Source organism: Agelaius tricolor, unplaced genomic scaffold (genome assembly GCF_023055355.1).
Source record: "Agelaius tricolor isolate 1412-34295 unplaced genomic scaffold, bAgeTri1.0.p SCAF_3, whole genome shotgun sequence".
In the NCBI taxonomy this organism is placed as follows: domain Eukaryota; kingdom Metazoa; phylum Chordata; class Aves; order Passeriformes; family Icteridae; genus Agelaius; species Agelaius tricolor.
Genome location: NW_027269263.1, coordinates 54,698,685 through 54,803,998, shown reverse-complemented (window position 1 = coordinate 54,803,998; position 105,314 = coordinate 54,698,685). Strand labels below are relative to the sequence as shown.

Genomic DNA, 105,314 nt, shown 5'->3' with positions numbered 1-105,314 from the left:
CCTAGCCTGTGTCATGCCAAGTGATCACAGTAGTCTCTTTTGGGTTCATGATTATGAATAATGAAAGGACATTTTGTAGGTTTTTTCAAAACATATGGAGATTTCTGTGACAAGTCAGAGCTTTTGGAGGTCTCCACCTAGCTACAAAGATTATAAAATATCATCGATATGATCAGATTTTTTGGTGAATACTGGTATCTAATCTATTTTGAATATATTTGAATAACTTTTTGTGAAGGTTTGGTAATTAATTTTTCCTGTCACCAGGTGGAACCTGGATCTGCCTGAAAATTAAAGCAATTCATTGCCATTCTCATGTAGGGACTATTTGCCACTCATGTTGCCCACAGGTCTGCAACAAAGATGAAAAATATCCCTGGGTCTAGAGTGTGCATGAGGTAGACAGCAAATCTCCCACAGCAGAACTGGTCCTGGCTCTGGGGAGCAGTGACCCTGTTCCTGACCTTCAACCCTTGCCCAGGGGCAAAATCCACACAGCTGCTGCTGTGACACAGCAAGGTGAGTGTGACATCCATGGATGGCAGCCTCCCCTGCAGTCTGGTGACCAGGATGGGTGTAGGAACAGTCACACATCAGGGCTCAGCACCACCATGCAATGCATGCAATGCAAGCCTCTCCTGGGATGCCCCCAGGGCAGGGACCCACCAGGATCCACAGCCCAGGCTGGGAAGTGGCACCTTGGCTTCCCTGCTCCTGGATCCAGGTGTCTGGAGCCTCAGCAGTGACACAGAGAGACCTTGGCTGGGGACTTGCCACTGTGCTCACTGCAAATGCATAAAATGCAAATCCTGCAGTGGAGGATTATGAAATGAAGGTGAGATGAACCTGCTGGGCTCAGAGGGAAGGAGACTGCCAGGGCTTTCTCTTGTGGAGCACATTCCCATGCCAAGAGGGAAATAGAGCTGCCAGAGGATGAGCCAACAGACATGGCATCTCTCTCTAGGGACTAACAAACTATAGGGATTAAAACTAGCACAGATGCAGTGTTGCTTATATAAGCTCTAGCAATGCTAGAGCTCTAGCAATCCTAGGTCATGCCCCAGATTTGGCAGCCACTGCCCCATGGCTACCAAGAAGTCATCCTACAAATATCTCAAAGAAAATAAAAAGTGTAGTGTGGTCTCCTGTTGGTCACTCAGTGCAATGAGCAAGCCCTGTGAATTTCAGGAGACAGCACAGCTCCAAATAGCAAGGCTGGAGGTCCCCAAACACTCCTGTGCACTGTCCTGGCTGCTCAGGGCACAGTGAAAGCCACGAGGGAGGAAGGGCAGGAAAATGCCCTTTCCTGGGAGCAATGCAGTCAGCTGGAGAAGCCCTGAGATGCAGAGGCAGACAGAGGTGCATGGGTAGCAGGAGTGGAGCCTTGGAGCTACTCTGAGCAGTTCCAGGCCTGAGACAGATGGTGAGGCTTTTCCTGGTGACCCAGAGGGGATTATACAGACACTCTCAAAAAGTTTTTTCAGAGTTCTACTACAGAGAAAGACCCAAATGGAAAAAAAATCCAAAAGTAATGAGAGTTGTGTGTCCTTTCTGTTCACTGAACTTTGCTTGGGAGGTTGTTGCAGTTGTAGCTTGTGCTCAAATATAATGGAACTTTAGGGATGTACCAAAAACATTGGGGGTGCTATTTGTAAAGCCAAGTTTCCTGCTAAGTTTTCTGCTCTATCCACTCCTTCTTGGTTCATGCAATTTTGCAAGCACTTGATAGCAGCCCCACCTCCTGTTTTTGGTGAGACCAAAGTCCAGAGCTTGTGGGATACAGAAAAATCCTTCCAGTCTCTTGCCAATAGCTCAGGACTATGCAGCTTCCTCCCACCTTTTCCCTCCTTCTCCCCCACATAAACACACATGGAGGGGAGATAATGAGGGTGTGCAGAAATTAAATGTGCTGCTGATCTCAAACTCCTGCAGATACAGGGATTATTTGGAGAACAAAGGACCAGCCTCTTAGCTGAAAAAGTGCTGTGAAATACAATCTATTTCTCACTTACCAAACAAGATTGCAAAGCAGAGCAGAGCTTGGTGTTTTGGGTTACTGCTGGAAATCACACTTGGAAGGTTGCTCACATCAGGCAAGCTGCTCAAAATTTTACTCTTTTTGTTGTTGGGCCCTGATTTTTCTGCATGCTGTCCCCAGAGATATCACTCAGTTGATATTTCAGGTCAGGAATGGTTAGGCTACATTGTGGCTGCCAAGGGAGAGGTTTACTTAACAGGACATCTGTGGTTGAATAACCATTACTAAAAATGTTGTGAGAAATACTCTCTCAGTTGCTAGTTTCCTTCTCCAGATCCTCTCTCTATCAATAGATGATGGTGGATGATGAAGTTCTTCTCAGTTCTGCCATGGCTGCCCATTTTAGGTCTGTCTGAATGTTTTCCTTTAAATCTTTGTCCCAATATTTTCTCCAAGCAGTAATAATGCCATTTTGGAACGTTTTCCCTCTATATCAAGAGCTGAGATCATAAATTTGTAGTACTTCTTAGGTAGACCTTAATGTCACAATTGCTTTTCAATCATCAAGGTCTTTAAACTCCTAGTATTAAAAAAAAAAAAAAAATAGGCCCAGATAAAATATAGACATTTCAATATGAATTCAGAGGAAGCAAAAAGGAAAGAAACACTTTTCTCTGCTTTTTGAAAGGGTGTTGATCAGTTTTTTTCACCACCTGATTATGCTTTCTGGAGAATAAATCTGAGAAAGCTGAGATAAAAAGCATGGCAATTATGGGATCTATATATATGCATATATATACATATATATATATATAAAACTTCACACAATAATTTTGAAGATACAAGCAATGTTCCTCTCTTTTTCCTTCCACAGGCAAAGTCTGATGGGAAAGCTGTTCTGAGCCATTGCCAAGCTGGAAAAGACAAAAGAACAGTTTCATAACATTGATGTGTTTTTAGATCAAGCAGCTGGAAGTACTGTACTTAATGGCAGAAAAGAAACAATTCTTGTAGTAACACATAAAAGAAAATAATATAGTGCACAAACTATGCAGCATTTCATTATTTCTTAATTTGTTTCATGTGATCATAGAGGTTTAGAGGCTAGAAAAGGAGAATGTGTTTGAGAAACTCTAACTTAAAATGTCTGGAGTTTCTAGGCAGCTGGAAAGCAATGGGAGTTAAAACAGCATTTCCAGTGTGATGCCAAGGGTTTGTTTGCCTATTTGACACAGACACTTCTGCCTTGCAGCACCTAGGGGAAGTTTTAAACCTTGAAGCAACAATTTGAAGATGACTGTTATGTCTTCAAGAGTTCTTTTGTACATGGATGATGTTCTTCTTCTGTGTACATTTAGCAGACAACAGTATTTTTGTGTGTGTTATAAGTCTTTCTTTCTTTTTCTTTCTTTCTTTCTTTCTTTCTTTCTTTCTTTCTTTCTTTCTTTCTTTCTTTCTTTCTTTCTTTCTTTCTTTCTTTCTTTCTTTCTTTCCTTCCTTCCTTCCTTCCTTCCTTCCTTCCTTCCTTCCTTCCTTCCTTCCTTCCTTCCTTCCTTCCTTCCTTCCTTCCTTCCTTTCTTTTCTTTCTTTCTCTCTCTTCTTTCTTTCTGGATCACTTGTAGATACCCATTTGAATTCTATTTTGAAAAAGTAGTTATTCATATATTCATAAAATAGACTTGCACTCTAAATGTTCATGTCAAGCTGGCAATAAATATGGAATAATAGGATGTTTTATTAAAGATTTTATAGGAGATTATTAAACCACTGTTAGATAAAATATTTGTATACATTCTTGTTTTTGATTTGTCTGAGGACTCAATTTCATATTTTGGGTGGTGCATAGAATTCCTACTGGCTTTTCTGCAAGTAGTGCATATGACAAAGGTGCTGCTGTGACAGCATTTTAGTTCAGACAAGGAGCAAGCTTCTGAAGGGAAGCTCCTGACTGTCTCCACTTTCTGCACTTGGGTCTAGGGGCTCATGAGTGAATCTTTTCCACATGAGCTCAACTAGAAGAGGCTCTCTAAGCCAGCATGGATTGCACCCCAGCCATCAAGGAGCATTCAGGCTGTATGGAAGTCAGTGACCTATAAAGGGCATGGTGCTGCTGTTGGTGCTTCAGCACCTGCTCTTTCCCACTAGTTTGGTCCTATTGCACTGTATTACTTTCTAAGTTAGGTTGAATTAAGCCCAGCAGTTTGGCTAAATTGTCTGAAAACTGTTTGAAGCATTCACCAAAGATTAATAAGACTTGTGAAATGACAGAAAGAAATGAAAACAACCCAATTAGATAAATTTGGGCTTTTTATTTTTGTTTGAGCTAATCCTTACAAGGGAGAATACATGTTGTATTTTTTTCTGCTGCAAAACCTCATTCCTAAGAGAAATTTGAAAAACTTTCAGTCTAAAATCTGGAAGGACAATGTGAACCCAGCACTACCAGCAGAATGTTAAAATACTCCTAGTGCTCCTCTTTCTGCATTATCAGTTTAGCCTGCTACTGCTAATTTTTATGGGACAATGAATCAGCTCTCAAACTCCTAATGTTACATCTATAATACTGTTGTGATATTTTGTTTTGAGGTGTAGAGGTCAGATCAGCAGTTACTGAAATGTTGCTTTATGAAAAAAGCAGCATGCTTTTAAATGTGACTTCAGTTTTTGTTTAATGATGCTCACTGCTAGGCAAATAGTCTCTACTGTGAGCATTATGGTTACTTCAGATATTCTTTAACAGCCTTTTGTTCTGCAACACTCAGTTTCCAAGCAGACTGGTTTCTCTCTCATTTTTGTCTATTTTGCTGTTATTCTTTTTACTACTCCAGATCATCACACCCTTTAATTGTTACTCTTTTGAGGCAGGACAACTGTTGATTATTTGGCTTTGTGTTTTTAATAGAGCCGTTACGAAGCTTAATAAGCATATCTTCTGCTGAACCTTAAAAAGCAATAATTATCTTATTATAAGTAGATCTCACAATCCACCCCTAAAGTACAAATGTTTTCTTTGTGGTTTCTTCTTTTCCACCTCTAGAAAACAGAAGACACTAATTTAGAGAGAGTATGAAATTTATATTCCCTGTAGTTGCTATTATAACTGACACAATTATAATGAGTTTTATGCAACTCATCCTTGCATATGTTTAACAAGTCAAGCCTATTACAGTTCCTTTTCTTAATGCTATTTGTTTTATAGCATTTATGACTATAAATTGCTACAGGAGATTATTGCTATGTGCTCTGCTTTCTTTGGACTTACTGAACATGGGAAATAAAAGAGATGGAGTGAGATCCTTCCAGTTTAAATGCAGTACCTGCAGCCCAGATCTGGACATGAGCAGGGGTGCCCCAGTGCAGACAATGGCACCCCCAGAGTGCATCACCCCACTGGAGCAGGCTCCCACATCTGGCTGGTCTAGCCCAGCCTGGATTCCACTGCTAGCATTTGCTAGCTCTCACTGATGCCAGCAGGAGCCTAGACACCTATCCCCACATGCACACCTACTCTGGAGACTTTAATACCAGAAAAGAAGATTTCCATCCAAGGAGTTTCAACTGATTCTAAATTGCAGCTATTCAGGTCATCAGGCAGCATATTGGAACTGAATAGCAAATCTCACTGTGAAATTTTTTCCCCTAGATGAGTCTCCACAAAAGTATACAAGGGAGGGCTCCTTCTTGAGATGATCATTTGGTTCCAGGGAATTGATGCCCAGAAGGGCCCAGGCAAGCCAGTCTGTACAGCAGGTGAGAGGCCCACATTTTCCCTAAACTGTCCTTCAGCCTGAAACATATCATGCTGCAAAATAATAATGGTAACTGAAACACTGCAAAACCAATCACAAGAATGAAGCAGTTTATGCTACACACATTCAACCTGTAAAGGTTTTGTCAACAGATAGGAAGGGACACAATAATTGTGCAGTGGACTTAGGAGACATAAGAATGAGCTATGGTTGTCCTATTAGCACTGTTCAGAATAGCACAGCTGGTCACAGAACAGCAGTTTTAGAGCTTTTCCTCCTTCCCATTCAAACTGTGGTTCTTTTAGCCTGAGGGAACCTAGCACACAATCCCTTAGACTACTTTTAGAGTTGTCTCTGTTTTTTTAATTTTGTTTGAAACTGAGTTTTTAAAATTTATCTGAAGAATAAGTGAAGAGCAAGGCTAATAGTTTAAGCATTAAATTTGGGAAATATTTGCATCCTGTATGTATGACAGCAATGACCATCTAACTGGTGGCTCAGCTAAGTGATCTATAGTAGCACTGCAGGGTGCCATTAAAGCTTAGCTTGTGGGATAACTGGTTCCTTAATCTTGCTCTGACAACCAAAGATAGGCAAGTGATCAGTCTTACTGATGTCGCCTAACATGTTTGCTCTTTTGTTGTTTCAGTACTGCAGCAAATGCTACAGACAGGAAAAGTTGGATGTTCAAACTGTGTAGCTGAAGCTGTAAGAAAAACAAGGAATGAAAACAATTTCTTGCAGAGAGAGAGTCCACCAAAAAAAACAAAAACAAAAACCAAACCTCAAAACCCCACCACAATCTGAAGCATTACTTTTATAGACATGTTGTTGCTGTTTGTTCTGTTACATGCAAGTACTGGGATGCATTAACTTCCAGGCTTTATTTCTGCTCAGGTGAGCTGCTCAGGGGCCTGAGGGCCTTCCTTGGGAGTCACAGGCTGTGGTGTAGGGCACACCCACTATGGACACCTATGGAACAGTGAGAACTACTGACTTCAACAGACAACATGTCAGGCTTTAAAATATTTACATTTCATAGGTATTTTGTAATATTAATTGCATTTCTCTTAAAATCTGCTAAGGTATAGGGATGGGAAAATCCTGGACAATCCTACAAATCTACTGTAAGTTGCTGAAGTAGGAAAAGTTGACAAAAATAATCTCAAGGTGTGACTGAATTTAAGAGATAGTATCTGGGGACTCTTTTTTCTGTGGCAATGACTTTAGCACACTCCTGCTCATCCCTGACCTGCCCTAAGAGCTGAAACACCCCAAGTGAAATAATCCAGCAGAACACAGAGCAGCCTGCAGCTGAGAGTGCCTGCAGCCACTCTGCCCATGGAGGCAGGGTGGAGCAGCCTGCAGGCAGCAAGCACAGCTGGCAGAGGGGACAGCTGGCAGGGAGCACAGCTGGCAGAGGGGACAGCTGGCAGGGAGCACAGCTGGCAGGGCAGCTGCGAGCCAGCCCAGTGGCCAGAGGGGGCGAGTGCAGTTCCAAACTTCAGCTCAGAGCACAGGGGCTTTCTGGCTTCTCCCAGCCAACACAGAGTGGTGACATGGTAAACTGATGCATCACCAGCCAAGCTCTGTCTTTTGGGACAGCAACTCATTCCTGACTAGGTGGATTATATGATGAAAAGGGAGGTGATTAAAAGAGGAGCGGATTGTGGCCAGTATGTTCTGAGGGAGGTAGTTTTCCTTGCTGTAAATTGTCTTGCAGCCAATCCCTTAAAAGTTTTTATTATTTAAATTCATGTGTACAAATTATTGTTTGCCAATGGGGAGAATTTTTCCTGGCTTAGGTGCATTGATTTAATTCTCCTGAGACACTCAGACTCCTTTTCTGTATTTCCTAAGGCCTCTTGAAAACAGTATCTGCTGCTCATGGCCAATCTGTGCTTGGGGACAGGGCTACAACTCATCTCCTGTTCTACAGAACTATAAACTGTACAAAGCTGCTATCCATCTTGTCTCCAATTTTGTGTTCAACTTGCTGCTCTCTCAAACAGGCCTTCGTATATTAAGTGAATGATCCATATCTTTGCATCTTATAGGAAATGTGTTTGCATTGAACTACACTGCACCATTATTCCAGGGAACCCAGTTTACCATGAAATTCCAATCACTTGATCCATCTACTTCTTTTCCTTATAATGGTCTCCATTATATTTTATCTGTGAAGTTTCCCAGTAGAGAATAAATACATTGAATAGAACTGATCCTGATCCATCCATTATAGATGCTCTCTAGAATTACTTTCTGAATCATATTCTTTTTTAGCATGTGCAGCATTCATTTTGTATAGTGCTAATTTTTAATCAACACATCATTTGGTGAGAAATTAAATCAAATCCTTTAGTAAAATCATTGCATTGCATTGTCTCCATTTACAGATTTTATCAATAGAAGTAATTATCCAGCATTATTTGTTTTCTCTATGCTCTCTGTTACCCATCCTCTGAAGTTATCTTTAAAATCCACATGTTGAACTTTAGCCTAATTTAATCTCTTTGAGGCAGGAACAATTCCAGTGTTAAGACAGTGCAGAGCACAAAGGGAATTCAGAGAACTATTAATAATAACTCTGTGCCAGCTATTCTTCAGCTCTCTGCTGTGATTTAGTTGTTTCACATTTATTGCATTACTTTGGTCAGAACAGAATCTGAAGTACCAAGTCCAGAAATACCAAAGTCATTACAAGTTACATCTTGAAGGGTCCAAATTATCAAGATTCTCCCTTTAAGAAGAATTTTAAAGCTGATGTTAGAAGTTCACACTTCTTAAATAGAATATACATACTCACCAACACCTGAAAAAGAGAGATAATTAGAATTTTTCTCCAGATAGTAGTAGCAGGTGGTTGTTATGTGCATAGTGATGTGTTGGTGACCCTCACAGAATGGTGCAGTGCAGAGGAGCATCGTCTCGGTGTGATAGCAGAGACATTGCAAATGGGGGCACAGGATGCCAAGGGTGAGAGCAGAGGGTGAAGAGAGAGTGCTTGGATGTCCTCCTGCTGGGGACCCCAGTGCTGGAAAGAGGTCACCTGTGGTTGGTAAGGGAGTGCTGCAGTTTGAGAGCTGGACAAAGCCAAAAGGGCTGAAAGAGCAAAGCTCACCACATGCAGTAAATTGGGATGTAGAATGGAGTTGCAGGGCAATGAGGCAGGAGCTTGCAGGACCAGTCTTGAAAACTGCCCCAAGTGAGGGTTCTCATAGTAGGGAGGAAGAAACCATCAACATCATACACCTCCTTTCAGCAAAGAAGGAACTCCATCATGAGCACCACAGCTGCCCTGGCAAAGGGCATGAGGTGCTGATACTTGCTGCAGCCCTCTTTTTCTCAAGCACTGCTGTTGCCATCAAACACAGGAGCAAACAGGAAAGTCCATGGGAGAGCCCAAGAGCAGAGCCCAAGAGCAGGGCTAGATACTAGGAAGGTTTTGTACAACAGTTTTGACTCCATTATTAATGTAATTCTGAATTGATCAGATAATTTGTACTGTAGCAGGAAGTATTATTGTGACTAGACACATCTAAATAACTGTCTATTGTATTGTAATTAGTACTGAGATTTTCATTGGACTGACAATAAATTCTTGGCTTCCATATAAGGTGTTCTCTTTCCTGCCCATATTGTGATTTTGAATGCAACATTGTTCTCAGAATTCACTTTTATGTAATAACACTGTTATGGAGCAGTGGCAACATAAAAAATCATTACATCATAATTTAATCCTGTTAATTTTTAACTTTATTCTAAGCAAATAGTTTTGAAAAGATAGTATTTTTTTCTGTAGTCATAGTTCCATATTTTTAGATGACTTCTGCAATTTTAAAGGCTGCAACAATAATGTTGCTTATACAATTGAAGCTGTCCCTTTCATTGTAAGACCTTTTTTACATATCTGATCTATTCCTCAATATGGCAAACAGATAATGAAAGTATTTCTCTCTATGGGACTGTAAATAAAGTATATGCATTCCACTGACATCAAAAATGAAAGAGGACATGAGTAGTTAAAAACTGAACAATTCTGCAGCTCTAAAATAAGATGCTTATGTTTCAAAGGCCTTTCTCTGCAAAGAGGAAGGGGCATTTAGAAATGTTTTAAACATCAAAAACTGAGAGTATATATATAATCTATTTTTTGTATATCGACTATTTTTCATTTGCATTGCAGATGCAATTTCTCAGAAAGAATACTGGGAGAAAAAGCCTTTGAAGGAGAAGTGATATGTGTTAGTATTTGCATTTCTCGCCCTATTTGTCTTCCTTTACTACAAAAAAAAATTAAATTTAATTAATTAGATTTAGATAGCAAATGTCTGTAAGAAGCTTATTTTGGAAAGCAGCTATAAAAGGAACAGCATATTTAAAGAGAGCTTTACAAAGATAAACTGAAATGGTAATATTAGAAATTCAGTTTCAGACAATAGAAAGAATGAGGTAAATGTAAAGTGCAAAGATTCACTGTGCAGTGGAATATCTAAGTTTTGAAGAGTAATGCAAAATAGATTCTCATGCTCTATCTGCTTTTTAGGAACACCAAGGGCTGTGGTGAGGACGTGAGTCAATGGTGCAGAAGATGGTTATGGCCTGGCTTCTGCAACCTGAGAGACTCTTTTACTATGTCAAGTTCACAGACTGTTTGGGAAGCTGTGCCAAGGATGATATTAAGACCTACACTACATTCTGCCTATGATTTGGATTTCTGAAAGGAACAAAAATGAATGGTTTATGTTAAAAAACCAAATTGAGCTAACTTTTGTAACCTGATGTTTATTGCTTTACCCCATGGCGTTATGCTGTGAAAAGCTATCATCAGACACAAAAAAAAAACCCTGACCAGGTCTGAGACAATAGGCAATAAAGACTTTTATCACACTGATTTTCTGTGTCAGAAAGGTCCCTGTGTCAGGCCAACAGGAGCACTGTGGGGTTCAGTGCAGGGTTCACTGTGGGTCCCAAGTGCCCAGGCCTGCACTGGGGTGGGTGCCCCCGGACAGGGGTAAAGGAGAGGGTTGAGGGGCTGGGCCCTGGGCAGACAACAAACTGAACATGAAAGAGCAGAGATCACCCCAGGCACCACAACACTCAGGGCTGTGGCAGCAGAACCAGCTACCAGGGAATTTTCCCCCCAGGTCACATCTTTGTGTGACCACTTCTAGAAGGACATTCAACTGCAGAGACACATAAATGCAAGATCATTAGAATGATTAGGGAGATGATGATTAGATCACAATGAGCAAGAGGAGCAGAGAGAACTCTCCTTGTGTAGCCTGGAGATGAGAAGGATGAGGAGAGTAACTGCTGCTGTCTATTACCTGAGTGGAGTTCTGATGATGCCTGGGAGTGATCTCTGCCTTGGAGGTGCACAACAGAAAGGACAAAAGGCAACAGTCACAAGCTGCAGCAAAGAAAAAACTTACTGGATATAGGGCAAATTTTTATAAGTGTTTAGATGTTGGGAAGGGTCACCTGGAGAAGCTGCAAAACCCCAGCCTTAGGGAGTTTTAAACCTCAGCTGAACCAGACCCTGAGCAACTTGTCCTTCCTTTGACAAGAGCCATGCTCAGAGCTTTGGCAGTGGCCATGCTCAGAGCAGGAGGATTAGGTGAAACATGGAGGCCATGTTGAACTTCAATGATCCCACCATTCTTTGATAAAAACCAGCAGGTTTCCATGCTTTGGATAATGTGAAATAGTGCTTTCCCTGCTCAGTAAGCTGCTGTGCCAAGATGGCCTCATGATGTATTGAGGCTTATGTAAGATTTATAGTTTGACAAACATCTACGGCAGTAATTAAAATGAAAGCTAGTGATTTTTAATAGCTGGATAAAAATGAATCTTTAGATAATAATGAAGAATTAACCAATTTTCATAATTAAGATTTTCTACCTGGAAGGACTGTTAAGTCTAGAGATGTTAGAATCATAGAATACTAGGTAAAACATGTTTTTAAATTGAAAATGGATGATAAAGTCGGTTTTGAAGCATGACTCCTAAGCTTTCCTTGCCATATCAAGCTTCTGCAGTCAGTGCCTTCTCAGCCAATGCCAAGCCAAAGCAAAGGTTAGTCTTGCAGAAGGTAAACTCAAAATTAGTGATGGAGCTGCAAAAGGAAGCTGAGTTCTCACTCTAGCTGAGAGTGACCCTTTCTGACCTACAGTGCATGATAGAGCTCTTGGGATCTAAGTGGCACTTAGGAGAATGCTCAGGAGTCTGCTTCTGCCAGGTAGAGGTGGCAGAGGATTTTATTCTGTATTGATTTAGGACTGGTTCTTGGATTTAGGTATGCTGCAAGACTAAAACTGACTGAGTGTTAGGATTAGTGTTATGTGTAGCAATAATGTAGTGTAGTATTATGTAGAATTAGCAATTGTGTGTAGGAAGTTCATCTCTGTGTTAGGAGCCCAAGTTTGTTCTTTATGTAGATTAATGCCAAAAACTGCATAATATTTTCCCCAAAAGCTTTTAAAAAGTAGACACTTTCAACAGTAAAAGATTTTTTAGTGCCTTTCCCTTTCAGAAGTTCTTAATGCTTCTTGGGAGACACACAAACTAGACTCAAAATATCTCTTGCAATCAAACTTCTTCAAAAATTACTATATATCCCCACATAGCTATGCTACTTATATCACTATGGAAAAGATACACCAAAGCTGTAAATAATTAAGGACCTGAAGTTAATATTTAAAGTGTAATAATTATTTGTACTGAATTACCTGTTAAATTCAAGAGGGTTAATTAGTTCATTGATCATTTCAGTTCTGTTGAGTTCCTTTAAGGATGAATTTGGCCTAGGTTGTTTAAAATACAATATGTTTAAGAATCATTCTAATCCTTCTCTTAATCATGCAAAGTAAAGGTAATTTACCATTTTAAAAGCTACTGAACTAGCTAATTTAATTTTTGTGTGTCAATAGTTAAATTTGAAATCAAACATATTAATATGAGACAGGGAATCACTATTCAAATAAAAAATATTTTTCTTATTTCAAGGAGTTTTGTGTTTATCTCTGAAGCACATTCAGAATTAAAGTCCATGTGACAGTTTTAAAATTGCCCATTCACTTTTTCTTTAAATTTGTTTTAGAATTCTTTGGTGGTTTGTTTCCTTTTTCTTTATTTTTACCAAAAAATATTGAAGTGTTTATGAAGTTACTTTCTCAGCTGGGACAAATGCTGGCTGCATTGGCAGCAAGCCAGTATCTTTTTTGCAGAATAACTTGAAGACAAATATGCTATGGTTACCTAAATAGTGGAATAATTTTCATAGAATTCTTGCTACTGTGGCTTTGGAAAGTATGCTGCTGGTATCTGGCAATTGCCCCAAACTAATTAGTTCTTTATTTTTGAAGATGAATGTTTATTTCACAGTCGAATAAATAATGTGTATGAAGTCATTTTAGGAAAACAAATACTGTTTTTATCAGGATGTGAAACCCTTCTGTCCTGGTTTAGGGCAAATTTGGGGAGAAGCCTCTGAATGGGGTCCCTCTAGAAAGCAAATTCATTGGCCCGTCCCTCAAATGGTTTGGGGAAAATATGTCCTTGGAGAAAAGTGGAAAAAAACCTGTTTATTTAACAAGCAAAGCTTGTTCTTTAACAAAGCAAAGCATAAATAATGAAATTATATCAAACAACAAACCTCTCTCTGTTCTGAAGAGATGGCAAACTCAGCAGGTCCTGGTTGTGGCTGAGCTCAGCTGGCTCAGTCCCTCCCAGCCCCTCCTGAGCTGGAAATGCCGCGGCCCTGGTGAGCCCGAGGTGGGAGCTCCAGGAGCTCTGCTGGGTGTTCAGCCCAGAGCAGGGCTGGACAGCTCCCAGCAAAAGGAAAATCACTGACCAGGGAACTGCTCTGCCCCAGCCAGCTAAAACCCAACTAGAAGCAAAGGGGAGCTCTGTCCTGCTGTCTGTCTGTCCGTGCTGCAGACAGCGCAGTCCAGGAGAGGGAATGTGGAGCAGTGAGTGCAGCTCCTGAGCACAAAGTGCTGCTTCTGTTTGCCCACCTCGCCCTCAGAACCAGCCTGAGAGATGCAGAACTTAACATCCAGCAAAAACAGAGACAACTGGGGATACAAGCATCATAAAGTTACCCTAGGGCACCTTCTAAAAAGAAGAGGAAATGAAAGTTTCTCACTTAGATACAGAATTAGGAGTCCTGACACTCATCAGCACAGCCCAGTCCACGGTGCTGATACAGTTTAATTTTTCATATTCTGTTAAGTAACAGAATCTAATTTACCTCCCATTTGAGAAATATTGTGCAATCTTTAGTGATATTTTAAAGCTGAAAATAAATAATGGATCAGGTCTCATTTGAGTAATTTGTGGATATGAGTAAGTACATTGAGAGAGCAGAATGTGACATGCGAGAAAATGGCACTATTGTACTTTGTACTTCTCACACAGGCAAAGCAATGGTGCAATGAACCCTCCAAGCCCAGAAAATGTTAAGTGTGAGCTTTACAGCTCACTTAAGAGACAGACAGCTGCTGCCCAACAACACAGTTATGAATTCAAGCATATGGTTAAATGCATTCCTGCATTAGTGCCACAGTTGTTCTGGAAGATAGTCAAACTCATTACATTATTTGGGCTGGAAATTTTCAGCCTCATTAAAACCTTAATTGCTTGAATGTTGCCATGAAATGAGAAAAATCTGATGGACAGTATTCCCAAAAGACAATCCACATGCTGTTAACTGTTTGTTTAAGGTATTTTAATTGAATGGAAAATAATATAAAATTAAAATTTATGAATGAGGGAATACATGAGGATGAAAAAAAGAGAAATATTCTCACAAAACTCACTTTTCTATCTGCGGTTCTTTTCTGTTTTCCTGAAAGGAAAAGAAGAAACTCTGGAGTTCTTACTTCTCTAGATATTTTAGTGACTTGCTAAATGTCAGTACTATAAGTCACACTGCCTTTTTGATAGTTCATTAATAACGCAAAATTAACCTATATCATAAATGAGTGTTTGGTAACTAGGATGGCAACTGTCATCATAAAATGCAATCAAAATAAATGCTGTGAAGTTGGAAAATTTAATTCATAGTTATAAATGAGTCATGAGTGATTAAAATCAGCTTCTCTGAGAGTTTGTATAGTCACTTTGGAGCTTGCTTCTGGTAAATTGGAAGACGGAGAAGACAATGTCCTGCAGTAATTGCATTTCTTCAAAATATGTTGTGTACAAGGACCTCCCTTTGGCTGCAGAGATCTCCCAGCTGTGTAGGAAACAGCCAGGCCCACGGAGGGGAACCCAGATCACTGCACAGCTCCTCCCCTGAGAGAAACCTGGTGTCTGGTTGTACACTGGGAGAAAGCTATGGGCTCTGCAGTACCCAACCATACTGAGTAGCTCATAAAATTACATTTTATCCAAAATGATAAACTTTCTTTGAGTAGCTGAAGAAAAATCTCCTACTGCTAGAGGCCTTGCCTGGAGGTAAAAGCCAAAGTGATTAAATGGATCAAAGTCTGCTTTGTCAGGCTGAGCATATGACCTTGGGGCTCCTATTGAGGACTAATGATTGATAATTATGGGAGTGGAGGTGTTTCATGATATTCCTATTATTTCTCAAGCAGTTATTGCTGCTTGAGTCCTTATAGGTGGAGGCATAAAACCAATTGCAGAAGGCAAATCAACATCACAGATAGTACTGGTAAGATCTGTTACCCACTCAGGAATGCTTTCAGCTGGGAAACAGAATGTTTCATATCCTCACATGGTTTCACAAATCTTTCCAGACACAATTCCTCCTCTCTCCAGAACCCAGACCATAAGAATCCATTGTGTGGGAGAGGCTTCTGCTTTCTGGTTCTGTGTCTAACAGTGAGTTATCAAATATGACAGAAAGTCTTAAGGAGCCATGTTGTTTTCCCTCTCTGAAAACAGAACCATGTTCTCTTTTTGCCCAAAGGGCATTTGTCGGTTTCTTCCACAAAACAAGTACAATCTTGGGAAAAAAATAATCAAGAATTCAATAAAGTAAATCACATGCAGCCTTCAAAATTAATTTGGGACAGAGCTTCACTGTAAGCCTGACTGTATGAAAAATAGTACATGGAGGAGCCTGGCAACATCCTGGGATTTCACTGATCTTTGAAGGAATACAGAAACACCCACTACTTTCTTTCAAAATGAGGAAGCCATTGAAATGGTATGAGCACATATGGTAACAAGTTTTTTGAAATTTCACTATCTTGGCTTACACTGAGAAATTTGTGAATAAAACTGTTAAAACGCAATTGACAGAAAAGTTTGGGTTTGCTTCTTGCTGGCTAATTAGAATATGTAGTGTTACCCTTACTCCACAAGAATCCTTCTGGGAAGATGAAGTGATAAGTGAAGCTGATATACCATCCAGAGTATTTATTTATATGAGTTCAAGCGTGTGACTATTGACAAACAGTGGATCCAACACTTATCCAGATTAGTCCAGGTCATCCCCCTCACTGTGTACACATTTGTCTGAATATTTGCAGGTAGGTAATAGATAAGCAATTGGTGCTTGACATCTGTGTTGGACTCTACTCACAAAGATTACATCTGTGTCTGTTTTGGCAGAGTTACTGATTTCTCCCATGCCTAAAATGGCATGACCCAATATCTCCTTGATGTTATCAGGAAATAAACAAAGTCATGTGCATGAGTACTGAAGCCACCACTCAGGTGATGGACGAGGAGGTGGCAGTTTGGGCATTGCTGCTGTTGGGTTCAGAAATGCTGTAATGATTTTTTCCCTAAAAGAACTGAGTTTGACTTTAGTTGACATGAAGAAAATAACTGGATAACATACCTTTAAATTGTAGAGACTATGTGCTAATTTCTTCTGCATTAGCCAAATTCACAGAGCAAGTGTTACATATGAAGAATTGGCCTCCCAAGATGTATTGCTAATGGTGGCATTGATTTTATGAATATTCTGGAAGCATGCTGACGGAAAAGATATGGGCTGAGATTAGGCAAAGAAAAAAACTGTGAAACATATTATTCCTAAAAGATTTGTAACAAACAAATATTTTCTGCAAATCAGCTGATATTTCTTAGAAATATGGAAGGCCTAGAAGTGATTGGGCATGGAAGTTAAGAAAAAATAATTCCAGTCACCAAGAGTAGTCCAAGAACATGGGAAGTAACTGAAGAGCAAGAAGTAGATTCTCCTCTACCTCTTCTGAGACTAAAATACTTCCCTGAATTGCTCAACTGATCTTGTCACAAACATCTTGAGGTTTCATTTTGGGGCTGTCTAATCTTATGTTCTTTGAAAAAAACATTGTTATTCAGAATTTTTGAGATTAATTGTATGCAGACAATCTTCATGTTACCATCCTTTCTGCCACAGTAAACACAGTTTAGCAGAACCTGGAATTAACTGCTACCATGAACCAGTCATAAACTGTCTTTCTAGAAATATTATTTAAAATGCATCCTTATATTTTTTCTAGCAGCCTGTCCTCAAAAGAAAGCATTGGATGGCCAATGCTCAGTTGAAGGTGCATGAATAATACTTTTTCACTCAAAACCATCTAATCAGTTTTCCTTTTCCTTTAAAATGAAACCTGAAGTTCTGAACTTTAATCTGACTTTGTTAACAGTTAGAAGCCTGTACTAAAAATACTCCTAACTCACATTTTTAGAACTTGAATTTCACACTACTTGCTTCACTCTGAGAGCCAGAAAAAGTGCTCAGTAGATTTGAAATTCCTCTGTTCATAGATGTAGAGACCTTACTATGCAGTACTAGGTGTAAGATGTGAAATGGATTCCATTACACCTCCTGGATGACTCTCAGAATGTTTCAGCAGTCTTTGCCATTTTGAAGAGCTCTTGAACTAACTGAAAATTGTGTCAGGAACTGACACTACTTAACCTGATTCTATGGAAGAACACTTAGGATGTGGCAGGAAGGAGCCTTATGGTTGTGCTGCTGATCTCTCTCTTCTGGCTGGATCAAAGTGGAAGAAAATTTGAAATAATACAGGAAAATTATCTAGTGCTAAAGGTACTCTGATACATAACATAGTTCTAGTGTAAATGAATACAATATAGAGAGATAAGAGTATTTGTTGGATAGCTGTCCTTTGTGTGTATGAAGAGGGGAAGTGTTATTTATACTTTGTGATTTTATTCTGCATGGAAAAAGTAGAGAGGTACATAAACAAAAGCATCACTAATTTCACCATGGTACAGAAAGGGTGAAATGATTAGCTCTCTCTGCACTGATGACTCACTAACCTTCCTCACGCTTATGCCATGGTGACAAGGTTTCTGGGTCCTCACAACAGAGGTGCTCCTATGCAGACAGCAAGGATAGGTTTCAAAGGCTTCTAAACACAGAAGACCCAGATACTTTTTAAGAAGAAGAAATGTATTCTTTTTGACACCTGTGAGACTGTATACCCTAGCCCTTGAAAAAGTAGTGTTTAAAGTGAAACCCTGAAAGAAGTGGAGAGTTTTTCTTTATGTCTAACCTCTGAGTCTGACACCTCCCTTAGACTTTACTTTCACAAAAATAAAGCTTCATCAATATTTGTGTGTTTTGAAAGCAGATCACAAAATCATGGAGCTTTAGGAGATAATTAATCCTTGCAGAATAAAGGGACTGAATGTATCCATCAGCATGTTCCATTGCAGATGGTTTTTAAAGCCTGTAGTCTGTATTCAGCCACGGTTCCGGTCGATGGTTCCAATAGTGATGGTGGCACTGATGGTTCCACTGGTCTCAGCAAATGCTAAATTCCTTGTCTTTGTTCAATGGATTGAAACAATCAGCACTAGCAAAGGAGGAAATTAACTATATTAATCAAAGGCAGGAAAGGAAGATACAACAATTCTCAGACTGCAGTGTACATTTGGATATTGGAATTGTTTCAGGGCTGTGTTCAGTTATCAGAAAGGACCAAGTTATGGCTAAGTTCACCCCATTCTTCAGGGTCTTGAAAGAAGCAGTTTGGTGGCATCCATGATAAAAATATGACATCTGATTAATGTTATTTGAGAGATCTATTGAATGGATGCTTGAAGAAGAACAAGGGAATATGTTCATCACAAATACAGACTGAGTAGGCATGTCATTGTCATGAAAATGCATTGTAGTCACATTGTTCTGTTCCAATAATGCTGCAGCTCACTTCTAAGCTCACTTTATAATCATCCACCTATTCTATCACATAACTAGAATAGATGCCATTTCCAGTTCCTTAACTTCCTACAGGTTTGTCTGTGTGTGGTTTATTTTTTTTTAGTAGTACAAAGATTTAATCATAAAACTTCTTTTTTGAGATGTCTAATAATGGCAGAAAGCTGAGGGGGTGGAGGGAAGTAATCAATGTTTGCATCCTGTGGCATTCGGCTTCAATTATGCTGCTGAAACCTGGAAGCTGTGATGTTTTAAAGCAATCATCCAGTGTTACGCATTACAGCTATTCTGGAATCTTTAGTTTGTTCATAGTTTATGCTATAATTACTGCAAATATATCCCTCATTCCTTAAATTAGGTTGCAGGTATTGAAGCAGGTTGTGTAGGCATCTGATTATTAGCAACAGCTAGTAATAATAAAGTAACAATCACAAAAGAAAGCAAGGAAAATATGTCCTGCTTTCCATTGCAAATTTTTCAGAGAGTCACTGATGTCATCCAAATGTCAGCTTAACATATACCACACACAGCTCTTATGTTTCTTTTTGCACTGTAATCTGATAGGTATTTTGTACATAAATTTCAGATACTAAAACTGCCTCTGTCCTAATACTTGGACATTGTTCCAGTCCCCACACCTTAGTACTATTTAAGAATGAGAAAATACAAGGTGCCTCTCTGTAATGGTAATAATGTATATTTAGTCCCATTGGTGCCTATCTTTCAACTACCCCTTGGTTTAGTTTTTATTTTCTTTTTCCCATATAAATTACTTTCAGTGCATGAGAACTATGTACTTACTCTAAGCTGAAACATTAAAAGACAAAATAGTTGTGCCTTTATAAATGTGAGGAGAGAAGATGGATATCTCCCCAGCAACACAGAAGACTTGAATTTCCTTAACTCCTCCATTATTTTCATAGTGTGCTCTATTTATGGAATCAGCAATCGCCAACAATTTCCATTTTTCTACGTAGAATAAAATATTAAGATCAGATAATATAAAAAAGGATCAAAACAAACCCCCACATAACCAAAAGTAAAGTGGATTAGTAGAGAATAATGTAAGATCATGTCACACTTACATGATATAATTTAAATTACTCACACCTATAGAATTGTAACAGTTATATCATTTATAGTGATGTACTATCCTTACTCTAATAACTCTTCATACGTTTTCAGTTATTCATGCCATGCCCTGTGGGGTACACTGATCATGTTTAGATCCTTATAGCAGATTATAAAAGAGGGAGGAACTGTATTATAAAATGGAAAAACAGTTTGGTTTTTTTTTTTCTCAAAAACTGTTCTTTAGCTTTTAGTCATCTAGTAGCTTATTTGTACTCAGCATTAGCCTCTCAAGACAGCACTGGTCCTACACCCATCCCTTCATATTACTGTACAAAGACAGTAGTGAACTAAATTCCTTCTTGTTTTTTTTGTTTGGGTCTTGTTGTTTGGCTTTTTAAAGCAAACAATGATTGGCTTTTTAAAGCAATTTTAGCTGTAGGCTTACTGGTTTGGCTGCCTGCAGACATACCTAGAATACTTGTGAAAGTACGTGGTTTCTTGGCTGTACTGAGAACTTTAGACAGATTGGTTTAAGAGGAAGTACTTTGGAGATATCTGATGAGAAATTGCTCTGTGCTTAACAAATTGCTCTGGACAAGAGAATGAAAATAAAGAAATTTCAGGTGATAACCTCCTGAAAACAAAGAGCCAGAAGATTAGAACTGGGATGTGGTCGGAAGTTTCTGAATAAAATATCCATGGTATCTTCCTTGAGTTTCTGCCAGTGGAGTTGTGTTTCAGATGTGTGCTGTGCACAGGGAGTATATCTCCTGTACATAAGAACATGTTGCTGTCTTCTGCATTCCCACTGCTGTTCCTTCTGTTTGCTATGAGCTAACCAGGTGTTGACAGTCAGGTTCTCTTACCATTATTATGATGTACTATTATCAAGCATTGAACTTGAATTACAGCAACAAGAATCTAGAAATTAAATTCAAAATGAATGTATTTTGATAACGTTTGTGGCTTTGGAGTTACATTTCTTTTACAAATAAACACATTAAACTTCTTTATTGCTATATGTAAAACTCTCAAGAGACAGAGGAGTAGAGGGATTCAGTACATGATTTTGGGTTTCAGTATATAATTTTCAGGGACTTCAACTTGTCCTACATCTTGTGTAGCTACAGACATGGCATTTAATCTGCCTGTGCCTTAACTTCCCACCTGTGACATGGGAATGGAAACACTTCTCTCTTCAAACTGCTATGATGAGAAATAAATATTGGGGACTACTTAGATGCTATAATAATGGATACAAATTAAACACATTACATATAAGATGATGCAGTTGTCGTGATTATTGTGAACTACTATGAGCAGATTCAGGGCAACTGGATTGGTGGTCTTGGTAAAAAAAAAAGGAATGGGTCTGCGCACGTGAAGCCCCGGTTTTTCAGTGTGTCAATGCACGCAGTGACCGCGGTAAATTGGCCTGTTTTGCAAAGGGAGGGGCTGCAGGCTTTCCGAGGGCAGACACCTCCGCCGTGCTCCCTTTGGCGCCCGCGGAGCCCTCACGGGCCCGGCCCGGCCCTGCCCTCCGGCCCGCTCCGCCGCGCCCCCTGGCGGCACCGGCCCTGCCCCGCGCCCCGCCGTGCCCGCCGACCGCGCGCGTTCGCCGCCCGGGGCTTTGGTGGGGGCGGCCCCGGGATGGTCACTCCGCGCCGGGCCTTGGAGTGCGGCCCGCAGCCGCTGTCCCCAGGCGCTGTCCCCAGGCGCCGCTGCGGTTGCTCGGGGCGCGGGGACCCGCACACGCACATCTATCACCCGCACTAACGCGGAAGGAGGGGATTCCCCGCACAGCCCGCAGAACGGGACGGAACGGCGCGGGCGTTTCCGTGCAGGAGCCAAGGGGAAATCCCCGGGGAGCTCCCTCGTTCACTAACGCGCAGGGAGGAGATTTCCCGGACAGCCTGCGGGACGGGACGGAGCGGGAGTTTCCGTGCAGGGCTTAGGAAGGAAGAGACCGGGGAGGCACGGGAGCGAAATCACTCGGGAGCGCACCCTGGGCACGCCTCCAGCGGGGCACTTCCCCGCCCCGCCCGCCGTGGGGTGGCGGCGGCCCCGGTGCCGCGCTCCCTGAGGGCTCCGCTGTGTCCCCGCTCGGGCCGTCGGGCTCCCCGCGCCCGGGGCGGGCACGCGCGGCTCCCGCTGGCGGTGACGTCACGGCCCGCTCCCGCCTCACCGCTCCAGCCGGCGGGCGCATCCCGCGGGTGCGGAGCGGAGCGGAGCGGGCTCCGCGCCACGGGCGGCAGCGGCACCGCGCTGTGGAGGCCGGCAGGCGCCGCCTCCTCCCTCCCTCCGTCCGTCCGTCCGTCCGTCCCTCGTTCCCGCCCGCGCCGCTCTGTCCCATGTTCGGGCTGGGGAAGCCGGCGGGGCAGCAGGAGCTGGGCAGAAGCGGTGGGCTTCCGAAGATGGCGTCCGTGGGGGATTTTAACGTACTCAGCTCCAGCATTCCGGCCACCAAGGTGGAGCTCTCCGTGTCCTGCAGGTACGGAGCCGGCTCACGGCCGCGCCACCCGCTCGCCCCGCGGCGTCGGAGGGGGCGGACGGGCGGGGGCCGCTCGTCCCGGGCTTGTCAGCGGAGCGGGCAGGAGAAGGGCGGCGCGGGACGCCCTCCGCATGCCCCGCGCTGTGCGGGGCGCTCTCCCCCCTGCCCTCGGGGCGTGCCGAGCGCGGGCAGCCGGGGATGCCGGCGCATCCTCGGGCAGAGCCGGGCGCAGCCCGGGGCCGGCTGCCAGCCCGCTGCAGCCCGCTGGCCGCGCACCGGGCGTGTCCGCCGCAGGGTGCTGCCGCCGGGCCCGGGGGCCAAGCGCCGGCTCCGGGCTCTGCCGAGACGGGCAGCTGCTGCCGCCGCCCCGCACCCTGCCCGCGCCGCCGCCGGGAGCGGGAGTCAGGGCGCGTTACCCGGCAGGTGTTGAACTTCTGGAGCTGTCCCAAGCGCCGTGGTGGGGACGGAGACCTTCCGTCCGCAGCAATCCTGGCACGGGTTCTTCTAGGCTCTCTTGCGAAACTTAGGAGTACGGGCGTGTTGTGTTGCCTCGTCATGTTTTATCGTAACGCTGCTGCCGAGAAATTGAGGGAATGCCAACCCGTAACACCAAACGTAGTGTCTGTGGTTTTGTTCCTTTGACGCTTGTTTATCGGTATTTCAAAAGTCCTGTTTTCTCCCGTGATGCAGAGGTTTTCTCATTAGAGGTCTAAAAATAGTTTTATTTGTGCGCTTTTTTATTCGTGCCTTCGTTCACATTCCGCGACTTCCCTAAGTATTTCCTAGTAGTTGCAAAGTGGTGACGCCTTTCGCCAGCAGAGTTGGCAGCTTCTAGCGGAAAATTTGAACTGTCAGTGTATTTCCTGATGGAAATGCGACAGAGTTTCTTCTACAGTCCGTTGCTTCATGTTGTAATGTAGCTCCCCATTTTATAATGTTGCTGTTTACCTGTAATACTACCACGATAGAATGGCAGTGCTCTAAACTTAAATTGTCAGACCACTCCCTCTCTTTCCTTAGTAAATAAAGTCTGATTTGATGTTTTACCAAGTGTGAATTTCAAAAGAGGCTGAAGCAGTGAGGAATAGAGTAAGATTAATTTTTTAATACTGAAACAGTCACCAGGCTGACATATAAACACCCCGTTGTACTTGCTGTCTCTGCAAGGTTCACAAGCACCAACTGTTGTCTGAGGAAGGGTGTGCTGTAATGTGTAAAAACAATCCAGGACCTTTACTTTACTTTTAAGTTCTTCAGATAGTCTGTCACAGTTACAGATGCCAGAGCACTTATGCTGAATTTGACCCAATTTGCTTAGTATGGGAGTTCCTTTAATTCCAGTATCATTTGTGTATACCTGCCATGTTTCACAGTAATCCATCAGATAGTCACATAGAAATGCAGGTACAGAACACAGTCAGTCGATTCTGACCTTACCTGTAACTAATTTCAGTATATAGTTTACAGCAGCAGTTTCTCTGTAGATGTTGTTAAAGGCCAGGTCAGTTTTGTTAAAACTTTCTCATTTGTCTTGATGTCAAGTGCAGAAGGATGGGAATTTCCATGGAGATTCCTTTCTTCTGTATGTGCTGGATGACACTTTTTGATTACAAAATTATGCTTCAGAGCAGAGTATAAAATGAGTGACACTAGGGCAGAGATTAATGGTTAACACATTTGTGATTCATCTGTAAACACATGCATTGGTTAAAGCTTGTGAAATGTGGTGTTAAATGAAATTGTGAAAGACTGCAAGAGCAAACTGCAAAATTCAGAGAATGCTGAAAATTCTATAATAACTAGCAGTTGTGTATTCCTTAATACCTGGAGAGAAATACTTTTAACAACAGTTTGGGTCATGATGGTTTTTTTCCTTGATATTTGAAGAGTTGTAGGACCAATGTGGTCACTAATTTACATCAGCAATTGTTAGTTGATAACTATCATTTATTCCTAGATTTTTGTTTCTTGGGTTTTTCTTTTTGTTTGGCTTTGGGGTTTTTTGTTGTTGTGGTGATGTTTTGTGGGGGTTTTTGGGCAGGTTGTTTGTTTTTTGTGGGTTTTTGCTCGTTTTCCTTGTAGGACATGAGGGAAGATCTTCCAGTTTGTACAGGTAGTGTAACTTGCGGTCAGTGAAGCAGTGCCCACTGTTTGTCTTATAAAGTAAATTTGTGACTCTTCTTCCCTTTGTTCTGTCTTTCTGTCTGTCTTATTCAGTAAGGATACAGTTTCTATTTCTTTAGCTTTCAATTCCATGTGGTTTACTTGTTAGAATTTCCCAATTTGCCTGCATCCTCATACTGCCAGTGTTGCCAAAGTGTCCAGATTCAGCACTATGTAGATGGCATTGCACTACTTGATATTCTCCAAGCCACCCTGGTTTAGCTTCAGGGTCACATCAGGTAGCCTTTAGGAGAAATGCATCTCATGGGATGAGAAATTCTGTGAAAATTGTAAAATCCAGGAGTGTTTTGGTTGTCAGGCAATGTTCTTTATGACTAAAAGTTTTTTATATCATCCCCATAGCTTTTGAATGCCAGCATTAGCTGTAACTTTAAAAAATGCTAGAAAAGCAAGAAATTAATTTAATTCTAGTTATTACTACTCAGTGCCTATCAAATAAAAACTTCACAGTTCTTTCCTGACTCTCTAAGATGTAGTTTATCAGGAAGCAGAAGTCTTTGACTCAAGAGCCAGCTCTAATCTGGCAGAAGAAGTTACATATGTATCCCAGAGGATCCTCTGGTGTTGGTAATTGTCCACTGTAGTCTGGATCAATTGCTGTAGTAGCCATCTCCCTCTGCACCCTGTCTCTCCCTTCTTCACATGTGCTGAAGGGCTTTTATGATCTGATGAAAATGTTACTGTCACCTGCCATGCAATCTTTATTTGTTGCTGCCTGGAATAATTTTGCACAGTTGTCATGTGGTGAAGGACCAAGACCTTGTCCCTGCAGTCTGTGTGAAAGAGTGGAAATAGGCTGCACTCTCTCCTTTTACTCACTGTGTTTTCCAGCCCAAAGATTCCTCTTCCTCTACAGGGGTGTTTGCACTGCATGCAGGTTATAACCCTGTGTCTAGACAGGACTCTTCTCTTACCAGCTGTGTGTGGAAGCTTGTGGTCTTATGTGAGCTTCAGGTAAGCTTCAGGCCATATACCTGTCATCCTGTTTTCCCTCTGCTGATATCCTCCACTGATTCCAATCTAGTTAAGTCTTGGAAAAACTCCATATTCTGTTCCCATCTTCCCTCTGTTAGTGCTGTTACTATGTGTTGACTGAAGAAGTTTATCTAAGGCTGAGAACTGCAAGATTGTGGTTATGTATCTTGAAGTTTGTGCTCTGTGTGAGCATACAAAATTCAGTGTAGCTTAATGGGTTCAAGTTTTTAATTTTTTGTATAAATATATATATTTAATATATAATGTATAATGATGGTTTCTGTTTATCATGGTTACTGTGTGGACAGGCCTAGGCTTTTTTCCTGTAGTACATGATAATTCTGCAGCCATTCTGCAGTCTTATGTTAATAAAAAAGTCAAGAGTTTTATTATATCTCATGTTAATACTTATTTATGGACTTATCAATCAGAATGATCTTATTGAGAGTGTTTTTTTAATACCTGTAAGAAAGTGAAGCTGTAGTTTTATCATTTTGACTTCTAGTAGTGTATCAAAGATGACATGGTTATTGGAAAGATGGTTCTAAAATATTGACAGAGTGCAGGGTCACTTTGCTAATTCAGAACGTTTGTTATGATAATTCTGCTTTGAAAGGCTTTATGTTCAATCAGGCAGTGTGTCTTTATTGGTCTGGGTTTATGTTGGACAAACTACACTGCCTGTGTTCCCACAACGGGCGTTATGTGCATAAAGGCACCATAAACACCTGTCACAGTTAATTCAACAGAAACACACTTGGTTGCCCATGCCTGTTTTGGATCAGTCCTATTGCACTTCACAATTTGTACAGAATCTAACATTAGTGAATGAGCAGAATGGAATTAAGCAATCCCTATTCTCAGTAATTGAAATGATTGCATTTCAAGTTTCTTGCACAAACAAAGAAAGCATACCACTTCAGAATTTCAGAATTTTTCTTTTTGTTTGGTAGTGTGAAAGTCTGATCCAGCCACTTCCAAGTGTTTGCAATACCTAAAAGTATGTTTAAGTATATCTTTGACTGTCCTAGGCATTGATCTCTGGCAAGATCATGATGTCTCTCCAGCCATCATACTTACCTTCTGGTTTTTTTTTTTTTTAATATTAATAATTTGTTAGAAGTCTCTGTCACAGAAAGATATAACGATAAAGGAGATATTCATAACAAAGTATTCAAGCTTGTATTATTCAACTCTGTATAGTAAAAATACAGAATATAAAATTAATTTTGGTTGTAAACCTGGTTTTCATCTTCCTGCTTTCTTTGTGTATGTGTTTCTAGATTGGATTAAAAGTCCAAGAGTGGTTATGTGTGACTGGCAACAGAAGGTTGATCTTACATCGTTGTTTTTTCTTTGAAATGATACTGCCTAGAGAACCAGCTGGTTTCAGATGAGAAAAAACATTAATGGTTTACAGTGTCCACAGTCATGGAGATGTATTCCTGATAGAGTGCAAGTTTAGTTTTCACCTGTGTGTCTCTGTTGTTTGAAATTTAAACATGCAGCAGTGTGACTAATAGAATTGAAAGCAGATCGTTTGCACTATAGGTTCTGTCCAGCGGTAGCTAGTGATGGAAAGATGGATGCTAGTGTCTGTACAAACATGGGGTTCCATGGGTGAGTGTCTGAAGGAGAAATGGGAGTTAGTGTCTTTGAAATGGGTCTTGGTGCCTCTGCCAACCTCAAGCTGCAGAACCCAGACAGGTTGACTCCTGAACTTGAGGGTAATGGACAGATGGGTCAGCACAAAGTCTGTTGCACAACCCACACAGCCCAAATTTCTAAACTCTGGAGGAGAATGACACGTTCGAGGGGGGAATGTGGTAGGTGGTTCGGGAAGGCTGTACCTTCCTAGTACTGCAACCACTGGGGAAAGGAAGAGGTCAACATTTGGCTGGGATTTTAGGATAAAAGGGAGCTGTGTCTTCTGAAGCCTCAAGAGAGAGAAACCCCACGGGCATGAGGCCGAGTGGGCTCTCTCCCTTTATTCAAATAATGGCATAGGACTCCTCTGTCTCCTTCATGGACAGTGGCTTTTCATGGAGTGATTTTCCACACACAAGGGACAGGCTGTTTTAACCCGCCCCTGAGATGGGGAACTGAAAGTTCTTACTAGGTCCCTCATGGTGGATTAAAGTGAAACAAGAATGAATGACCAGTGTGCATACACATGGCTGGTTTATTTCAGAACAGTTGGGTTACATTGCAAAGGAGGTGTGTATCTGCTTTGGTTATTATTAATAGAAATATATAAAAGTATAACAATATCACTTAGGAAAATATAAAAGGAAAAGACAGGGTAAGAGTACAAAAGCAGAAGAAAGATATCACTACCCGTGGATCCAGCACTGAGACTTGATTGTTGCAATTTTGTTGTCTTTTGGTCAAAGTTGTGGTCACAGTCTTTATCTGTTGGGGCTGGAGAAGTTCCCCTGTCGTGGTTTGGAATGGGAGGAAATACAGGGAAGTGATGGGTGGGAAGAAAAGATTCAATGGGTTAATATATTCCCTGGCTCCACTCCCAGGGAAGGCCCAGGTGCCTTCCCTGGGAGTGGAGCCTTACACTATGAAATTCTGTGGCTCATGCACAGTCTGGGGGTGCTTCAGGGGACTTTGAAGGTTTGTGGCCCTTTCTAAGACATGACTGCTGTTTCTCATGACTGCACAGGTTGAGCCAGTTGTGACTTACCAGAAGGAATTAATACCTTCAGGCTTACCTGTGAGTGTCCTGATGGCTCCCCCAGGGGGTGGTTTTACACTTGAGTCTCATCAGGAGAGGACGTTGGTATGATAAAAAGCATTACCCCACCTTGCAGGATCTGCTTCTTACTGGCCTTTTGGTTTGGTGTGGTCATCCTCTGGTGGCTGGGTGTGCACGTCCTCTGCACCTGGGCTGCTCTTAGAAGATCAACGGTTTCACCACACACCCCAAAATTCTTCTCCTCCCCTTTGTTTAAGGGGTGTGATTCTGGCCTCAGCAAAGCACCTGTTGCTTTTGCAAATCGGATTTTTGAGTCACTAACCTTTAACATGTCAGTTCTCATGCAGGCTTCAGGTTTCACACAACCTTGGGAGTGTCAGGACTTGTCAGGTTTTGTCTGAACGTGCCTTTGCCTATGTGGAGCTTTGTTTGGCTTTACTTAGCTGCAGACCCAAACCTGCTCTGTTTTTTTTCTAGTTACTGGGTGGCTACTGTTTAGTTAGTTTCCTTTTGGCTTGTCCTTGTATAATTGTGTGGTATAACCATATTTCCTTCAGCAGATAGTAGTAGCTAGTAATTATTACGTGTATAATGATATATTTGTGACCCTGACAGAATGGTGCAGTGCAGAGGAGCATTGTCATGGTGTGATAGCAGAGGCTTTGCAAGTGGGGGCACAGGATGGGAGTGTGGCAGCAGAGGGTGAAAAGAAGGAACTGAGGATGTTCCCCTTGCTGGGGACCCCAGTGCTGTAAAGAGGTCACCAGTGGTTGGTAAAGAAGGACAGTTTGGGAGCTGGGCAAAACCAAAAGCGATAAAGGAGCAGGTCTCAAGCAGATGTAGTACAGGCTGTATGTGGTGTACAGTAAATGTGGATGTAGAATGGAGTTGCAGATGAATGAAGTCAGGGCATGTTAACTCAGCTGGGGGTCCTTGGAGTGGGAGGAAGAGGTCATCAACATCATTCTCCTTCTGAGACCACCTCTTCCACCCCTGCCACCACTGAAAACTTCATGGTTGTCCTCAGACAGGAGGTGGGACACTGATGGTTGGCTCACTGTAACACCCTCCCTCAACTGAAGCCCACTGTCCTAGGCCTCAGAAAGGTGCCATACAGGAATTCCTGGCAGCAGGAAAAGATCTAGGAAATGTGTAATAACTATTTTTATGAAGACCCTCTGTGGTAGTATTATTTTTCTCAATTTTTTATCTGCCCATCTGAGCAGTGGCTCACCGACCAACAGTCCTGCACTGGCAGAGAAAGGATGAATATTACACTGATGGTATGTACTTCCTTTTAAAATTACTTCTTTGAGGTATACCTTTTAAAAAGTTGTTTCAGAAAAACTACAAAACCAATCTAGGTTTTATATGCTGTTATACATTAATGAAACACTGTATTAGATGTATTATACATTCCTAAAGAAATCAGATCTCACGTAGGGCAGCACACCCATGGATTTGGATGGTCTGAATGAAAGTAACTGGAAAGGAGTGGTGAGTTGGCACTAGATTGAAAAGCTCTTTTGACCACCAGCAGTCATTAGTGCCATTTCCCAGGATCCATCACCAGAAGCTCAGAGCCAGAAACTGTTTACCTGCCTAGCCCTAGCAACATAAATGTGATGGTTTGTTCTGTTGTTTTCAAATAGAATTTTGGGTTGGTACTGAAGCAGAGTTCCACCCGTTTGTGATAGTACTAATTGGTCTTTTTTTTTTTTTAATATAAACTGGGATAGTCTAAGATTATGTTTAGGTCTGTTTCATCTGCACAAATGGATTTTTATAACTCAGTACTTTCCATCTGTTCCACAGAATTCCTGTAAAACTATTGCTGTGTTAGAGTAAATAAACTTGGCAATTCCTTTCGGGCTTTTTAGCCCTCAGGAGCAATCAGCAGTTTAATAGAGGTTTCATCCTAAAATTGTTTGTGTACATCTAGCCAGAGATGGCTGTGGGTTGTGTTGAAACTCATGGAAGCAGTGCTGATCTTACCCTTCTTTCTCATTGCTTCTCCCTTTTTTTTCCCTTATGGCTTCTGAATCAATATATCTTGACAATGAAAGTTACTGTGAGGCTAAAAATTATTTGTTTTCTGGTGAATTACTTCTCCAGAGGCTATGAAGAGGTATTGTGAATGTTTTCTTAAGCTTGCACATCAGAGATATGTTTGCTTTCTTTCCAGTTCTTCCAGTGCCCTGAAGAGTGGAGATGGTTTGAACAGAAATGAACAGGTCACCCTAATTGCCTGTTAGTCAGCAGAGTCACTGTTGTCTCACCTGTGAGCCTATTGTAAGAAAACCAGTTATTTTGACAATAATGTAAAATTCTGAGAAATTGTTTGATCTGCTGTTAGGTCCAGGGCATTTAGAATCTAGATATCTGGAGGCTAATAGCTGGCTTTGTTGTGCTCTGACAGAATAGAGAAGGAGAGGGTAAATAGCTGTGGAAGAGTGACTACTTAAGCTGCCACTGAGTAATTTGTGCAATTACTCTGCAGGTAGGTCAAGTGGGCTCTTCACTTGAGTGGACTCTTTGGATCCTACGTCATCTTAGGACTGATCCTTGCAAGTTCAGTGGTGCCATTAAGGCTGAGGGGTAGTGCCTACTAGGTAATAATACACTTATGTTACAATTAGTGCTACAATGGGTGCTATTCTGCACATTAAAAAGTGATTAGGATGCTTCTTTTGTTATCAGGATCTTCTGTGAAAAAGTGATGTGGGCCCATCATTGAGGGAAAGAGAAATGCTTTTATTTAATGAACTAGGGACAATTCCTTTCCCCATGGATTGATGAAAGCATGAGAGAAGTAGTGTGTGCTTATATAATACAAATATGATATACTGAAAATGTATATTTTCTAAAAATTATTTTGCATGAGTAACCAACTTCTGTGTTTGCAAACTGCTGAGTGCTTTATTTCACAACCAAGAAATCCTTGCATGCATTTAAATATAAGTCTAAAGAGGAGGAGAAAGCCATTGCACCCAGACAGATTTTGACAAATTAATCTGAAGTGAACCACATATTTATCATTAAAGATGTCAGAGCTGTTGAAATCAAAGTAAGTCTTTTTCCAATCAATACAGATTTTTAATTTTTTTTAAAATTTGAAACTAGAAAAGCAGATTTTAAACTGCTCAGTTCTGTAGTTACTGTGGTCTGTTCTTCAAGGCCAGAATTCTATAATTTCTGACAGGGGAATTGGATTTACTTCTGCTTATCAGCTTGGTGTAACAAAGGCTTAAAAAAAATGTACAAAGAAGGAAGTTCAGATATTGATCACTAAAATAAAGTAAAATTTGAAGGAAAGGGTATGTGGACAAGGAGGGTAAATGCTAATATTTAGCATACATCTGACAACATACACATAGGGCATAGTGGGTTAGAGATTGGAGGAAGCAGCAAAGCCTGTGATGGTTCCTGGTGAGCCACCACTGCTGACTAGATCAGTGAAGCATCTGATTGATACATGTGACTTGTTTTAGGTTAAACAGTGCAAAACACTTGGCATTAGGAGGCATTTCTTTGCTGAGAGGGTGGTCAGGTGCTGGGACAGGCTTCCTGGAGAGGTCGATGCCCCACGCCTGGCAGTGTTTAAGAGGCATTTGGGCAGTGCCCTCAATAATGTGTTGTAACATTTGGTCAGCCCTGAAGTGGTTGGGCCTTTGGACTGGAGGATCATTTTAGGCTCCTTTTGACTGAAACATTCTATTCTAAAAAACTTCTTGAGTACTGGACTTTTATTTTGATAAATCTTTACGGAGTTTATGAAACTATGCAAACTAAGATAAATATGTTTTAACTTTATCTTATTTGATGATCTCTTTCTTTCCACCCTGGGGAAATGGCTCTCATTATACAGAAAACAAATTTTCCCAGCATTTCCAGTATTATTGCCATGGCTCATATTAATTTTTTTCCCCTTAGACATCTATGGTGTTGCAACTGTTTTGGAAGGTCCACACCAGAATGGGCAGGTGCAGAATGAATTCCTTCAAGATCTGTGCTAGTAGAATAATGCTTTCTGCACAGATGTTCCCAGACTTCCTTGCTATAGGTGTTTGATAGGCATGTTTCTCGAGAAAAAAGTTTTGGTTTTTTCCCCCTCTCTCATAATTGATAGAAATTCCTTTTCTATTTGCATTCTTTATCTGCAAGACTTAATGGACATAGACAAAAAATATACTCACCAAGTTCATTTAAAATACAAGTTTCTCTCTGTTTCTCTCAATACTTTGGTTAGAAGAAAGAAAATATTTCAGATATTTCTGGTTTCTGAGTTTGTGACCTTTCCTGAGACAAAACAGCTTACTACTGAAGACAATGCTTTTCTCACTAAAAATACACACTTTGTATTGCTCAGCATGTTCAGAAAGTGCCATTGAAAGTTAAGAGCACAAAGACCACCTAAAGTTCTAGAAATACATTCAGTCTGCTTTCTGGTTTGTGTTACCATTCCTTGTAGATTGTCCTGTGCACAGTTACTGTGTAGTTTTCTTATATTTAAGGGTGCACTTTGACTTTTATTCCCCTGAAATGAAAACACACAAATGAAATTGAGCTGCCTATTGAGGTGTTAGGTGAATTACTGGCCAAATCAGACTCTTTTTTTATTCCTTTTTTTTTCCTGTTGGCACTTTTTCTTTAAAGTTCCTTTTGAAATTGGCTGTGTTGCTTGAGCAGCTTGCCAAGTTCTTACATTACTATTTTGGTTGGCTCGTTATGATTTGGACAATCAGGCATGCTGCAAACTTTGCTGAAGACATTGTTTATTTGTAGGAAAGTATGTGAAGGGTTGAACTGAGGGTGTTGCAAGTTGTACTAGTTCAAAACCACAACTTCATTGCACAAACTTGTGGTGTTGTGAGGTCCCCAGGAGAAGGTCAGAGATGAGAATTTGACTCCATGTTCTCAGAAGGGTGGTTTATTATTTTATGATACTATATTAAAAGAAATTACATACTAAAACTATACCAAAGAATGAGAAAGGATACATCAGAAGGCTAAACAAGATTGAATAATAAAAACCCATGACTGACCAGAGTCCTGACACAGCTGGACTGGGATTGGTCATTAAGTCAACACAATTTGCATGGAACCAATCAAAGATGCACCTGTTGGTAAGCAACTTCCAGACCACATTCCAAAGCAATCTGATCATTATTGTTTACATTTCTTTTCTGAGGCTTCTCAGCTTCTCAGGAGAAAAATCCTGGGCAGAGAAGATTTTTCAGAAAATATCATGGTGGCATGAACTGCCCTGAATTACAGTGTTAAACTTGGGTGTCTACCCTGCAATCCTTTCAGGGATACTGCTTCTGTAGAAATGTTCTTAACTCATTAGATTCTTTATTTTTAGATTCTTTAGGATTCTTTAAGAACCTGTAGATTCTCATCTACAGATTCTTACCTCCTTTTTATGCTGTTCCTATGGTGGCTGCTTTTTGCAGCTGCTGGAAGTACCAGGATCAACTAAGCTTTACAGTACCAGCATTCTTTATGTTAGGATGTATATGGGAAAATAGAGGGGAACAAAACTTAAAAAGGAACACAAAAAGATTAGGAAATATGTAAAGAACTCAAAGCACCTTATCTCAGTATAAGCATGACTAAAATTCCTTAATCATAATCTACATTGGCAAGCACTAACATAGCAATTATAAGGTCACTGTATGGTCATTATGCAGAGAAATTAAAATTGTTTGGAATTCTAATGGTGAGTATGAGAGGCGTGTTCCAAAATCTAATGCACTATTTATTCCATATAAGTCTAATTTTGAGGGTTTACTGCAACTCATTTTGTGATAATCCAATTCTAGTTACCAGGAATTAGTGATGTATCTAGATATGTAAAATTAAGGAGGAATAGGAGGCAATTTTGATTTTGGGTTGGCAATTCCAATATTGCAGAATTTGCTGTACTGTCTTTTAAAGCAGTTTGTAGTGATTGTTGTCAACTACTGATTTGGGTTCACTGATTTTCCTGAGTTTCTTAATACTTCCAATTTATATTTGCATGATTTTCATCAAGGTAAGATATGGTTTCACTGAGTATAATTGTATGCATAAAAATTACATTTCTGAATTGACTAGAGAAGTTCAGAATGATTAGTGTGTGCAGAATTCAGGTGTATTCACAAGTAGTAATATTAAAGCTAGTGTGTACTTTAGCTAGGCTAAGTAAAACAGATATGTCCAATGTTCTTTTCAAGCTATTTTTTTGTTCATATTGCTTGTTCTGAAGTGTGAACTTGGCATTACCTAAATTTAGAATACAGTATCTTTTCATTGTTGAAGTCTTAATTGGACCACTTAGAACGCCTGTATTGAACAAAATATTAATGTGCTTTTCAGCACTGTTCAGTAGCTCAAAAATAATGTAATTTAGATCTGAATGAGAGTAGTTAATGGTGACCCTTGAAGAGGCTCTACTAGTTATTGAAAATAATCAGCTATAAGGGATATAAACTGTTTATTTAATCCTTCCTTTTGTTCTGGGGTAGGATCAAAGACCTTTACTAGAAATTGTAGCTATCTGACATGTTCTTGAAGACAATGGATATTTCACATCATGTCTCCCACCTTTAACAGTGAAAGATGTTAAAACAATGGAATAAAGTTCAACTTCTGTGCCTGTGGTGCAGAAGATTCAATTTATGGTTAAACCTGTTCCTACTTGCTCTGTCTGCATTGAGGTCAGCTTCCATTTGTAGCAGTATTTCCCTCATAGATACAGTCTATATTCCTCTGGTTATTTCTGTTTTCACTGAACTCCAGTGGCTCCATATCTGTCTTAGATTGCAAGAAATTGGAGTGTCCAAAAGATTATTGCTTGAATTGTTTGTCAGTATTACGAAGAGCAGATGATTAGTCTAAAATGACATTTTAGTTTGTGTATTCCAGTATGCCTTTTCCCAAAGGTACAAGAGTCCTGACTTGCAGTCAGTTTGTGGTCAACTGTAATGTCTAAGACTATTTTTGACATAACTGCTGTATATCCAGCTCCATGTAGATATGCTGCATTTTTGCTCTTAAGCTAATAAACTTTGGAAAGTATTAAACTTTCTTGTCTCTTCTCAATGGCATCCTGTTTTCAGAACATATTCTAGTCTGTTGAGACAGTTTATAAAATTTATTTTTTTAATTATGAAATATTGGTAACTATGCTGAGAATGGGTTCTGGTCAGTCCTGATTCTTTAGAATTGCTAATTTAAGTCTGTTCATCTGTGAATGATTCTCAGCTGGCTGAAATGTGAGTATGATATTGGGACTGCATTCCATAACAAAATCAATATTTATTCCTAGGTATGCCCTGTGTATGGATTAGTTCTCTTTACCTTACTTGTCCATGACAGGTTCTTAGAGATACTTCCTGATGGCTCTGAAATCTCATAGCCAAGATTTTGAGTAAAGTCTAAGGTTTTTGGGTTGAGCTGGCAAGTTAATCTCTGGTAGACCTTTGTGATTTAAAGGTATTTCTCTTCCTGATGCCTGTTACATGTATATATAACATACACGTGGTTGTTTTTTGATTCGTGGTATTGGAGTATATGAGCCACAGTTTGCTCAAATCCAGAATGAATAATAAAATGAAATGTAAGCTGACTCCAGTGTTAGTGCTGGCTAAGTCTTCTGTATCAGGAGGGGAGAAGACTAAACTGACTCCTGGTTAAAAATGTTAAAAACGTATGTGCATTGGTGTCTGATTTGCATCTTTCACAATTTTTTGTACCTAAGATTATTTTTATCTTTTCTTTTTTTTTTTTATAGAAATCTTTTGGACAGAGATACATTTTCTAAATCTGATCCAAGTGAGTATATAGGATTTTATTGTTTTTCTTATTATATATTTTAAATGTGCAAACACTGAATAAAATTAGGTGGGTGATTTTCTTCAGTGTCAGTTAGGTTTACACTGTCTTTGTGACAATTACTTAGAATAATTAAGCTACACTTGAATAAGGTACACTTATAACTAATGTTATGTGAACTGGAAATTTGAAGACTGGTATTAATACTGCTTTCCTGAGCTAAATAGTCTCTTATTTAGTATTTAACCTAAAGTTTCCTAAAATTAATAATTCTAGAAAGTTGGGTTGTTGTTTCTTTTTTAGTATCTGCTGTTTTAGATCTTTTTCAAAGCTATTAGGCAAAGTACTAAATAAACTAGAAGCATTTGTTGCTGCTAGTACATACTGTCCACTAATATTAGAGTCAAATGCTGAAAAATAAAATTAGGTTAATTAATCTCTGGGAAACACTGTCTGTCCTGATCAAAAATGTATGATGGTTTTTTAGTTAATCTGTTCAGAATTGTAAGCTAGTGACACTCACTCTCCTCATAAGCTGAATTATGACAGGATCCTCCAAAACTGCCATGTCTATGAATTTATGATGGGGCTTTTAAAATCCATTACTATCGTCCTGTATAGATGCTTTATGAAATCTTTAATCAAAGAACCAAGATCACAAAAAATTTCCTTTTTCTTTTGAAAATGTTACTCCAAGGAGTTTTGTGGGTAATAGACTCGTTCTTAGTTTGTGGTGCCATCTTGTCTCTCCTACAACTCTCCATTTGCTTTCATCCATAAGTTCAATTTCTTTCTTTAAACCTGGGCTTTTCTTCCTTGGGATACCACATATTGTGCTTACTGGCACTGAAAATAACCCAAGACACATATACTTGTATCAAGTCTCTGGACATGCAGCCATATCCTGATATTTGAATGCTGAGTCATGTAGCAGTATGAAACATTTGGGTACTTTTGTTAGAGTATATGTTTCTGTTCTGCATCAAAAAAATCTTGAGAGAGATTCCACAGTACACTTTTGAAGGGAAAAGCTTCTACTTCCTGGGGAAAAACTACAAGAAGTTAGGAGTACTTTTGAAGTTTGTAACCTGTAAGGCTTAAAAAAAAAAAACAAACCCAAAGAAACCACCCAGAAGATATAGGCAATACTATGCCTCTATATGAAGATCACACAGAAACAAAACTGAGTGTTTTGCATATTGATAAAGAATTTTAGTTGGCTAAAAAAATTAGTAAAAATTAGGTGGGGGTTGGATTGGATGATCTTCAAAGGCCCCTGACAATTCTGTAATTCTGTTAAAAAAGACCCTTAGTTAAACTGTTTTGAAGAATGCTCAGTGACCTGTTGCCTGTAATGAATTCAGAGATCTCTCATACTGGCAAAAGTGATAGGGTGTCTATAGTTCTTAAGCTCAAATATTATTAAGGACAAGTGCTTCAAGTTTTTATCAGATAGGGCACTGTATGAGGCATAAGTTGCAGGTTTGAGTGTGTTTGAGCTCACTGCAGTGTGAGCTGTGTGGGAGAAGGCCATGAACACCCTGTGACAGTCACAGCTGGTGCCAGTCAGCTCTGGAAACCACAGCAGCAGCAGCTCTGCCTGTCAGAACTTCTTCCAGCCAGGGGAGCACACAGTGCCCTGCTCAAACTTGTCACAGTAAAAATGGGCCAGCAGCTGCAAGCTAGAGACAGAGCTGCTGGAGATGCTGCCAGAGCCACATGTGTGCAGATAGACTGCTAGAGATGCCTTCTGCAGAGGAGATGCTCCATGCAAAGGGCAGTAGCCTGTGCATAGCCCAAGAATGTGCAGCTGGGCAAACCAAAGTGATCCTGGCAGGTGGGTGACCCCTTCTGGGAAAAAACATGGAAACAAAGTGGCAGGAGAACCTAAAGAAATCTTAGTATCTATTTTAAAATGTTTCTGAGAAGTAAACTATAGGTATGTTTTAATGGATTCAGAGTATCTGGAAATATTTTAAAAGTATCGTAAACTTGCTTATCAATTTGAGACATATTATTTTTCAATTAATGCAAATAGCTTTTCTAAAGCACTCAAATTGGTGGTGTGGTTTAGGGTCTGGTCTCCAGTTGTGAGTACCCAATTATGCTGCCAGTCAGACCTGTCTGTCACAGGTAGGCAGTATAAAACCATGGAGTGCAGTAATACTGTCCTTGGTGAAGAGAGAAGGGAGGAACTGTTGACTCTGGAAGTACTCATATTGTATTTGCACTCTAGAAATTACTTGTCACTGCAGCTTTGATTTTGGGTATTCTCCAAACAGGGTACATCCAGTTTTAGTATTCTGTAGGTTTTTTAATAGCCAGTTCAGTTTGTTTGCTTGTACTGTCCTTTAGTTAGGCACAGAGATATGGCCCTACTGTAAAAGGGGTGAGTAATATAAAACATTCTTGTTCTTCTCTGTTTGGAAGTACAGCAGGACAGCTTTCTTCAGTGTCTATTCACTGGGACAAAGGCCATTCTTAGACTGCTCTGTATACAGTAAGTTTATTCTATAGCTAAAAAGGTGTCAAAATCAGCATCCTGCCACCGCCACAAGATCCACTTTTACAGCCACTGAATTTGCAGCCATTAGATCTCAGAGGAAAGAACCATGTAAAGTCATTCTGTATGCTGAGGTCTCATTGCTTTTGACTAGGCCAGTTCTAATATGGTTTTCATACTCCAATGTATTTATCTAAGGATCATACTGGTAGGGAAAATCCAATTTTATCTTCTTGGTCTTTTTCTCAGAGGGACACACATGAATGTAGCTGACTTCCGTGTCAATATAAACAGCCTTCTCCTGAAATTAAAAACGAACCTGTGATTTTCCTGGTTCTCCTAGGAGATATGCTTGGCCTTTTTTTTATACTGTAATTGCTACTCAGTATTCCAATTCTGATCACTTCCCTGGGATCTAGAATATTCATGCCAAGAGGAATCTGTCACTTTGCATGCCCAGAGGCAAGTGACAGAAGTAGCTGTAGAGATAGTAGATATAGATGGGACAGGCTTGGATAGCCATTGTTCAGGAAGTATTTCAAACAATACTGGAGCCTCTTACTGACAGTGCTTTCTGCTCAGTGGAGTCAAAGCAAGTCATATATTTGATTTACTGTAGCATGTGGAGCATTCTGCTCTCCCAGTTTGGAGACCATTTTTTCTAGGAATATATTTTTTTTTAATCTCTGGGTTTTATTAATTTTTTTTTCCTTGTAGAAAGCTGAGCTAAAGAAGTGCTTCCTTGATGAGGAGATACAGATTAATGATTTTGGCACGTTTCTTCTGTCTAATGACGGGCAGAATTGTTTTCTTCCCATGCTCTGACAACTCAAGCTGAGCCCTGCAGAGCTGTGCTGGCAGCAGCACTCTCCTCCTGGGGAGCCCTGTGGCTGCTGAGTATTGATCATCAAAAGAGCCCAGGATGAATGACTGAAAACATAAAAGCTCTTCCCTGGGGAATCTCCCCATGGAGGATAGTAACAATTAGAAGAATCTCTTGGCAGATGGGACAAAGGGACCTTAGGGCACCTCTGCCTGGAAGGTCTAAAAGCTGGTCAGTGGAGAGTATTGGGGAGCCCTGCTAGAATTGGTACCATGGAAAGATTTAGGTAGCATGGGGAAAAGGTCAATTTCATTGTGGGTAAGTCTTCCTTGAAATGGAGTAGATGTGTTGTTGTGCTTGGGAAAACTGGGATGGGCAATGTTGATGTAACAGTAGTTGCCAGACTAAAGGATAAGCATATATTCATTGAAAGGGAAAGGACCAGAGCAGGTAAGGGAGGCCCAGTCTGTTTGGGAAAACAGGAAGCTGCAGGCTATAATAATCTATAATATTTTGGGAACTGTGTCTATAACAGAGTAATAAGTGTTGACATTTCCACCTTCTTTTTCATTATAAGACTTAATTAAATTTACCTTGGATATGACATTGTGGTATCACTGTCCAGAGTTAAAAATTATTAAATATTAATATTCCTGAGTATAGATGTAGCTGTATCTGCTCTTGGAACAACTCATATGGCAAAGCCTTCCAAAAGGGTTTCTCAGCTACTCTTCATCAGTATGCTGCTTTCTCATTGCTCCCTCAGTTTTTGTGATTATGAGAGAAAAACTATTTTTTTAGCTCTGTCTTAGGATGTGGTTGCATGGTATGATGGCTTTTGAAATATTATTTATCCCTCTGTATTCCTTCTTCTCCCTGAAGACAATGCTGTTAACTGTTTTCTGCTATAAGATGGGTTGCTTTATGGAGCCTTTAATCTCTGGTTTGAGCATTTCAAGTGGTTTAGATCAGCTTTACCATATTTATCTGCATTTCTCCAGTTGGATATGAATTTGACAAAGTTTTTTAGTGGTTACTGCAATTAGTGTACCAGGATCTCTACAAAACTCTCTCCAAGAGCCATCTGAGATAGTGAATCTTAACAATGATGGAGAACAGTATCATGGCTGGTTTCCTAAAATTTATGGGGTGCATTTTAGAGGAAAGATGGAGAAGTTGTAAAAAATTTTCTACATTTACAAAGTATTTATCAGAAAGACTGAAATATATGTCTTTTCTTCAGCTTTCATTAGGCCTGACTTTTTTTTGAAATGTCAGTTTGGGATGCACACGTGTATGTATCCCTCTCAGACTTGTACCTTTTACTTACAATAAAATGTTCTATGAGGTGACTGCTTATTAATCTATATTTTTATTATATTTAAAATATTGGCCACATCTGCAGCCTAGGAGGGGAGACCTTATTGCAGTCTACAACTAGTAAAGGGTTGTTTAGCCTGAAGAAAAGGAGATTCAGAGGTGACCTTTATCTCTCTCTGCAACTTCCTGAGAGGGGTTGTAGTCAGGTGGGGTCTCTTTCTCCAGGCAACAGCTGTCAGAACGAGAGGACACAGTCTCAAGCTGCACCAAGGGAAATACAGGTTGGATATTAGGAAGAAGTTTTTCACAGAAAGAGTGATAAAATACTGGAATGGCCTGCCTGGGGAGGTGGTGGAGTCAGGATCCCTGGATGTGTTCAAAACAAGACTGGATGTGGCACTTGGTGCCATGGTTTAGTTAAGGTGTTTAGAGCATGGGTTGGACTTGATGATCTTGAAGGTCTCTTCCAACCTGGTCATTCTGTGATTCTTTGATCTTCCACTGATCTCTTCTCTGTGGTGACCAGTGACAGGACCCGAGGGAATGGCCTCAAGTTGTGTCACGGGAGGTTTAGGTTGGGCATTAGAAAAGCTTTTTCTCAGAGGGTGGTTGGGTCCTGGAACAGACTCCCCAGGGCAGTGGTCACAGCACCAACCCTGACAGAATTCTGGAAGTGTTTGGCCAATGCTCTCAGGCTCATGGGGCAGCTCTTGGGGTGTCCTGTGCAGGGCCAGGAGCTGGGGTTCGATGGTCCTGATGGATCCCTTCCAGCTGGGTCCCTTCTAGCTTGGGATGTTCTATGATTCTACAGTTCTGGGTGGGTCGTAAGAACCTACAGTAACCTACAGAACTTTCTTTAGCTGATTTCATAGCTTCTATTTCGTTCTGTTTTCTCACATTTTCCCATTTCACTTCATTCTTCATGTAATACACTCCAATAGCCTACTCCAGAGTGTGTTGTAAAAATGGGCTTTTTGGTTTGGGTTCACTTTACTATAAACAGTAACCAAAGGTAGGCACATGATTGCCAAGGGTTTATTTAGAGTAAATGGAGAAAGATGGACATCTCCTGAGAATTATTTTGAATATTTTTTTATAAAAGCTTTTTTTCATCTACAAGACATCTTACTTAAAACATAAAAGTGTTAACTTTTAGCTTCTACATGAGCTAAAATATTGAAATTGCTTTTTTCTGTTTCTCCTCTTATTTGCTACTGCCTAAGGGTTTTTTTTTTGTTTTGTTTTGTTTTTTTTTTTTTTTGTTTTGTTTTTTTTTTTTTGGTGTGGAGCAAGTACATTTTAAGTAAGAAAATGTAGTTAGAAGGTTGACTTCATTTCTGCTTTCGTCTCTTGATGATTCTGACTTCACTGAGAACAAAATCAAACCTTTACCTTTGCTGTTCAAGGCTACAGTTTAAAACAGTATTATTTTTACCTTCTTTCGAAAAACAATGATTTGTGCAGGAAAAGAACTTGTTGAGGAAAAAATGTTGAAATATCTGTATTTCTGTTGATTAGAAAGGATTTGAAGAGGAATTTCAGGTAAAAATTCCTTTATCATAGTTACCTGCAACTAGTTCAAGACTGTAGAAAATAAGATTTATAATGCAGTGCATTATAATCCTTCAGTGCAAATGATCTGTACTTAAAATAGTGTTTAAAAGACCTGATTATAATCACTGCACCCCTGTCACCAGTCCTTGTGATAAAAGCTGCAGCTTAATGTGTAGTGAGTGCTCTACTGGAAATAGAGATCTGAGTGACACCTGTGGGATTGTTCTGCTTAGTCTTTCAAAATCAGGTTAGGTCAACAAATTTAATTGATTCTATTTTTTATCAGGCTTTAGTTTACAAAAATAAAATACACATATGGGAGATATTTAAATATATATAAATAATTTGAAGCAAAATTAAGGAAGAAAACCAGAAAAGTCTTTTTTTTTTCCCCTTTCTGGTTCTGTTTCTCCTGCTTCTTTTCAGTAGAGTCCTCATTTTTTTTTTTTTACTTTAATTTTCTTCTCTCTTGAAGGAAGTATATTTTAGGGTAATTGTGCATTAGATAATCTAGAATAGCCTGACCACCCACATTTAAAGAAGACCTGCTTTTATCCAATTTTGTCTTTAAAGACTGTCAAGTGCTTTGCTGGAGGTCAGGCATAAGTGCTACCTCCCATTTTAGAAGCACTCCATTTATTAGCTGATTTCTGCAACAGCTGGACCACATGATCACCAGTCTGGTTAGGCTTGTTGACAGCTGAGGGAAAACATTACTATTTGATTGTCCTAGTTACTATTTTCCATAGCACAAGAGACTACAAAATTAGTTCACTTAATTTAAGGATATGTTAAAATTTGAAAATAACCGAACTTTTTTTTTGTTCCCATTCACAGTTTGTGTTTTGTACACACAAGCAATTGGAAACAAAGAATGGAGAGAGGTAAGCTGCATATTCATAGATGTACAAACCTTTTAGGTATATTTAAGGCTGGCCATTTGTCATAACAGAAGAGGGCATGTCATTGCCTCTTGAATGCCATGCTAGGCTTATGGGGGTCCTGTGTACTAGCAAACATTTAAAATATAGTCACACTGATCTCAATTTCCATATCTGTATCACACATTTCCATCAAAAAAGAAAACAAAGTAGAGAAAACACATGAGTTTCCCATTTTACAGTCTCCCTCAGATAAATTAAACCAGTCTTAGCTGTCAATTTGGATAAGGTTTGTGGCTCTCAAGAGAGGAAGACATTCAAACAGGACTGAGCTGTGGGGATGGTCAGTGTCAGCAAAATTAGTCTGTAGATGTGGTAAAGATCTACCTTTGAATTTTTTAAAAATTAAAATATTTTCAGCTTGACAGGGGCTGAGGCACCTTCTATAAACATTAAGAAGGAAAAGGCATTTTGCCAAAAGCTCAGAGAGGGGAGTGTTGAAGAGAGAGCTGAACTGAGGGGAAACAGGAGATGGACAGTGCAAAAATGATACATTTGCAATAGAAGGATTGTGTTCCCTAATATTTAAAGCTGTCTGAAATAAACAATGAACAATACATGCAAGCTTTTGCTTGCTGTTGTGTTTGGTTGGGGGTTTTTTTGGTATGCATTTCTTCACAAAACAGTGGATTTTTGTTACTGATTCAAATTTTTGTGGATTTTTATTGGCTTTGGGAGATGATGTTGATGAAGTTTAGGTCATACAATACAAGGTATGTACCATTCTATATTGAAATATGAGATCTTCTGCCACTCTGTCTTCATCCACAGGACTGTTCATGTGAATGGAGTAATTTTCTTTCATGGCATCTGTTTAAGAGATTTTTACAGGCTGTCATATATCTCACATATTCCTAGTATTGGCAGTCTAATTATTCTTCCTTATAGCATATAGCTTAAACTTACAGTTTTCTTTTACAGTTTGGAAGAACAGAAGTAATTGATAATACTTTAAATCCAGATTTTGTAAGAAAATTTATAATGGACTACTTCTTTGAAGAAAGAGAGAATCTGCGATTTGATTTGTAAGTTAACAGTCTTTTACTCTAATCTTGCAGCCTCTGTAAGCATGTAAAATTTTGTCCAGCATAAAATTTACTTGAAGAGAGAGGGTATCTATTGACATAGGATAAATTAATGTCATACACAGTTGATTTAGCATTGCATCCTCAGAAATAAATGTGTAACATAATAATGACCGAGTTTAAGAAATTGGCAGATGTTAACTGATCAAAGTACAATTATGCTTACAATTATTACTTTCAGAAAATAGAAATGAAAAGAAGTCAAAATGTTAATATATTCTTGCAACACAGCCAGTAAAACAGGTACAGGTATACTGTCCAGAAATAAAATACTGTACAAGTAGTACAGAGCCAAATTTTTTTTTACTATGCATCTAAATATACTAAATTTTAAGATTTTAAAACAACAGCAGTTGTTCTAGAAGTAGATGGCTTTTGACATTGTTCCAGATGTACTCATTTCATTCCACTGGTGGAATTGTTTTGACTTTCACTTCATTCTTTGGAAAACAGAACTGGGAGTCCAGTTATGAGGTAGTGTCACCATTGCATGTCATCTCTTTCATTTCAGTCCTTTCTGATTATTTCAGTCTTTGTGATAATCAAGGTTGTCTTGTTTTTTTTAATTTTCATCTTCTTTTTTTATTAGCAGTTCTTTCTTAACCTTGCCCTAGGAGAGAGTATGAATAACCCTCATAGATAATTAAGTTTTTGCTGCAGTTTTGCATCACACTATGCATTGTGGCCACAAATTTTCTTTGTATGTCCTTTTTTAGTTGAAAACCCCTTTTCCTATTTCTTTTCACTTTCTTTGTAAGATGTACTAGACCACCTATTTCAAGGAATGAAAGGAAATACTAAAGCCAGGAAGATTACAGGGTGCTTTGAGGTGGCTGGGTACAAATCACAATGGAAGCCTGATGCAGACTTTGTTTGCAGTTTTAAAAGTTGGGTTTAATGTCATTCAATCTGTGGAGTATAACTATTGTGGGTTATTTAAAGTAAATTTTAAGTCAGAGCTAATCAATTTGTGAAATAAAGGATTCTTTTCCAATATAAAGCAGTGCTGGAATAGCCATGCAGTGGGAGCTGTGTGGAAATCTGTATCTGTTTCCCTCCTGTTTCTCATAGGATGCATGTAGGGTATGGGGAGGGGGCAGTGCAGCAGAAATGAGATGTGAAAGAACTGAACTGAAAAAGAGAGAGCTCAGTCTGCAGAAAGAAAGGGGAGTCTGTAAAGACCTTCTGGATAAATGTTGTCTGGAAAGGACTTGGAGCTGGAAGGGAAAACACAGTCCCCTGTTTAATTCTTTATGTAGTCAGAGAAATGGACTCCTGTCTGTTTATGCAAAGCTGTAAATATGACATGTTCTCTGTACTCATCAGAAAGACCTGACTGCTTTCTGCTGCTGTCCTGGGTTACCTGGACAAAAGTCTGTTCTGAACTCCAAGCTGAAGAGCTGTTCCTGCCTTTGCCTGCAAATGACCATATAGCCATGTTATGTGAATTTGCTGTAGAGCCTATAACAATGATAGATGAAAAATTAAATATCTTAGATCTCTGAATTAGAAATGTGAATCTCATATAGCCACTCATGGATTAAATCCCAATTCTGAAGCTTTAGAAAGCTTCCTATATTCAGTTCCTTGGCAGAATTGTGCACCACTGTTGGCCAAGGTGTTATTTTTCAAACAAATTCCTTATATGATTCATATATTTTGCAGGGGAAAAAATATCAAGTGGCAAGTACATCTTTGATATTTAGTGCATCAATAAATGAGCATGACCTCCCCCAAAATGTACAGCCACCAGTGTCATGGGCCCCTTTCTGTTCACTGCTGGTACTTAGGAAGTGATTTTGCCAAAGTTGTTCATTGTTTTACTTCTGTAGCTATCCCTCAGGTCAATTTATAAGCTGTGTTTTTCTGTTCAATTTCACCAGTTTGCTTTTAATTGGAGGTTTTAACTGAAGTTAATAATGTAGGAATTTCTTTTCTTTATGAATATGTTTCTAAAGCTTTGACTGTGCTGCACCACATCCAGCTGTGTTATGGTATTCCTGCCATCCTGACTTGTGATCTGGTCCATGATGCATCCCAGCACCAGCTGTGGCAGCACAGCCAAAGGGATGGCATTCCATGCAGGACAGCCTGACATGGGCAGTAGCACAAGAGATGAAAACCTTTTCAGTTTAGTAACTGGTATTGAATCTGAACAGATTATTTGATAAAACTGTTACTTGGATTATCTGATAAAGATGGAAGACTATTAAAGTATAGAAATTAGAATCCTTTGTTAATTCCTTACATTATTTTTTTCAATATCTCTTAAATTCAGAGAGTAACTTTTTTTAACTCCTGACTTGATTATGGAAGGGAAACGATGACATTTTATGGCTGGAGGAAGGCCAAGATGGTGATAAACTCAAAAGAACAAGTATAACTCTTGCTAAAAGCAGTTTAGTTTATTGTTAGTTATTTCTATCTGCTAATTCAAATGACTGAAAAATTACCAAAAAAAATAATTTACAAGTTAGTTTGTTTTCTAGGGTTAATTTTTAATTTTTGGTCTGCTTTTTGCCATCTTTCACTGTTCAAAAAGGAATATCAGAAGAATTTCTCTTTAAAGCTTGCACTTTATTGAAAATTATTTAATTTCAAATAACTAGTGAACCATAGTCCTATATATGATGACTCAGTTTGTCTTCCTTACTGGGGAACTTCCATTCACAAATCTGTTTCTGTAAATTTCACACATGGCAATAGGTGAAAGAATTGTTTCATTTTTGTTTCTTTACATAATTGTCCTCAGATATGTCATCTGGCAACTCTGATATAAATTTTCTTTTTTTTCCCTAAGCTATGATGTTGACTCAAAGAGTCCTAACCTGTCAAAACATGTAAGTTCTTCCTCACTATTATAATTCCTTGTGTTAAATTGCTTGCATTTCTTAAGTATGTTTATTTTCTTTTGACTCTAAGTAATATCAGATACACAGAGACAAATACAGTGATTGGCTATGAGTGAAAACACATAAGTATAATGAGTATAATGTTAATGGAACATTTCTCTTGCAAAGGGCATATTTGAGCATGCATGTATACCTTTTCAGATATGTAATATGCTGCAATTAGTTGATACTTTTTTGGGTCCTAAAATTGAAAGATGTTTTTATTGTGTCTCAGAAGAAACAAGAAGGTTAGAAGGTTAACTTCTCAGGTTGGAAGAAACCTTCAAGACAACATGAGTATAAAAGTGGGAGTGATGAAATAGTAACTTTAACATTTAGAGATGCAAGAGTAGAATTCAGAAGCTTCTCAGTGAATTTTTTAAAAAATAAATACAGGAAGGCTTTGGTAAGAGAACCTTTGAGAACCTGGATCAAAGGAAAAGAGGATAGTAGAAGGAATACTCTGTGTGTATTCCTTCTGCTTCACAGTGAAAAGATGAGGCTTAGCCATTGATCTGCAATTACATCCTCACTGTACTGGTTGTGTAGTGCCTTAGAATTACATCTATAAGTGTAACCTACTGTTATGTGAAACAGGTGGTAGTGAGTCTGTTGATGATTGACTGTTGCATAGTTATTACTGAGATGTGGTGTTCAGCAGAATCTGTTCTTCAGTAGGGAACAGCTCAAATAAATGGGAAACCAAATTTCATTGTGTGAAATATGAATTCTGAGTTTTTATGTTTTTGCTTTTCAGGACTTTTTGGGACAGATGTTTTGCACACTGGGAGAAATAGTGGGATCACAGGGGAGCAGACTGGAAAAATCAATTGTGTAAGTATTCTGGAATGTTGGATGAATGCATACTGCTGCATGAGGCTGGAGTTGTGGGGCTTTTTTGCTGTGAGATATCTTGATATACAGAATTGACAGATGTGGCTTTTAAGAGAGAGTAAATAGTTACATGCAATAGAAATCCTTCTCTATATAGGCTATAATTTAAGTTTCATTTTGGACAATTAGGAAAGGAATTAACTAATCCATAATTTTTGTCAACCTTGTTGCATCTTGCATTAGAAACAGCTTGAATGTACTAATCTAAAAAATGTTTTTGTTTTAGTTTGCAAATTAGCACATCATAAAACTTTAGTTACCTTTTGTTCAAGCATTTGAGTTCCTGCAAAAAACCTTCCCAAAGACACAGTGAAGAATCAGTTGACCAGATTATCAGATTTCTAATACAATCACACAAAATTATTAGCATCAGCAAATAATATGGTTATTAGACAACAGTATTTTGTGATTCTCCCCTTAATCCCATTCTGGATATTAAACTTTTAAAAACATGTCTAGGAAATAACCTTGAGGACTGGTACAGTAAGTGTCATAATAGAGAAGTTGTGTTAGGCTTTGTGATTAAAAAGGTTGTCTGTGAACAAACAAGAAGAGTGTCCCAATGGTAGGTGGGGGAGCCCAAATAATTGCCCTGGCTGCTTTCAGACCCATCCCAGGAGAGTCATCAGCTTGTGGAAACCCATCTCCACACACTCAAAAGCATCACAGAGGTACAAGGCACAGGCAGGGGAGCTCCAGTAACACAATTAAGGGAACAACCCCTGCCCAGCTCCAGGGCTGTCCCAGGAGAACCAGAGCCCCAGCACAGGGGCATGGCAGCACACAGTGGGTCACTGCTTGGTCTGGACATGTTTTAATTCTTGCTGGCTGCACTGTTTGAGCACAGAAATACTGTCTTGTCAGTTGGGACAAGAGGTTGGCCCTATTTTCTTCTACTAAAACAGCAGCTCACTGACTTTTCACTGTCTAGGCCTGGCTCATGCCAGCTGCCACAGAAAATTGCACTGCCACAACTCCATGGACTGGCTTGACTGATTGTCAGCTGATTCTACTGGAAGCCTGGGTCACTTGGTCAGAGAAAGTGCTAACTTTGAAGACACTTATATTTAGTAAAATGAATCTTACCTGACTTTTAAAAAGTCTTCAAGTTTTTTTCTGTCCTCAATTAGTCAATTATTCAGCACAGTACACTTTTTTTCCTGAGAAAATTTCTGAAATTAATTTTGAACATGTAGATTAAAAGGCATTCATTCAGCAGTTTAGTATTTGTACAGGTTAAATGAAGTCTGAAATGAGTAGCAGGTTAAGTTTAAAGTTTGAAATTATCTATTAGAAAAGAAAAAATATCAGTGAAGATTCTGTGGAAAGGAGGTCTTCACAGACCTCTTGGCCTGTGTAAAATATTTTCTCATGGGTAAATAAGCATTTCTCAGGTCTGGGTTCTGATACTGTCTTGTATGGTAGTTACTAAGTGGACCCAACATATGGGTAGGCACGTTTTAATGACAAAATGTTTGACTTTTTATTAGTTCTTCATAGTGTCCCTGTTTATTCTGTCATTGCTGCTTTTGACAGTGCTGTGACTTGACAACTGTGCCTGAGTGATTGTCCTTTCTGGACTCTCTGAAGTCTGAGTGTCTAGGAGACATTTCTGTTATTCATGAAACTTTGCAATGCATTTCAAGATTGTTTACTTTGTAGATGTGTGTTTAATGTCTCTTAATAGTCAAACAATGAGTATTGAATTGACAATATTGCATGTCTTCCCTTCTTAGGGATATTTACTGCTTTGAGTTTACTGTTCTCTTTATGAAGTCAAGTCTGTGTTCTCATAGCATGAATGCTCTTTATGATCTATGAGTTAAGAGAGCTTTATCTTTTCACCATATTTCTGAAGTTCATTAACATTTTCCCTCTTCAGTTCTCTGCTGATGGATGTACAAAGAAGAGAATGCTTGGTGCTGTTTTAGTCCCAATCAGCTACCCTACAGAAGTAGCACTTTTTATACTTAAGCAGTTTGAGAAGCTTGAATTCCATTCTCTGATTGGCATTCAAGTAAGCTCTGATGTTCTTTCAAAATGAAAATTAGAAAGATTTGAAGCTTATTATTCTCTAGAAGAAGCTCTGTCTACTTTAGGCATTTGCAAAAGTCTTACACAATTCAGGATTCCATGGCTGCTGTGAGCTGTCCAGCTCCAAGTCAGATTGTGTATCATCAGGGAAGGCTCCCTGAGGAAGTCTGCAGTGAAAGGGTAGTCTTGTCCTTCCTCAAAATTAAAGTAAAACATCTCAAGCCTAGAGGGTCACCATTGCTGTGGTCAGGCAAGAAGGCTGAAACACACCTTGCACTAATCTTCATGGCAAGTACAAAAGTGAAGGGACACAATTCACATTTTTCTTTGCCTACATGGTATGCATGCCTTGCAGTTTCGTTGGTGTTACAAGCACCAGTGGATTACACCTCTGAGGCATGAACCTGACAGTATTTCTTCTTGGCAGTTCTGAGATTGTCCCCTGAACCTCCCTCTCTGTTTCTGATACCATTAAGGACTGGGGAATTTTATGCAGTCTGTCACAGGAGAGTCTTGCTCCCAGTATTGTAGTGTGGTAGCCTGTTATCCTTGTGACAGTGAGCATTTTTTGCTCAAGAACATACTTAGTGTTGCACTTTATTTTACAGACTGGCCAGATACAGATGTGAACATTTGTTTTGGGTAATTTCTATTGGAAAATAATTCTAGTAATTCAAAGAAAGTGAAATGGATGATGTGACATTTTAGCAGTAATGTTTGTTCTCTTTTCCTGTTGGGTTACTAGATTCATTAAATGCCTTCTCAAGACAAGCTCCATGTGTAGGATTTACTCTGCCTGGCTCTCATGTTCCAGCTGTACTGGCATGAAAGGATAATGTGCAGATTCCTCTACTTCCCAAAATGCTGTGGTTTCCTTTTTCTCTCAAGAGTGTCACCTGCTCAGACATGATCCAGAATTAGAATCTCTGCACATTCTGTCTTCCTTGAGAGAAGATGATAGCCACATTGATAACTCTGAGCAATGGGTTTTTTCAGAATCTGCTAAGTGCATTCCTGTAGGGATTTCCTTTGATGAGGAGATAGGGCCATTGCAAAGCTTAATGAGCATTCTATGCTAGTTATTCACATCTGAGAGCCATTGCCTGCTAATGAGGCTCTACTGGAGCCAGCTGGACTATTATGTGAAGTTCTTTTTCCTGTCATTTTGCTGTGAACATAACTGATAGAAAAATACCTGAACTTCCCATATATATTTGTCCTGTCCTCTTATCTGTGGGTGTGACTGTCAGAGGGCCAGGCTCTGCAAATTCAGGGATAAGCCTGTAAATTTTTGAATGACCTGAAAGATGGTCCATCCTCTGCCTCATTGCAATTCCAGCTTGCAAAATTAGAGGCTCTTTTTCACCTCTTGGGTTTGAATTTCCACATAAATGGCCATCTTTTACACAGGCTCTATAAAGGTCCTCCTTCCAGTCCTTGTTAAAGCCCAAGTATTCTTCAGTGTCCTTTTAAACTTCTTTGGTGCTGCAGATGTGGTGTCCCAATTGTGGAATCATTTATTCTGAGGAGACAATAATTATTTCTCAAGACTGTTATCTTATATAGACATGCAGGTATTGTTGAAAACCTTTCTTTGATAATAGTTGTCTGTTCTGTTCCTCTAACAATGCTCCTCTACCTGCTCCTTCAAATACTGTCCAAAAAGAGGTGATCACTGTAGAGAAGCCTACAGGTTCTGGACTCTCATGCCAGTAGACCCACTGATGTGTACATTTTCACATTTTATTTTCCTTTATTTAGGTTCACACTTAGACTGGCATATTTTCTATATCTGAGTTTCAGATAACTATCCTGAATGGTGGAGTTGATTGCAGTTATGCAATGCAGATTGCAGTTAATATCTCTCTCTCTTTATATCTCTCTAGCTCTCATTATTACCCCACAAACCCTGATCTGTAACTCTTTCCAGAGAAACCCTGAGAAATTAGTTGCCCAAACATAAATTTTCTATTGTAATTTCAGCGCTATAGAACCAGTTCCAGGGTAGCTCACTACCAGCTATCCCTTAGAGCCAAGGAAGATGAGCAACAGCACTTCATGCTGGATTTAAACAGGTGGAACTCTTACATGCTTGTCTTTAACACAGTATTGGTCAGTATTTCTCTGGCAAGTGGAAAGACTGGTCTGTAATGAAGAATCTCTAAGTATTTTTTTTTTTCATACTTGAAGTTTTGACCAGCTTGAAATTATTTTATTATTTTCTTACAGGGCATTATTGCTAGTTAAAGTTTGTTCCATTTGCATGATCTATGACCACTGAACTTTTTCTGAGGGTGCTTACTTTGCACTTAAGGATTTTTTTTCTTAGTCAATGATTTTTAAGGGAATTTGTAAGAGCGCAAACTCTTTAGCGTCTGCAAATGGTCCTGTACTATTTTCATGCATGTAGACTTAAGCATATGAAGTTTATACTTACTAGCATTAAAAACTGTACAAGTCATTTGGTAGAGTTTTTAGTCCCTGAATAATGAGAACTTGATCTGAAGAGAAATTCTGTGCTAATCTTGATTAAGTATTTCACCTCTTTATGAACCATCATGTTAATATTGTCCTTCTTTTATAAGCCCATGGCCTTCTCTGTTGAGTGTGTCCCCATCCAAAAGGCTGCTGGCACTGAATACTATCAGATTATGTGTGAGTTTTCTGTTCTCTGCTGCTTTTTATGCTGAGGAAGTCTTTTGGGATTTCTGGTGTTGCAGCCTGTGTTTTTAATTGCTGTCTGGGTGAATAGTAATTTCTTTTGTAACTTCTGTATCAGATATGATGGTGAGATTGTTATGTGTCTTCATAGACATTTCAGAATAAATGTTGTAAAATAATACTGGTGTTTACTTTTAACTATTTTTCAGATATTTTTTAATGTAGAATTTGCAATAGGATGTTTTTCACAAATCAGTTGTAGAGTCATCTCTAAAGGAAACATCAGTGGAAGGGGTTGATAGTAGAATTCTGATATTATTTCAATGTATTGAAACTTTGAATGCTGTTTCCTTTAAAATCAAAACTGATTTGTTTCTTGCTAGTTAGAATAAATATGCAACTAATTTACCAATTCACTTAGGATAAACCAGCTTTTTTACACAGGACAAGTGGCAGAAGATGGAAACTGAATTGCATGCCATCAGCTTTGTGACTTGAAAACTTACCTTGTGCTCTCTGTGTCAGTTGCAATTTTCATACATGCATGATATTAAGGAACTAAGGTGATGTGGTTGTGTATTTTGCAGAGGAATTCCTGGGAAGAAGTGTGGAACAGTCATAGTAACAGCAGAGGAACTAGGGTGTTGCAGAGTAAGTGTGCTCATTGCTTTCCAAAAATAGCATGAAAATTTTATTTTGTGATTTTACACTGCACTGGATTGTTAATGGTATAAGTTATTAATTTGCATTTTGTGATTTATGTAAGAAGTTAGAATACTGTTTTCCTTTAAGCTGCTCTTGGTTTTAGAGAGAAGAAACAGAAAGAAGCAGAAGCCAATGCTCAATATCTCTTGCAGTCTCTCTAATGCTCCTTCATATCCTCACTCTCTGACTGTCTCTTGCAATGTCTCAGCAGCTGTCATATACCTGATCTTTTGGATTTTTGTACTTTATCCAATTTTTTACAGCTCATATTCAGAATGTCAATGAGTTTTGGAATCATTGAATTGATTGCTGAGGTTGGAAAAGATCTTGGAGGATTGTCTAGTCCAATACTCCTGCCCCTCTTAAGGCAGGTTACTCAGGGCTCTGTGCAGTTGGGTTTAAGTCCAAACAATCTCCACAGTTTCTCTGTTACAGCTTTTCAGCACACTCAGAGTAAAAAGGTTTTTCCCTATTTAAGTGAAATTTCTCACATTTCAAGTATGTACATATTGCAACCTTTTCTTCCTCTGGATGCCACTAACCATATGCTGTTTATCCCTAGTGTCATGTACTTACACAAATTGATAAACCTTCTGTTTTCCAGGCTGAATAAGTTCAGCTTTCTCTGCCTTTCTCCAGATGAGAGATGGTCCGATCCCTTAATCATTTTAGTGATGCTTTTGGTGGAATTGCTTCAGCATGTTTGTGTCTTCCTTGTACTGGGGAGCCTGAACAGTGCTCCAGGAATGAACTTCAGGAGTGGCTTCAGTACTTCAGGAGTGGCCTCACCAAAGCTGAGTCTCTTTCTTCAACCTTCTGTCAGCACCCTTCCTAATGTAGCCCAGCAGGCTGTTGGCCTTTGCTGCCATTGATCAACTTGGTGTGCACCAAGCCCTTTCAGTCCTCTTCTGCCAAGCTGCTTTCCAGCTGCTTGGCCTGCAGCCTGTCCTGCTGCATAGGGTTTTTCCCCTTCACATGCAGTAACTGCAAGAGAACCCATGAGGTTCATATTGGTTCATTTTTCCAGCCTGTACAGATATCTCTGAATGACAGCATAACCATCAGTTGCATAAATTGATATTTCTAGTTTTGTATTGTTTGCAAACTTGAAGTAGGTCTACTCTGTCCATCATCCAGGTCAGTAATGGAGATGTTCAATATTCTTGGTCCATTTTTGATGTCTCAGGAACACTCTAGTGCTGGTCCCTGATGGACTTTGTGCCATTCAATATGACCCTTTGAAGCCCAGCAGTTCAGCCATTTTTCAGTGTCTCTCACTGTCCAGTTTTCTACTCTATAATTCATTAGTTTGTGAATAAGGATTTATGGGAGACACTCTATAAAGCCATGCTAAGGTGAAGAATAAATAACATCCACTAGGCTCCTCTCATCCAATCAGCCACTCACTTTGTGAGGAAAGGCTTCCAGTGGATCAGGCATGGATTTCCCATTTGTAAATCCTTTCTGATGTCTCTTAGCCACCTTCTTCTTTTTCATGTGTTTGTATATTTTTTCCAGGATTTTTTGCTCTATCATCATCTCAGGGTTTGAGATAAAACTGGCTTGGATCCTCTTGCCCTTTCTCAAAGACAGGAGAACTTCCTCTTCCTCATAACTTTAGAGAGGTAACTGAAAGTGGCCCCACAGTAATATTAGCCAACTCCATCAGCACTCTCAGGTGCCTCCTTCCAAGTCCCATGGATTTCTCTATGTCTGGTCTGTTTTAAATGTTCCTTTCCTGGTCCTCCTCTACCAAGCCAAGTTATCCTTGTTCCAGACTTTCTCATGTCTGGGTTTCAGGTTTCCAAGAGTCTCCAAGGCAAATCTTAGCAGTAAGATAGAAAGCTATGAGAAAGACATAGAAAAGCTATGAGAAATCTGGACCTTGCGATGTCCTTTGTCACCTGGTCTCCTGCCCCGCTCAGTGGTGAGCCCACATTTTCTGTCATCATCCTCTTGTTGCTGTTGCACCTCCAGATTGTTTATCTGCAGTCTTCCAGCAGGCCCTACCCTTACCTACTAGCTGGTAAGTCTGCAAGTTTATCTTTGCATTTATAATCCTTTTCTCATTCTTGACTTTGGCCAAAGAGATGACATGTGTGACTTTCAGTTTGCCTGATCACAGCAAAGAAACTTGTATCCTTATTTGTTGTCAGATGGGATGTACTTGGTACCTTTCAGGCTCATTTTCTTGAAGGTTCCAGACTCTTAAGAGCCATCAGCCATTTGCTTGACAGGCAGTAGGAGCAGACAACAACAGGTCTAAGTCACTGAAGGAATGAGGCTGAGTTGTGCCTGACTGGAATTTTTAAAATTACTTTTAATATACTTTCCTTGCCCATGCATCTACTTCTTTCAGAATGCAGTTTTGGATATCAGGAAATCCTTGAAAAATCCTGAGCCATTTTAGCATAGAAAATTGTTCTTTTTCTGGTGTCCCTACAAAGGAATTCTTGGTTCCAGCCATTCAAACTGCACTATGAAGACATTGCACAGATGTGGATATGTAGAGAGCATTTAGAAGACAGATATCCCCCTTTATTTTGTTTTCTATTTGCATAGTTTAGTCAATTTGTTTTTTAGTGTAGTGGAGTGCATACTGTCTGTAATTTTTCTTTATTACCCATTTCAGGATTCAGTTTTAATGCAATTTTGTGCAAACAAGCTAGACAAGAAGGACTTCTTTGGGAAATCTGATCCTTTCCTTGTATTTCATCGAAGCAATGAAGATGGCAGGTAGGTGCCTGTTAGATATTTTTGCTGCTAATCATTAGGCAACTTAATTATTTACAGATAATATTGTTCTCATTTTTTTACACTTTCCAGATTAAGCGGTGTTTCTTTTATAATGTTTGTTGGATTTCAGTTTGTCATGTTAGGCAGTATAGAAATAAAACTATTACAACAAATTGATCAAATACTGCAATTCAGGGTTTTAAGAGGTAAAATGTCTCATAAATATAGAGCACTATGATAATTAATTGTAATAAACGGCTAAATAGTGTTACTTTTGCAAAGATTTAGTATGCATTTAAATTAAATAGCATTCTCAAAGAAAATTGTAGCTGCAAAATATGCTAATGTTCAGAAATTGTGTTTAAATAAAAACATTTTATACTGCAAATTTAAATTAGGAAGTATCTTTTATCTTTTTGACATAGTTCTAGGTAATTGAATTAAAAAATCCCCAAAATAGAATTTATATTTTTTACAAATGTCTGTTTCCTATATTCATGCTTTAATTTGTTAAGGTAGACTGATCTCTTCTGTTCCACTGCTAAGCCTTGACATGCACTGGTCAACACAATACTGCCTTTGTGGGGCTCTACTAGCAGGTTAAGATTTCTTGGAAACTGAAAGTCCCCACATCTAACATGTACCAAACCAAACCAAGTATCATCATACATGATGCTAATTTTCTCTGTAGCTTAACTGGAGCAGTTGTTAACATAAATCTGTTTATGGGTGTGTGCGTCTGTTACCTGCTTTTTTTCTCTTGGAGGCAGATGATAGGAACAGTTTCCTGAGTAAACACTGCCTATGTAAAACTGCAAGCCTGGAGGAGATATGACTCCTTTGTGAGTGGCATTAAGGTCACTTGTGAAATTTCTCTGGGTGTTACTGGGAGTGCTGGCACATGCAGCCTAAAAGTGTAGGTGTTTGGGGTGCAAGGAGGACATTGCCTCAAAGCATAACTTTAGTTGCAGCTGCATGAGGAATTTCAGTAATGATTTCACCAGTGACCTTGTCCTTGCTTTTTTTTGAACAATTCAGTCCCCAAGATGGGGGTTCAAAAGAGGTGTTTTAATTTTGTATCAGTTAGAGAAAGCAGAATGTGCTAATACAGTTCATGAGAGAAGGTGATCATTGAATCTCAGAGAGGCTTACATGTTTTACCTGAGACAGCCCTGGTTAAAAATTCATGGACATAAAGTGGGGAATAAAAATCTGAAAGCCATTATTCCCTTGGCTCAGTTTCTTAATCTCTAAGCAAGAGTCAGATCCTCACAAGATCACTTTCTTTCTGGATCTGTGACTAATTCCTGCATGTACAAGGTCTGTTTAAACTAGTGGGATGGAAACTGCTCTTCCCTGAAATAGTCACTGAATGGTTGTAGTTTCTGTTGAAGTTTGGGGTAAAAAACATTTTAGATTAAGAGTTGTTTAGCACTTTAGTCTGTAATCTCTCTCCAGCAGGTCTCTTCAGTCTTCCCTCCCTTCTGATTTCACCATATTTCCTTTTTCCTTACCTTCTGTTTCATATGCGCGTTGTATGTATGAATGATTACAGCTCTTTTCATTCCACCGTTGATGACACAAAAGAAAAAGGAAAAAAATACAAAATATATCTTAATTAATTTTTTGTATTAATTGCAGTTTTACAATCTGCCACAAAACAGAAGTTGTGAAAAATACATTGAATCCAGTGTGGCAGGCATTCAAGATTTCTGTCAGAGCACTGTGTAATGGAGACTATGACCGGTAAGATGTAGCTTAAGCTTTTTTGCATATACATTTTTTTTCTCCCTAATTTGCATGTTCTTTATTTAATCAGCATTTTGAAAGGATAATAGGTGTTCAAAACCATTCATCACATTAAAGCATTTAGAAAAATAAAGCAAATATGCTAAACCTGTAGGAAATGCTAGTGGTGTTTTCTGGAAAAAGCTCTTTGCTCTCTGTGGTGTGAATTAGAAACAGAAAGAAAAGACTAATTTAAAGCATGGTGTCTGTGACAAGTGTACACAAATATTTTTTAATGTTTCAATGAAAAACAATGATGATCTGTTTTCCTTGGGTGACAGTGCAATGTCAGAGGGTGCTGATAAATGAAAGCCTTTAAAATACATAGACCAGTAGATGAGAAACACAGAAGGTAGTCATTTTCAGATTTGAAATTTTCAGTGGTGCCATGCATAAGGATCTCTCTTTAAGTGGTAATAATAACATGTTTTTAATCAACATCTTACCACTAATAACAAACAAATTAGTTCAGTGGAAATGGGTATTTTTAGACTCCTTAAAAATGGCCATGTTGGTTACTCTTTCACTTAGATGCAATAAAAACGAAGCAATTTTGTAATGAGCATATTCAAATAGAATTTTTTGTACTTGTATTTGGGTTAATGTGCATAATGCATAAGCAAAATAGTATTCATTAAGCTAGTCTCTGAACACTGCACTGTTTATCATATTAAAGAAAAAAGTTTTCATATTAATTAGAAAAGATGTTGTGGTGCAGGCATATTGAAATAACTCCAGCATTCCAAATTAAGGGAACTTGAAAGTGTTAATAGCACTCCTTAAATTATTTTTATATCCACTGTTGACCTGCTTTCAACATGATGTGCTCAGTGAATAAAGGCTCCATGGAACTTCACAGTCCTGCATACAACAATAATGTTTCAAATTAAGAAGAAGTCCTTAGCTCTCAGGTTAATTCAAATTAACCTGCTGATAGTCCAGGAAGAACTTCAGAGGTTTGGGATTTTTTTGTTAGAAAACCCTTCTTTTTAAAGGTAAGGATTGACTTCCTAACATCCACGTGGTGATACATAAAAACACAAAACCCAGAGGTCTCTTTCAGATAGTGATAGTTTCACAGATAAAGTTGTGGTGCTCTGGGTTCTGTGATAGATGTGAAAGGTGGGAATAATGTCATTAGCATGGTAAATGTTTATTCTGGTGTTGGGGAGACTAAATGTTCAGCTAGTGCATGCTTCTGAGTGAACTCTGTCCACATTTTCATTATGGAATGACCAGGATTTGCTTAATTTTTCTCAAACTATGCAATTATACAGTGTTTTCAGACATCACAGGAATGGTGTTTCAGTACTGCAGTAGTACTTGGTGTCTAATGTGTCTTTGTTCTTTTTTTCTCCTAGTATGAGCTTTCAAAAAGCACTTACAGTTACTTTCTGCATAACAGTATTAAAACAGAGATACCCATCTCTAACCTTGATTATTTTTAAATGAAAGGGGTTTTTTAATATTAAACTAGGAAACCCATCCTCTAAACTGTGTCCTTTAAGGGAAAGGTTAAGTTTCAGTATGTGAAGATTGGAAAGGTCTTTTAATATCTTGCAAATCATGCAAAATAGATAAAAGTCAAGATCCGTAATTAATCCTTTAATATGAAATAAATTTCATATTAAAGAGAGGAGCTTTATTCAAGGATGAATTGCCCTTACTGCAGTTACCTGTCTGAAGATCCTTCTTAGGAATTTATCTTGATATTCTTAATAATTTATTTTGATAATCTGAGTTTTCTTACTGAGATGATTTTGCTATTTGGACACAGATTTGGAAGACTATTCAAAACCTAAATCCCACTAAACCTTACATAATTCTTAACTTCGTGGTGTGTTCTGTCTGTCATAACAGGTTTTGAAATGGAAGTAAAATAATGATTGTCTAGGGAAAAAAGATTGTGATATTGCCTTTTTTTGCTGAATTCCTCTGAAGGTGAAAGTAGTTTCCTTTGAAGGTTGAAATACTTGGTAGGATAAGAGGTTTGGAGTTGTTTTTCACTTTGTTCTGCAGAACAACTTCCACTTTAATCAGTTTTCATTGTAAGGGAACTTAAATCCAACCTGAATTATGCAAGAGCTATAAAATATAACAAATGGTGTAGTTAAGAGCCTTTAAATTTGAGTTGAAAAGACGTACATCCAGACAAAGTGAGTCCTTCTTTTCCTATTTTGGAATATCACAAAAAATATGAAAAACATCCAGGTGTGAATTGTTTGATATTATATTGTATATAATATCAGCTCTTGCTCACCTTTATCTCCAAAGAGTCCCTTCTTAGTAAAGAAAATGAGTATATATATATTTGACTGTATGGAATTGGAAGAATAAGGAACAGCTTCCGTGGAAGCAAATGACAAAGTAATTGCTTAGATTCTTGTCCCCTCTATTAATAAGACAGCCCTGATGACTTCACTTCATGTGAAACTGTTCTGAAGAATAAAAGTAAGTCACATTGTTACTTAAAATATGGGAGGTGTTATTTTTCTATCCCATGTTCAGTTGATTTTAGGCCAAATTAGGATTGACTGCTAGTGGTAGTTGAATTTGCTTACATATTTCTGTGGTAAAAGGAGATGAACAAATCTGTATACTATCTGTATCCTCATATAACTTTCCTCTTTCATCAAGGATGTTGATGATAATATGCTCTGTAGTATTTGCATTTTAAGAAATCCACTCTTTAAGTATGTGACATATGATTGATCTTTACTTGGAAAATGTCTGGGTTTTCCTTTTTATCTGTTTCCCAGTCATCCCTGAAGCAAGGTTAGAGCTGCCCTCAAGGGTTCACTTTACTCATAAGGAAACAGTTCTTAAAAAATTTGATAATACTTTAAGGTTTAAAGAATAATTTATTTAAAAGACCACAGAAAATTCAGAGCATCAGCAAGTAAAAATATGTTGGTCAAACTTCCAATGTGTTTAATTGTTTCCTTAGTTTCCAATGCATTTAGCTATTGATTTATGAAGAAGTGTTGTGTAACCTGACAGGCTATTTGCTGCCCCATGAGAAATGACTGAAAAATTCTGCTTTTTGGATTTGGCTCAATTAATGCACCCCTATGTTATTAATCTTAAAGGCAATCTGGGTACATATTTAACATTTTAATAGGGTTGTGTTGTTGTTTTGTTTTTTTTATTTTAGGACAATTAAAGTAGAAGTGTATGACTGGGATAGAGATGGAAGGTAAGACATTATTTCTGTAAAACTTAAGGGTTATTCCTGCATGTATATACACATTGCAAAACATATAAATATTTAGTGTTCAGCATAATATTAGAGAAAGTTAGTTATTTGTCAATACTTAGAGGTACAGGTACTGGAAAAATTCTGTACAGCTCTGTGTTTTGCAGCTGTGGTAAATACTGATGCATTAGCCTGTTTCAAACCTGCTGTGAGTATATTCATCCATGGAACATGATAAAATGCACATGCCTGCAGTGGCTACTCATGGTGGCCTAAATATTGGAGTATAGAAGCCACCTATTCATTGCCTTAATTTCACATTGGGTCTGAATGTTGATTTCCATGTCTGTCTTCATCAAAATGTTTCTTCACCAAAAAAACTCAGGAGTTGGAAGACCTGAGTTTTGTATAACCCCCTTGAAAGAGGACACTGGAATACATGTGGAATTTCTGTTGCTAAATTCAGGAGGGATCTCTTATTCTTAAGAGCTGTGAACCCCACTGTACTGGCTGTACATTTCTTACTGAAGAAATGAGCCTTTCAAATTGCCTTTATTTTGACAGACAAGGTACAATTATCATTTAACACAGTGGATTGATACCTCTTGTTATTTAAAAAAGTTTGAGCTTATATCTTCATACTTTGATTAGAAACTGTAATCATGAGTCTTGATACTAGAACTGAAATTTAATACAGTAATATGTTTATTTCCATTTATCTTTAAGTTGGTCTGTCTTAATTGTTTCCTATTAATCATAATTTATATTTTAGAATATATGGATATGCACTTGCATTTTGATTTTTAAAAGCATATTATTTATTCTACAGTAATGTTTTAATGCAACCAAAGCAATTTGCTTCTAGTACTATAGATAGTGATATTGTGTTTCTCTGGCAATGTCTTGTAATCATAGTAGGCAAATTTATCCTATGCTACTGTTCATTGACTTGCTGACGAGATCCAAAAGCCTTTTCAGCTCTCTTGTGTTATAGTTTTGTCTTTTTGGTTTTTCATCTTGAAGCCTGTTGATTTACAAGCATTCTTATCTCACATTTACCCTCTAGGAATATCTGCCAGTGTAAATTCATACTTCTTGATTAGATACTCACTGGAGAAAAATAACATATATACATAACATATTCTAGCAATTAAAATAAGTGTATTTAAATTTAAAAAGCCATACTAGCAAAAAACCATTGCATCCCTATTCGAATTTCTATTAACATTCTTTTCTCAATGAGATTTGGCAAATCCTTAAAAAATTTATGTTTGTGTATAAACCACATTTTTTGAAAATAAGCTAGCAATGAAAAGTTAAATCGTATTGCCACATTAATAAAAAACAAGGATTATATTTTATCAAGGTATCAAACCCCATGTGCTGTCTCACTTTATCCAAAATCTGTAGGATTAAAAGGAAAAGGAAGAAATCTGACAAATAACACTAAGTAACTGCCAGTCTGATTGAAATCTGGAACATACTGTGCATTTTAGGCAATCATTAGCCTCTCCAATCTCAAATAGTTTCAAATATTATCTGTGTTTCCTCACATCACAATCTGAATACCTATAAAGTTAATATCTAAAAAACAAAAAGTGAAGGATACCATTTTCATGTTTTCCTTTTTATTCTAATGGTCTGATTTTTTGCTGCTTTTTGCTTTCTGTCTATTTTGAATTTAGAAGCACACAGAGCACTGACATCTCTAATGTAACATTCCTCTGAAAGATGACATAGAACTCATCTCATGTGACTTTAGACAATGCAAAAATCAGACAAGTAGATTGAACTAATCATTTAAGCTACTTCAGAGGCTTACAGGGGAAAATGGTCTGATTGAATCCATCCTACCTGGAATAAATTGCCAGCTGGTGGTTCCTATAAACCTACAGGATGATCATAGCAAAACCTGAGTGCCTAATTTAACTCTGACATTGCCAAGTATATCTGAAATTAATCCCATTCAAGAGTTACTCTAACATTTTTTTTACAACTCTGCTGTTCCTCAGTTTATATTAATTTCCATCTGTGATGGACAGTTTTTATAAGCTGGTGTTACACCAACTGGACACTTCACCACACTGAATCTGTTTGTTCCAGAGATGTGCAGACTGGGCAGGACCAATCTTTGAAAGATTGCCTTCTCTCCAGATAGCAAAGCAAGTTATTCTGAATATTATGGGCTGTTCTGCAATCAGGAAGACAAAATTAGGGTGCATATACTTGATTTCTGTATCATGGCTTGACTGTATTTTGACTTCCTGAGTCTTGACTAAGAAATTTTTTTCCCTTTTCCCCATTCTGTGTTACCTGTGCTTTGGCAAATAGCACCATGGTGCTTTGGGTTGAGCTGCTTCTTTCATGTTCCTAAACTACATTGTTGGAGTAATTGTAATGTAACATCATGATCATATTGTTGTCATCAAATGGCTCTTATTTATTTTCAAATATCAAACAAAACTTCTTGACAAAAAGTAATACATGCCCTCGGTAACATTAACACTATTAATTACTAAACATCCTTTGTGTCAAACCAGTTTTTGCATAAAAATTGCATAAAAATTTTTGCAGAAAAATTGTCAAAATATGAACAACTTGTTCTGATACCTTTTATTGCTTCTAAGAGCTGTGACAAACCCCAAAATATTTTATGCTATAAGAAGTAACAAAAGTTTGTTTTGTTACTTGGCCAGTTGTTTGACAGAGTCACATTTTTAGGGTTTTTTTATTGAGTGTCCTTATATATGGAGCAGACAGGTCTAACAGAAGGAAAAAAAATAAGATAGTGCACAACTTCACATCAGCAATAGTATGATATTTTTGGTTCTCTCTAAAAGGTTAGAGAAAAAATATCACTTTGTATACATGTTGCAAAAGTCATTTCACAGTCTTGACATTTATGAGCTGTTACATAGAAAAAGGGGGGGGGTTGAGTTATAAAGCTGTAAATATTGTCATGCTAAGCAGGGGCCACAGAAGCATTCATCTGAGAATATCAATACTTCAGGAGAGATTTGAAATTGCTCTTCCACCTTATTTTTTGTCCTTCATCTTCCTTCTCCAGTTAGATAGTTGATTTTTAAATTCTTGCATTTTCTCCTTATTCATTGACATGCTTCTGATCATGGTTGTCCTTTCCTCTATTGTTTTTTTCCTTTAGATAATAAAAAAATTCAAAGTTAATATAATTTTGAAAGTGATTTTCTGCACTTCAAAACACTGGGCTAAAAGTGGAAAACCTAGGGAGATGGGCTTTAAGATATTTTAGTGGAAAACGTAGGGAGATGGGCTTTAAGATAATTTTTGTGCTAAGACTCTAGTTCAGTGTTCTGATATGCACTCGTGGGTGAAAGTTTAGGAAAATTTGGTGTTAGGCAGGCAAAGAGAGTAAGTACTTTGGATTCTCAATCCAGAGACTAATGAGGAGATCCATTTGCTGAAGTGTGATGATTAATATTAGAATATTTCCTTAGTGATTTATACATCTGGCAAAGGCATATTTTGTGCAGCAGGCACTCAGCCTTCAGAGCCAGCCTAGTGTGGCATCTCCATCCACCTGGGTGCCCAGTGTAAAGATCCTGGCTGATGCCCTTCCAAGGGCTCTGAGACTGGTTATGTTTGCCCAAACCTTTGCAACATGATTCATCAGAGGAATCACATCTTTCTAGCTCATGTTTGGATATAGCCATGGGGAAAGGAGCCTTTCCAGTGTCTCATAGAATTACAGGAGCAATTCCTTTTAAGCAGTACAGATTCTTTTGCTCCCCAGGGACCGTCCTGTCTGGCATGGCTCATGTTTCCTGTTTGCTGCAGCATGTTTGTACATAGTCATTGAACCATTGCTTGGATTTCTGCCTTAAATATACAACCTGATTTGAAAATGAAAGGTTAGAACTGTTAGGAAAGGGAAAAGTTCCATTTTAAGCAACATGTATTTTTCTCCAGTGCCATGGTTACCCAAGGTTAAATACACCTTGTGGGTGCTTCCTCTATTCCCTGCTCAAATAGTCCTTGCAGTCTGGAGAGCATTTAAGCAGAGATATACCTCCAAAATACATTTTTTAAGAGAAGTCTTTGTTTTGGAAGCAATTTGATGATCTCCCAACTGAAAGGGGAGTGTTTCATGTGAGGTGGTCCATTTTTTTGAATCTGGGTAATGAGGAATATCTTTAACATAGAGTATTTCTCAAGCTTTCTTACAGTATGCTGTGCTTATTTTGTATCAGCACGAGGACTGAACCTTTTATTTGTTTGATTTACATATTTTGTGAATTCATGCTGATTTCAGAAAATGAGATGTATATTTGAGGGTTTTTTTGTTTAATTTCATTATGAATAAAGCAAGAAAGAAATTTAATGTTGCTATGGATTGTTTCCATTTTTCATCTTACAACATTCAGATTTATTTAAATTTGCTTTTAATATTTATAGCTTAATTAAAACTGTGCTAAATTTCTTAAAAACAAGATTTGCAAGTCACAAAGTCATAAAACTTTGCATTTCTAGTGGGGTTTACCATTGGAGGGAAGGTAAAATAGCTTCATAGCTCACCAGATGTGGAGGCAGAGTGTAGAGGAAATACAATGCCTTCTTAGGACACAGCTGGCAAAATCTGGAGCAGCAGTGGGGAAAGTTCAGCTGGGCAGAGCAGAGAATGGGAGCAGAACTTGTGGCTTCTGGGAGCTGTGCAGTTGGGGCTGAGCCCTGCAGCCCTTCCATCCCAGGTGCCTGTCTGAGGTGCAGACCTGCAGCTCAGCCACATCTGGCAGCCCTGTGGGTTCTGTGCCCAGCTCCTGAGCCTGGGCACCTTCCTCAGGGTGCTTTCCCTGCCACAAGCCCCTGTGGCTCACACTGGTTCCTGGGCAATGTGCCACCCCCTGTTTATGCATCTTACGCATTGGCAAAGCAGTTTTTAAAACTTGAATGACAGCACAGGAGTACCAGATACATTCCTAGAGCAGGAATAGAATTTAGAAAGGAGAAGCTTGATAACCTCTGCTTTATTGTTAGGTTGAGATCTGCTTTCCAATAATACCATAAGCTGGGTAGCCTCAGTGGATTGCTTCTCTCTTCCCAGATGGGAAGACAGAGGAGCTGCAATAAGCTTTGGGTCTTCCCCTTAAATGTTCAGTGTCGTGTTACACAGATTGGGAGGGCTGGTCTTTGCTGTTTAAGTTACTTCTTCCCTGCTTTCAGTAACTCCCTTTCTGTCACATAGCCTCATACACAGTTCAGAGTCTGTAGTGCCAGTGGTCATCCACTGAGGAAATGGTGACAGTTTTTGGCAGCCTGCTCTGTTTTTTCAGGTTCTGTAAACTTACATTGGGGTCAGCCACTGATTTACAATATAGTCCTCATTGTGCAGCTAAGTTAAGCAAAAGATATCAAAAAGATTTAAGCTAATTCTTTCCAACTCTAAATTTGCATTACACAAAACAGAGGGAGTAATAACGATTTTTAAGCAAATTATATCTGTTGCCATTATTTGTTTCTTGGGTGTTAGTTCATATTGGATTTGTGTCTCTTTTGCATTAATAGATAAAACACATGTTTAAATTCCTAAATGTTGTGCATTTGATTTAAAATCTTATTTTTCAAACAGCCATGATTTCATTGGAGAATTCACAACAAGTTACAGAGAGCTGTCGAGAGGGCAGTCTCAGTTCAATGTTTATGAGGTAAGTATCATGAGTATTTACTCACTCTCAGGAAATAAATGAGAAAACAACAATGGAAAACACTGAAAACAATGGAAAGCTATTATTGCCACTAATGAGAAGGCAAGCCTGTGTGGCTATAACCCTTTTTAACCCTTTTTTTTTTTTCTTCTTCTGTATGTTGTGCAGATCTTTGGTATTCCTTAAGGTATCCTTTAATTGGTCTCAGACTACTGCCATTAAACTTTAGTATTTTCATAGTCCTAATATAGGTGGTAGCAAATACAGTGGTTTAGGTAAGCACTAAAGAAGTCAGGGAAGGAGGGTGCTCCAATTATGTGCTGCACTCTTATTTTGAAGATGAGGAAAGGTGCTGCTGTGCAGAGCAGGACAAAGATAACTGAAAGCCATGGCTTTTTTCTCATTTAGATCCAAGCTCAACCCCAGAGTTACAGTAAGTTATAGTAGTTTCCTGTGAATAGTGTCATAACACAGATTGCTGTGTGCAGTGAAAATGTCCTCTCCTGTTGTTTCACTGACACAAATCTTACCCTACCAGGAGTATTCTGTCATAACATCTTAAGTAATTTTTCAGTTTATTAAATATAGTGTCAGTATCATACTCCCAGGGACAGCATACATTTCCTGAGCAGCTCATGTCTACTGGGTTAGTCTGTACAGTATCAGAACAAAAGATACTGGGCAAATTCTCTTTTAAACATTTTGCTTTTACAAACTAACCCAAGGCAGGTAGAGAAGTTTGAGTAAGTGTCCCATATTTAAAGATGAGGAACCCTGATAGAGCCACCTCTTTGCAAATGAACTTTTTTAAATAGGTTCATTATAAGTCATGTAGCTTTCTAGGTCCCTGCTGGGATGTAAAATTTTCAGAGGCTAAAAAATGTTGTTTAATTGCTGGAGTTACCTGAAATTCGAAAAAGAACCCCATGTCAATATTAAAATCATTATAGTACTGTGAATTATAGGAGAGAAACAAGCTGTCATTTAATTCATCTTTGCTTCCAAGTATATGCCTTGTTTCCCATGATATTTCACTTCCAGCTCTAGTGCAGTTTCTTGCAGTTCCTGAGAAGCCAATTGCCAAGTTACCTGAAGCAGAAAGTTCAAATGAATCTTGTCTTTGGCATTTAATGACTGCTGGCAAGCAATATGCTGCTAATTCAGGCCTGACCATTGAATTCTGGAGAGCAGTGAATGCACTGCCCCAGGGCAGACAGGCAGCCTGTTACCTTCATCTTCCTCTTCTGGGCAGATGTCAGCAGGAGTCGCTAAAATTTTGGTTCAGCAAGAATTGCTGCATTGTTTAATTGCCACAATTACACAGGCTTAGTCTATTGCTCATCAGACACTGTTAAATGGAGGGGCAGGAGTTATTGGGATTTTTTAAGTGTTAATGGGCGTATATGTGTGTAAAGGAGTAAAAGCTTGGCAGAATATTTACTGTATAACTTCAGTGTGGCATACTGGGGGAAATGAGGGACTCACTTGTTTAGCATGTTTGGGAAGACTTCAAATCATAGTTGTCTTTTTCTGCCTTACATTTCACAGCTGTTCTGTGTTGTGCAAGGAATAGGATCTTTAAATGTAATCTCATTTTGGTTGGGGGAGAAAATCTTTGGAAGACAAGTATTACTAGTTTGCCCATTTTCAGGCAAAATTCTTTAAATATTTTATACCAGATAAGTGACTAAGATTTCAATTGGGAATGTTTTTATCCCTTATCATTTGCAGAACATCTGTGAGTAGTTTACAGTAAAGCTTGGCAGTACGCCATAAAGCATTGAATTTCCTAGATATGTAGGAGATAGTTGAATGACCTCATTAACAAAATAATGTTTTGCTTCTGATTCCATGTGCATTTCTGGAAAAGCAGGAGTACATTATTGTGTGTATGTAACAAAATTAACTGAGACATGCTTTTTGTAGGTATTCAGGAGGCAAAAAAAATTATTGGTGGCTACAGTGAGAAATTTTATAGCCATGGGTTCCAGACATTCAAGAAAACGGTTTAATGTTTTGTAGTCTAGCTCCATGAAGAATCTTGGGTTTGCACTGATGCCCCCCAAACTCCTCTATGCCAGTCAGATGGTGATATTCAACATTTTCATGAAATTACCTATTTCATGAAACTTGATCTTCCTGTCAGCAGATCCTGTCATTGCACCAAGTACAGAAATTGGGAGTAGAACAACTCTGGTGTTTCTCAGGTGCTGTGAGGAGCAGATGGAAAAAGATTAACTGGGTTGTGAAGAGATGCATTGTGAGGTGACAAAGTAGTGACACCATACACTGAAACACTGTGATCAGGAATGCAGAACCATGCAGAATTTTGGGAAAATTCAGAGTTTCACTGAGCTCTCAGATATAATGAACCTTCTTACCTCTGTTGCCCCCATCCCTTATTTGTCAAATATGAGTACCAGCACTGGCTCCCCTGGCAAGTACCATGAAGGTAAATTCACTGGTTTTCAACATGCACTGAAAATAGAGTACTTTCTGCATTGAAAATACCTTACACTTGTCTTTATATTGGATCATACTGCTTTCATGTTTGTATCTGTGTTTCTAGGTAATAAATCCAAAGAAAAAAGGAAAAAAGAAAAAGTATGTTAATTCTGGAACAGTAAGTAAATGTATTTTATGTTACTGGATGTTTTTCTTCTTGCTTCAAAGAGAGTGTAATTGACTTGTAATTTAACAGGATTAGAATAGAAAAATTTTGTCAAGGCTACAATAAACTATTTACTTTTACACAGCATTTATTTTCAGATGTTTTTTAATTTGAAGGGTTTGATATAAAACTTGTCCAAATGTGCTGTCAAGTCACCAGTGGTTTTCAGAATAAGTTCTATCAAAATTTCAGTCAAATAATTGAAACTATTGGACTGAATACACTTTTAAAATTTTTATCTGAAACATACCTGCACTTTTACAAATAAATTTTCTTTTAAAATGTATCTGCTGAGTTAGCATTGGTAAAAGCTAGTATGATTATCATGGCAAAATCAAAAAGAGCCAACAATTTTTATTAACAACAGGTATTTGTAAATTTATTTTGAAAGATCTGTTAGTATTGTTTGGAATGAGAATTTTTCTTGTTTGATTTGCATTCCATGTTCTGTTCTCATGTTTATGAACCATTTGGTAGCAATGCAATTATTTCCATTTAGCACTTGCTCAGCTTTGATGTCCTGGCATTCATGATGTTCACACCATCATTTACAAAAAAGTGAAGATAAATTTTGAGGATTGGTATCTTGGAACACCTAATCAGTTATGAGAGATGTTTTTTGTAAACACGTCCACCATCTGGTTTTTTTCCACATGAACGGTTCCACTCTTGAGTAGGGCTCAGTAGGGCTATTTTCATGCTGAAAAGTAGCCTTGAAGGAATGTCTTGACATTCTTACATTCTTGTCTAAGTCAGTTTACCAGTGAGAAAATAAACACTTCTTCTACCTTTGCTTTAAATTAGGAAAAATTGGCAAAAGCAGCTTGGCTGCTAAAATTTACCATGCAATATCTAATTCATTAGGTAATTTATTCTTTGCTAACATATTCCTTTTACTAAAATCTATCATGTTAAAATCAAGTTCTATTGCATTAAATTAGTGAGTGAGAAACTGAAGTAAATTGGTTGTTTTCAATCAGTGATAAATTTTAGGTATGAAATCTGGCATAGGGTACAGAAGGGAATAAAAATGTATTTTTACATTCAATTTTCATGTTAATTTTGGTTTAAAATACTTCAACATCTTCACAAGTATCTGTCTTCATTTGAAAAAACATATTTTACTTATGTTTACACAGAAAAAATCAACTGTGTCTTATTCTTTACTTCCAATTACATCAAAATTTCCAATAAATGGTTGTTAGCAATTTTCTTTCCTTTTTCCTCCTTTACCTTTTCTTTTCTTTTTCCTTCTCTTCTGTTGGTTTTGTAAAGTTTTTTTGACATCAAGTCATCTCTGTCCCCATTTGCCCTGACTTCTAGTAGTCCTTCAGGCTTCCCTTCTGCTTCTCCACATGGTCACTTTCTTATGTGTTTGCCTGCAGTTTTGTTTTTCTTGTCCTCATCATTTACCCAAGATATTCTTTATCCCACAAATTTTTAAATATCCAAGGCAGGCACCAGGACCATAATTTTCATTAATAGGAGGTAGAATTCTGGAGAACTTACAGTGGATATAAATAATTGACTGTTATCTCACTATTGCCTTTAAGGACTATGTACATACAGTGCATATCTCAATTTATTATTACTTAAGGGGTCATTTTGAATTCAGGCAATCAAATCACATACTAGGAAGAAGTGTTTCACAATTCATGGTTAGTTTTGAACAAAGCCTAATAGTGAAATAAAAAATTCCCTGCATAAAACTTGAAGCATTGGTAGTTGTTGCCTATATGTAAGTAATGCAGCCGCTTTGGGAGTTGTTTGTTTCCATTTTTGACTTTTAAAATCAGATGCAGTAAAAATATTCGCTTAAATTAATTAGGAACAAGAGAACCAGATGTAAGAGCAGATCAACCATTAATATTACTGTGTCCAGTGGGAAAATGCATAGAAATTTTGGTCTTTTTTGCAAGGCTATGCTACTGATAGCCTGGTAGAACATTGTTATGGTCTTCCCAGCTAGAAGGGTAATTTGGTGATTTTAAGCTTAGCTGGTCACTCAATCACACAGAACTGTGACAAAGGAAGTTGGATAGAAGACAGAATTACTACATGTAATCTCATTCTGAGTCTAAGGTTACAACCTAGGAGTATTTTCAATTTTTATTTTTTTGCTGCCAATGGGCACAAAATTTTAGATTTCCACTCCCTTTTTATTCCTTGTATCTTTATTCGTGGATTGCTCTGAGCAGTTATTTAAGCAGTTTTCACTGCCTGCCTGCTGCACATATAATGAAAGAATTTGTGTAAATAAAATCAAAATTTTAATTCTTTGCTTCATAAATATTGCACAATATATGAAGATCTTGAATGCTGGATCTTTTCCACTTGAGCTTATACCTCTGTGACTCGATTGCTGAAAATGCCAATAACACTTTAGATTACTCTGTGTTTTGGATCTCTGTCATTTCTGAATGATAAAATCTGGGACTGCTGAAATGTCATACTGTTGCATTTTTATATATATACAGATATATGTGTATACATATACATACATACATCTATACATTTGTATACTACTTTTAATAAATTTATGTATTTCCTATATGTGTATACTTTACTAGATTTTTGCATTCTAGGCTTGCATCAATACTCAACACCACCTTTAATGTGAGATGAGTAATTACATAAATAATTGTAATTGAGTTCTTTAAACAGGGTTGAAGTGCTCATAGAAAAGATGCATTATCATGTACCCAGTAATATTCAGTTGTAGGTGTAGCACACAGAAATCAGAAAACATGTATGTGGTAACCTGCTCTAGAATACAATATTCTGCCCCTTACTTTCTCCTTAAATAAAAAAAAGAAGGCAATTATAGACTTCTCAACCTGTCTCTTCCCTTTCAAGAGCTGCCTGCTGAAATTATTTAATATCTTTTTTAATCTTCTTTTTTCCCTTAATACTGTAGGAAATTACATCCTAAGGACAGAGCTCGAAAAACATTGTGCTTATGTCTCTACTTGTTCAGCTGGGAAACACACAATTCATGTCTGACTCTCTTTTATTTGCTTTCAGGTAACATTGCTTTCCTTCCTAATTGAAACAGAAGTTTCATTCCTTGACTATATTAAAGGCGGGTATGTGATTAGCAACAAACCTTTCTTGTTTTCACAATTTGTTTATGGCTCTCAGTAGCATCTGTAAGGAGCTGTATTATTTCCTCATTTTAGGGGCTGTACTTTCCTACATAAAGCATGCAGATAGTTACTAAGTTAAGTTATGGGACTTTGCTCATACTGTTGGAATTGGACTTGATACTAAAACACTGAGAAAGAGTAACTTCTGACCAGCCAGAGAAAATTTGATTAAACAAAAGGGAATTATCTATATATATTAAATTATTAAAATGCTGCCTATTTCTTCCAATTATACTGAGATTTGGTGTATTTAATATTGGCATTTATTTAGACCTTTTCCCCTTCAAAGGGGAAATTACTATTTTTAGTTACTATTTTTTTCAATAGTAATTAAAATTTTTAATGTGTTCGATTTCTCATTTATCATCATTTTTTCTAAAGAGAAGTAGAGACAGAAGTGTCAAATGTCTTACCCTAGAACGTGCCTGGAAATAGGACCAAATCTGAAAAATTCCTGGCTCTTAACATGCCTGCCAGATTATTCTCTAAAACAATGGAAATTTGTTACACATTCCTAGGCACTTAAGGCACTTATTTTTGGATTTTTGGGGCATATAGTCTGCATATACATTCCACATGTTTTTGAGAGCATTGATCACCTGTGAAGAAACAAGTTCCATTTTTTGGGTTTTTTTGAAGTCTTCAACCAGAGTTCAATGGAAATAAAAGTCTGTGCTGTGTTTTGACAGTACTATATAGAGCTTTGTCTTTGGTCCCAGCAGTGGCAGTCCTACATTCCTGCTGGGGACTTGGACAGAAGCTGAAAATAGCCATCCATCCATGTTCACCAGAAATTTCTGTTGATTGAAGTCTGTGTATGCACAAATGCATGAAGAAGGAGTCTTGCCTCTAGTGCAGCTGTTTCCTTTGAAGTGTGCTGTACAAATATGCCATGACCATCCTATTCCCCATTCATTCAAAATTCATCTCTACAGAAGGAGTAGGTATAAGGAACTGAGGAGTTGAGGTTTATGTCTAAATTTGAAAAGAAAATTTTATAGGGGCTGCTTATGTAATCTTTCCAGGGTGGTCTGTCACATTCCTCACTGAGATGTTACAATACAAGTATATCTCATTAACTGCAAGTCAGAGAAGGTTTGTGATATTAATAAATTCCACTTAAACTTTTTTTCTTATCTTTTGACAAAGGAGTAATATCATTCAGTGGAATGCTCTATGTTTAAAAGCATGAGCAGTGATACTTATTTAATTATTTTTTATAGAATCTTTTTTAGTGATTCATACAATTATTTCTGTATACATGCCAGTGAAAACTGTAGAAGTACTTTTGTAAAATCTTGCCTTTCTCTCTGCAACATTTGCAGTTACGTAAACATGACATGAGGTTCATGTCAGGAGGCTCAGACTCAGTTATTTTCTGGGCTTCTCCTTTCCTTTGTCTCATTTAATATGACTACATATCAGTTCAAGTCCAGTTGAGAAATATTTGAAGGAAGGGAAAAGAGAAGGTTTTGTCATTAAATCAGTCTGTTTTCCCATCATGTCCTCCAAAACTGTTTTTTTTTTTTAAGTTCCCTGTTTTTCTTCCATTTAGATAGGCAGGAGGTAGAAAGCACTGATTCTGCAATAGGCACAATTGCATATTTGCTCTTCCATAAATGGGTGCTAATGAAATACTTCATGTTCAAAACTTCCATTGTAATTCGAGGTGTTTAGAATTAATGGAGATGTCATGGAAATCTTAAACAGCTTTAACAAATTATAATTACAGTATTTATTTATGGGGGGTTTTCAATGTATTTATGTTTTGAGTCTGCATCTGTTTAATTGGGATATTCCATTGCCAGTATCACCTATATGACTGTTGTTTTCTTAAAGAACTTTGGAGAGCAAAATAGAGGTTTGTCCATAAACTCAGATTTCGTTTTACTCCATAAGACTTGATTTTATAGCAGTATGGCAGAAAAAAAGGAGGATGTCTCTTTTGCATCTGAATATTACATCAAATAACACCTCCTTAATAGCGGACTTTTCTTTACATCTTAATACTGAATCAAAATTTTGCCACACTGACCTACCCACATGTTGTGCTAAAAATAATGTATATTTCAAAATTACATTTCTCCTGCTGCTTAATACAGCCCCCAGTTAATAATATATTCCTGTCAAAACCCCTCCAGATATATGAATAAGTTCAACAATGTAAGGGATACAGTCTTGGAAAGGAATGCAATTGAATTTACAGGAATGTCTGTCAAACCTAGTTTAGTGTCTACTCTTTTTTTGTGTGTGGGACAAAGACCAAAGGTCCAAGACTTAGTGGACAGAAAAGGTATTTCTGGCAAATGTTTCTAGCTGGTTTGACTTATTGGAAATGGTAGAGAGCTAGTTATTTGTAAATCAGTAAAAATTCAGGAACTGAATCCTTTTGCAACTGAAATATCTTGTCATCTCTTCTGTCCTGGATTAGTGGAAGATAAGAGGAAATGTTTTCCTTCATCATGTTAAAAGCCTTACCTTCATCCAGGTCTTTAGAAATGAACACCCATACATTTTTTGGATTCAAAAGGATTTGGTCACATATTTTTAACTGACCTGTATTGAATCATTGATGGTCAGAAGAGAAATTCAGATCTCCTTTCATGACAGCTGTTTTAATCCAGGCAGTACTCTATCCACTGTAATGGGAGGCATATTTGCTGTTCACAAGAGGCCTGGCATGAGAAAGTTACAAAGCAAGGGCTGCCATAGCTAAGTATGTTAGAAGCTTTGCCATGTGTTTCTTGTATCCTTGGAGACTATCAAGGAGTAATAAAACCATGTAAGAGGAAGATCTTGAAGAGACTTTATTGGAAAAATCTTCTGTATGTTGTTACAGCATTTGGCTCAACAAGCATCTGCAAAGGGGAAATTATAAGTGACACTGGGGGTTTGGATGCCATGGAGAGGATGCAGCCTCTTAGAATTAGTTACTCTGACAGCTCTGTTGTACAGTTCTGTGCAGTAAGTGGTCCTCAAACCTTCAACTGCTCCCCCCTGCTGACAGACCAGCTGGTTGTCATTCTGAAGCCACAGGGGATCCATGATTCCTTCCAATGTAGTGCTTAAAAAACCGTAATCAAACCTAGTCAAAAACTACATTCAGGCTTAATTTGTTCCCTTATGTATGTCAGTACTGATGGAACTCATATTAAAAGATGACAGGTTTCACTTTGTTCTCTCTGTGGCTGTGAGGTGAGGATTACTGTTCCTTTAAAGAAACTTTCTTCATTTCTTGGTGTGTATGGGAAGATAGGGTAGAATCACCTGTCACTTTCAAGTAGATCATGTATTTCTATGCCAACTAAATTATAGCAAAGTAGTAGTGATCTATGCAGCACTGAATCCATAAGGCACATTGCTCTGGTTGGGTATTTCCCCCGAGTTGGGAGAGAACATCTTGCATGGCCAGGGTTAAAATGTGTCCAAGGAAAAATCAGTATTACTGTTAAAAGGAATTAATAATATTTATGGAAGTTAAGTTCTTACGAATTATTTATTTACTATTTTTAATAAACAATGAAAAAAAGAATGATGGAGTCAAGTAACTGTTTTCAGTGTGTTAATAAGTTAGTGTTGTGTAGCCCTTGGCTTGAACCTTATATAAGAGTATTTTCAGTGCTTATTTCCTCTATTAGAAAGCCAGTGTCCTACAGTTTGTCCACAAATGATGTTACCATCTCTTGTTTATTTGTCTCCATAGCAGTACTACTATTAATAAGATTTGTGTTTGCTTTTTCTGCAGAACCCAAATCAATTTCACAGTTGCTATTGATTTCACAGCCTCCAATGGTAAGAATAAAAGGAAACATCTTATTTGTGTGTGTTTGTGCTGTGCTCAGTTTTAAGTGCACATATGTGTGTGTTTGTAACAGTATTCAGCTGGCACCACCTGGACTCAGGATTCCATTATGCCAAGCAACAGATGAGAGCCCAATTCCTGTCTAGAAAAGCAGGACAAACAGAACAGATAAAAATTGGAAAAGCTGCATATAAAATTTAATAACCAGAGGCCGTTTGCAAATATTTGTGTAGTTTTTGATTAGTATTATTGTTTGGTTTTTTGGAACTGCTGGGAGAAACCTTAGAAAAACCCACTGAAAAGGGCCAAATAGTTCCAGGGGGAGTGAGGCTGAAGTGGGGCTAAGCAGAGATAAGTTCTGATCCTCTTCCAAAGCTGCTTTCAGAATGTCGTAATACTTTTGTAAATTTAGTCTTAAAAGTGTATAAATTGCACAAATCTACAAGTTTCTTGCTGCCCTTTCAATGCTGAAATACAGCTACTTCTGCTAAAATGTATTTAGAACTACTAAAAATATACTATTAAAATTTATTTGGAACGCTGCATTTTTACCTGAAACAACTTCTTATTTTTAAGAGAGAAAATTCAAGTGATGAAGTGATTTAAAGTAAACCTGATCCTTGCTTCAACAGGTAACCCTTTACAGCCAACTTCACTGCACTACATGAATCCCTATCAGCTGAATGCCTATGGCATGGCACTGAGAGCTGTTGGTGAAATAATTCAGGACTATGATAGTGATAAAATGTTCCCAGCTCTAGGTTTTGGAGCTAGACTTCCTCCAGATGGAAGAGTATCACATGAATTTGCACTGGTAAGTAAATAAACATATACTGTTTTGGGAGTTAAGATTGTAGTCTTAAGCAGTTACTGGACAAGTAAAGAACAGAGAATGTGCTAAGTCTTCTGTGCTCACTCTAGATAGTTGTTTCAAAACTTTTTATCATAGTGAAGTTACTTCACTTGAAGTTGTGGAGTGAAATTTGGAGTCAAGAAGTCCCTGTAGGCCAAAAATTGTAATAAAGAAAAGTAATAATCTTTAACCTCAGCTGTAGCAGCTTGAGAAACAGATGCTTTAAAGACTTCAGACTGAAGCTAATATCTCTAAAGAAGCAAACAAATCATGTTCCAAGATAAAATTTCATTATTATTCTTACTATTCTGTCTGATTTTCTGGGATCTCTGTCTTTACAGGGTGCTAGTTCAGAGACATAGGGATATCTAAGTGGACTAAAAGATGAGTTGATAAGAACAAATCTGAGATATCTCCATGGGTCAGTTAAATTTCAAACCTAAAATCTACCAGGGTGATGCTTGTGATTGCTGTTGGTTTATCTACTTGCTTGTTTTGAGCTTTCTGTTCTTCTCAGGGTAGGATAAATGTGTCAGAATTATTACAAATGTAGGTGTATCAGGGGAGTGCTAATCAGTTAGCATCAAAGACATGGCAGCAGATTGGTGACTCTGGATGTGTATTTCTTCTGTCAGCCTGTGCTCGAGAAGAGTGCAACATATCTTACCTCAGGGAAATATTTTCCACAAAGATGTAATTTAAAACAGGTGCAATTGCAAATACTCCTTTAAATTGCAGACTTTGGACTTTGTATAGCAAGTCCAAATATATTGATGCATCTTTCAGTTTTAAGGATATTTCTAAAATTAATTCAGTTTCTTTATGAGCCATTGTGATACTTTTACAGAAGAAAAAGCACCATGTACATACATACATATGTATATGTGTGTGTGTGTCTTTATTTCCTTCCTCCATATATAAAGATATATAGGTGTCTCCCATGTAATGCTTAGCAGTGTTTTCAGCTCTCTCTTTTAATGTTTTAGACAAATTCTGTCCAAAATCCTCTTTGGTTGTCTAGATTCTCAGTCAAGTATACTTTACCTCAGAATGAGGTACTGGCACATTAAGCCAGTGAGGTGTTGGCGTATGAAGGAGAGTAGAATGATTTGAAAGATCATAGATCATTTGCCTGGCCTGACATGGGTCTGGAATTCTGCTTTTGTGTTTGTATTGCCATCTATTAATAGGTATCCTCATTAAAGAGTCATCATGGAGATAGGTAGTAAAATGCCTACCCTAAGAATTTACACTACCAGCCATTTTGTGGGCTCCCAAAGAGTAAATTCCTTTCTTCATTTGTTTATACCAGGTCAAAATAATTTTTTCAATGCAGAAATATTGGGCCAAAACAATGGAAAGTTTATTGTTTACCTTACACACTTCTAAGCGTATGAACTCGGGATCTGGCTACCGTTTCTTTTTCTCACATTTTAAAAGAATAAATCATTGAGCCTGAACTGTGCTCCTAAACATGCTTCCAGGTTTACATCTGACCTGTAATTCATACCTTAAATCCACACAGGGAAATGCCTGTTACTGTTGTATGTATGAAGGAGGGTTTAATTACACTAAAGGTGGTGTTTATGCCTAGGAGCCAGTCCTAGTGATTCAGACTGCTGGGGCTGGTGGAACCTCCTTACCTCAGCAGTTAACACTCACAAGCAGCTGTGGCACATACACTGGGCATTTGTGGTAAACTCTCTCTGAATAGATCCTAGAATGCTTAGGTCTTTGCCTTTTAAATATCTACACTGGCTAGTGTTCATTAACCTGTGTAGTTTTTACTTCATAATTACTTATACTGATTAATCATCTCTTGTTTTTGTTAGAATGGAAACCCTCAAAATCCATATTGCCATGGAATTGATGGTGTAATGGAGGCATACTACAGGAGTCTAAAATCTGTACAGCTTTATGGACCAACAAACTTTGCCCCTGTAATTAATCATGTAGCCAGGTAAGCATCACAACAGGTGCTGGGCAGAAACTTATTTGTGTCAGAACAAGTGCTGCATACAAAAGGCTGACAGTTACAAAGAAAGGTATTTTTTGACAGTTGTTTTGTTTATTCAGTCCCATAATTAATTACCTTGTGACTTTGAGTAGGTTTGAAGACCTGCAGAATTTAATTGCTGATTAAAAAGAAATACAGGTGATCCAGTTGACCAGCTTGAGTGAAAATCTTAGCAGAAATCATAAGGAAATAAAATTTTTGTCATGTCATGTTCCTTTTTTGTCCTTTAGAGCACAGAATTATTACTTCACAGAAAATTTATGCATCTATCAAAAATTATTATAAGCTCTGAGTTTTTTTAGGTATGTGTAGTTTCTCTAATCTCTGAATGTCCCAAATGTCAACAAAATCTTCCAGGTCTCTCTGTGCCAACAATTCCCAGCTGGTAGTGGTACTTTCAAGGCAGTGATACAGCTGTCACCATTGGGGAGCCATGATGCTGTTATGCAACACCTCATCTAACTCCTCAAAGTAAAAACCTCCCTGTGTTTATAGAAAGTTTCTTAAGAAGGATAATGTTGCCTTATTTTGGCAGACAAGATCTTGACTTATAATCTTGAGCTCAAGACCTTGGCAGTATAATACCTCCATGAATTTATATAGGAAAGGGATATGGCTTAGGTGATTTGCTGAACAGATTTTATTTTATTTATAGACACAAAGAGCTACTGGTTACAAAATAAAGAAGTAGGGATGTGTAAATCATTGTACTGGTAATGTTTTATTTATGAGCTTGCAAAATAGCTAATTTTAATAGCAAGAGATATTTATGTGCTATCTGGTTTGCTGTTGTTAGTTCTGCAGACCAGCAGAAAATAGTTTGCAAATTCTGGGGTGCAAAGAACTTTCTGTGCCCCCTAGCATGGCTAGATAGCTGATTTCAGCCATTTATCATTAGGGTTAGTTGTTTTGTTTTCAGATCACACCATTAAAATGATGTACATGTATTTTACATTGCTTGTCATCTGAGAGTATCTGTGTCCTTTAATCTTTCCTTTGACATGATCTCTTCAATAGCAGTTTTCCATATATGTGGCACTCAGTGTCTGCATTAGCCACATTATCTGGAAATCTAACCCAACAATTCTTCTGGCTCTTTCTTTTTCTTCAGAACTGGTCATAGCAGCTGAGATGCCTGACCCAGAACTTGGCAATTTATCTTAAGCCTGATGTTCATTGCAAAAATTGAAATTTTGGATCTGGTTTTATCGAAGTATTGACATAAAATCAGTTCTTTTTCTCACCAGTTGTTTTTCAGGAATATTTGCCAACATTTGCAGAATAACAGATGACTGTCCACCAGTATTAGTAGTCCTTCCACTGAACTTCTGTCTAAATATCAAGTTGTTGCAGACTTTGGAAGCTCCTCCTAGTAGCAAATTAGACTACATTAGACTACATTACAGTGGGAAAGCTAAGTGTGTTCACAGGGATTTCTACTGCATGATCATCCCTAGAGCAATCTGTGTACTAGTCCAGTTCTCAGTAACACCATTTTCCTTCAAGGTTCAATTTCTTGATTATTCTGGTGACTCTCATTGACATGGTACTGCCCTGCAGTTACTCTTTGAACCTACTTTCAGCCTCAAAGAAATTTCTTCTTTCCACATCCCTCCTACATAAAAGAGTGCCTCTGATGAAAGCTCTGTAACCAATGTCAGATATTACTATCCTGTTGTGATCTTGGTATTCTTTGGAAACTCTTTTGGCAGATAATGATTTTTTTATCCTTTCCCCATTTAGAGAGTTATCTAAACTACACCAGATTCAACTTAGTGTCATCTCCCCTCTCCCTTCCTCATGTAAGATCTTTCTTGCAAAAGGCTTTGGAGCATTTTAATCTGCGAAAAATTTGAAATAACCAAATTTCTGTTCCATTTCTTCAATGTAAGTATGTAGACAGTGTCAAGTGCTCAGGGAGGATAATAATGTTTATTTTACTCTTTCATCATACCTTGTCAATGCAATCATAATTGAAAAGTTTATAAGCAGTGTGGAAAAGTGAGATAAAAGAAGTCTCTGCTTGGCAGTAAAAACGTGTTCCATGGTAGGTCTTGCTAATCTCAATATTTAATTATCAGTCCCTACTTCCAGCATGCAAATAGGTGATATCCAACAGAGTCACTGCTTGTATGGCTTCTTTACCCATCTGGATCCTGGGGGGAGGCTGGAAGATGCTGATGTTCTGTAAATCAGTTGTGGCTTTCTCCAAGCTCTTATAAATGTTGTGGCTGCAGAATTGTATTTATCAGAAGTAATTGCCTGCAATGCACTGTGTTATCATCAGGGAATTTTGTAAACATATGTAAGCATTGTGGCCATCATTGAACATGCTCTGTTCAGTGAGCCAGGCCTTTCATATTCAGTGACCAATAAAATAGTGAGTTATTTCACAGTCTTATTAGGTATTTGGGCGTGTATTTAAAAGTATTCCTGAGGCAACTAATTTTTTTCTTTTACTGCTCTCTCTACAACTCACTGCACAAGGTTCTACTTCTTGACTTCACAGCACCAAGAGCCTTCATAAAAGTAGGAACTGTAGTGGCTGTGAAGCAGGAAACAGCTTCCCACAAAAAAAAGTTCTTCAGTTCAGGCCATAGAATTTAGTGAGGCTTTTTGGGCTCCCTCTCTTTCAGGACTTTGCAAACCTTCAAAAGCTGCTTGTTTTCAAAGAGTAGTTGCTTCTTGGGTCCTTTGACTGAGGTGGGAATGGCACTGGGTGTCACTGTGTGTATTTTCTCTTGCATTCCTGTACAGCACAAGGAGAAGCTTGAGTCTTGCAGGAAAGGACATTTGTGGGTGGTGCACAGAAATTAATATTGAGGCCAGGGCTGCAGGGTGTACATTCAGGTCTTTTACAAGACATGTGAACTATAAATCTGCAATTCACTTGTGAACTATAAATTCACATGTGAACTATAAATCTGCAATCATGGTCAACAGTAAGTAACCTGGATTTGTAAGGGAAAAAAAGAATAGAAAAATATGCAATGTGTTGATTCCTGTTAAGTTTTATTTGTGCTATAAACCCAACCATTCAGTATTCATGTATACCCTTCATGCAAAGCTCTGTGCCCCATAGGTAATGCCTATTAAACAACTTAGGCTTTCTAACATCTCATCATTCTATAAAGCACATTCTGTCCCTGCTCCTTTTGGTAGTGGTGCAGTTCCCATTTTTCACTGATGCAACACATGCAGATTGTCAATCTTGTATTAGTTATGTTTTTTCAATGTTCTCATTTAAAAGTATAAAGTCTGGCTTAGTTATGAATGTCTTTACTTTTGAAATTCACTGTGTTTTTTAGTTCTTGGTAGTCAAATTTTACAAATCCAGCTTGTTTTCATATTAATTCCTTTTATAAAGGTTTTTTTTTTACTATTATAATATTGGTTTTTCTTCCCTTAGATATGCTGCTTCAGTAAAAGATGGCTCCCAGTATTTTGTTCTTCTCATTATTACAGATGGAGTTATCTCTGATATGGCTCAGACAAAAGAATCCATAGTGAATGTAAGTTTTACTGAAAGTGTTGAAATAATGTTTGTAGGAATTCATATTTTAGGCAATAAAGCAAGTGGATTAAGAGTTCAGGCACTAGATTTGTTCCATGAGTACCCATTTTTACTAAATAGGAGAAGTTTATTATGCATAAAGATGAAAAGAAAGCAGAAGTTGAACTTGACCTAATTAGATAGTGTTTTGTGGTGATACTCTTCTCTCTAGCACTGTATGTTTGTATGATTTTACTCATCTATTTCTTGCCTCCTCCTTCCTCATGCACATCCCACCATGCAGTTCTGCATAGTGAACTCTTTTCTTTCCCATAATTGCTGACAGTTTTGATCCCCACACTTTTTTGAAACTGCCCCCAACTTTCTGATCCTGAATGGCAAGCATACCAATTATCTGATTTCCCTCAAAACAGTCCCTAAAACTCTGTAAGTTCCTTATTTGTTAGTTTCTGCATTTTCTGTTTTAGTTTCTGCATTATTTTCAGTATTTTTCTCTTCAAAACTGCCATGGGTATAGGTAATATTCTGTATTATGAGCAGGTTCTATTGTGCTTTTGCCTGTGGGAAATTTCAGATAAAAGTACTCACAGAAACACCCCTAGACATGGCTGGAAAAGATCTCTACCAGTAGTTTTTAACATACCACAGTGGATCTAGTTAACAGCAGAGTGGTGAGTTGAAAAGCCTACATTAAAGTAATTTAGCATCATGTCCAAGTGAATAGTGCAGAATTAGTTGGCATAGTTTTGAAGACCCACTATAAGTACCTCCTGTAGAGATTTGATGCTGTTTCAGTTTGTGGGGTGCACATGAAAATTCTGCCCCAGTGTTCTGCCTCTCCCTGGGGACCAAGATGCCCTCAGTCCCAGCCTGCAGCACATACACAGAATCTGTGTAATAATAAGCTTGGGAATTCATTCTCCAGCCCAGACTAGAAGTTTGAAACATAATTTCTTTTAGATGAGCTGCTCTTAGGTGACAAAAAGACTCAGTGCAGAAAAAAAGAGCAGCTCTTGGTTCTGACTCACGCTTCCATTTGAAGCCTGTGCATAAGAGAGCAGCGAGTGCAGTTGGCTGATACCTTGTAAGATTAATTCCTTTGTCACCAAGACATACAGAAAACTCTTGTTTTCAGTAATAGTTCATTTCAACAAATAATGGCTCTTAGTCTACAACTGTCTGGAAACACAGCAGATGTGTTAGCTTGGAATAAGTAGAAGTTTGATAATATTTGCTGTCTGGGTTTTTTATGAAGATGCCTTCATTTTCCTGCATATTTCTTGAAGTGTGAGCACAGTATACCATGCCAGAACTAATTAAATGCTCTTCAGTAGCAGTTTTTTTCAGTTTTAATTATATCCATAATACTAAAAAGGGCAATGATGTCCAATGCAACTTGATGTGTATAAAACTCAGAGTATATTTCAATTTTAACATTAATTGTGCTTTTAGGCATCTTTCTCATTACAGCATATATGTCAGACACATTCTGTTTTACCAAACTGTTTAAAGGTTATGCTGTCATTCAGGAAATGCCAACACTTAGGTTTATATGCAGAAGTTTAACTCTTTGTCTTTATGCTGTCCTTGCCACTTACTGTTTCATATTTCATTGTATCACATAATTCTGTGTCTGTGTGAGTAGGAATCTCTTTAAAGGATACTTTCTTACAATCAAAAATAACATTCTAGAAAACAGAAGGTTCTGTACTAAGAGATCAGAAGGTCTACATCTATGATTTTTTTTACAGGAGCAGTGTATGCTCCTGTTTAATGTTTAAAATGACTGTAGATATTTTACAGTTTATCACAATATCTCAATAAGCAACAGAGTTACCAGAATTATCTCAGTAAGTTGTGAACTCTGACATTTGCTGAATGTTCTTTGGTTTTAGTTGATACCTTCTTCATCAGAGGCAGATTCACATTATTTCTATAAACTGATGCTACTATCAGGACAGGAGAGTCTAATATTTAAGATAGTGTCTTCACAATTTTAAAGATTTTACAGAGTTTATTCAGAGAAAGCCAGATATCTTTGAATGAATAAGATAAAGTAAAATTAAAAATCTTACCACAGGCCAATTCTATATCTTGCTTGTCTGTGGCATGGATGATTGACTAGAGTAAAATTTCATTAATGGGATAAATGTAATACACATATTGCTCAAATAGATTATTTCTTTCCTTTTAAAAATTGGCATAAGATCAATGTAGAAATAGTGTCCCATAGTTGCAAGCACCTGTGTAAGATCAGGAAACAGCAAAGCACATTTAAATAAATGTCTGATTGTTATTAAATACATATTTGCAATTACTGTCAGTTTACAAAAGTTTCTACGAGAAATTTGTCCTCTTAGTTGTTATATTAATATTAAATGCTAACATAGTTTGTTGTATTTAATTAGCATTCTATATGATTCAAAGACTTGGTAATGGAAAAATAAAATAATCATGTGTCTTTCTATCTTCATCCAAGATGTTTTGTACCACTTAAGCAGACAGTTTACACCACTCAGCTTTTTAGGGGGGAAAATTGTTCTTTAAAACATAATTTCTGCGTGGTTTTTGTTCACTTTGTTCTCAGATCTCCTATTACTGGCAGAGGTTATGTAATGCATTAAACCTCTTTTTCTTCTTCTTTTGAAGGCTTCAAAGCTTCCAATGTCCATAATTATAGTGGGGGTAGGACCAGCAGAGTTTGATGGTAAGTGTTCTAGTGTTTTTTTCTAATATTTTAGATTTGCTTACAATTTAGTAATATGTAGCTTTCCAAACAAATATTGGTCTTTAAAAGAGCATTATATGAAGTGAGGAGTGAGTGCTGCTGGCATTTCCAGCTGGATTGATTGATTGATAACTCGGTGTGATTACAAGCTACCATGTGGAGCTGTGTAGCCCCTCAGGCTCTCTGTTCAAGCCAGAGCCATATGGGGGCTCAGCATTTACAGTAAAGTAAGTATACTCAAGAAATGTTCCATCTCTTCAACACAAATATTTAGATGCCTTGTGAAGTGTCAGTTGAGTGGAAATATTGATCTTACTGCAGTAATAAAATCTTGAGAAAAATAAATAAATTTGAGGCGATCTGGATTAAACAGGGTTTCACTTGGTGACAGGAGTGAGCCCTACTGTGCAGCAGCATTGACAGAATATTGCAGCAGGACAGAAATTGCCAGGTTATTTATATATTCTTTCCATGATATTCTGGAACACCATTCTCTGTTGTAATAACTAATCTGCTTCCATTATTTGTATTAATTTATTAAGTATGTATCACTGCCCTGTGAAGTGTAGATGTTGTGTGAGTCTGTTCCTCAAAGTCCTAAATAATTTCTTTTAATTCTAGTACATCTGGTTAGACACTATGCCTTCTGTGATACATAAAATGTACTTAGCACTACTACCACAGGTCTTTAGTGCTCACTAATGACTGTACATGTTAATTTTTGTACAAATACTCTAAATGTAGGAAAAAAGAGGAAAAAACAAGACAAAAATTATTTTATTTAAAATTTATTTTATTCCAAACATTATTCTTATGCTGCTGGGCAAGTGGTATAGTAGTCATAATTTTAAGTATCTTATTCCATGAAAAAATTGTCCCGGTGAACACTTGCACTTCAGATGATTGTATGCCACAATCTGTGAGAAAGGACATTTTATATTCATAAATGCATATGATGGAAATTTGTAAACTTCATTTTTACTCCTGGGAATTCCAACATTCCAACAAGTCCTGTGTTACTCACCATTCTCTGACCCCTCCATTGCATTTTCCCTTTCTCCCTGTTTGTCTAGTCCTTGGATTTGCCCAGGCTCCCTTTCTCAGTCAGGACATGTTCTTGGGGTGTCCTCCCTCCCCCTTTCCTCAGTTTGGGATTCTGTTTGTACTGCAGGATGCAGTTTCCATCTTTGGAGCCACAATCCCAGTATTTGTACTGCCTCAGTGAGATTCACCCTGAGCTGTATGCCAAATCTGTGGCCCCTCAGTGCCCAAGAGGACAGAGGAATTACTTCCATTTACAGAAATTCCTTCTGGAAGAAACAACAGACTCCATGTCTGCTGTGCCTGCAGGAGGGTGATGTTCAGGGTGTCTGCACATTCGAGTGCCCCCGGAGCTTCAGTTCTGCCCTAGAGAGACCAAGCTGCTCCTCTTCAGATCTCCCTGTTCCCTGCATCTCCCAGCCCCTGGGGGATACCAGAGGGGTTCCTAAAACTTTGAAATTTGGGTAGATGACACATACATTTGGCAGAGCTTCACTTAAAGGATGTGAGGATGACTGTAACAGGTCACATCAGAAGCATTTCTGTCCAGTATTCTGTAGCTGACATTGCCATGGGTAGTTCCCTAGAGAGTATGAAGAACAGACTAAGCAAATGTGATATTTCCCTGAATACTGGTTTTAGGTTGGAGTTTCCTGGGCAGGATGTGCTTTATGTCTATTTTGGAGATTTTTTAGGGAAACTCCTTCAAATACTTGCTCAGTGTCCTGGTTTGAACACGTGTACATTTTTGCAACAGCATCATCAGGCAACATGCTCTGCAGACCCACTGATTTGTTTCTTTAAACAAATATACTCTGTTCAGCTTGGCTCCTGATGGTGCCATTTATACTTTCCAGTTCTTGCTTCAGAAGAGCTAGGTTTGAAGTGCTGGTTTTAAATTTGTAAACCAGTTTGTAAATCCCTGAGAAGCTGAGGTGCAGGGCTTTGGTTTTTATAGCACACACTGAAAGCAGGTTTGTAGAACTGCAGATCCAACATCTCAGCAATAACCTGAGACCCCAAATCCATCCATTTCAACACTGACAAGAGAGCAGGTACATCCTTCCACCCAGAATGGCTTCCAGGTATCTGGACAACAGAGCTTACCTGTGTCCTGCTCAGAAGATACAAGAAGAATTCCCCAATAAATTTAATATTTTTTAAGCACTCCTCATTCCTTAGCATCAGCAGATACTGCTGTTTCAGTGTGAATGTGAGTTATTACCTCTCTGTGCTGTTTCCTCTGATATCTTCTGTAACAATAGCTGCTGAAGATGAATTCTTCTCTACCCCTGAAAGTATATATATATATTGCCTTACAAAACCAGATATACTTGCTGTTTTGAGAGATGAAAGGATAAAAACTTTTTCATAGTCTTTTCTGAAGGTGACAATAAAGATAAAAGTATGTATTGTTACCATGAAAAAGTGCAAAACAGCTACAAAACATGATGTATTTTCTGATGCAAATGATCTTAACAGTTACTGAAGGAAGAATTGTTGTTTTTTTATTGCTCAGAAGTGTAAGTTGTCTGAACTTTTTCTCAGTAAGATGATTTTATTGTGTACCTGAACTCATAGGGTTTTTTGTTTATTTTTTTAAGCTATGGAAGAACTGGATGGGGATGTAGTGAGGATTTCTTCAAGAGGAAGATTTGCAGAAAGAGACATTGTGCAGGTGGGAGAGAAAATATATTCTCATAGATAGATTTTACTGTTCCTCTTTGTTTTGAATTCTCATTTCTATCTATATTCCTACCTTTCATTTTACCTTAGCACTGACATACTTTATCTTGAGGTGTTTATAACAAGCTCAGAAACTCTCTGTGATAGCTCAAAGCCTTTTTATAACACACAAGAGTGGATCTGCATTTGTTAGGAAATGACCCCTAACTGGCAGGGCATTGTTATAAAGTCTTGGTGTTATGCAGCCATGGAGAAGAGTTAGCTACAGAAAATTTGGAGAAACATGATGTTTCTAGAAAAAAATGGGTTCTGGCTAAAAGTAAATCTTCTATGGAGGCCATATTTCCTGGTAGTGCCTGAATACATTCATAAAATAGAGTATTTAAGTTGGAAGGGACTTGCAACAGACATCTAGTGCAACTACCTGGCCATTTAAGTACAGGGCTGACTAAAAGTTAGAGCTTGTTAATAAGGGCATTGTCCAAATGCCTCTTAAACACTGACAGATTCAAACCTCACCTTAGAACTGCCATTTCTTCTTCTTCCTTTATTCCTCCCATTTGTCAAACTTCGTGCTGTTCACTTATTTTTCCTCTTACTAATTTTCACTTATTTCTGTTCAAGACAGGTTGGATTTTTATATTGTTGTTTAATAGAATATATATAGAGGAAGAATAAGTGAGCCATATCAATAGCTCATATTGCATGATAGTTAAGGTCAGATAGCAGCTGAAGAATTTTGGGATATGTTTATTTGTTTCCATTTATATCTGCAGGAACTGAAACTTCAAAATGTTTAATGTTACAAATACTGATACATGAATGTTTAAGGATTGATTTGATTGATAACTGCTGGTGGATGTAATATTTCAATCCAAGGAGGTGTTCAAAACATGTATTTGATACCTGATTTTATACTTTAGTTTTATTAGAATACAATAATAAGGAAAGCTACATAAATATATGGAAATGAAAATGATCAGAACTCTTTTTTTCAGTCTTCTTCAGTCTTTTTGCATGCTACATTAAAATTCTCTGTATTTGTTTTTTCTAAATGGGGATCAGAAATGAGCATAAGACAGAAATTAAATTATCATCATACTCTCTATGGATATACATTAAAGAAAGTCATGGATTCCTGAATTCTACTAGTTGAGAAAGACACTTCTTTCATTTTTGCAACATATAGAGATAACAGCTGATGACAAAGTGAGATACCAAAACTCTTAGAAGAGTAAAACATGCTGGCTTCTTTGGTCACTGTTGTCAGATAGTTTTGAAAGTAGGGATGATATAAGGCAGCTGAACAGGAGATAAGAAATAGTTTCTCATTTTGTCAAAGTCTTTGAAGTGTTCCTTGGTGTCCACATTGGGCTGCAGAGGGGCTGTCTGTAATGTTTAGTTCTGCAAATGTCAGTGCTTTCAGCAGAGCAGTGTGTGGACCCCAACTTCCTATTTCTGCAAAGCCCTGTGTGCCATCTCAGATTTTTTAAAGCTAATTCAGGTATCTTCTGGCAAGCATTACATTTATGTTTAAATGCATTTAAATATAAGCAACATAATTTCTCTAATAATAGCAGCCCAAAAAGCTTTAAAGAGCACAAATGGATAGAGTTCTAACATATTATGAACAAGATTTGTGAAAATGCTTTGCTTTGAGATTACTACCCTATGCTGAAAAAAAAAATGCAGTGAATACCCTTTTGTATTTCTTTGGAATTCATTGCATATCAGAATTGTAATAAAATGTTTATTTATTATTAATATATTTTAATCAGAATGTTGCCCCATGCCATATTGAATTACTCAAAGGCAGTATTATTTTGTGCTCTTTTTCTGTCTAAATACTAACAAATATTGACTTTATAGACTAACTAAATAAATAAAAAGGGATTCTGTCAAACTGTCTAAATTTGGTTTGACCTTTATTTTGTATCTAGCAAGCTGAAACTGATTTGCCTTTATAAAACTAACTACTCAAATAAAAAAGTGGGGGGTTTTGTGTATTAGGTTAATTAAAATTAACTAGTGAAATTACCTATTAATTCTAACAGTATTGTGAAATATTTTGATTAAATTAGTACAGGAAAAGTTTGTCTGTTAACAGTGAGTCACTGTATGTGTTATATTTGCTACTGGCTGCAATTCATTTAGAGGCATGTTCTGCACTATCTCCTCCTCACTAGGATCTATACATGTTGTGGGACTCTGTACTACACATGTACCACTTCTTCCTCAGTTTTAATTTCTGCTCCTTTCCTATCCCTTTGCTGGTTAAGACATTTTAGGAGAATATTTACTTATAGTGATGCACCTGTTGTTTCTCCTGAGAATTTGGCACATCAGCCTTTTTAATTAAACTCTTAAATTACAGAAAAAGCACTTGGCATTCCATCAGTTTCCCTTTGGTTTCTCCTATGCCTTTCATTCTGTTCCTCTGCCATCTCCATGTTAGCTGTCCTTGTACATCTCTAGGTTTGCTTTCCTGTCCATAGTTCCTCCAGCTGCTCTGACATCTCTGCAGTGTGGGGAGAGGAGGAGAAGAGCTAAATCAGGCCATCTGTGTTGTATAATTGCATTTCAACAATTACACTGTTGAAATAGCCCCACTTTGCTACAGAACAGGGGTCTGTGATTTCATGTCTGCAGACTAATGGGTAAGGGGATCTCCTAGGATGGGATGCATGTTCTTTAACTCAGACTGCATGTACTTTTTACACAAGGAAAAAAATCAAGGAGCCTGGATTGTTTCCTTTTGGTATGCCAGTAGCACAAGATTCTCATTAAGTATTACAAAATCCAAGCCAGGGCTGGGCAGGTAAATGGTTCAGGTGTTGAACATCTAGATATCACATAACAACTTATTTTTTGATCCAATAATTTTTGCTTAGCTTCTTTATGCTTTTGTTAATATTATATTAAAGGTGTTCAGGTGGTTCAGAGTTCTACTAGGTATAATGCAAAATGGTCAAAAATTTTAAAGTCATACTTTCTGTTTTGTTCACTTCAGAGGTCAAAAAAAATCTACTCACCAAGTGCCAGAGTGGAGGCAGTCTGGTGGGTGGCCCCAGGAGCAGGGAATGGAAGCTGAGACTGGCTTCTGAGACAGAATTACCTTCTTGCATGGAAAGGGTTGGGAGATAACCCAAATATATCAGGGAAGCACATCATCAGCAACCTGAGCTAGCCATGGCTCATGTGAAGGGGTTCACCCAAGGGAAAGTGTTACACTGTTTCTATTAGAAGGAGATCTATAAAAATTGAGATACAATGTTTATTTATAAAATATATAACATAAAATGCAACTTATGTATGGGTACATTAAAGCTGTGTAAGATAACATGTTCATGTACTCTAACCCCTAGGCTGAGCTTTCTTCTTTCATGTTGTAAGCTACATTCTGTGTCTGAGTGAAGGTCTCTTTTGTTTTGTAGTTCGTGCCATTCCGAGATTACATTGACAGAAGTGGAAACCACGTGTTGAGCATGGCAAGACTTGCTAAAGATGTATTGGCTGAAATCCCAGAGCAGTTCCTGTCCTACATGAGAGTCAGAGGAATAAAGCCATCGCCTGCACCACCCCCCTACACACCCCCAGTTCACGTGTTGCAGACTCAGATATGACTGCTCTGAAGTGTTTAGCATTTATCACAAATCTCTGGATGCAGCAGTAGCTTCTGATAACTTTTTGGAGCTAGAAAAGTTCTCTTCACATACCAAAATTCTCCTATTAGTTGCATAAGCAACTGGAAAGCTTTTAAATGCTAGGAGCAAAATGTTGACGTTCTGAGACTTTTTTTTTTAGTCCAAACACCCTACTTTTTTGATGTAATTATTGGAGGGGGGAAGCACAAGTCAGGTATTCAACTCAGAAGATTGGGTCCTCTCTGAATACTGTGTGTATATAAATGTATAGGAATGCTATTACTCTGTATCAATGTTTACATGTTACTATTTTTAAATTTCAGTACTTTTATATCTATTCTTAAGAATAAAAGTTTGGAATATTGACTCACATGTCTTCTAGCTTGCAATAGTTTGTCACAAGATAACAAGAGAAGCAATATCTCTTTGAATGTTTGTCCAGACAAATACAAATGAAAGCTAAGGACAAATATATCAATGTGTTTTAAAGTAACTGAAGTGCTTCAATCAGTTCTCAGTAATCCATTCATCTCATGTATTGAAAATTTCAACTCCTAAATGTGAATAACATAATGGCATATGACTTATAATTGGCTCCAGACTGAGGGGGAGGTATGTGTATTTTTTTCACAGATTCTCCAATTTCTGAGTTTATCTAAGTTTACAGTTTTTTAAACTAACTACTGAAACAAATTAGAATAGTTACTTGCTGTAATTATTTAAAGAAAATTACCTCAATCCAGAACTATCAGCGTGTTATAGTTGACTCACTGAGCTCATTAAATCATATAATACATTCCTTAAAGCACTGGAAATTTTGCATCAGAAATGTCTTTTGAAGTGATTACAGCAGATGTTTTATAATGGACCATTTTAAACTCCAAAAATTTTAAATCTTAACTTTTTTTTTGTCTAGATTGCCCATTCAAAGGGATATTGGGCTTAATAATATTTGGGTTTAATATTGTCATTTAATCACATTTCCATTCAGGGTGCATGAATAATAAAGTTAATTAACTGGTTTTAAAATTGCACAACTATGTTGCTTTGTTCACAATTTTGTGTACGGAACTACCCAAAAAAATTTATTATATGCCTGTTGATATATAATTACAAAATGGTTTTGCATGTATATTTTGTACAAAATACACAGTTTTGTGAGTTTGTGTCAGATACATTTTATTTAGAACTAATGGCCTTAAATTTCACAGAACTCCTGAAATGATTGTGAATTGCCTTCAGATACTGTTTAAACTGAACATTATTTTTTTTTGTGTCACAGTTGTAATTGTCTTGTATATGTAACTTTTTTCTTTGCATATAACCTGTTTACTAATTCTGTTTCTTACTACTGTATGTTGTAATGTACAGTATAAAACTAAGGTGCATTTTTTAAGCATGAGAAGTTTTTTGCCAGAAAACATATCTTCAATATTAATGGCATAACTATGTAAATGCAGAATCTTCCAGTTTTAAATATATTTAACTTCCTTTAACTATTTCGTGTGGGAAATTATGTTTTCCAAATAATTATTCTGTTAACAAAAACAAAAAAAAATCTTTTTTTGGAAAAAAAAAATCTTGTTTTATTTTTATTTTGAAACAGTTTTTACATAAATATGGACTTTAATTTTCTCACCAAAATATGTATTTCTTAGTGGATTGATGTTGCATGAGTGAAATTTGATACTTGGCAACTACAAATTTTGATGAAAGTGCATCATAAAGAGTAAGTTTAAATCTAATATATGGTGGTGGTGTTCTCCTTTCATCTTCTACATTTATTTTTTGCATGATCAATGTTGGCACTTTTGAAAAAATTGAAGTTATACTATGTTTCTCCTGTTTCATTTGATTAGGCAAATCTTTATGCTGATATTTGTGCTGGTTCCCAGTGGGCCATGTATTCAACATATCACTAGAAGGCCAGAACACAAACTTACTCAGCTGAGAGTAATTTATTAGCTCTCATTTAGCCAGTACCTTTATTAGTTTAATCTCAAAACTAATCTAGCAGTTCATTTAACAAGTGAAAGAACTTTTAAAGAAAGGTATTACTTCATCAAAGTTATTTTGTATATCCAGCCTAAGCACCAGTCTATTCTATTCCACACTGTTGGGGTTTTTTTTCTTCTGTTTAGTATTGGGTTCTAAATATAACATATTTAATGGAAAGAAATAGTTGTGATAAGTGAACTGAGAACTCTAGTGGAAAATGGCTCTTTCCAGACCTGTGAGATTCTCTGTGCTTGACATCTTGAATCTGTAACATGTGAGAATCATTACATAATCTCACATATTAACTCTCATTCCAGTTTTTTGGGGATGAGAGTTAAAGCTTGGAGCTTGAATTTCTCCAAAAAATCACCTACAGCCATTTTTACTCCTGGCTTTATTCTCAAGAGTAATGGAACACAAAATTCTTATTCCTTCCCAAGAAATGCTAGCTGCTATCAAAACTTACTAACTTGTCATGCCCGAAGAGTAGCAGAGGGCATTTATGTTTACAAAAAGTAAAAGGTGACACATTATGTGACAGGTGAGTTGTCCTGAGAGAAACTGTTGGCCTTGACAGAACCTCCCTTCCACTGGTATGCATCTTGCAATAGATATTTTCTTCATAATACATGCAAAAAATCTTCTGGCACAAATTTCCTTCAAATGAGGAAATTCACTCTTGAATTAGACTCCACTGGCTCATGGAGTCTAAGTCAAGAGCGACTCCTAGGTTGGATTCAGACTGGTGAGGAATTGATGCTAATCTGGAAGAAGAAACTGGTTTGATCTTGGTTACAAAATAGAATTTTGTCATTTTAGGCAAAGATGGAAGGTTATAGTAGAATTTACATGGGCTTCAAATCCGCTCAGTGGTCTGCAAAAAGAGTTTGTTGTGTAGTGCCCCAGGGAAGTGTCTCTAGGAGATGAAGAGGATTCAGGAGGGTGCTGTTCTCTAAGAAGTTGCATTTGGGAAAGCTGGAAATTCTCACCTAAGTAGGAGCAGATGAAATTCACTCCAGGATACTTCATAAAATGAAACAAACAGAATGATAAATTATTTATCATCTTTAAGAACTAATAAAAGGACACATAATGAGAAGTTACACCAGTGCAATGGGAAAGCTGGGAGCATAGTAAGAGGCCATTATAATTGTTCCAGAAGTCCTTTAAAAAGAAAAATCAACAAGAATAGGAAGAATATGTAGCTATGTATAAATGTAAAAGCAAGATCAGTGTAAAAAAGAACAGAAAAACTCAAAAAATTTTATGACTGTAAAAACCTAAAGAAACCTCTGCTAGAAAGGGAAATTAAATCAATTATTTAGCAAAAGGATGAACATTGAGTCCATTAGGGAAAACCTAAGTACTCAATGGGGTTTTTTCCTTCAAGCTTCACAGAAGAGGGATAATCATTGAATTAAATAGTCAATTAAAAATAAAGACATCCAGACTAAGGTTTACCTCTACCAATAAAAATTTGCTGCTACTACATAGTTTTGGGACAGTTTTCTTAAAAAGCAATATAATGAGCTTTAGGATAAAAAAGAGAAGCAGCTGCTCTAAGAAGACATTTTAAAAGCAGAGCAGGATACTGGCCTTGTTTGAAGTGTTGTGAAGTACTCTAAGGCTGGTTAGATTGTTCAGAGAAATGCTATCAGTCTTCCATCATCAAACTCAAGAAATAGAACAATTGCTGTTCCCTAGGGACCTTCTTGCTTTTGATATTACTTGGCCATTTCCATTGATGAAGCAATATATAATATTTTGTTATTAAATTATTGGATTATATCAACTGGAGATAATTTAATCACTTCCAAAAATTGAATTAAAACTTGAAATTATTTTTATGAATTAGAAAAATTGCCTAAAAGAGAGGAGCAAATTCAATCAGGACAAATAGGTAAGAGTACTAGAGTAACAAAAATCTACTGCACAGTTACAGCACTTTTTGGCTCTGCAGCAATTTTTTAGAACAGTGTCTGAGGCTGTAGTGGATCACAAAACAGAGAGTGAGGGGAAGGTGTCATAAGTAAAACACTGAATAATGGCCACCTGAGATAATCCATGTTCTCACATTAGTAAGGCTTTGGCTCATGTACTGGGTGCAGTTTTGAGACTTCAGATACCAGGTGGATCAACTGGAAGGACTCTCAGAGGGGCACTGACTGCCAGAACAATTTGGGAAAATGATCAGAGAGGATTTCAGGTCATCTCTGAGCTCCCAGAGCAAGGGAGATGCATGAGAGCAGGACCAGCCCTAGTGAATGCATGTGTGGGGAAGCAGGTGGGTGCCACTGCAGCAGAAACACTTTCAGAAGGACAGACTGCCCATTCCCATTGCTGGGTTCCTGTTTCATACTGTTCATCTTTTTCATGTGAAATGCCCTCCACTTTTAAACTGGCTTGTAGCACTTGTACACATTTTCTGCAGTGCTGCATGGTGGATTTTTGCTTCTTTGCCACTGAGTTGGTAGGGCATGGCTTCAGGTGTTCTTTCCAGCCAGCAATTATGCATTGCCGTGTGTGTGCAAGTGGCTGTAGATGAATGGTATTTTCAAGCTGGCCATCTAAAGAAAGGGTGTAGAGTACTTCAGTTTGGAGCATGTGCCTACAGCTGAACACTTGACAATAATAAATTTCATCATTGGAATTTTTATTTGATGATTTTATTTTGCAAACCATCGAAGGCATTGAAGTGACTGAGTGTTCTTACAGATATCCCATCCTGGAGAAGGTGCACAAAGGCTGTGTGACACCTGCCCAGGAATCATGCAGTGTGGATCCTGTGGTGGGAGGACCTTCCCAAGCCCCTGCAGGCTGTGCCTGTGCACTGAACAATTCCATCACTCCTGCACTGCTTTGTTTCCCAGGGAGCAAAAATTCTGCCCAGCTCTGAGAAGAACAAGACTGCAGTAATGACTGAGGGGCCTGTGTGTCCCTGTGCCACAGGCTGCCCTGTGGTTTGCTTTGCTTCAGGCTGATCATGAAATCAAAGCAATTGACTGGATGTGCACAGTGATTAGCACTGAATGCTGTGCTTTAAACTGAGGGGGCCATCAGCACACAATCACCAGCCAGAGGGAATTCAAGGAGAAGAAAATTGTCTCTCTTCCATGAGCAAAGGGCTACTGCAGACTGTGGAGAAGATTAAATACTTCCCTGGTACGAGGCAGGAAAGCTCTGAAAGGACAGGAGTGACCAGGCAGCCTTGGCCTATGGCTTTCTGTGAGCAGGAGGGAATGGAAAACATCAATAGGTGCTCAAACCTGGAGGAAAGGGAGAGTCCAGCAGGAGTCTCTCATGACAGTTTCTGGCAAATGTTGCCAATAATGCAGTAAACAAAGGAGTTAGAGGCTACATTTTTAAAGTGAATGAAAGTATTAGCTCGCCAGGATTGCAGGCTGGGAAGCCTGAATAAATTAAAAAATTGTTTTGATGAGTGGAAGGGAAGGTCAGGGAAAAAAATGGTGGAAAATATTACATTCAGGAGGGAGATAAATAAGCACAAATGGAATGAAAATATAAGACACCTTTATAAGCAGCAGTTTGGTACTAAATAATTTGTGGATTACAGCTGAACTGCAAACAGAATATGAATCCAATTGTGATACTGCTGCATAAAAAGCAAAGATCACCCTGGAAGATGCTGACAGCAGGTGTGTTCATATTGCAAGAGAGAGAATAATTTCTCCAGGCTAAGCTGTCCTGAAGCCTGAGCTGTGTCTGGTCCATGGGGTCACACTTTAGGAACAACACAGACAACTTTGAAAGAGTCCAGGAGAGAAAAAAAGTGGATGGTTTTTAACCTGTGAGGGAAAAAGTAAAGCACTTGGGTGTGTTTTGTATGCAGATTGCCAGAGGGAGTGTGGTAACTGTGTCTGTGCACGGGGTGCTGCTCTCAAAGGCCAGCAGTGATGGGTGATGCTGCTGTCTTTGGCAGCAGGGGTGGCTTCCATGGGCAGATAGGCAAACCTCCCAAACTGTCTGGAGGCCCCTTCTAGTGCATCTTAGGGAAATTACATCATCTTTGTCTTAGAAATTTGTTTAGATCTAACAACTGGACAGTTGCTAGGGATTCCCTCATTGTGCAGCCTCCTTCTGAACAGGGAAATAATACATTAAATAGTTAAATATCCTCCTGAAGCCCCCTTTGTCAGTCCTACAAAGGTAGGTGGCCTAATTAAGAAAGAAGAAAGGATAATGCAGAGGGAAAGGACTGGAGTGCATGGGTGATTAGGAAGGCACCAGGAGGGCTGAAGAAAGCCCTGGTGAGTTCTTGTCTGAAATACATGTGTGCTTCCAGTCACCTGTTTCCAAAGCAATGGCTCAGAGGCTCATGAAGATGGAGACCCTTAGGAGACTTGCATCCAGTGGGCAGGAGAGGCAACCAGCCCCTGTGTGACCAAAGGCTATGAGGAGGGAAGAGTCTCATGGGGAAGGTCAGGTGAGGAGCAGGATATGCCAAGCAAATTGGTATAAGTGGACAGCAAGATGGGAGTCCCCACCTGTACACCTGAGGTTTTGCAACAAGGTGTTGGAAGAGCAGGAAAACTGTCCCATTATTGATAATTAAGTACAGTCAATTCTACAGTTATGACACCTTGGCTTGATGTACTCAGTCAACTGTTCTTACCCACCAAAACCCAGCAAAACCCAGAAATATTCCCTATGATTCTATAAAAGGAACAACACACAATGTGCTGTTGGCTCCTTGAGATTCATAGCACTAGGCTGTACTGAAACATGCAGTCCCTTCAGTAAAAAAACTGGTATTTGCCTCATATCTCTGATTCACTCACTGATAGCAGGCAAATCTTTGCATAAAAGAATTGAAGAATCTTTAAGGGATGTTGGAATAAAGCTATTGTTAGGTTAACATTATCAGGTGCTTTTAAATCTGTGCTTTGCATGTTTATCATGTTAAAATTCAGAAATAAATGCCCCCTTTGTGTGGTGGGGAAATCACTTTACAATGCAAGCTGTAATTGCTCTCCCCAATGACCTTCTGTTGAGCTCATGGTTTTCTCCTCCAGTTGGAGCTGCAGACATTCACTGTTTTGTTGTAACCATGAAAATTATTTGATAACAAGAACCCCTCTGGTTTTAAACATGAGTCATCCTCTTTTTCTCCTATCTAGACCTCCTCAAAACTTGTCTTTTTTCTATAACTCAAACCCATACAAATCTCAGCAAGTGCCACTGTGGTAGCCCTACAAAAAGCCTAAAATAAAACTGCTTTCTAGCATTTTACTCAGTGAGTCAATCACTAGAACTGACACTATGGAGAAATCACACCTGCTAATGAAATTGGCTATTTACCTGTTACTAAGTGCCCTCCAGCATAGGAAGAGGTTTTACAGCATATAAAACCCCAAACCTACACCTCAGTTGTAGACACAGCACAGTTGCTTCTGAAGTAGCTTTTCCCATCTTGCCAAGCCTCTCAGAAGAATGCAGGCAGGAAGAAGGTGATGCCACTGTGAGTGTGAAAAACCACTGAATTGCAGCATTTCGTTATTGGAGATATGCTGTCAGCTGCACTGCAACATTTCCCACTGTCCTGGAAGAATCAGCAAGAGAAGACATGTGTTTGAGCACACACCCACCATATTAGTGAGGGGTTTTTCTGGCCCTGTTGGGTGCTTCATGGTACAGAAGACTCTAAATGCTCATTCATATGTGCACAGTGTCATTATCAATAGATCTATCTATTACCTGTCATTGCAAGGAAGTACCAGGCTTCCAAAATCTATTTTTCACAATGGCAAAACCAACTGAAATATTGCTTTATTTAGAACCTGTTAGACTGAATAGGTTGTTTAAAGAGGATGTTTAAAGTATCACTGTACTTGGTGGGTAAGTGCTCCCCTCCTGAGCAGGTAGGAGCTGCCATATGCGCTTCTCTCTCCAGGAGCTGCTGGCTTTTGCTGTGTGCTGGACTGCTGCATGCTCTAAGAGGTGCAGCAGGGCAGTCAGGGCACCCAGCTGCTGGGAGGCTGTGCCTCAGGCCAGCATGCTCGACCCCCAAGGACAGCAGCAGGCAGATTTCATTGTAAGTGAGCACTGCAAAGCTGCATGGCTCACATGGCAGGGCCCCTGTGCTGCAGCTCATCAGGCCTGAGCAGCCAGAGAGCTCTTCCGGCTGCTGCTCCCTTCTCACTCTTATTAAATTACAAACCATCTAAATTGTGATTACTCTAAAGAAAACTAAATGATCTTGTCCTCCAGGTGCCTCATTACGGCATCTGTTAGAAATAAGGCAGTGACAGGTCGAGGAAGCTCCAGACATCTCCATTGCTTTCTAAAATTTGTGTGAATTTCATTAGGAGTTGGAGTGCAGGGGTTTGGCCATGCACTGCTTTGCCTTCCCTGCTGGCTTGTTCCTGTGCCCAGGCAGATGTCAAAGAGTTAAGAAGGAGGGAGAAGTCCCTGCATGATTTGAAAACTCTCCCACCTGTTTGTTTTGTGTGCTGTTTAACCTCAAATCTGAGCTTCAGCACGGAGTCAGAGCAGGAGCACCTCCCTCTGTTCCCTTTCTTCCCACTGCTGTGTTTCCACCCCTCCACCCTCGTGGCTTCTCCAGCACCTTCTGCTGCACACAGGGCTGCAGTGTGAGAGCACTGCAGTGACAGCCACCCCTGTTTCCTCAGGACACCCCCCTGAGCCCCACAGGCAGATGCTGAGGGAGCAAACCCCAGTGGGGGCTTGGTGAGGAAGGGCAGGGCTGGCATGACCTCCTCCAGGACTGCCATCTAGGGCCTTGTGCTGCCTCTGCCCTGGCCCTTAGGGATGGTTCAGTAGCCCTTTTCCTGGAGTTTAGGGCTTCTCTAAAGATTGAATTATGTGTATGTCCATCATCTGGACAATCTGCTCTGGGAAGAAGTAATAGCCCTCCTTACCCAGAGCAGCCAGCTGTACCTAAAGTTGGACTCAGCAGGAGTGCGAGTGACACGTGGCTGTTCAAAGCCACAAAGGGAGCCACTATTTCTGGGAGCACATTTGTTTCCTCCAGTGTTCCCATCTGGCAGAGGCAGAAGAGTTGATGTTGGAAAACCTGTGGTCCAGGTGCCAGCAAAGCCCCCAGCCAGGGAGATGGGGCAGGTCTGGCTCTGGCAGTGGGCACAGTCAGCCTGGGAGATAAAAGGCCATAAGTGGTGACCTCACAGATTTTTGTTTTAAACAAACTCCTGAAAGGGATCTCTGACCTCTCAGCCCCCTCCTGAGAGCAAGAAATCTGTGCTGCAGCAGATGAACAGGAGCTCTTGCCAGGTAGGATATGTGGTGGAGCATTGGATGAGTCAGGCATGGAGCTATTTCTCATTTATACCTGTGTAGCTGCTGACAAATCTTCAGTTAAACCTGAGCAAAACCTGAGCAAAATGTAGGCAGAATCACAGCTTTGATGGTTTTTGGAATGCACCTTTTTTGCAAGGAAATCACCATTTTCCCAGCTGCTGGTAGGAATTGACAGGAAAAGCCAGAATAACCCCCTGTTCTGTCACATCAAAGAGTGGGAGGCAAACTTCATAAAGATCAAAGATGTGAAATGGGTAAAATTCAACAACTTAGATCTTACCTGCTGTCAGAATCACCAGGCTGGCGTTTGCCCTCACAAGGAACGGAATAAAAAACCAACAAAACCAAACACAAAAAGGAAGGCATTTGCCAAATAGGTGCTTTCAATTAAGAGACCATATAGTAATGATAACCATGAGAAACTGTCTTGTGGTGAGCCTCCTTTCTTGGGTTCTCTGCTGGAAGTCCATCCTTGCACAGGCTGTCCTGGCATACAGCTCTCTGCAGAGCTGGCAGCCTCCTCCACTGATGGCCAATTATCACTGGAGGATCCAGGAGTGATTGCACAGAGTCTTGGGCTGCAATGAATTCTCCAGGTTTAAATTCAAGCACTTGGCACTTGAAGTAATGCCATGATAGTGCTCTGTGAAGCTGATGAAAATCTTTCAAGTCAAGTGTTGGCTTGAAAGATTTTCAACCCTACCCTGTATCAAGTGATGCCAGAAAAGGTTGTCTTGGAGGGTTTCATGTATTGTCGTGGGCTCTAGTGGAAGAAGAAGGACAGAGCAGAGGTGCTGGCACCTGTGAGTGCATGAGCATTCATCCTGGGCTTAGGGGAGAAGGGGATTTGCAAACACAGTCACACAGCCAAAGGGACCCAGCTACTCCTCCCACGTGTTTCCCAGAGGAGAGGCAGCCCCACAGCTCTGCACTGGCTGCTGGAGCAGCACTGGGCTGTGCCTGGGGCTGTGTGCTCAGGGAGTGGTGGCAGTGGCACCATGGCAGGGATGTGGCAATGGGTAGAGGAACAAGCACAGCACAGGATGGGTGTGCAGCCCTGCCACCACTGTCACCATGGGGCACAGCTACACGGGTGGCACACGGGACAACCCTGGAGATGCCATTGCCCAGCAGCCCCGGGCTGTGGAAAAGCAAAGTGGCCACAAGGGGCTCACTGAAGGAGATCCCATGGAAAGATCAAAAATTCTGTGCAGTGAAGGAAAGGAACTGAGCACAGCACTGGTTCCCAAGGGGAAGAGCAAAGTTGTGAAGAGAATATTGAAGGGATAAAACTGATGAGTTGTCACTGACCTAAAACCAGTAGTGGGGAAGCTGCTGTAACACTGGGTCCTTCTGCAGCCTGGTTTCCAGGCAGGTATGTGCTCCTCCTGCAAGGGCAGGAGACACCTGGCTGAGAAGCAGATGGTTTGGGAAGACCAGAGAGCTGTTCTAGGGGATTAAAATTTCATATATTTTGTTATATTTTTTCTATCTTTCAGCATAATTTTGCTTTGCTGGAATCAATACTAACCTCAAAGAAAAGAAGTGTTTGTGTATTGACTACATCTGTTAGTTTATATATTTATTTTTTATATATTTATCTATAAAAATAAATAGGGATAAACTGTTCTAATAAGTGCATTTTAAGTTGTCCAAGGTTGGTGCAGGGCTCAGTAAGTGAGCAGCTGGTTTTTATCAAATTGATCATGTCCATGCCACTTCTTTTTTATAACCAGTTCTGAAAGGAAGATTGTGTACAAAATATTTCCCCTGGCAGCATTGCTTGCTCCTGCCTAGGAGGTACAAGGCTGCAGTCCTCTTATGGAACAAGTCTCACCATTTTCTTAATTAGGAATAAATAAATAAATAAAAGACAAAAGAGCCTTCTTTCATCTGATTAAGTAGATAATAAAAACACAGGCTACCCTGAAGCACAATTGCTGATTAAACCCTTGGATAAGGAATAAACAGGCTGAAGAAAATTTTAATACATAAGCATGGGACTGATCTACTAAACAGCCAAAAATCTATCCCTAATTGGGAAGATTCTGCACAAGGGAAAACAGAGACCAAAGGGGAAGATACATCATTTCTGTAAGCAGCAATTTGCACCAGGACCATGTGGCTGGAGGCAGGCAGCTCGGGCTGAGGATGTGTCTGCAGTGCACTCCAGGCACCAGGAGCAAGCCTGGAGGAGCCCTGCACTGCCAGGGCAGCTGGGGTGGGCAGGGGGCTGGGGCTCTACCAGGCCTGCAGCCCAGAGTTTGGGCAGCAGGGGAGGGGAAAGGAGAGCTCAGCATTTTCACTGCCCAGCAGTGGAGCTGCCAGCAGCATCCTTCTACTCTTCACCCACAGGGATGACTTGCTAGGCTCAAGACTGGTTTTGTAATATTTGGAGAAGTTCAGGTGGCAGCATAAAAATAATTTAGATTTCAGTCAGAAAAAAGACCTCCCTCAATAATTTGTCCCTGGGTGTAACATTTATTTGTGGCAAGTGTGATGTGACTAAGCCTTACAAACCACAGATCTCAGCAGTGTCTATCTGCTTGCAGCACACTGCATTGCCACTTGCCCAGAAGTATTAAATAGGCTTGCATGCCCCAGCAAGCTCTTTGCCCTACTCCTGATAGTTCTGTTCCATTCCCAAGCTCCAATGTTCAACCCTACCCTGCTTCCAGGTCCTGCTGTTCCATTGTTAAGCATGAGTGTGGCAGATGTCACTGGCAGCAGCAGCTGCTGTCCTGGTACAGCTGTCAGCAGCTGCAGCACTGAGAGGCTCGTGGGTGCAGGGCTGAATCCTGGTCTGCACCAGCAATGCCCTGAATCACACTGGACAGTGGTGAATTTGAGGGCAGCCTTGGCAGCCTCCTGGCCAGAGGGGTGCAGAACAAAGCCTCCCACAACTACAGTTACACAACAAGACTTAGCTCTCAGGTAGCTGAATGCAAGACAGTGTGCTGGAAAAACAGCATTAGTTTCCCTTTCAATTACTAAACATATTTTTTTATTTATTCTTTCAACGAATGAACTTCAATAGCAAAAGTCTTAGAGGATGTGGGATAACTGAGGATATAAGCCCAAACCTATTCCAAAGCCTATCTGCAAGGACATTAGCCAGGACAGATCAGCTGGGAAGAATTTATTTTTCATCTGTGGAACAGCTAATACCCCCAAAGAAAGCACTGTCTTGTTCTTCTCTGGATATTGCATCTCCTAATTAGTGTAATACATTTAGTCTGCTCTGTTTGATTTTTCACCCACAGAGGCTGTGAAGCTTCTGCTCTTAAACTTGGACTTGCAGTTACCTCCCCTGGGTAGCAGTGAGGCCTCTGTACCACACAGACTCCTCTTTGTAGGAGCTGGGAATGGCAAGAAGAGCACTGGAAATCACTGCTGCTTCTGCTTGCTTCCCTGTCAGGAGAAAAGGGTGATGGGGCAATCCCCACTGAGGGCAGGTGGATGCTAAGGCACAGTAGGGCTTAGACATGGGACATGGCTCTAAATACTTAAAATAACCACATTCCTTACATGTCTTGGCTACTCTGTGCTTTGGAGTTTCTACTTTGCCCTCAGAGAAGCAGTGGAGGAAGAACTGCTGCCATTTCCATTTGGGCCTGTGCCTTGGTGGCACATCCTCCCTGGTGTGGGAGGCAGAGCACTTTCTATTTGGAGGTACAAGGACAAAAATCAGGAGATGATGTAAGAGCTTTCTGTATGAGAGAAGTTTGTCTTTATCATATGACTTCCATTCCTGGTAAGAGAGCTGTTAAATGAAACTGGCTTCTGTGTGTTGTCTTCCTTCACTGTTCATGTTGCCTTCACTTTTTGTATGTGTCCCTCTTGTGCTTCACCTTACAGTCATGTCCTATTTTCAGCTCACAGTTCTTCCACCTCTTTATTCCTCTCTCCTTTATCGGTTCATCCACATGAAAAAAAAATCTGAGGCAGAATCTCACTTTTTAGGGCTGTTCAGG

General features: G+C 38.7%; 1 protein-coding gene across 3 annotated transcripts; it reads left to right on the top strand.

The window, feature by feature from the left end:
- Nucleotides 1-21,768: 21,768 nt before the first annotated feature.
- On the top strand, nucleotides 21,769-93,791 carry CPNE8 (copine 8). 3 transcript variants are annotated; one of them, XM_071423881.1, is made up of 20 exons: nucleotides 21,797-22,451; nucleotides 36,092-36,132; nucleotides 43,170-43,216; nucleotides 44,195-44,298; nucleotides 47,159-47,198; nucleotides 48,007-48,083; nucleotides 53,426-53,489; nucleotides 56,176-56,279; nucleotides 57,921-58,025; nucleotides 61,222-61,263; nucleotides 66,869-66,944; nucleotides 69,514-69,567; nucleotides 72,640-72,701; nucleotides 76,507-76,553; nucleotides 77,196-77,377; nucleotides 79,249-79,376; nucleotides 82,843-82,945; nucleotides 85,597-85,654; nucleotides 88,321-88,394; nucleotides 91,837-93,791. In XM_071423881.1, the coding sequence occupies exons 1-20, from the start codon at nucleotides 22,312-22,314 to the stop codon at nucleotides 92,023-92,025; spliced, it is 1,737 nt and encodes a 578-aa protein (XP_071279982.1). In that variant the 5' UTR covers nucleotides 21,797-22,311; the 3' UTR covers nucleotides 92,026-93,791. The 3 variants fall into 3 exon arrangements, 2 of the variants coding, with proteins under 2 accessions (XP_071279982.1, XP_071279983.1); XR_011678688.1 differs by lacking the exons at nucleotides 72,640-72,701; nucleotides 79,249-79,376; nucleotides 82,843-82,945; ... (1 more) ...; nucleotides 88,321-88,394; nucleotides 91,837-93,791 and adding an exon at nucleotides 72,533-72,639 and having other exon boundaries at nucleotides 21,769-22,451; nucleotides 77,196-77,283; XM_071423882.1 differs by lacking the exons at nucleotides 21,797-22,451; nucleotides 36,092-36,132; nucleotides 43,170-43,216; ... (8 more) ...; nucleotides 69,514-69,567; nucleotides 72,640-72,701 and adding an exon at nucleotides 72,550-72,639.
- The last annotated feature ends 11,523 nt before the right edge of the window (nucleotides 93,792-105,314 follow it).

What these genes read in the sequence shown, in the direction of transcription:
- CPNE8 (XM_071423881.1), top strand. Translation starts at nt 22,312, where the DNA reads ATGTTCGGGCTGGGGAAGCCGGCGGGGCAGCAGGAGCTGGGCAGAAGC. An exon ending in CGAAGCAATGAAGATGGCAG is followed by an intron (nt 56,280 to 57,920) that starts GTAGGTGCCTGT and finishes TATTAATTGCAG; the next exon opens with TTTTACAATCTGCCACAAAA. An exon ending in TATCACATGAATTTGCACTG is followed by an intron (nt 77,378 to 79,248) that starts GTAAGTAAATAA and finishes TGTTTTTGTTAG; the next exon opens with AATGGAAACCCTCAAAATCC.